Genomic DNA, 144,179 nt, shown 5'->3' with positions numbered 1-144,179 from the left:
TTGCTCACTAGCCATCCCAGCCGGTAGGCCTTGGGAATGTTGATGTCAGTTGCCATGCAGTTGTTGAAAAGGATGTAGACAACACAAGCTGACACTTAAGTGAGGGGTGTGGCTTCAAGCAGTGTTGAGTACTCGAGCCTCGACTCGGTCTTGGACTCGGTCTCGAGACCGTATTTTAATGGTCTCGGTCTTGTCATGGACTCGTGTGCATTTTGACTCGGTATTGACTCGGACTCGAACATATTAGGAATCGGACTTATGCCCGAGTCCACTCGAGTCCCAATCCAAATATTTCATGATTATTACTGTATGTTAATGTTTATTTAAATTGATGTATGATTGACACATCCAATGACTGGTGATTTTCTTTTGACGTGAGACGTTAGGCCAGCAACACACTGGATGCGTGGCGCAAGCGCCTCAGCTGCGTGGCGTGTCTGTTTTTAATTCGGCTCCCATGTTAACAGGTTAGATCTTGTAGACTGCCTGCGTGAGACGCGCGGAAAACGCGCGCATGCTAGAAATAGAACCGACGCCTATTTTTCACGCGACACGCGTGCATGTTGGAAGCATTTCCAGGCAAAATATACTAGGAAAATATGTTTATATGTCATTTTGTACACAAATACATATTAATTCATGACATTTTGATATTTGAAAGTCTATAGGTTGACATAAATTCAGATATAAATGTAATTTTAAAAATAAATTAATAATGATCGATTTTCAAATATTGCACCTGTCAAACATACTCTATTTTGCTGTCAATACTGTTGACGGTGTCTTATCAGTAGGTGTGTAAAAAAATAAAAAAATAAATTTGATATTGTAATAAAAAAAAATAAAGAGCCTGTTTTTTTGGCGGCCTCCCTCTATGTCACCTACAGCCGCAGCAGCGCGCCAAGCGCCGCGTGCAGGCACGCTTCTGGTGTGTAAAGACACAGAAAACGCGAAGCAGCCACCACGCTTCTGGCACGCAGTAGAGACGCCACGCAGCCAGTGTGTCACCGGCCTTAAGTTACCCTCCTGCCTCCGTAACTAAAAAAACTTCAACTAGTGTGTATTTTACCCTGCATTAAAATGCACCATCCAGGGAAATTAGCATTAGATTATCCGTTGCTGTTACAGAAAGTGATGAAATGGTAACTGTTGTCAGTCCCCGCTTCCTCTGCGCCAGTAGAGAGAGTTTTTAGTTGGGGTGGATTGATCATGAGACCACATCGTGCTTGGTTGGGTAGCTGGATGGTCTCCTCACTTATTTTTTTGAAAAGTAATTATGCCCATCTGTAATCTTCACAACATCTAAAGTGCACATAATCCAAGACATTGTAAGGATATTAGCAGTCATTAGTTAGGCTTCAAGGTTAAAAGTTATGTAAAAACTGTTACAGTTGAACATTTACAGGTATAGTGGTACAGTAATGTTACTTGTACTAGAAGTGTTATGTAGAATTACAATATAGAGTCGTACAGTAATATTATGTGTACTAGAAAGGTTATATGGATGTGTATAGTGGTACAACGATGTTATGTGAAAATGAGCACTTAATATTGACAAGTAACACTTCATAATACTAATAAAATTACCTTTACACCACATACTATGTGGCCCTTTTAACCTTTATTGTTTCCACCAAACATTTGACATACTCTTGAAGGTTTCTTTAGGTCTTGTCTCAGACCCAATCTCTCTGGTCTCGGTCTTGACTCGGACTCGACCCTTTCTGAACTCGGTCTTGACTCGGACTCTACCCTTTCTGAACTCGGTCTTGACTCGGACTCGACCCTTTCTGAACTCGGTCTTGACTCGGACTCGACCCTCTCTGGACTCGATCTGGACTCAGACTCGAATGAGCTGGTCTCGACTACAACACTGGCTTCAAGTGTGAGTCCGAGTTCCACACATTCATTTGAGGGTTGGAAGAAACCCATCATGTGGTTTAAGGTTTGACCAAATCGCATGTTGAGCCGAACAGCGACCCCTTTGGTGTAAGCTGATACCACCATTCCCTGTTCGTTGACTAAGGTGCAGAGGAGTGAACTTGAGCTTTGGTCTGCCGTTGGGGCTGTGTACCCATGGCTGGCTGCTGTGGTTCCTGTGACCTCTGTAACCTGGCAGTCTGGCTCTGTGGGAGTTCCCGTGACCTCTGTGACCTGACAGTCTGGCTCTGGCAACCTGTGTGACTGGAGGGGAAGAGGTAATAGAACTTGAGCAAAGACTTTTAGCTGTTTGAAGTTCAGTAAAGGGTCAAAGTGGACTAGCAGGTCTTTGCTGATGAGAAATTTTTGAGTGTTCATTGGTCACATAAATAGGATGTCCTAGACTCATCGGACCGATTGTCAGGTGAATGTAAGCAACCTGTTCAAACCGGATGTCATTCTGGCTGTACGACTGTACATTCAGTTCACAAGTTTGAGGTGTAAGAGTTTGATCTTGTCTCTCAGCTTCATATTGGAGTCTTTTGAAAAGGTGAGATGAGATCACCGTAAGGTCTGATCCTGTGTCGATCAGGTCTTCCATGCTCACTTCTTTTTGGCCCACCCCCTTTTCGACAAGATTGCCCAGGAATGTTGGCATCGGCGCAGGTGTGATGATCGATGGGTGGTTAGGACCGGTCTTGTGTAGCTCGCTGCAGAGGCAGGTAGTCAAAACAGCATTTTCTGGTACCTTGGGATTGTGGTACCAGGTGTGAGGAACTGTACTGTCTCGTTCAGGGTGTGCAGCTGTCAGCTGTGTAGCTTGTGTGATGCTGTCATCTTGTGATGTGACAGTGAGCTCTGTGGTCTGTGGATGATGAGCAGTGTTCAATGTGCTTGGCTCACACAGATGGCAGTTAGACAGGGTGTTGGTTTCAGTTTTTATGCTTAGACATGAGATGTCTGGTTCATCTTTCTTGTCTTCCTTGCCAGTTTTCACGTAAAGAAGCTCTTTTAGCACCCTCAGGATCTCTGCTGTCTCAGACGTGGCTGCCCTGTTTTTTTCTGATGTGGGCTCAGGATTGAGCTTACCAGTGTCATGTCGAGAGTGGTTCCACTGCCAGCTGTCGGAGCTTTGTGTCCTGGACGGTGGGGATCAGCTCTTTTTGGGTCGCTGGTGTTGTGGGGTACCCTCTAGGGTTAACTCCGAGCAGTGCTCAGAGACAGAGATTGTGGGGTTTTTCACAGTCTTTTCATAAATAGTCTTTTGCTTGGTGTAAGCTTTGTGGGCTAAGTTCCGTAACTCTTGTGTAGTCATGTTACGTGGACACGCTGGGACTGAATGAAAACTCCAGCTGGCATGTAGGTTTCGGAGGATCAGAGTTTTTAAGTCGACATCCTGTTCCATACCTTGTTAATGCATGCTCTGAAGTAGGTTTTTCGTAGCTGACTATAGAAAGTCTGTGGGTTTTCAAGTCGGCCCTGTTTGAGGTCCATAGCCATAAGTAGCCCATGGTCTGAGTCTGGATCAGGGAATTCAAGAATCAATGTTTTTAGCAGTTGCTGGTAGTCCACTTTGACAGTATCTGGTTGATGATCCAGAAAACTATGCACATCATGGCGGGACATGATTTTTAATAGGTACAATTTGTTCAAAGCTGTCACATTGGCGATAGTTTGCAAGTGGAAGTCAATGTTTTGTAAATAGGCGTGAACGTCATGTCCTCCTGCAGGATCTGGATTGAGCGTAGGGATGTTTCTGGCTAGCATGTCAAGTTCTCAGGGAGCCATGCAGGGTTTAGTGGCATGTGTTCTCTGGAAGGGCACTCCCCCCTCCGTTGTTGACAGGTGTTCTTGTAAGCTGGCTGGTGATCTGGCTGGCTGGTCTTGAGCCATGGGCTTACACCCCCTTTTACAGCTCTGGGTTCTTGGATGAAAGAACCCAGAGTTCTTGGAGTGGCAGGCCAGGAGAAACTCTGTGGTGTGCGTTTCTTCATTCCAGCCACTCTGTAATCTGTAAGAATGTTTCTGTTCTGCATGAACAGTGTCAAGTTCATCTTTGAGCTCATCTATCTGCAGAGTAAGCTCGTTGATTTTAGCTCGGGCCGCTTGCAAGTGTTTTTCACAGGCCCAGGTTTTAGAGTCTCTTTCATTCAGTTCAGTCTCTGCTCTTTTTAGGTGAGTGTCACCTTGCTGGAGTTTTTTGTTGAGTTCTTTTCTGGCTTCTCTCTCCAGCTGTTCTCTTTGGTCTGTGTCGAGGTGAAGATCTTGCAGGGCATTGTGAAGTCTTTCTACTTCTTTCAGTAGCTCTGGATCGGTGTCGTCCTCTTTCTCGCACTGGTTTTGGGTCTTGAGGAGGAGCTGATCAAGGCGACTCTGGGTTCGGGCCTGGTCATTCCAGTCCTCCTCCGCTTGAAGCTTAAGCGTTGCTGTTTGCTGTTCAAGGTCGATGTTGCTCCATTCGCTGAGCCGTGCCTGGGCAACGAGAATGTGAACTAGGCTTCCGAAGATCCTGGCAGTTCTTTGTAGTAGTCGCTTTGGGTTGGATCGTGTGCCATCAGTTCATCTAGCTCAGTGTCTAATTGCTCTTGGTGCTACAGTTTACTGGCGTCCTTGGGCAGGAAGGGGGTCGTCACTGCTTTCAACCATGTCGAGAGGTGCCCATCGACTGCTGGACTGGATGACTGGAACATCCTGGCTCACTGTAGGTGAGAGAAACACAGCACACACACAAAAAGACACAATGCAAGTTCATTCTACGGTTAAAGAGCTATATTCACACGGGCTCTGCCGTTTATGAGAATTTTTTGCTAATTTATGCAAACCGTCAGACAGTTCAGTAGCCAACGAAGGACCCAAGATGGAGATTTGACAGGCAATAGCCTAGCGGGTCGCATGATGACACCGGCTGCTGGTTGTCGCTCTACTATTTAGCTTCTTTGGTGGCACAGGTTACTGTCTCTATGTGAAATGAAAGAACAAATCACAACAGAACAGAGGGTAGAAAAAGATCAAAGTGAAACACAACACTTGAAATGAGGTAAAAAACAATAGTAACACGATGTGTTAGTGAGAATAAGGAGGCCTAAGCCTACTGCTAGGTTTTAAGATAGGGCCAACAGGTGAGTGGGCTATCGGGGTAGGAAACCTAGAAAGATGGTGTGGCTTAAAGAATCAATGGGTCAAATAAAATATATCCGGGGGAATATCTAATATTCTGTGGCTTATAATAAGTGGATTTTATCAAATTTAGTTCACCTGGGTGAATTGATTTCGCTCATGTGGAAACCTGAGATGACTGTCCAATCACCAAGGGAGTTCTACAATCAAATACACAAAGGATGAATAAAGGAAACTTAAAGTGAATTAAGGTTTGTTTTGTTTAACATCAACTGACTAAATATATATGTAGAAATGAGAGGTAACAGCTTTACCTAATAATGATAAAACCAAAAGGGAATTATGATAATGATGGTATCAAAATAGCCTAACCCAAAAGTATAATTAAAAATCAAAATGGGAAGAGACAGGATGAAACACGGGAGAAGAAGTTGCTGGTTTTTACCACAAGGGGGAAACCTGAGATGACTGTCCAATCACCAAGGGAGTTCTACAATCAAATACACAAAGGATGAATAAAGGAAACTTAAAGTGAATTAAGGTTTGTTTTGTTTAACATCAACTGACTAAATATATATGTAGAAATGAGAGGTAACAGCTTTACCTAATAATGATAAAACAAAAGGGAATTATGATAATGATGGTATCAAAATAGCCTAACCCAAAAATATAATTAAAAATCAAAATGGGAAGAGACAGGATGAAACACGGGAGAAGAAGCAGCTGGTTTTCACCACAAGGGGGCATACTCCCTCTCTGTGCTTAACCTGGTGAGCAGAAAACTTGATTCAAATTAAAAATTCAAAACTGGTTTAAATTGAAATTTAAAATAAGCATGTAAGAAGAATTAAAAGGAAAATCTGAACAATATCATATAATAACCAATGAAAGCAGTAAGGAAAATAATCCAAAAGGGTAAAAGAAATATGCAATTCAAAACAGAATTGAAAAGAGAGTAAAGAGAGCTGAGAGCTGTGAATCGACTTAACAGGAGACTGCCACTAGATGGCTTCCTTCTAAGTGGGTCAATCAGTGGCTGACCAGAAACATTACACTATTAAACAATTACATTTTAATTCAAATCACGTTTGAACCAAACTCAAAGTAAATGTAAACAGTCAAAGGCAGGGAAAATTGTCTAACCTGAAATAATATATGCATGACAAAAGCTGTAAATGCAAATAATTACTGAGAATTTAGACAGCCAATTCAATAAATCACAGGGGAATAGACATTAGCAGTAAGCGAGCATTATCTGAAATGGCCACGAGATGGCGTGATTGCACTCATGCAGGCTGAAGTTAGAAGGCGAGGCGTAATTTGAGACTTCTAAACACTTAAAGGATGCCCTCTGGTGTTTAGTCAACGGTATTACAGCCGACTTCAATGTGATTTAGAATCTGAGCGTTTTTATCAGCACTGATTCTGGTTCTATACTGCACAGGAGCGCGAGGCAGGATTCTTTTCGCTGCACAAACACACAAATGTGAACAACAGGATTTTGTCCGTCTGTTGTACTCCCATAAACATTTATCAAAATAGCACTTATGATTTAAATGTTTTAGGTTTAAAATTGGGTAGCTAAGCCGATTTTATTTTATACCAGGAGCTTTATCGTTCATTTTTTTATATAACTGTGGTTCACCACGAATTCAATAACGGTATGTAATAAGGCCTTTTTAACTGAATCGCTCATGTTCAGTTTTACATATTGCACTAAAAAGAGATATTTCTTTGTCTTTCATTAGAAGGGTTATTAGTATTAAAATGTTCTCACTGCAGAGAGATCTTGGTCTCTCTTAACAGGACATTTGTAATATTAAACTGCAGTATACTTTCAGCAAAATAACTGACTATACTGTTAGGTATTTCTAGAAACTGTTAACGTGCATGCGTGTGTGCATGGTTCTTTATAGCTAGGCGTGTTTATTTGTGTCTTCCGGGGCTGCTGCAGACTTGCGCTGAAATATGAAAGGTACAACGAACGTAATGATTCAGAGTTAGTGTTCCTCGTGTTGGGAGGAACTTAGTACAGAAAACAAAAGAAAACGGAGATAAACGCTCCCTTAAGGAGCCATAAGAACAGGCTGTTCTCTCAGCCGCGCACGTCCTGATTTTGCCAAGTCCGATGTGTTCCTAGGTCAACATATTTTGTTGACCCTGGAACAACATTTTACTCCAAAAATATATTCTTAACCATATCCCTACACCTAAACCTAACCTTAACCATGAGTTATCCCTAAAATCAGAGGAAATGATAGATGAATGACACTGATGTACAAGCACCAAACACTGATTTTAAGCATAAACTTCACAAAATCTATAAACTGGTTCTTCAAATCTGATTGGTTAATCACAATGTTGTTCCAGGGTCAACAACGATGTTGTCCCAGGAACATGTCTCACTTGGTAAAATCAGGTTAGGCCTCAGCCGCAGTGCTGAGATCAACTACCCGACAGAAGTGGAGAGATGAGGAGAAGGTAGACAAGAGCAAGAGAACAACAGAAGAACTTCCTGGTTTCAGTTCTTATGGCTTGACTGGTTCACGCCTCTGTGTGCGTGAACAACCAATGAACGTCCACGATCTGAAGCGGGTAAAACGTTCCTTTGTCTCTGGGGAAACATCCACTCGCGTGAGTTATAGCTGACATAATTGAACATTTTTCCTAAGAAAGAATGTATTTCTGAAACAATGCATGTTTTTGTAATTTGACGTCGAGATTCAACACAGTCGGGTTGTTACGATTAAAAAGATACCATAAACCATAATTTTGCGAGTCAGGGATACAGAGATACAGAGATGTTCCTAACTACATGCATATAAAGTTTGATTAAACACACGATACAATTGCAGATAATCCAATTTTTGATTATGGAAAACATATAATGCACAAAAAGGCAATACTCAATACATTTAGAAAACATTGAAAAAAGGTACTTTTTTTTTAATATAAGAATTCCAGTGAGCTGGCTTTGCTGCTCTGTGAGTTGGGTCATAAAGTTTTATGACCTGGTCAGGGGTAGGGTTACAACTCATTATTCTATTTGAGAACATTCAATTAGGAGAAACATTATAAATCAGAAAATCATTACCATCGCATAAATGGTTAACTCTGTTAACCCAGCACAAACGTATCAAAATACATCTTATTAAGGACTTACATAAAGAGCGTAAAGAAAAGTTTGTGTGTGTGTTTAGGGTGTTTCGTTTTTCCTTTGAGGTTGCTCACGTGACTGTGGAATTAATAACTCCAGAGTGTCGTAAATAATTTAAATCCAGCCAGGCTGGCGCCAGGCATTCAGCTTGCAGAGTTTGGTTTATATGCCTGAATTCAAAAGCTAAAAAGCTTTGGGTTTGCATTGTTTTAGATTCAACAAACCGTTCAGAACCAATGAATCAATGAACTGCCATCACGATTCACTGACCATCACGATTCACCTGCCATCCGACAATTGTGATGGGTGTTGTCTGATAATGACCACAGGGCATCATCCGACCACAAAGGGGGAATATAACACTAATGAGCGGATGGTATTCAGCCACCTGTTCCATATTAATGAATCCTGACTCTCTAACACATTCCTGCACTCAAAGACCAGAACATAAGTAAACAAGGACCTTCGTTTTACAACCACTTCAACGTAACTGACCATTTGGGTGCCGCGATGTTGGCGACCTCCCATGGCGTTGTGACATTTTTTACACCTTAGAGAGAGTCTCCAGAGATACTCGCATGAGCCTCAAAGGAAAAACGAAACACCCGTCTTCCCCTCCACAGCACGACGTGACATTCCACCACACACACACACACACAAACGTTTCTTTACACTCATAATGTAAGTCATTACTAAGATGTATTTGATAGGTTTGTGCATTGCATAACTGGTTAGCCCTGTTATGTGATGGTTATGATTTTCTGATTTGTTACTTGGAAATGTTTCTCCTAATTAATGTTCTCAAATAGAGTCATGATTGTGTAACCCTACCTCTGACCAGATCATAAAACTGAGAAACAGGAGAGCCCAGCTCGCTAGGGATTCTTGTAAGGACAAGGGAAAGTACCTTTTAAATGTATTAACTGTATTTCATTTTTGTGCTTAGATGTCTTCCCATATCAAATTGGAGTATCTGCAATTTTATTGTGTGTTAATCAAACTTTAAATGTGTGTAATGCATATGAATGTAATTTTAATTTTCTCCTACCTTTACCCGCCATTCTTGGTATCTGTTTAACCGTCTTGTATTGACTGAACCACTCATACATATGAAATTACAGTAAAATGTATTATTCTGGAATTACCATCTTGCTGGAATATAACTGCTGAATTCTGACAACACCATAACTTACTCGAGTGGGTGTCTCCCCAGAGACAAAGGAACATTTTCCCGCTTCAGATATTTGGATGTTCATAGGTTGTTCGTGTGAACAGAGGCATGAACCAAGTTGCTCTATAAGAAGACTGACACAGAAAGTTCTCAGCACACTTCGTCTCAGAGCACTTCATCTGAGAGAACTTCTAGTTCCATGGATCCTTAGGGAGCTCTCATCTCCGTTTTCTTTTCCTTCCTTTACTAAGTTTTATTCTCATATTCACCTCTCCCTCCACGAGGGAGACGAAATCTGAATCATTTCTTTGGTAACTTCACGTTCGGTTGAACCTTTAAAACTTTGCGTGAGTCTGTTCGCCCTGGAAGACACGAGAGAACACGCCCAGCTCCAAAAGAACGACACACGCACGCTCGTCTTTCGCAGTCACAAAGAGAACCACATGCAAGTATTATTTTCTATAGAGATTTAAATACTGCTTAAAGGGTTAGTTCACCAAATAATCAAAATTATGTCAGGTGCCTTTTATATAATATCCTATTGAACGTGTCATAGTTTACATCTGGAAAGTGTAACACCACACTTATACAGGTCGGTGAAGTATGGGTTTTGTTTATGTAGAGTGATGCCCTGTCACTCATAAAAACATGCTGTTCATCTGGACACTCCTTGTTTTACAGTTGTTCCTTTGTGCATTTACACAACACAAGTATGTAGTTTATACCCAGAGGCCAAGCTGCATTCATTTAAAAGGAAGATCTTTTATATATACAGGTCCTTCTCAAAAAAATTAGCATATTGTGATAAAAGTTCATTATTTTCCATAATGTAATGATAAAAATTTAACTTTCATATATTTTAGATTCATTGCACACCAACTTAAATATTTCAGGTCTTTTATTGTTTTAATACTGATGATTTTGGCATACAGCTCATGAAAACCCAAAATCTAAAAAAATTAGCATATTTCATCCGACCAATAAAAGAAAAGTGTTTTTAATACAAAAAAAGTCAACCTTCAAATAATTATGTTCAGTTATGCACTCAATACTTGGTTGGGAATCCTTTTGCAGAAATGACTGCTTCAATGCGGCGTGGCATGGAGGCAATCAGCCTGTGGCAGTGCTGAGGTGTTATGGAGGCCCAGGATGCTTCGATAGCGGCCTTAAGCTCATCCAGAGTGTTGGGTCTTGTGTCTGTCAACTTTCTTTTCACAATATCCCACAGATTCTCTATGGAGTTCAGGTCAGGAGAGTTGGCAGGCCAATTGAGCACAGTAATACCATGGTCAGTAAACCATTTACCAGTGGTTTTGGCACTGTGAGCAGGTGCCAGGTCGTGCTGAAAAACGAAATCTTCATCTCCATAAAGCTTTTCAGCAGACGGAAGCATGAAGTGCTCCAAAACCTCCTGATAACTAGCTGCATTGACCCTGCCCTTGATAAAACACAGTGGACCAACACCAGCAGCTGACATGGCACCCCAGACCATCACTGACTGTGGGTACTTGACACTGGACTTCAGGCATTTTGGTATTTCCTTCTCCCCAGTCTTCCTCCAGACTCTGACATCAAAATCAAAATCAAATTCATCAGTATTAAAACAATAAAAGACCTGAAATATTTCAGTTGGTGTTCAATGAATCTAAAATATATGAAAGTTTAATTTTTATCATTACATTATGGAAAATAATAAACTTTTATCACAATATGCTAATTTTTTGAGAAAGACCTTTACATCAAACAACTGCAGTAAGAATATTTAATCAAGCACGGTGAGTAATGGCTTCTCCTGCTATTGTTATTTGCACCTCTTGCCACATGTACATTTTATCTATCTCTGTCGCAGATGAAGGATTCACATGTGATAAATGCAGGGAAATAGTTATGCTGACAGAGAAGATTTCAGAATTAGAGACACGCATCCAAACTTTAATTGAGGACAGTAAGAATGTTAGGGCACTAGATACGGCTTTGGATGCGTCTAGCTCAGGGATTCCTGTACATTGTTTGGTTCCGGAAACAGAGCCCCTGCAGCAGGGCAACTGGGTGACGGTGAGGCAGCGTAGACGTGGGTCAAAACACCGCTCTTCTGTTCCGATCAAAACATTAAACAGGTTCTCCCCACTCAGTGATGCACCCACTGAGAAACCTGATGAAAGTGCACTAGTTATTGGTGATTCTATTGTACGGAACGTGAATATAGAGACACCAGCCACCATAGTCAAATGTTTACCAGGAGCCAGAGCGCCTGACATCTTGGCAAATTTAAAAGTGCTGGCTAATGCTAAACGTAAATACATTAAGATTGTTATTCATGCTGGCTCTAATGATGTTCGACTTCGCCAGTCTGAGATCACTAAAAAACAACATTAAAGAGGTGCGTGAACTTGCAAGCACAATGTCAGACACCGTAATATGCTCTGGTCCCCTCCCTGCTTACTGTGGTTATGAGATGCATAGCAGATTGTCATCACTCAATGGCTGGATGTCTAAGTGGTGCCCACAGAATAACATAGGTTTCATAGACAATTGGACGAGCTTTTGGGGCAGACCTGACCTGTTGAAAAGAGATGGTCTTCATCCCTCCTGGGGTGGCGCCACTCTTCTCTCTAGAAATATGGCAAATAGTCTTAGAGTTTATACTTGACTAACTGGGGCCCAGGTCAAGAAGCAGACAGACTGGCTGAACCGACCATCTGCTAACTGCTGTAAGGGAAACATGTCAATTTAGCTCAAAGGGAATCATTTAAGATTTTAAAGGGAATTTGAACAGAATCACTGTTTCACGGCTGTTCACGGAGACGCCCTGCGATTCAGTGAACTAGCCGTTTAACATCAAATCTGCGCTGGATACTAATATCCCAACTATAGTGAAAACACTATTAATTAGCACAGTAACAAGATCGGCAGTTTAAGACATTAACTTGTAAGCACAAAACACAAGATACTTCTCTTTTTAATATGAATAAGGCTTTATTAGATAAATCTAAGACATATAAACTAATCTAACACATAAACGCACACACACACACATTCACACAAGTTGCAGGAAGATCGAAAGTTAGGGAAAGATGAGTTTAAGAGAATGGAAATATGGAATCCCAAGTTCATAGCAATACGTTAAATTGCATAGACATGAACAACCATCAATCACTTAATTAACGCTCGCATTAAAATTCCTCAATGAGGTTAAAATTATATTAGATACACCAGTAAAGGTCACAGTCTGAAGGTAAAGTTATTTGCATCTCCTGTGAAGAAGGAGCCTCGGTGAAAGGGCTATCCCGAGGTCGTTGATTGGCTGAAAGTTCAGTCTCTGAAGTGACGTCTTGGGAAGCCCGTGGTTGTTGGGCGTTGGCTGAAAGTGCAGAGTCGTGGTCGCTGGTTGAAGTTGAACGGAAGTTACAAAACTTAACTCAGAACACGAAACTCTCAAACGGAAAAGAAAAGAAATAAAGTTTGAGAGACTAGGTTGTGTTCCTTCTCATCGTGGCATAGTAGCAGCAGGCAGGCACGCTGGAACCGCGCTCAAAGAACAGTGATGACTTACCGCATGGCTAGATGCTACAAGCTAGCCGAAGCATAGCTAGAGACTAGAAACTGGGATGACTGATAGCACAAGCAATGCTAGAACTAAAAGCCGACATGGCTAATAGCAGCAGCTAGGGACTAAAAGCAAAGATTTTACGATGTCCTAGGTATTTAAAGTGGCTTGTTGGCCACACCTCAAATGTTGTCTTGACCAATCAGATATTGTCTTGGCTCGGGGGGTATCATAAATCATATGTTTATCTTACCAAGCATGTGGTCCGAATGTTCCTGCTCTGGCAGGGTCTAATTTTGTACATGATTCCTATAACACGAATACAATACATGGGACAAATAAATTATTGTCAGGACAATATCAATCAAGAAAATTCAATCACAGACATGCCAAACACAATTATAAATCGTTAGGCTATGCCATAGTTATAAAAAAAACATACACAATAAGTGATTATAACATGATAGTCAAATGTGTGGGTTACACATAAATGAATATGGAGTGATGCGATGGACTGATTCATTTATAAGTCTTTTTGAGTTCATTCTGGTCCATATATCTGTACGAAAGAAGTTTCTTTGCCATTCTCTGGCAAATGACTTTTCTGTGAAGACAGAGGTTTAAAGCCCTTCCCCCCCTTAGGAATTTCAGTCTGGTTCTGCTGGGTGGGGGAAGTCAAGTCAATGGAAGTTTTTAACTTGATCTCCTGGGTTTACATGTGATGTCCAGCGTTGCATTTCCATTACGAACAACACATTTGACACCAAATTTCTCTTCTTCGAATTGAAATTGTAAATAATTGTTCTAGTGGTTCTTAATGTTGAAAGCTGTTGTGTGAACAAGTTGGTTGGTCATCTTGCTTGGTTCTTGTGGCACTAGAACTGATTTATGACTTCCTGAGGAGTTCAGCTCATGTTTCAATGCACACGGCTTTGATAGACTCTTTAATTTGTCTGGTTCGACTCATTTCTGTTACACTGCCTCACGTCACAGAGGTCAGCTAATTCTCAGCAAATAGAGACTCTTTCACCTGGATATCACACTATAGAGACCGTGTCTGTTCCCCGAACTAGAAAATACAAAAAACGTCCAAACCAAGTTAAGATTACCAATTTAATTTAGGTTCAACAAATAAAAAACAGATGCAATATGGATAAACAAATTATAAAGCTTGGCTTATTGAATATCAGATCCCTTTCTACGAAAACACTTTTTGTAAATAATATGATCACTGATCATAATATAGATGTACTCTGTTTGACAGAAACCTGGCTAAAACCTGGTGATTACATTATTTTAAATGAGTCCAACCCCCCAAGATTACTGTTATAAACATGAGCCGCTTCTAAAAGGCAAAGGGGAAGGAGTTGCTTCAATTTATAACAACGTTTTCAGGATTTCACAGATTTCTCAGAGAGCAGAATTCAAGTATAACTTGTTTGAAGTAATGGTTTAACATATAACATTATCCAGAGAAACAAATGTTAATGATAACATACAGACTTTATTAAAGAGTTTAGTGATTTTACATCCGAGTTAGTTCTGGCTGCAGATAAAGTTTTAATAGTTGGTGATTTTAATATCCATGTCGATAATGAACATTTATAGACTTTCTGAACTCTATCTGTGTTAGACAACACGTTCCAGGACCTACTGATTGTCGAAATCATACTCTAGATTTAATACTGTCACACGGAATTGATGTTGATAGTGTTGAAATTATTCAGCCAAGTGATGATATCTCAAATCATTATTTAGTTCTGTGCAAACTTCATATAGCAAAAAATTTTAAATTCTACTTCTTGTTACAAGTATGGAAGAACCATCACTTCTACCACAAAAGACTGCTTTTTAAGTTATCTTCCTGATGTATCCAAATTCCTTAGCATATCCAAAACCTCAGAACAACTTGATGATGTAACAGAAACTATGGACTCTCTCTTTTCTAGCTCTTTAAATAAAGTTGCTCCTTTACGCATACTCGCACCCTAAAGAGAGCAGCCCGAAAAATGGAGCACAGCTGGAGCAAAATAAAACTAAAGGTATTTCGTATTGCTTGGCGGGAAAGTAACCTATCCTACAGAAAAGCATTAAAAACTGCTAGATTCAATTACTTTTCTTCTCTTTTAGAAGAAAACAAACATAACCCCAGGTATTTATTCAATACAATGGCTAAATTAACAAAAAATAAAGCCTCAACAAGTGTTGACATTTCCCAACACGACAGCAGTAATGACTTTATGAACTACTTTATTTCTAAAATCGACACTATTAGAGACAAAATTGTAACCATTCAGCCGTCAGCTACAGTATCACATCAGACAGTGCACTATAGATCCCCTGAGGACCAGTTCCACTCATTCTCTACTGTAGCCGCACTGGGCTGTACATAATTATTAACTCAATTGATATATAGAGAATTTGAATAATTAATCAGGAATATGATTTATATATATATATATATATATATATATATATATCATATGACAGTTACATTAATATTATTGATTATGAAAAATAGCTCAATTGCATATATCAATAACTCATTAAAGGGCACTGTAATTAACTCATTAATATGTCAATATTCCATTCTTCATATCAATTATGGTGATATCTCTTACTGTAAATTACTGCAAATCAAACAGTGGTTTGTCCAGCAAACGACCGTAAGATTAACTTATAAATTTTCAATAAAGTTATCACTTCTTATAATGCAAGGAAAACATTTTCTGGCCATGAAAACATTATCCTATCATTATGATGAATTTAGTTACTCAAAGTAAACAGCGTTTAGCTAAAGATCAGACATTTCATTGACTCATAATGTGAGCAGTTCAGAGGCAATCATGAATAGGCTATATAGTCGTTTTTAATAATTGAACTAATAATATATCAAACTACAAATCACACAGAGTAAATACGCGTACGACAATACAGACAGTAAACTTTGTACAAGACATAACAGAATCCAAATGAGGGAGAGAGAGAGAGAGAGAGAGAGAGAGAGAGAGAGAGAGAATGAATGAGAGAGAAAGGACAAGAGAGAGGTGAGAGAGAGAGAGAGCGTGATCACAGACTAAGCTCAGTTATGCAAACTCACAGACAGTAACCCTTGAAAGACAACAACGAATCAAATAATAGACAAACTTTAAGCAGCATTTAAATCTCCATAGAGAATGATACTTGCCCGTGTCTCTTGTGATGCTTTGTGCGCTTGAGCAGTGTGAGCGTGGTCTCGTGGCTAGGCATGTTCTCTCGTGTCTTCCGGGGCTGCTGTGGAATCGCGCGGTATTTGAAAGGTCCAACAAAGCAATGTGTCAGAATTCCTCGTGTGGAGAGGCGAATAGGCGAATAAACTTAGTAAAGAAAAGAAACAAAAACAACAGAAATGGAAGCTCCCGAAGGAGCCATGAGAATGTCTCTCCTCTCAGCCGCAGTGCTGAGAGGGACGGCAATAGGAGAGCGGACCGAGGCCGCGAAGAAGGACGAGCGCCAGAGAAGCGTGGAAACGAAGAGAGCTAAGAGTGTCGAAGAGCAAGAGAGAGAGGAACTTCCTGGGTCAGCTCTTATGGCTTGAAATGGTTCATGCCTCTGTTCGCGTGAACAACCAATGAACGTCCGCGATCTGAAATGGGAAAAAGTTCCTTTGTCTCTGTGGAAACACCCACCCTAATAAATTAGGGGTTATCAGATTTCAACAGTGATATTCTAGCAAGTTCGTAATTCAAGATTAATAAAGTTTTCATCAATTTCCTTTGTATAAGTGAGTCGGTCAAAGCATGACGATTAAACAGATACCAAAAATAACATATATAAATGATCAAAACATGAAGTTACATTCAAATGCAGAATTACACACCATTTAAAGTTTGATTAACACACGATAAAACTGCAGATACTCCAATTTATATGGGGAAACATCTACTGCACAAAAAGGCAATACTCAATACATTTAGCATACATTGAGAAAAAGGTACAGGTGAACTGGCTTTTTCCTGTCCTGTTTCCCAGTGGGATCATAAAGTTTTATGAGCTGGTCAGGGGTAGGGTTACACTCAGATTCTATTTGAGAACAGTCATTTTAAAAACATTTCCCATTTTCAAGTCAGCAATTTATAATCCTCGCATAACAGGATTAACCATTTTTATGCAATACACAAACCTATTCAAAATACATCTTATTAATAAAATGACAAAGGTAAAGAACGTTAAGAAAGGTTTCTTTATGTGTGTGTGCTTATGTGTGTGTGTGTTGTGGAATGTGTTTTGTTTCTCCTTTGAGGCTCGCACAGGTATCGTAAATAATTTAAATCCAGCCAGGCTGGTGCCAGGCCAGGCATTTAGTGAAAAAAGGTTTCATTTTATATGCCTGAATTCAACCCATGAATCGATGACCTGCATATCTGTTACACCTCCCCCTTTTCGTCGGATGAAGTCCCTGTGTGGACATCATTGGACGGCAATCATCAGGATGGGCAGACGACAGGTGGATCATGATGGCAGGTGGTTCCTGGAGCTGAGGATTCAGCTTGATGAGGTTCGGTGGTGTCTTTGACTTGGCACCCCCCTTTCTGGGGATTCCATCGGAGGCCTCCAGCCACGATTGTCGTGAGTTTGGCTGTAGAGGTTTGCATCTCGTTGAGTCTCCTGTATAGGATGAAGGTCACGCCAAGGGTCAGGGCGGGACCAATGACAGTGGAGATACACCGTACAGTGTCGGCTGTCGAGACAGTGCTTGGAGGGCTGTGTCGACGGGAGTAATGTCAATGTGTTGGGTGGCACCTTTCAGTACTTGGTCAAGCAGGGTGACACGGGTGGCAGTGTCATGCTGGTCGTAGGTCAGTGTAGCTGTGCGCACAGGAGTGTTGACGAGCCATCTGTCACCTACAATCTCTGCTTGCATTTCTGTGACTTGTGTACGAGGCTTGGCTTTGGCAGGGCAGCGTGTGTCGCTGACCAGGGGTTGCAACCCGCAGATTCCTTCAGCATTGTGTCTGAGGAAGGGTTTGCTAAGGCAGAGATAATGAATGTCTTTGGTCAAAGTACACATGTGCAGGTTTGGGGCCAGGTACAGCTGTGTGTCGCTGTCGTGGTAGGCCATCACATCTGGAATGTGTGTCTTGGTGTGAGTGTTGCTTTTCCACAACCTGACACTGACAATGTCTTTAGGTCTGTAGACTTGGCTTGACTCGCTGATGGGTTGGTTCAGGAGCACATTCACTTCTCTCTGTTTGGGTTTGATGTGCAGTAGGATGGCACTATCCAGAGAGTTGGCAAGGTGTATTTGTACCAGGTCAGCTGGCGTGGTGATGGCGTAAGCCAGCACAGTTAGCACAAGGCTTAAGGGTATCATGTATGGTGGGGTTTTACCCGTGGTTAGGCTGTCATTGGAGGAGCTAACCTCCCACAGCATGTCTGTTGTTAACGCTGTAAACAGCTGAGTCTGGGTAAAGTCATTCTGGAAGACAGTAAACAGCGGTTTCATGGAGTTTACGGTCTGGTTCGCTTCATTGACACTGGACATACCAATGTTAAACATTCTGGCGGCAGCAGCGGCTCTGAGCAAAGCTCCCGGGAACTGTTTGGAGCGGTGGTGGTGTCCACTTAACTCCATTTGTGTAACAGTCACTTTCTCATGTTGGCTGAACATGTGTTTGACATCGTCCTCAGTGTGAGTGAGGGAGTCCTCTCTCCATTGGACACCTGTCCAGCTGTATTGAGTTACAGTGCTGGGGTAGTGTGCCCTGTCGTCAGTGATCAGGAGTCTCAGTGGTTCTCTCGGTAGCAGCTGTCCTCTGTCCCTTTGGCTGACAGCACAGCACGGCAAACCACAGCAGCATCCTGGTACAGATAACAGGGAGAGAGAGAGAGAAAGGGGAGGAAGAAACAAGCAAGGCTGTCTTTGGTTGGACAGAGCAGTCTCTTTGCTTCGTGGGCGGTGACTGGTATGACGCTTGCTTCAGTGTCTTGGCAGTGGTGCAGCACATGATGGGTCATGGAAATATATTGGCATTATCCTCCTTTTGCTCCGTGGCATTAGAAGCCCTGGCATTGTGATGTCAGATGGTGCACAACCCACAATGTTGTTCTGTGCACGCAGCATGTTTTTTGTATCATGCAGTGGTCTGGGGCATTGGTTGTCAGTGACTGTAGACTGGTTGCCAGGGTGAATGGAGGGGTCTGAGAGGTGGTAAAGCAAAGTCATTATGGAGGTTTCAGAAGCCTGCATGTCCGCTATGTTGGTCTGTGTAGACAACGGAGCCAGTGTAAGCAATTCTGAGGTAGGCAGTTTAGCTAGTAAAGTTCTTATGCTGTGTGTAATCACTTAAACCTTGAATGTGGTTGGGTGGGTTGTGTGTGACCACAGCCTGTTGTTTAGTGCGCCAGTTTTGGCAAGGGTGTCAGTTTGATCTTTTAAGTCCTTGTCTAGACTTGGTAGCTTCAAGTGTCCTTCTACCTTCTTCCAGTACACATTCACATTGTGTGTTTTTGTTATATTATCACATTGCTGGAACAGGTGTTGGTGTTTGACATGCTTGTTGTTTGCAGTTTTGAAACCATTCTGTTTACAGCATGGAAGATGGCACACGAAACTGAGTCTAGCATAGAGTCTGTACAGGCTTTGTTCAAACAGATGTTGAATTCAGCTGGTGAGTTGGCATAGTCGAACAGACACCTGTTGAAGGTGAACTGATGGTCGCCAAGTATTAATGCCAGTTTGTGTTGGTTTTCCGGGTGCACCGGATTGGTCCAGAATCCAGAGGCCACATCAAGTGTAGGGAGGATTGTGGCTTCTCTGATTTGGGGCATTTCTTGTTCCTGCTGGGTCTTGTGCCATCGTGACAGCGGCACCTGTTGATTCAGTTTCCTGTAGTCACTGGTGGGTTGCCACTCACAGTTAGTTTTGAGGGCGGGCTGGATGAGGGCTGAGTAGGTGCTGTTGCATGGATGGATGACACCTTTCTCCAGCATAGATTTGATGATCTCCTGCACTGGTTTGTGTTGATGTGAATCTTGTACTGTTTGACAGAAGTGGGAGGAACATCAGGGTGCGTAAGTATGCGCACCGTGTGTAGGTTGGTAAGATCCATTCTGCACACCTTGTCTTTGCTCACAGACATGACAGATGTGATGGCAATGAATTCGAAGGGTGCAGTGAACAATGTGTTGTTTGTACTCCCTTCGGGTATCAGTGCAGGTGGAATGGGCTCAATGACAGGTAGTACAAGTTCAAAGCCATTAAAGTCATGGCTCACTAGCCATCCCAGCCGGTAGGCCTTGAGAATGTTGATGTCAGTTGCCGTGCAGTTGTTGCACAGGATGTATGCTATACAAGATGACATTTCAGTGAGGGGTGTGGCTTCAAGTGTGAGTCATTCAGGTGAGGATTCAGGTGAGGATTGGAAGAAACCCAGCTTGTGGTTTAAGGTTTGACCACATTGCAGGTTGAGCCGAACAGCGACCCCTTTGGTGTAAGCTGTTACCACCGTACCCTGTTCGTTGACTAAGGTGCAGGGGCTTGAATTTGAACTTGAACCACGTCTGGCTGCTGGGGTACCCGTGACCTCTGTGACCTGACAGTCTGGCTCTCTTGGAGTTCCCGTGACCTCTGTGACCTGACAGTCTGGCTCTGGCAACCTGTGTGGCTGGAGGGAAAGAGGTTCTCACACTTGGGCAAAGTCGTTTAGCTGTTTGAAGTTCAGTAAAGGGTCAAAGTGGTCTAGCAGATCTTTGCCGATGAGAAAGGTATGAGTGTTCATTGGTGAGACATAAATGGGATGTACTAGACTCATCAGACCGATTGTCAGGTGAATGGAAACAACCTGTTCAAACCGGATGTCATTCTGGCTGTACGACTGTACATTCAGTTCACAAGTTTGAGGTGTAAGAGTTCGATCTTGTCTCTTAGCTTCAAATTGGAGTCTTTTGAAAAGGTGAGATGAGATCACCGTCAGGCTTGATCCTGTGTCGATCAGGTCTTCCATCCTCACTCCTTTTCGGCCCACCCCCTTTTCGACAAGGCTGCCCAGAAATGTTGGCATCAGGGCAGGTGTGATGATTGATGGGTGGTTAGGACCGGTCTTGTGTAGCTCGCTGCGAAGTCAAGTAGTCAAAAACAGCATTTTCTGGTACCTTGTGTTTGTGGTACCTGGTGTGAGGACCTGTGCTGTCTCGTTCAAGGTGAGCAGGTGTCAGCTGTGGAGCTTGGGTGATGCTGTCACCTTGTAAAGTGACAGTTAGCTCTGTGGTCTGTGGATGGCGAGCAGTGTTCTGGGTGCTTGGCTCCTACATATGGCAGATAGACAGGGTGTTGGTTTCAGTTCTTATGCTTAGACATACGATGTCTGGTACATCTTCCTTGTCTTTCTTGCAAGTTTTCATGTAAAGAAGCTCTTTCAGCATCCTCAGGATCTCTGCTGTCTCAGACGTGGCTGCCCTGTGTTTTTCTGACGTGGACTCAGGATTGAGCTTACCAGTGTCATGTCAAGAGTGGTTCCACTGCCGGCTGTTGGGGCTTTGTGTCCTGGACGGTGGGGATCGGCTCTTTTTGGGTCACCGCTCCCAGAATCTTTCAGAGCGCTCGCTCTGATGCGTTGGACAAGCATCACCACGGTTGTGTTGCCCTCTGCTGGCTTGGAACGTTATTGACTCTCTGTAAAAAGGTCTGTGACTGTGGTGTTGTAGGGCATCCTCTAGGGTTAACTCCAAGCAGTGCTCAGAGACAGAGATTTGGGGGTTTTTCACAGTCTTTTCATAAATAGTCTTTTGCTTGGTGCAAGCTTTGTGGGCTAAGTTCCGTAACTCTTGTGTAGTCATGTTATGCGGACATGCTGGGACTCTGAGATGAAAACTCCAACTGGCATGTAGGTTTTGGAGGAACAGAGTTTAAAGTCGACATCCTGTTCCATACCTGGTTCGTTGCATGCTCCGAAGTAGGCTTTTTGTAGCTGACTATAGAAAGTCTGTGGGTTTTCAAGTCGGCCCTGTTTGAGGTTCATAGCAATAAGGAGCCCATGGTCTGAGTCTGGATCAGAGAATTCAAGGATCAGAGTTTGTAGCAATTGCTAGTAGTATGCTTTGATAGTCTCTGGTTGACGATCCAGAAAACAATGCACATCACGGCTGGACATGATTTTTAACAGGTACAATGTGTTCACATCTGTCACGTTGGTGACAGTTTGCAAGTGAAAGTCAATGTCTTGTAAATAAGCATGAACGTCATGTCGTCCTGCAGGATCTGGATTGAACGTAGGGATGCTTCTGGCTAGCTTGTCAAGTTCTCTGTGAGCAGTGCAGGGTTAAGTGGCATGCGTTCTCTGGAAGGGTTCTCCCCCCTCCGTTGTTGACAGGTGTTCTTGTAAGCTGGCTGGTGATTTCTTGAGTTGTGAGCTTACACCCCCTTTTTCAGCTCTAGGTTCTTGACTGAAAGGGTTGGAGTGGCAGGCCGGGAGAAACTTTGTGGTGTGCGTTTCTCCGATCCAGCCACTCTGTAATCTGTCAGAATGTTTCAGTTCTGTGTGAACAGTGTCAAGTTCATCTTGGAGCTCGTCTCTCTGCAGAGTAAGCTCGTTGATTTTAGCTCGGGCCGCATCCAAGTGTGTTTTGCAGGCCCAGGTTTTATAGTCTCTTTCTTTTAGGTTCAGTCTCTGCTCTTTTTAAAAAGTGTCACCTTGCTGGAGTTTTTTGTTGAGTTCTTTTCTGGCTCCTCTCCAGCTGTTCTCTTTGATATGTGTCGAGGCGAAGATCTTGCAGGGCATTGTGAAGTCTTTCTACTTCTTTCTGTAGATCTGGATCTGTGTCGTCCTCTTTCTCGCGCTGGTTCTGGGTCTCGAGGAGGAGCTGATCAAGGCGACTCTGGGTTTGGGCCTGGTCCTTCCAGGCCTCCTCCGCTTGAAGCTTAAGCGTTGCTGCTTGCTGTTCAAGGTCGATGTTGCTCCGTTCACTGAGCCATGCCTGGGCGGCGAGAATGTGAACTAGGCTTCTGAAGATCCTGGCGAGTTCTTTGTAGTAGTCGCTTTGGGTTGGATCGTGTGACATCAGTTCATCTAGCTCGGTGTCTAGTTGCTCTGGGTGCTGCAGGTTACTGGCGTCCTTGGGCAGGAAGGGGGTCGTCACGGCTTTCAACCATGTCGAGAGGTGGCCCCCGTGGACTGCTGGACTGGATGACTGGAACTTCCTGACTTCACTGTCGGTGAGAGAAGCACAGCACACACACAAAAAAAAAACCAATGCAAGTTTGTTCTACGGTTAACAAGCTATATTCATATATTCAGTGCCGTTTATGAGAATTTTGGGGCTAACTGATCAAAACAGTCAGACAGTTCAGTAGCCAATTAACTTGGGTCAACGAAGGACCTGAAATGGAGATTTGACAGGGAGTAGCCTAGCGGGTCATGTAATGACACCGGCTGCTGGTTGTCACTCTACTATTTAGCTTCTTTGGTGGCTCTCACAGGTTACTGTCTCTATGTGAAATGAAAGAAACAAATCACAACAGAACAGAGGATAGAAAAAAGATCAAAGTGAAACACAATACTCGAAATGAGATAAAAACAATAGAAACACAATGTGTTAGTGAGAATAAGCAGGCCTAAGCGTACTGCTAGATTTTAAGATAGGGCCAACAGATGAGTGGCTATCTGGGTAGGAAACCTAGAAATATGGTGTGGCTTGAAGAAGCAAATGGGTCAAACACTTAAAATATATCCGGGGGAATATCTAATATTCTGTGACTTATAATAAGTGGATGGGTTTTATCACATTTCACCTGGGTGAATTGAAGTCATTCAGGTGGAAACCAGTGGCTTGGTCAACCTCTCCGGCGCTCCCAAAACACTCAACCGCAGTGTCCCCTGTCCTCCGATACTCTGACGTTGCACTCTCTCAAACAGCTTGTGACTTTTAACACAACCTTTGGAGTGCCAAATTGCTGATGTCTCCACTGCGTGCCGTATGGACAGAGACAAGAGGAACCGAGTTTCACTCACAGCCAGTGTCGTTAACGCTGGTTGGCCCCCCTTGCTCACTGGAAACCTAAAATGACTGTCCAATCACCAAGGGAGTTCTACAATCAAATACACAAAGGATGAACAAAGGAAACTTAAAGTTAATTAAGGTTTGGTTTGTTTAACATCAATTGAGTAAATATGTATGTAGAAATGAGAGTTAACAGCTTTACCTAATAATGATAAAACAAAGAAAAGGAATTATGATAATAATGGTAATTATCAAAATAACCTAAGCCAAAAGAGAGAAGAAAAAGAATAAAAATTAAAATAACAAAAGACAGGAATGAAACACGGGAGAAGAAGTAGCTGGTTTTCACCACAAGGGGGAGTACTGCCTCTCTGTGCTTAACCTGGTGAGCAGAAAACTTAATTCAAATTAAAAATTCAAAACTGGTTTAAATCAAAATTTAAAATAAGCATGTAAGAAGAATTAAAAGGAAAATCTGAATAATATCCTATAATAGTCAATGATAACAGTAAGGTATCATTAATAATTATGAAATGGGGCCTAATGGTTAGAGGGTTGGACTCCCAATCGAAAGGTTGTGAGTTCTAGTCCCAGGCCGGATGGAATTGTGGGTGGGGGGAGTGCAGCATGTACAGTTCTCTCTCCACCTTCAATACCATGACTTAGGTGCCCTTGAGCAAGGCATCGAACCCCCAACTGCTCCCCGGGCGCCGCAGCATAAATGGCTACCAACTGCTCCGGGTGTGTGCTCACAGTGTGTGTGTGTGTTCACTGCTCTGTGTGTGTGCATTTCGGATGGGTTAAATGCAGAGCACAAATTCTGAGTATGGGTCACCATACTTGGCTGAATGTCACTTTCACTTAAATTAATCCAAAAGGGTAAAAGTAGACATGCAATTCAAAACAGAATTGAAAAGAAAGATCAGAGAGCTGCAAGCTGTTAACTGACTTAACAGGAGACTGCCACTAAATGGCTTACCTTCTAAGTGGGTCAATCAGTGGTTGACCTGAAACATCTAGATTTCCACTATTAAACAATTACATTTTAATTCAAATCATGTTTGAACCAAGTTCAAAGTAAATTTAAACAGTCAAAGGAAGGGAAAATATTTTTTTTTAACCTAAAATAATACTTGCACGAGCAAAGCTGTAAATGCAAATAACTGTTGAGAATTTAGACAGCTAATTTCAATAAATCACAGGGGGTTAGAAATAAGCAATTTGAGTGCATTATCTGAAATGGCCACGAGATGGCGGACTTGCACTCATGCATGCTGACATCAGAAGGCAGGGCGTAATTTTGAACTTCTAAACAAAAGCCCCCCTTTGGTGTTTAGTCAGCGGAATTACAGCCAATTTCAATATGATCTAATCTCTGTGAGCTCGTCAGCGCTGATCCTCCAACAGTGCTATATACAAGGGCTTACGGCACGATTCATTTCGCTGCACGACACACCAATGTGAAACAGGAATTTTTCATCTGTTGACTCCCATAAACATTTATCAAAATAGCACTTATGATTTAAATGTTTTAGGTTTAAAATTGGGTAGCTAAGTCAATTTTAGACCAGGAGTTTTTGTCGTTTATTTTTGAATATCACTGTGGTTCACCACAAATTCAATATCGATATTTAATAAGCAAGGCCTTTTTAACTGAATCAGAGGAACATCGCTCATGTTCAGATTTACATGTTGCAACTAATAAAAGATTTCTTCATCTTTTAATTATTCATATTAAAATGTTCTCACTGCAGAAAGATCTTGGTCTTTCTTAACAGGAGACTTTTAACATTATACTGCAGTTTACTTTCATTAAAGTAACAGTGACTATACTGTTAAGTTTCTATAAATGTGACCCGTCACGGAAACCAGTGACACAAGTCGGCAGCACAACTTTCTAGCAAAATGAGAAAGAAGCGTTTCTTTTTCAAAATTGGTGATTTTCTTTTTTTTTGCAGAATCTGTTAGTTGAGATCACAAAGAAGCCTCACCGTACATTTTGAGGTTGAAATTAGCTTGTTTGTCGGAGATTCTAGCATGCAGTAGGGGCGTTTCATCGTCTGTCTGTATTTCCATACTGGATAAGCCGGCTTTTGTTTCTTTTGTTATTGCCCCCGCCCTCCGAGGGAAGCGTGGCTACTTAGTATGCAGCGCTCTGGCCGGCTTTAGCTGATATCAAAATTCAATGAAGATGTACGCCACAAAGATGATCGCAGACGAGCTGAACCGTGGCCGTTACACCGAAAATGTTTTGAAGTACTTCTTCGACAATTCCGGATGCTTATGAACAAGCGCTCACTGATTCTGAAGACGATCTGAGCGACGATGAAAGTGGCATAATAAGACTGTATAATATCCCTAATATACAACTGAGCGAGGATGACGACGAGGAAGAATGTATTGGACTGGCATCAGACGAGTTGGACCGTAAGATATCAGAGGCTATATCGATAGTAACATTTGATGGGGATAAAGACAGAGAAATTGGGAAAATCCGTAACATTTAGAGGCAAACAGATGCACAGTGCAAACTTCGGAGATGGTTACATCCACAAAGAAGACCCCGACAAAGAGAAAGTGTGCCAGAACGACTTATTTTATTGGAGGCATCTAAATGAGATGTAAATGAGCCCCATTGTCACTCGCAGCAGTGAGAAGAGGTGAGAACTGCACAATCTTTAGAGGCTATTTTCTGCTTTTTGAGCTTTTTTGAGTGCCTACCTTCAAATGGCCACAACTTCTCCAAATATTATCAGATTTCCATGTGTTACACATCGTTGGAAAGCTTGGAGACTACTACGGTTTCAGAATCTGTGAATAACTCAAAATGCCCCAGAACCGACTTGTGTTCCTACTCTCCGTGATTGGTCACAAATACCTAACGTGCTGACTGATCAGCTTTTTGCCTCAGTCAGTTAGGGGTGAGTTCGCGTCTTGCGACTTATCTCACAAGTACATAATTTCATAGCGCGCGTGCAGAAATTATTAATAACCATATACACAGATTGATTGCTCACAAAACGAAGTTTGAAATGCGCGCATTTCTTCCACCAAATAATATGTAACCGCACTGGGTTGTACATAATTATTAACTCAAATGATATATAGGTAATTTGAATAATTAATCAGGAATATGAATAATATATATATATATATATATATATATATATATATATATATATATATATATATATATATATATATATATATATATATATATCTCATATGACAGTTACATTAATATTATTGATTATGAAAAATAGCTCAATTGCATATATCAATAACTCATTACAGGGCACTGTAATTAACTCATTAATATGTCAATATTCCATTCTTCATATCAATTATGGTGATATCTCTTACTGTAAATTACCGCAAATCAAACAGTGGTTTGTCCAGCAAACGGCCGTAAGATTAACTTATCAATTTTCAATAAAGTTATCACTTCTTATAATTCAAGGAAAAATATTCTCTGGCCATGAAAACATTATCCTATCATTATGATGAATTTAGTTACTCAAAGTAGTGTAGCTAAAGATCAGACATTTCATTGACTCGTAATGTGAGCGGATCAGAGGCAATCATGAATAGGCTACATATTGGTTTTTAATAATTGAACTAATAATACATCAAACTACAAATCACACAGAGTAAATACGCGTACAACAAAACAGACAGTAAACTTTGTACAAGACATAACAGAATCCAAATGAGGGAGAGAGAGAGAGAATGATTGAGAGAGAAAGGACGAGAGAGAGGTGAGAAAGAGAGAGAGAGAAAGCGTGATGATCACAGACTTAGCTCAGTTATACAAACTCACAGACAGTAACCCTTGAAAGACAGCAACGAATCAAATCATAGACAAACTTTAAGCAGCATTTAAATATCTATAGAGAATGATACTTGCACGGGTCTCTTGTGCTGCTTTGTGCGCTTGAGCAGCGTCAGCGTGGTCTTGTGGCTAGGCATGTTCTCTTGTGTCTTCGGGGCTGCTGCGGAATCGCGCGGTATTTGAAAGGTCGGGAAAAAGTTCCTTTGTCTCTGTGGAAACACCCACCCTAATAAATTAAGGTTTATCAGATTTCTAGCAAGTTCGTAATTCCAGATTAATAAATTTTTCATTCATTTCCTTTATATAAGTGAGTCCGTCAAAGCATGACGATTAAACAGATACCAAAAATAACATATATAAATGATCAAAACATGAAGTTACATTCAAATGCAGAATTACACACATTTAAAGTTTGATTAACACACAATAAAACTGCAGATACTCCAATTTATATGGGGAAACATCTACTGCACAAAAAGGTAATACTCAATACATTTAGCATACATTGAGAAAAAGGTACCGGTGAACTGGATTTTTCCTGTCCTGTTTCCCAGTGGGATCATAAAGTTTTATGAGCTGCTCAGGGGTAAGGTTACACTCAGATTCTATTTGAGAACATTCATTTTAACGTTCATTTGGGGAAGTCGTGGCCTAATGGTTAGAGGGTTGGACTCCCAATCGAAGGGTTGTGAGTTCTAGTCTCGGGCCGGACAGAATTGTGGGTGGGGGTAGTGCATGAACAGCTCTCCCCAACTGCTCCCCAGGCGCCGCAGCATAAATGGCTGCCCACTGCTCCAGGTGTGTGCTCACAGTGTGTGTGTGTGTGTGTGTGTTCACTGCTCTGTGTGTGTGCATTTCGGATGGGTTAAATGCAGAGCACAAATTCAAAGTATGGGTCACCATACTTGGCTGAATGTCACTTCACTTTCACTAAAACATTTCCCATTTTCAAGTCAGCAATTTATAATCCTTGCATAACAGGATTAACCATTTTTATGCAATACACAAACCTATTCAAAATACATTTTATTAATAAAATGACGAAGGTAAAGAATGGTAAGAAAGGTTACTTTTTGTGTGTGTGCTTATGTGTGTGTGTGTGTGTGTGTTGTGGAATGTGTTTCGTTTCTCCTTTGAGGCTTTCACGGGTATCGTAAATAATTTAAATCCAGCCAGGCTGGCGCCAGGCCAGGCATTTAGTGTAAAAAGGTTTAATTTTATATGCCTGAATTCAACCCATGAATCAATGACCTGCATATCTGTTACACTACTATAGGAGAGGAAGAATTGTATAAACTTGTTAAATCATCTAAACCAACAACATGCATGTTAGAACCTATACCATCTAAGCTCCTAAAAGAGGTGCTTCCCCAAGTCATAGATCCTCTTCTGACTATTATTAATTCTTCATTGTCATTAGGATATGTCCCCAAAACCTTCAAACTGGCTGTTATTAAGCCTTTCATCAAAAAACCACAACTTGACCACAAATAACTAGTTAATTATGGACCAATCTCAAATCTCCTTTTCTGTCCAAGATACTAGAAAAGGTGGTATCCTCACAATTATATTCCTTCTTAGAGAAAAATGGTATATGTGAGGATTTCCAGTCAGGACTTCCAGTCAAGATATTTCTTCGCGGCCCGGTGAAACACACCAATTTGAAAAACTAATGGAATGCATAGTTGATATAAAAAACTGGACGACGAGTAATTTCTTACTGCTAAATTCTGAAAAAAACAGAGGTTTTAATTATAGGACCTAAAAACTCTGCTTGTAATAACCTAGAACACTCTCTAAGACTTGATGGTTGCTCTGTCAATTCTTCATCATCAGTTAGGAATCAGTTAGGGGTGTGCTATTTGATCGCAATCTTTCCTTAGAAAGCCACGTTTCTAGCATTTGTAAATCTGCATTTTTCCATCTCAAAAATATATCTAAATTACGGCCTATGTTCTCAATGTCAAATGCAGAAATGTTAATCCATGCATTTATGACCTCAAGGTTAGATTATTGTAATGCTTTATTGGGTGGTTGTTCTGCACGCTTAGTAAACAAACTACAGCTAGTCCAAAATGCAGCAGCAAGAGTTCTTACTAGAACCAGGAAGTATGACCATATTAGCCGGGTCCTGTCAACACTGCACTGGCTCCCTATCACACATTGTATAGATTGTAAAATATTGCTTATTACTTATAAAGCCCTGAATGGTTTTGCACCTCAGTATTTGAATGAGCTCCTTTTACATTATAATCCTCTATGTACGCTACGTTCTCAAAACTCAGGCAATTTGATAATACCTAGAATATCAAAATCAACTGCGGGCGGCAGATCCTTTTCCTATTTGGTGCCTAAACTCTGGAATAACCTACCTGACATTGTTCGGGAGGCAGACACACTCCTGCAGTTTAAATCTAGATTAAAGAACCATCTCTTTAACCTGGCTTACACATAACATTCTAATATGATTTTAATATCCAAATCTGTTAAAGGATTTTTAGGCTGCATTAATTAGGTAAACCGTAAGAAAGGACCTAGAAAGGACCTCTACAGCCCTGAAAGACAGCGGAGACCAGGACAACTAGAGCCCCAGATACAGATCCCCTGTAAAGACCTTGTCTCAGAGGACCACCAGGACAAGACCACAGGAAACAATCTGACTTTGCTGCAGCCTGGAATTTAACTACTGGTTTTGTCTGGTCAGAGGAGAACTGGCCCCCCAACTGAGCCTGGTTTCTCCCAAGGTTTTTTTCTCCATTCTGTAACCGATGGAGTTTTGGTTCCTTGCCGCTGTCGCCTCTGGCTTGCTTAATTGGGGTCACTTCATCTACAGCGATATCGTTGACTTGATTGCAAATAAATGCACAGACACTATTTAACTGAACAGAGATGACATCAATGATTCAATGATGAACTGCCTTTAACTATCATTTTGCATTATTGACACTGTTTTCCTAATGAATGTTGTTCAGTTGCTTTGACATAATGTATTTTGTTTAAAGCGCTATATAAATAAAGGTGACTTGACTTGATATATATATATAGTTTGATGGGACACTGTCCACTATTGAATTCCAGTGAGAGGCCCTTGAGAATGCCACCACAAACACAGAGGTTCTGAAGAACATGGGTTACGCAGCTAAAGCCATTAAAGCGGTTCACCTTTCACGATCATTAGATGGAGTGCCCATGAACTTCAGTAGAGGGCACTCCACTCAGGACCATTCCACCCATCAACCGCCAGATGTCACTTGGACTCTAGCACCTCTCATCTGTTGCACAACACCCGAACTACATTCCCCATGAGTCACTGCATCACAATCACCCTGCCACACCTGCACCTCATTCATCAGCCAATTTCCTTGCCACACCTGCACCTCATTTACACAAACATAAAAGCAGTACACTCACTCTCACTCACTGCGAAGTCTTGTTTAGCCTGTCTAGCATTTCCCCTCGTGTTTGTTTTTCCCCGTGTCTGATCTTGGATTGTGTTACTGACTCTGATTCTCTGCTGTCTGCCCCGATCTCCGTTTGTTACCGTTAATGATTCTGGATATCCCTAACACACCTGACGCCGTTCCTGATTTCTGCATGTATGACCATTCTCTGTATGACAATTCTCCACATGGATCCGAATGCCCCTGACTCCTTGTTACATCACCAGAACATGTGCATGTCATTGTTGGTTTTCTTTACATTGCCATTGAATTTTATAAAATTCCAATTATCATAACTTATTACACCGCTCTCAGGAATAATTGATTTTTGGTCAATACTGCAAAATTCTGCTGTAATTGTTTTTATTTATATATATATATATATATATATATATATATATATATATATATATATATATATATATATATATATTACAGAACAACAGGAAGTAGCTCAAGAGATCAGTGATGCCATCTCAAAACCTTTTGATGATCAGTTTGATGAGGTAGGTGTTATAAATAATAATAATAATATAGAGTAATTAATTTCCCCCACATTTAAAGATTATAAGGGTGTTAGCTCTGGTTCACTGTTTATTTAATATTGCAGCTTTTTTAAATGTTTCTGGTTATTAATAGCAGCTTATACTATTGGTCCGTTGAATGCTTTAGTCTGCTTGGCTGACAAACGTTCTGAGGTGTGCAATTATTTTAAAGAAAATGCACAGCCAATGTAGTTCCAGGCAGCTCTCTTGACCACATTGCACATGACATTTCTCACTAGCGAGGTAATAACAGTGCTGCTTAGAGACGCTGTTGCAGAAGACTGTTGAGGAATGCACAGAGGTAGCCTAATTCACGCAAGCTCTCTTTCTCTTTCTCTTTCTCTGTGTGTCTCTTTCTAATAACTTCATTAATAACAGCATTAGAGTGCTATCAATGGCTCAAGCCTCCATTACCAGCTTTAAAATGACATTTTGGAAGTAGCAAGAGATGCTTTGGATGAGATGTGTAAGAAATAATCCTACTCACAATAGCGATTTAAGTACAAAAACCAGACCAATCCCTTTAAATATATCATCTGATCGATGTCTTGAGGTGTGGTAAACGTGATAAGCAGAATAATTGACTCTGGGCCATTGAATTATTAGAAAAATAATGCTTCCGCTTTGCATCGTAGCTGCATCACCATTTTTTCTAATAATTCAATGGCCCAGAGTCAATTATTCTTTACATGTTTACTTTGATTTATGAAGTGATCTGTGCTCATTTATATATATATATTTTTTGGATGAATTGTTGGCAGAGCTGGCAGAGTTGGAACAGGAAGAACTAGAAGACAGTATGAAGAATATGGGCAGATTACCAAGTGTACCAACCACCAAACTGCCCAGTGCAAGACAAAGTATAAAGACACCCACACATTTTTATTTTTATTTTTTGTATTCAGCAAAGGACCAACCAGGCCTTTTATACAGTCTTCACTTCATCTAAATGTCTGTTATTTCACTCTTTCAGGCACAAAGAAGACCACATAGCAAATGTCTTCTGGCCCAGATATGGGCCACACAATCACTTTTCCCTCGGCCCAAGTACCGCAAAGAATGATAGCCCAGAAGTGGCCCAGAACTGGATTAAAGACTCGGGCCACACATGGGCCATAACAAGCCCGAATCTCAGCCAGTTAATCAGCCTTAGCTGGCCTTGATCTGGGCCAAAACAGGTTTTATTATTGGTGCCAAATCTCAGCCTTAAGTAAACCAGAATCCCCAAACCTGAGCCACACCTGAGCCTTATATAGTCCAGACCCAACCCAGACAGCAAGCATTGTCGGCCCGAATGGATTTCACGTGGGCCGGATCTGGGCCAATACTATATTGCTGTCTGGGAATTTTAATATTTCATATTATTACCTTGTGTATTACTATGATCGCAATTATTCATTTTGTGACATGCTTTAATGTACACACAATCTATGCCAATAAAGTACATTAAACTGAATAGAAAATCTGACTTAAAACCCACACATCATGTAAGTGTGCAATAAAAAAACGTTTTTCAATTTATTTTTATAGAGAACAAATCAACCAATAAAGAGTGAGTGTATAAAGTATACAGTCTATAAGAGAAAGGTAACGTTTCTCATTCAAATCACGCATCACCAGAAACACGGCATGTCGTAATCTCCGACAAAACCGGCGAGAGCCAATGAGCGTTTGACATCGCTGCTGTAAAACTTGTTGTAAAACTTATTAACGGCACATTTTAAACTGTTACTGTAGCTACAGAGGAAGGAGATACCTATCGTAGATGAATGCGGTTTGAATTTAGATCTGTTTCTCACACCAAACATCAAATGGATACAGGATTTAAATAAAAATGAAATACTTTCATGATCATATTATTTAATGCTTGTGCATAACAGCATACTAATAAAAAGCATGTGCCCCCACTCTCTATTATAGATCATAGATTATAGTGTCCCATAGTAAACCAAATAAATATTACATGATAACAGTTAAATACTCTCTCTCTCTTTCTTTTCATGTAAGGATTCTAAGATTATTTGTACCAAGAATACTAATATAAAATGTAATAAAATTATAATTAAGTGAATTTTAATGCACTTGACTGATTTGCTTAATTTTTAAAGGTTGTTTCATTCAGTTTTGACTTGCCATTTCAAAGACTACATTTTGACAATACTACATTGTACATTAAAATGTATGTGATCATTTAACCATTATCATGCAATATTGTATTTATCTTGTTTATCATGGGTCACACAATATGCTGCCAGATCTTAGCCTGATCTGGGCCACATATCACTGGACTGATCTGGGCCACACTCCTCCCATCAACAATCGGCCCTCATGTTGTTGTAACGGGGCTGTTCTAGGTGGGAATTGAACCCGGGTCTGTTTGGTCCGAAGTCACTGAATTAATGGATTGAGCTAACTCCCCACTAAATGAATCCAAGAGCAGGGATGATCAAATGGCCAGTAGTCGTGGGTCTTCAACAAGACAAAACTTTACTAATGGAAAGTGCAACAAAACAAGAGAAGCTGTGCTTCCAAAAAACAGTACAAATGAAAATAGACACAAGGGTCCAAAGACTTAAACTTAAACTTTGGCAGACTTAGCTTGCAACAGGTAACATAGGCTCAAGACTGAACAATAAGGCATGGCAAAAACACACTTAAATAAGGCAAGACACAGGTGTGAGGCATCAGGCATAATGAGAGGTAGGGTTCAGCAGGAGTCTGGTGAGGGTTGCCACCTGCCGACCAGGAGGAAAATAGCAGTCCTGTTAAGGATTCCTTACAGGAGTCCCCCCTCTAAGAACGGCTCCTGACGTTCACTTGGTGGAGTCTTTGGGTGCGACGAAAATCCGTGATGAGCATAGGGTCCAGAATGTCTCGAGCAGGCACCCATGAGCGCTCCTCTGGGCCGTAACCCTCCCAGTCGACCAAATACTGTACTTTTCCTCTGACCTGACGAGAATCCACCAACCTACGCACAGTGTAAGCTGGTTGTCCATCGACAATCCGGGCAGCTGGGGCGGTCTTGTGAGCTGGGGACAGAGAAGAACAAACAACAGGCTTTAGCCGAGAGACATGAAATGTTGGGTGAATCCTCATGGACCTGGGCAGCTGTAGGCGGTAAGCTACTGGATTTATCTTCCTGAGGATCTTAAAAGGACCAATATAACGTGGAGCCAGCTTGCGAGATTCCACCCTCAGAGGCAGATCTCTGGTTGCGAGCCACACCCTCTGACCCGGACGAAGCACTGGTCCCAACCTCCGATGCCGGTTTGCATGCCTCCGCTGTTGTTGAGTTGCCTTCAGTAAAGCTGTCCGGGCCTTCTTCCAAGCCTGTTGACAACGGCGAACTAGTTGAGCAGCAGCAGGGACACATACCTCTGGCTCCTGACCAGGGAACAAAATGGGAGGGAAACCGTACTGGCACTCAAAAGGGGACATGCCTAAGGAAGAATGGTAGAGAGTATTATGTGCAAACTCTGCCCAGATTAATCGAGAGCTCCAAGTGGTCTGATTGTCTGCTGCCAAACATCTCAAAGTTTTCTCGATCTCCTGATTCACCCTCTCTGTTTGCCCATTAGACTGGGGGTGAAAACCAGATGACAGACTGATGTCAGATCCAATGAGACGACCAAAAGCCTTCCAGAACCGGGAGGTGAACTGGGAACCTCTATCGGAGACAATATCCTGGGGGAATCCATGAATCCTGAACACATGCTGCATTAGGAGCTCTGCAGTCTGGCTAGCTGTGGGAAGTTTGGGTAATGGCAGGAGGTGACAGGCTTTAGAAAATCTATCCACCACCACAAGAATGACAGTATTACCTTGGGATTCAGGCAGACCTGTGACATAGTCCAGAGAAATATGCGACCAAGGATGTTTAGGGATAGGTAGAGGATGCAGTAGTCCTTGAGGGTGGGTTCTGAGCTCCTTGTTCTGGGCACACACAGTGCAAGCGGCGACAAAATCACGGACGTCCCTTTGCAACTTTGGCCACCAAAATCTCCTCTGGATGAGCTTGCAAGTTCTAGAGGACCCAGGATGACCAGAGGGGAGGGATGCATGTGCCCACTGCAACACATCAGAACGTAGGCGGTTAGGGACAAAAAGACGTCCTGGTGGACCATTACCTGGATCCGACTGATGCCGTTGGGCCTTCTTAATGGCTGCCTCAATGCCCCACTGGATAGCTGCTATTATTTTGGTGGTGGGAAGGATGGGTTCTGGTCTGGCCTCCTCTTCTGGGGAGTCAAACTGCCTCGAAAGTGCATCTGGTTTTGAGTTCTTGGAACCTGGGCGGTAAGAAAGAACAAAGTCAAACCGGTTAAAAAACAGTGCCCAGCGTGCTTGGCGGGAATTCAGTCTCTTGGCCTCCCGAATGTAGGTTAGGTTCCTGTGGTCGGTCCAGATGAGGAACGGGTGCTTGGCCCCTTCCAACCAATGCCTCCACTCCTCCAATGCCACCTTTACTGCCAACAGCTCTCGGTTTCCAATATCATAATTCTTCTCTGCTGTAGTTAGTCGTCGAGACAGATAGGCGCATGGGTGAAGCCTGTTGTCGACCCTGGCTCTCTGGGACAAGACTGCCCCTACCCCTACATCAGAAGCGTCAACCTCCACCACAAAGGGCAACTCTGGGTCTGGAAGGGTTAAGATAGGGGCAGATGTAAAGAGTCTCTTGAGCTTGTTAAAAGCTTGATTGGCCTTCTCAGTCCACATGAATGATCGGGCAGACTTCTTGGTGAGTGCGGAGAGAGGTTCTGCAACAGAGCTGAAGTTTCTAATAAATCTTCTATAAAAGTTTGCAAACCCAAGAAAACGTTGTACCTGCTTCACGGAATTAGGTTGAGGCCATTCCTGCACTGCTCGCACCTTGCCAGGGTCCATCTGGATGTTGCCCTTGGAAATGATGAAGCCAAGAAATGGGGTTGAAGACACATGAAATTCACTCTTCTCCAACTTGACGAAGAGGCTGTGTTTAAGTAACTGGGAAAGGACCTGTCGAACATGTTGGACGTGTTCTTGGTAGTTGCGTGAGAAAATAAGGATATCGTCAAGGTAGACAAAAACAAACTTGTTCAGCATCTCCCGCAAGACATCATTAATCAGTGCCTGGAAGACAGCTGGGGCATTGACCAGGCCAAAGGGCATTACTCTGTACTCATAGTGGCCCGTCGGGGTGTTGAAAGCGGTCTTCCACTCGTCCCCTTCTCGAATCCTGACCAGATGGTAGGCATTTCGGAGATCTAATTTGGTGAATATGGTGGCGCCTTGCAGGATCTCAAATGCAGAGGTCATCAGGGGCAGGGGGTAGCGATTCTTGATGGTGATGCGGTTGAGACCCCTGTAGTCGATGCAAGGCCTGAGGTCACCATCCTTCTTCTCAACAAAGAAAAACCCTGCTCCAGCAGGTGAGGTTGAAGTACGAATAAAACCATTATCCAAGGCTTCCTTGAGGTACTTCTCCATAGCGGTCCTCTCTGGGGCAGAGACAGAGTAAAGCCTACCCTGCGGTGGGCATGCTCCAGGAACCAAGTCTATAGCACAGTCATATGGTCTGTGAGGGGGAAGGGAGGTGGCTCGGGACTTGCTGAAGACTTCCTTGAGGTCAGCATACTCTGGAGGAACTCTGGACAGATCAGGGAGACACACAGGAGGCATAATACTCTGGGTTTTTGAAATGGGAAGCTGCAGTGCAACCGTGGCCTGGGGAACTTGAGGCGACTCAGGGTGAAATGCTGTGCACTTCGCGGTGGCAGATTTAAACTGAGATACAGGTAGCTCTTGAGTATCAGACCTGTCTGTTTTGAGATTGGCAGGGCACCTGGATAGTCTCGAAATTGGCTCTGGGTATACCTCCAGTTTCTCAGTAGAATGGCAAAAAGAAAGAGCAGAAACACAACAGTTAGTTCCCCAACCTTTAACTACGCCTCTAGACCAGTCAATATTTGGGTTGTGACAAGTTAGCCACGGAAATCCAAGAACTAAGGGGAGTTCTGGTAACTGGATAAGAAAAAACTGTATTAGTTCCTTGTGACCCCCAACTTCAAACTGAATAAACGAAGTGCAGTGACTAACCTGTCCCGACCCCAGAGGTCTGCCGTCGAGAGCTGTGATGGTTAGAGGTTTCTGGAGGAGCATGGAAGGAATGCCCAAACGTCTGGCCACATCAAGATCTAAAAAGTTCCCAGCAGCCCCAGAGTCGATGAAAGCACCAAGCTGGTGATTCTGGTTGTTGTGGAAGATGGTGGCTTAGATAGTAACTCCAGAGGTTGTAGGATGAAGGAAGATATTTACTCTCGTTCCAGTTCCCCCTTTCCTGGACGAGAACTGGCTTTTCCCGACAAGGACAGTTGGAGCGGAAATGGCCAGACCTTCCACAGTACAGACAGCGTCGCTCCCTCATCCGTCGATCCCTTTCTGTCTGGGTTAATCTTGTTCGACCCAGCTGCATGGGTTCCTCCAGATCACTGGGTTTCCCGAGTGGTTCAAAAGTATTGGAAAATTCCTGAGGACGATACACACTGGTTTCCCGACGTCGTTCCTGTTGTCGTTCTCGGAGACGATGATCTATTCGGATAGCCACCTCAATTAAAGATTCCAAATCCGGAGAAGGGTCTCACTCATCCTTAAGTTCCGGAGACAAGGCCTGGTGGAATGTGGCCCTTAAAGCTCGCTGGTCCCAGCCACTCTCTGAAGCTAGGGTACGAAACTCAATGGCAAACTCTGCCACACTTCGAGTGCCTTGAGAGAGTCGAAGCAAACGGTAATCCACATCACCTGTGCTGGCTGGATGGTGGAAGACTTTCTTCATTTCAGAGATGAAGCTGCTACTGTTTGCAGTGAGTGGTCCCACAAAGCCGAGGCCCAGTCTAAAGCCTTGCCAGTAAGAAGGGTTATCATGTAAGCAACTTTGCTACTCTCTGTGGGGAAGCTGCCAGGTTGTAACTGAAATACTAGGGTGCATTGAGTGACGAACCCACGACACTTCTCAGGACTGCCATCAAATCGTTCTGGTGCTGGTAGTTTAGGTTCTGACAGGGCGGCTACCACTGCTCGAGAAGGATTACCATGTGACAGCTGAGGCTCTTGTGACGAAGAAGCTGGAGCCTGAAGATTTAAACGTTGAAGAATCTCAGTAAGAATCTGCTCATGTTGCTGAATGGCAGCCGCTTGGCCTGATATGGCAGACAGATTGCGATCCACATTAGATGGTGGTGGACTCTCCTCCGCTGGATTCATGTCTTCTGGTTCAGTCTTGCTGTAACGGGGCTGTTCTAGGTGGGGATTGAACCCGGGGCTGTTTGGTCCGAAGTCACTGAATTAATGGATTGAGCTAACTCCCCACTAAATGAATCCAAGAGCAGGGATGATCAAATGGCCAGTAGTCGTGGGTCTTCAACAAGACAAAACTTTACTAATGGAAAGTGCAACAAAACAAGAGAAGCTGTGCTTCCAAAAAACAGTACAAATGAAAATAGACACAAGGGTCCAAAGACTTAAACTTAAACTTTGGCAGACTTAGCTTGCAACAGGTAACATAGGCTCAAGACTGAACAATAAGGCATGGCAAAAACACACTTAAATAAGGCAAGACACAGGTGTGAGGCATCAGGCATAATGAGAGGTAGGGTTCAGCAGGAGTCTGGTGAGGGTTGCCACCTGCCGACCAGGAGGAAAATAGCAGTCCTGTTAAGGATTCCTTACAGTTGTTTATCGGATCCCGGCCTTGCCGTCATTGCCACACATGGCCCAGCTCTGGCTGAAAGGGTACATACTATTGCAGACAGGAGGCCAGCAGTGCCACCTTGAGGCCACATATAGGCCAAGTCCGTTTGCTATGTGGGATAGAGTGGAGGATGATCATGACATGAAGAGGTTGTCTGCATGGGCCTCATAAGCAGGAGTACAAACTGTTTCTTATTTTTGTTAACTTGCACTCTTAGCTCTACATCCAAGAATTTGCCAATTATAAGAAATGTTATATAAACAAAAGTAGAGAAGCTAATGATTTTGTTGTGTGTTGATCTTTAAGATGAAGGATTACTTTGGTGGCTACTTGGTGTAAATAGTAAAATTTTATTAGTGAAGGACAATAAACTTCAGTTTTAAGTAAATGTAGAATCAGGGTTTGCTTAAAAAATAAACTTCATTAAGTGCATGATTTAAGAGTTTGCTTACAATGTTGTAAAGTCTTGATTTTGACATAATAGTTACAATTATGTTGCAGAATGGCAATCAAGGTCGTATTCTGGGTTTTTTTGCGCCTTTGAAAGGCAAATAAAAGTGAACAACTGAATCCCTTCACCAAGGGCCCTTCCAGAAGTCTGTTAGCGAAGGGAACATGTGCTGGTCACTTCACAGAAGTGATTTCCATGTGTGGTAATGTGATCAGGGATGTTGTTAGTGGGGTGAAAGGTGGTGATGATTATAGAGGCCCACAGCTGAGGATGGACCCCCTGGTGATCTCAACCGACTGGCTGAGGCCAGCCTAAAAAGACGTTCATGACAGCTTTTCATCATCATGAAAGCTTATCATTTGTAGGTGTTTTTTAAGCCTTGTCAATTTAAACATTCAAAAGAGTTTAAAGCATTTAAACACAAGACGAGGGAAAAATCAACTGAGTACTCGCGTGAGGTGTTCGGTGTGCAAGCACAGAGCCATGTCTCATGGATAACATCGTCGAACTGAGCTCTCCTTCGTGTCCTCTTGCACCAAAATGAACAAATACAAATCGCAGTTTAAACATGCAAACAGAAAAAGATGTAAAAGAGACCAATTCAGCACCCGTGCGAGGTGTTCACAGGGCAGGGTGTCCTTAATGTTAATCCGAGAAAAGGAAAGAAAATCACTCACTGCTCTTGAATGAAATACTTTGTACTTATAAAAATAATTAATCCACAGTCAAACCAATAATTATTCAGACACCATAATATATATATATATACATATATACATATATATATATACTAGTGGGTGCAGGACCATAGTTAATTTAACTAAGTAAAATAAAGTAAACTGTGCCAAATTTGGACTAATTTGGACCAAACATTATTTAGACACTTTGATGTTTTGCTTAAAGGGGCGCTACAATACCCAAATATTATACCCAAAAATTACTGTAGACTGTAGACTACCAGTGATATTGATTTAAAAAAAAAAAAAAATAATAATTATGGACCTGACTTCTGAGTTCATTACATATCTTTCTATCAAAGTTATCTAACATTATCAAGAGGAATTTGTTCTGACACAGTTAAACTCTGAGTTCTTGTCATATTTTATTACCAATTTCTAAACTATAGCAAATAAACTGTGATAATGTGAGAAATGTTGTCTGAATACATTTTGGTTTGACTGGGTATTTTATTTTACAGTGAAGACTATGCAGCAATATTTAAAAAATTTCATACAGGGCCCACTGTACAACCTGCACCAGGCCCCTCTAACCCCAGTTGCGGCCCTGGGTTAAGGTACCAAGACAGAGCAATGCACTGTGTGTACTGTAGGAAATAAAACAAGAAGGCATGTGGTTTAAAAAACATCTGTATGCAATACATTTTCATTTTTGTTCATGAGGGAGTTTACCGTGTTCAGCTTCCCAAAGAACCATGCGTTATACGAACAGTGGATGTAGCTTGTTTTTCCGGGGCAGCAATGCAGTGTAGTAAGTGCGTTTGTGTGTTCTTGTCATTTCAGTGACGAATGTTTTCTAAACAAGGCCCAGGTCAATGCTGGATCTGCACATCGTTTGCTATTAAAACATGGAGCTGTCCCTGTGATAAAAGACCCCATTCATGTAAGTACAACTGCATCAGATTTCTGTCTTTTGTTGGAAATCAGCACTTAAGTGAATGTTAATTGAGTCAGTATTATAGTTCCGCCCACGGCACGCCTTCAAGAGCTTGGCTTTTTACGGAGAGAATTGCAAAGCTGTATTTTTCTTTTATAAATATGATAAAACGAAAGACTTTTTAGAGATATTAAGGATGTAGTACTACTCTATAGGTACTCAAGATTAACATGAGATTAGGTTAAACTGTGTATGATGGTCCCTTTTTATGTTATCTTTCTTTAATTGCTAATGCGACCATTTTACACCACAGACTGAACAACATTAAGCATTGCTTGGTAATTGGTCAACAAAGTATTGATAGTTGTGCAAATATTGTCATACAGTTTTCAGAATTTTTGGTTGATTGTAATCCATTACATACCTTTCCATCAAAGTTATCTGACATTATCAAATTAATTTATTCTGACACAGTTTAACTCTGATTTCTTGACATATTTATTAAAATTTTCGAAACTATAGTGAATAAACTGATAGTGTGAGAATTGTTGAAGATGTCTGAATAAATTTTGGTTTGACTGTATATTTATTTTTTTACAGTTTAGACTATGCAGTGCTATTTTAAATTTTATAATTCTGTCTCTGTACCTGGACACCTACAAATTTGAAAAAAAAAAAAAAAACTTAAACATTGTGTAAACAGCACAAATAAATAAATAGAATTAACATACAAATTAAACAATTTTAAACAGGGCCTACTGGTACAACCTGCACTGGGGCCCCATAAACCCCCGGCTACGTCCCTGAATGTAATCTTTGGTTAGGAGATCTTAAAGCAAAGTTGCGGTTGATTTCGACTTCACATGCACATGTACGTGGAACTGACTAATTAAGATGACTAAACTATAGTAACCATGGCATTACAGTGTGTTCTTGACAAGTTCAGAACTTTTCTGAAATCTCATTTCCGCTAGATGGCCTTGCAAGCTCTCTTTGAGTGTGCACTCCTCCCTTTGGTGATCGGTAAATCGGTTCACGAATCATATGTTTTAGAGAACTTGTTTAATACCAGGGGGCAAGGAACTCGACCGGAAGTTGAAGTCGGGTGGGGGCTGCCATCTTTTAGCAGAACTTCACTTGCGTTAGCATTCCCATTGACTCCCATTCATTTTGGCGTCACTTTGACAGCGAATAACTTTACATCTGAGGCGTTTAAAGACTCCGTTTGTCCATTATTTATTTCTAAAGATACACGACAATGTATAAAGGGCTCCATTACCTTCTATGTTACATTATGGCCCCGTATAAACAGTTTTTGTAAAAAATAGGCTAACGATTGCGTCATAACCACTTGTCTCTCTGTCGCATTACCGTGCAGACAGGAGGAGAAGCTCGCAGGCAATTAACTTAATATGGCGTACTGGCGTTAAATTTTAAAATACTATACAAAATAATGAATCAGAATACTTACTCCTGCTCACTCACGCCAAATAACTCCCTGCTCAAGCTCATCGTCTCTGCAAGATTAACGATGGCAGTTTGCACGCACAGCTACTAGAAGATTTACATCTGTCAGACAGGTTGCTGACGTCGTCAAGCTTAGTTCGAGTCTGCGCGTCAGAAACGGAAGTGCTAAAAAACGCTAAAAATGGGCTTCACTTGTCTCAATTGAGTTCCAATGGGGTCGCTGTGTCCATTTCTTTTACTGTCTATGTTTAATACCGATAATATAAATATATTATTATTATTATTATTATTATTATTATTAAATGTTAAGTGAAGTATTCATTTCAGTTCAGCCATTTTCAGCTAATAAAACGATGCGTGTTTAAACACTAAAGTTATTTTAAAATTTCTCGATTAAAATGTTTGTCATATTTCTCAACATGGGCATAAACATATTTCCGTATTTTGTTTGCAACAGTTGTTCTCAATTCTATTAAGCGTATTATGGTGCTTTTGGGGAACGCACCTCAGATTAATTCAAGTGATTCATTGAAAATTCCAATGCCAAAAACGAATCCGATTCGGACATATCTCTCTCTCTCTCTCTCCCGCCCCCCCCCAAGTATCCCAGAGTGCAGTCTGGACGATGGGGCGGGGCGACACGTTGGGGCGGAGCGACACGTGTCGCCCCGCCCACCTCAGCGGTTATTGGTTTATGATTAAGATGAGTTTATTGGTGTACAGATGAGTGACGATTTTACAGTTTATTGGTATAGAGAATTATGATGCTATTAGCAGGATTGGAATGCGGAAGTAGACACTCAGATGAATTAACTTTTAATATAAATTAAAAAGTGAATATAAATGTTGTGTTTTTGCATTTATTGTTGCATTTCCACAACATCCCGTATAAATACAAAGAGTTTTGGATTACGACGAACAGAATAGAAATAAATGGTCTACTCCCTCAACGGCTGTAGACGCTACCTCGGCATTACTCGCTGGTTTGAAAATGACACGGCAATATTATGCGAAGTATGGTTACGTAGATAGTCATGGAGTACCTTGATTTATATATTCAAATTATATATACATATATACATATATACATATATATATATATATATATATGTATATATATATATATATATATATGTATATGTATGTATGTATGTGTGTGTGTGTGTGTGTGTAACAAATTGTCACCAGTCTCTGAACGTCACCAATAATATTCTGAACATTCCCTTGGCCCCTACGAAAATTTACCATGGTTCTGCTACAAAAACTATAGTTAAACTATGGTGTTTTTATAATTACAGCTCACAGTAATTAATATGCCAAAAAATATTTTTACTACAATATATCCATGGTTACTTTTTGCAAGGAAGGAACTATACAGGTTCTAAAGAAAACACTTGTTACTTTCTGTTATTTGTTTTCTGAACTGCACTACTGAAAACCTCATTAATCCTCACAATCCTGTCACAACTAAATTAAGAATCCATTATGAGCAATGCATAGCAAATGATGTTATCATCAAATATGAGAAACCTTAAAGAATGATAGACTGATGTAAATGACTGAAACCTGTTGTCATGCACGTGTTTTCCATAGCTTTTTTATTAAAACATTATACACTGCAAAGTTTAACTTTAAATGAAATCAATTAATACATCAAAACCAGTTGATCTCAGTCCATTCTCTATTTCCCTTCAATGAACTTAACACACAAATGTGTTTCATGCCGCAAAAAAAAAAAAAAAAAAAAAAAAAAAAACAGTCCTTGGAACAAAATCCTGTGTAAACAAAAGCCCAGAAGTTCACCACGCCGGTCTCTTCCCTGTACCCTGGGGGGTTAAACTTGAAAAGGGCTCTGCACTGCAAGCGTTCCCTGATGCTGTACATCCGTCTGAACTCGTTCCTGTCAGGAGACAGGAGGACAATTCTTCCAGTTGGCCACAACTTATAGTGTTAAGACAAAATACATGAAAGATAATAATAATAATACAAAAAAAGTTTAACAGCCTTCTACTACAAAATTCAATTGGAGAATGAGCATTAAACGGGGAAATCTTACTGTCTAGCCAGGCAAACTGTGCCACTTTCCGAAAAACTTCGGCGCACATCCCTAAACCATCTGCAAACCAGAGAAAGTGTCAAATATGCAGAGTCACTCGCCGACAAAATAACTTCCCTGAGGATTTCCAGGGGAAGCTGTTGAATCAAAAACATACATAGGTTTATTTATACATGTATATAAAAGTTATTAAACATTATATAAACACTGACTACAGACAACCGTGCTTTAAAACTCTCATTAAAAACTATAGATTGTTGTCACAACTGCATACTCATTCTTTTATAATAACACTAATAAAATGTTAATATATACAGTACTGTGCAGAAGTATTAGGCATGTTAGTATTTTCACATTGAAAAAAAAATTATATCTTTTGCTGTTGTGTGTCAGTAGGATATATTGGTTTACATTTCCACACATTCATTTTGCCATTAATTGTAATAATCCAGTGATATATTTGTATATATTTGTATGCGAGAACCACATGAAGATCTTTTACATTGAATATGAATATTTCTGTCTTATATGGTGAACAAAATCCACATTAGATCGCAAACAGAAGTTATTTAAAACACTCGCTGCTGTCTGAAAATGAATTAAGCTGAAATGTTTTTAAATGTCTTTGATGCTGATGTTAACTGATAGCTATATATTAAATAATCCACAGTGCTGACCAATATAGTACTTATACATAATACCAATTTCACATCTGAACAACTATGTAGCTGTAAAAACTAAAATACCTCTGCATGTACACACATGTAATTATTAGTTCTTAATGAATGTATGTGCACAAATAACCTGCTTTGCTGGACTCTGCCTGAAGACATGGTGAATGGTGAAGTTCTCCTCAGTGGTTGAGCTCTAAAAGAACAAATGTCAAGAGGTAGGTATATTGCTAGAGATAGTACAGAGTAATGTTTCATGTAGCAACATTCAAACACCTACATACATTTGCGGAGTGAAACTGTACAGGAGAACAGAACACCACCACCTCCTGATCATGTCATCCTGAATAATAATAATAATAATAATAATAATATACACACAAAAATCATGCATGTCTGTTCAAATAACTTGACAAATGTGATGCCATACCTCTGTAAAATCGAACCTATGAACTAAAGCCATGTACAGAGTGTACTGTTACAATACACAAAGAAAAATAAAATTTGCAATTTATAACAATTATTAACAATAATTATTCAAATTGAACGTACCATGGATAAATAAATGATCGAACATCGCATTTCATATTATAAAATATTTACACAACCACTTTTACTCACCTCAAGCAATCAACGGAATAGCGTTATTACTCTGCTGCTGTAGTTGCCACCGTTCTGTTTGTTTCAACGCAAACTGCCCCCTGCTGGCTCGGAGGAACATGTCAAAGGCGGGGAAAACAAATATGGGCGGGGCGACACGTGTCGCTCCGCCTCGAAGTGTCGCCCCGCCCCATCGTCCAGACTGCACTCTGGGGTTACTCCCCCCCCCCCCCCTCTCCCGCCCCCCCCCCCCTCTCCCGCCCCCGCCCTTCAAGAAGCAAACAGGAAGTCAGTCTTTTCTCACGGATTACTGACACGTCTTAAGTTACAAAAAGGCATCGTCATGAGCTCAAACAGACCATCATATTCAACCGGTAAGTTGTTTTCAAATATACTGTTCAACAATGCTTTATAACGCGGCAGTTGTACTTAAACTCTGCATCGTGCGCACTTCTGTTGACGGTGCGTGTAACTTATGTTTCGGGTTAATGTGACACGTTTCACTGTTTTCCTCTGCTCTCAGGTATGACGTTCACATGTAGACTTATGACACAAAAACACTCTCAAATGATAAAACACACATCCGACCATAAGGTATTCGTTATTCTATTAGTCAATATATTAAAGAGTCGTTTACAGTGACTCATTTTCAAATGAACACTTTTTATTCCATCGTCGTTTCTTCTAATGTGCTTTAGGGTGAAAGTCTATTTTAAGGCTCTGAGGAGTTTGTATAGGGAAAGGTGTGCTATAGTATTAGGGTTGCTTGGCAGATTAGTTAAATTATTATTATTTTTTAAAACCTATTTCCTCGTTGCTTAAGCCTTAAAAGAAACCATACATGTCATAGGTCACATTTCAGATTTATGCACTTATGTGCTTTCGGAGTTTAAATCATTGAGAAAATTATTTCTGAGTAGGCTAAAGCTTGCATGACATGTCTCTCAATACAGGAATCACGGCTTATTGTTTTGGGTCAGTTATTAATGTATTCAAAAGTTGTTGTTTTTTTATATATATATTTTTACAATGATACAAATGTTAAGTATAATACAATGTAAACAATCGCTATTGTTCAAAAGTTTGGTGTCAGTAAGGTTTTTTTGTTGTTAAAAAATTTTACTCGGCATTAAATTGATCAAAATTAGAGTAAATACGTTTATAAAGGTAAACAAGATTCCTATTTTCAGTAAGTACTGTTCTTACGAACTTTCTATAAATGAAATGAAAAATTACCATGGTTAGGACATTTTTTTTATGTATAATAATTGATTCTTGAGAACTAGAACTCGAACTAGAATGGTTTCTAAAGGATCATGTGACACTGGAGACTGAAGTAATGGCTGCAAAAAAATAGCCTTGCTATCAAATGAATAAATTACGTTTGAAAATAACAAATTATTTGTTTTAAATGAATAATATTTCACAATATTATTGTTTTACTGGTATTTTCCTCATTCATGATCCACAAATAATAATAATTCAGCTTATAAAATACATTCTTGGATGCTGATTGGTCAGTTCCATGATGAAGCGCACAATATAGAAGTAGCAACTCACATTTTCAGATAGTGTGGGCCACATTACACACACACACACACACACACACACACACACACACACACACACACACACACACACACACACACACACATATATATATATATATATATGTGTATGTGTGTGTGTGTGTGTGTGTCCTATAGGACATCTCCAACCCTAATTAAAACTCTCCTGCCTGTAGCTTCCTAGTAACCCATCAGACCTTGATTATCTTATTCGTGTCTGTGTGTTTGATTAAGGTTGAAGCAAAATTTTGCAGGTCTCTCCAGGACCGAAGTTCGCCATATATATATATATATATATATGTATATGTGTGTGTGTGTGTGTGTGTGTGTTTGTGTGTGTGTGTGTGTATATATGTGTATATATGTATTATAATTTGCCCAACTGTCAGTTCACAATTTATGTATTTGGCAGCTGCTGCCCAAGAAGCTAACTGTCTCCCAGAACTCCGGCTGATCTTGCTGGGTTGGCGATGGCCAGGTAAAAGCCTGACCGGCAACACCATTTTGGGCCGTGAAGAATTTCATCTGGAACGTGCTGCCGAATTCTGCGTGAAGCGTGAGACTGAGGTGGATCAGCGCAAAGTAACAGTAGTAGACACTCCTGGCTGGTTCTCAGCTCAGACCACACCGGCTGACTACCAGCAGGAAATGGTCCGAAGCGTAACTTTGTGCCCACCTGGACCCCATGCATTCCTGCTGGTCATACCTGTTGGCATGTTCACTGAAACAGACCGGGCTCATATAGAGGAGAACATAGCACTTTTTGGGGAGAATGTGTGGAAGCACACCATTGTGGTGTTCACCTGGGCAGAGGTTTTAAAGGACAGGTCCATAGAAAGACATATACGAAAAGAAGGTCGTGAGCTTCAGTGGGTGGTGGACAAGTGTAAGAAGAGGTACCACGTCATCAATAACTATATTTTTGGTGAACACCCACAACTGCTCCAGCTGATGGAGAAGGTCGAGAAGATTGTATCTGAAGAAGGTGGTTACTTCACCCTTAAGACAGATGAACCAAAAACACCAAGTGAAACTCAGAGTCTGAATCTAAACACCAATTCATTGAAAGAGAACAGGGAGCTTGGAGCTAGACCCAAACAAAATGGCTCCTGCAACTCACTGCGGGGCACGGACCTGAACCCTCCACAGAGTGAGTTCATGTCACAGCATACAATGTACAACAAGTGCTGATCTGGTTATTAGCATGTCTTTGATGGATAATTTTTTTCTTTTTGCATCCAGGTCATCAGTGTTTACTCTAAACTGTTGTTCTGATCAAGTAAATTAATTTCATCTTACATCATAATGTCTCTTGGTTGTTTATTCTGGGACTGTATGCTAACATCTTCAATATTATAATAGTTTTTTGTTTATTATTATTACTCAGACCCCTGCACTAATGAATGTATTTTAAATTGCAAATTATTTATTTTTAAAATTCACCACTGTATGTAACTCTATATTTGCACTCACCAGACGTATTATTTATCTAGTATTGTAACAATGTCATAATCAAACTTTTTTGCAAGATATAGCATTGCATTTTTTATGATGTTATTTATTTTTGTTATCTCTGCAGGTTTGGTTGAAGGAGTGAGTGACTAAGGCTGTGATTACAGTTCCAGTGCTACTGTATTCATTACCTCAATTCCACTGAACTTAAATTATGAAATACCCATTACTACCATATCAGTCCAACAGTTTGCAGTCAAATGTCCCTGTACAATATACTTCTTACCCCACAAAATATAAGATGATAACAGTAAAAATTATTATCATCAAAGGTTTGAATTGGTGTTAGTAAATCAGTTGTACATCACCTGGCATGGCATATCATGCAGATATCACTACAGTACTATACACACTTACCCAAACAGTCATGTCTTACTTTACAGTGTATTATATATGAAGGACACATTGGCACAGAGAATATTGAGGTAATGGAGTCATTAGTTAAACAGAAACACTCCACATTCATGAATAATTTGCACTATTGAGTTTAACACGACCCAATAGCTTGTAAAATGCTTCAACTAATGCACTAATAGAGTTAGCAGAGATGACTGTCTGACACGATTTATATTATTGTTGTATTGGTTAGTTATATTGGTGACAGTTGCTATGGAATTACAAATTGTCCAAAATCATATTACATTTTCCGGTTATTTTACATCATATTTAGGTGCTGTTTCAGGTATTGCAGATACATTATATTTGAATGTTTTCAAATTATATTTTCTAGTAATGTCATTATTGCTATTTTATTGTTTGAGTGAATTAGGTATTTTCACCTTGAGTAATATTTTTTAGTTACTGATGTTTTAGGATTGCTGTGATAAGTTTTCTTTTCTTTATTTGTTTCTTTCTAAATGTTTTAATTTAATTAAGTACACATTGTAAATAGTATCCTCCATGAAACTGAGGCTGGTTAACGGTCTTGTTATAAGCGCTCTTAATATCAACACTGTTAAAGTTCTGGCACTGTCTAATTCTTATGGAACATGAGTGTCTGTTATTATTAATTGATTTACATAAAAGCATTCCTTTCTAGATCTGTTGATTATTTGTGAAAGCCATAAAATTTCCTTCCCAGATGACTTTGTGACCATCATATGAGCTGTTTACCATCAAGTCTTCCAGCTGGCATAACAATAATATAAAGCTGTGCTGCAGTCATATTTTAATGTTGTTTTTCTTTACCTCAAAAGATAGGATGCAGTAAGGGTATGTTTTTCCAAATGATTTCCTTAAATTTGCATAATATATATATATTTAGCATTATTTATTTCTATTATGATTATTATTGTAGTTAAAACACTTTTACTCTGCTGTATTTTGTGATCTATAACAAAAGTCTATATATAATTATAAAGCTTAAGTCTTTGCTATGTATTTTTTAGTATATCAATTTTCGCTGTCATGGAAATAAATTACTGTAAATACAGGTTGAACTGGGTTATTATTTTCAAAATGTCTTAAATAGTGTTTACATCTTATATGACAAAATCACAAAGAACGTAGTGTCTTGTTAAAATAATATTGCCCTTTACGTGTTGTTACATATTTGTTACTGCTTTTAACCACAAGGTGGCGCCGTAATTTATCTTTACTTATTACTGTCGTGGACTCCTGCAGATTTGTTTTATTCAACATTAAGAAGATCAAGCCCTTTCTTTCAGAACATGCTGCACAACTCCTTGTTCAAGCTCTTGTTCTGTCCATGCTGGACTATTGCAATGCCCTCTAGGCAGGTCTTCCAGCCAGTTCTATCAAACCTTTACAATTAATCCAGAACGCAGCAGCAAGATACATTTTTTATGAGCCAAAAAGAATACGTCACACCACTGGCTCACTGTACCCATTTACCTAAATTTGTTACCTCAGACTTATGTGCCCTCTAGAAGCTTGCATTCTGCAAGTGAACATTGCTTGATTGTGCCATCCCAAAGAAGCACAAAGTCACTTTTACGGGCTTTAAATTAAATGTTCCCTCCTGGTGGAATGACCTACCCAACTCAATCCAAGCTACTTCAAGTCCTTAGCCATCTTCAAGAATTGACTTAAAACCCATCTCTTTCCTTTTATTTGACCCTCTATAACTTTAACATTCACTATTCTAATTATATTCTTAAAAAAAATCTAACTACCTTTCTAATCTTTTTGTATTCTATTTTCTTTTCATTTATTATGCAGTTGGATTTTAGTCAAATTAGTCAAGCATGTCCCCATTTTCTCCATCCTTAACATAGGGTTGTGTATGGTATATCACTTTGATTGGTAGAATGTATGTTTCAGGGTATTTCACTTCAGCAAGAACATATTTATACAGATCTCACATTTCTTGTCCCAGGTCTCCTGGATTTCCTTAGTTCCTGAGCCAATAGTTTCTGGATCCTATAGCCATTGTAACAGGCTATTTTTCAGCACACGGTCATTTCTCCCTCCCTCTCCGAGCAGGGAAGGGTCCTACAGTCAGATATCCAAACTAAAGAGAGAATGGAAGCAAGAAAAATATGAAAAGCAAAATATGGTTTTACGTATTTTGTTCTACAAGTGTGTGTTGTATCTTGGTGAGTAATATGGCAATATTTTCTGCTGTGGTTACATATATTTATTTTACTTTTCATGTTTTTGTATTGAGCCATTGCTTTTATGAAAGTGCTTTATAAATTAGGTTTACCATTATTATATTAAAACAGTGCCTCATTAATGTACAGAAATGTAAGAAAGGCATAAAGTAAATAATGAAAAATATAAATGCTTTTCCTCCATTATTCATTTTGACTATAGAACTTGTCTAAGTTTAATTCGCAGTTTATTAGAATAAAAATAATATAGATATGAGCTTTTCAGTGTATAAACGCCAAGAAAATGTGATGTGTTGCGTTTGATAACAAATTTCCTGCTAAATGTCAGTAAAGATAGATCTGAAAAGAAAGGACTCATTCCATATGTTCTTTTCCCCATTAAAGCTACAAGCTGAAGTCATGAGATCATCATCATCTCGCCTCAGTGTTTTTTTATTCTTATTATTTATTAGCGTTAAAATGACTGAAAACTAAATATATTAATAAATTGGTAACTGTAACTGTGATATCAGGAAATTTCCACATTATTGTGTCAAAAATGCAATGCATCGAGTCAATTTTACATGCATTTCACCATTAAACCTGCAGATGTCACACTTGTTATATTAACAATACTGGACACTTAAATGGATAGTTCACCCAAAAATCTAAATTATGTCATTAATAATTCACCCTCATGTCGTTCCAAACCCGTGAGACCTCAGTTTATCTTCTGAACACAGTTTAAGTTATTTTAGATTTAGTCCGAGAGCTCAAAGTCCCTCCATTGAAACTGTGTGTATGGTATACTGTCCATGTCCAGAAAGGTAAGAAAAACATCATCAAAGTAGTCCATTTGACATCAGAGGGTCAGTTATTCTAATTCTGACCTTCTAATTCAGTAATTATATTTTATACCCCTTCCCCTACCCCTCCACCTACCCCTTCCCCTTGTCCCTTGAAACAGAGTGTCAAGGGGTAGGGGAGAAAATATTCCCCTAAGGATTGGGACACCACTACCATGACGTCACACGCCATCATTCTTCGTCTAGCTCTTACAATACACACATATACTGGTGTGCATTAGAACCTTTAATTATCGTTCTGGATTAATGAGCTGCTAACTGACACACACACATATCGGAAATCGTGCAGCTCACACATCCAGGAGAAAATATACTTGTCAACGCTGCCCCACGACTTTTATTAAATACAGTTTAAATACTGAATCGCTACATTATATTTTCCAGCGACGAGAGGATACAATCAATGTTTTTAAGTAAACTCACTCTAAAAAGATAAACGCACAGGCGCGAATACACAACTTCCATCTCTCTCTCTCTCTCTCTCTCTCTCTCTCGATTAGTCAATATTTGAGAAAATAGTTTTGCGATTTCTAATTACTGGGGGGATTATTCTACAGCAGTTATCGCCCTGATCAGACATATGGTGTGGCACTATCATGCAGTCTGTAATGATATGACATTAGCAAATATTAGCGATTTTTTGCAAACATTTCTTCGAGTAACATGACCATTAATATGAACTCACAATTGAATGTAAAATAAAACAAATGATTACTTTTCATGAAAATCTTTATCTATGCCAAAAAAGCTTACATTTATTTGTCTTTTTGTTCGCTGTAGCAGACATGTTGCCTAGATAATTCATATCCCTTCGTTTGAAGTGTGGGCCCAAAAAATCCCTTCCCCTTACCCCTTCCCCTCCAACCAAGAGAGAATCGAGACACCCCTACCCCTTCACGTGAACACGCAAAACGGAGGGGTAGGGGAAAGGGGAAGGGCTAAGGGGTAGAATTGGGATTGGGTCATGTTACTCAAAGAAATGTTTGCAAAAAAATCACTAATATTTTCTAAAGTCATATCATTATAGACTACATGATAGTGCCACAGCATATGTCTGATCAGGGCGATAACTGCCGTAGACTAATCCCCCCAATAATTAGAAATCGCTAAACCATTTTCTCAAATATTGAGAGAGAGAGAAATAAATGGAAGTTGCATGTATTGGCATCTGTGCGTTTATCTTTTTAGAATGAGTTTACTTAAACACAGCGATTGTATCCTTTCGTCGCTGGAAAATATAATGTTGCGATTCAGTATTTAAACTGTATTTAATAAAAGTCGTGGGGCAGTGTTGACAAGTTTATTCTCTCCTGGATGTGTGAGCTGCATGATTTCCGATATGTGTGTGTGTCAGCGCATTAATACAGAACGATAATTAAAGGCTCTAATGCACACCAGCACACCAGTATATGTGTGTATTGTAAGAGCTAGACGACGAATGATGATGTGTGACGTCCTGGTAGTGGTGTCCCAATCCTTAGGGGAATATTTTCTCCCCTACCACTTGACACTCTGTTTCAAGGGACAAGGGGAAGGGGTTGGCGGAGGGGTAGGGGAAGGGGAAGTGGAGGTGGAAGGGGTATAAAATAGAATTGGGATTGGGCCTAAATTTAAAATATCTTAAACTGTGTTCCGAACATAAACAGAGGTCTCACGGGTTTAGAACGACATAAGGGTTAGTTATTAATGACATAATTTAGATTTTTGATTTTCCCTTTAACACACGTAAACATATAGTCCACACAAACTCAAACTCACATTGATAATACACACCCTCCAAAACTGTAGAAATTGTATGAACTATACAGTAACTTACCAGTCGTTACTAACAATAAAGAGGTTTATAGTGAAATCAGTACTACAGACAATGTTGTGTCTTTACAATGGACATCCATTTTATAAAGCATTGACGTATTGCCTAAAAATAAAAAAAGAATTTGTTTGAAGTCACCCTTGCCTATGTTTTTTTTTTTTTGAAAGTGTAGATTTCAGTATTAGGTATTTTCTAGACATACTAGATTAACAAATTTTAAGAAGCGAATAAATGCTTTATTAGGCCTCTTTATGACTATTAATTTTGACAATATAAGGGGAATTCTTTTTTTTTTATTTTTATTTTTTTCTCTGGACATATTGTTTTTTTTTTTTTTCACAAAAGTCCAGCTTGGCCCGATACACAGGCCTATATTTTAAAATATTTCACAGATACATAATACCAAACACTGGACTGCTGCTCACAGAGCCAATGGGCGAGCGTGATTTCATTTCACCAAGTACAACATGTTCCTTGATCAACATCCTTGTTGATCCTGGAACAACATTACAATCAACCAATCAGAATTGAGATATAACTTTTCAGGAAATAAATGTTTTAGGCTTACAATCAGGGTCAGGTGCTTCTACAGTACACCCTTGTTAATCAGCTATAATTTCCCATTGATTTTAAGAATAAATTATTTGTAGGGTTAGGTTCAGCGGTAGGGTTTGGCTTAAGTCTATATTTTTGGACAATAATGTTGATCCAGGAGCATGTCTTACTTGGCAAAATCACGGCGACCGGAGCCAGTGTGAGTGGGTTTAGTGAGAGTAGAGGCATGCGCACAGGGGTAGATGGGTGAATGTAGAGCAGAGCGTGCGAGTGAGTGTGCACGCGGATGTCACACTCCGTGTTGCGCACTTCACACTGAGTGCAGGCTGAGAACGGGTGCTTGACAAACATCAGAGAATGAACGCATGCACAGACATAAATGCATTGGAATAAAATTCGCTAAGAAGCTAGCAGAGTGTTATTCGTAAATTACGTAATCATCACGCGGGGGGAACAGTATGTGGACATTATTTCACGGCGGGTGCTGCTGGAATAGCAACTGAACAACTCTGGTAAACTCTGAGCTTCACGTTCGAATGGCGAGGGGTGAAACAGCTTGCTATCCCAATCCCTGATAGAGCGACTGAACCAAAAAAAAAAAAAAAAAAAAAAAATACAGGTCGTTTAGTTTTCTAGAGGCAGAATCGCATAGCTCGTGCTAGTAGTTTGTTTTGGCATCTCGCGCACAGTTAGCCCAACATCTCTACGGGCTCGGATGTTAATTTGATCGCCTGACACACAATTCTATCTATTCACTGGACGAATCCACGCCTTAGGATGCCAGATCAAATATCCGTGTCGGAGTTTCTGTCGGAAACAACAGAGGATTACAACTCTCCCACTACATCCAGCTTCACCACCCGTCTGCAGAGCTGCAGGAATACAGTCAGTGTGTTAGAGGAGGTAGGTGCATGCTTTTCTCATGCAGCACTGCATTAGTGTATTGCATCTGTTTTACACTGATACTTTTCACTAGTACATTGCATCTGTATATATTACTCCCTCTTTGCCTTCATTGAAACCTTGTATTACCATGTTGAATGTTTGTTTATTTTGGTACTTAAAGTATTTCGCTAATACATGTTTAAAGTGTCTCTTTGCATCGGTACATTGCATCTCGCACGAGAACAGTACATAACATCTACTGCTATTAGTGCATTGCATTAGTTTATTATATGTTTACAGTTACCCATTGCATGTTTACATTTTACATATTTTGCAGCTGTTTACATTTTGTTCATTGCATCTGTTCATTGCATCTTTTTGGATTTTTCAATTGCATCATCTTTTTACTGTGGCACATCACATTAGTATATTGAATCTATATTAGCATCTGATTACATCTGTGCATTGGATTTAATATCTTTGGTATTTTATATTTGTGCATATTATCTCTTTAAAGTGTTGCTTTGCATCAATGCATTGCACCTGTTTACAATGCATCTTATACTAGTAAATTGCATATTTTTACATTGATACTTTGTATCACTACATTGAGTCTGTTTAGTTTAATGCATTGCATTTTGGTGGTACTTAAAATTTGTTTATATTAGTGCATTTTTGTATATTATTGCATTGCATTAACAAATTGCATCATTTTACTTTGATACTTATTGCATCTGTTTATATTAGAGCATTACAGTATGTCAGTTAACATTTTTTAATCTGTTTGCACTGGTGTTTGTTTACATGGCTATTCTGAATAAGTACAATAAATCTCTCTCCTTCCCCGTATTTATTTTATGTATTTTTTATTTATTTTTTATTTTTTTTACACATGGTTTATTAGTATGTTGCATCTCTTCATGTTGTGAGCAACAGTCTGCAGTGTGGGCTGCATTTCTGTTCAGGCAGTTGGTCTGGCTTCTGATTGCACTGATGATTCATTGGGTGTACAACCGTTGAAAGACTTTAAGAGTCATAATTTGGATGGATATGGAAATGGTTGACTTGAATTCATGGTAAAATACCCCTGAGAGCATGCATTTGTGCATGCATCACTATTAAAGGGGTCATATGATGCGATTTCAATTTTTAAAAAAAGCTCTTGGTGCATTCAGCAGATCTGTAAAGCTGCAAAGAATAAAGTCTCAAAATCCAAAGAGATAGGGCTGTGCAATTAATATAAATAAAAGATTGCGATTTTGGCATCAAACAATTTTATGAAAATACTAGCGTTGCACCGATTGCAGTTTTCTTGGCTGATTCTAATTTTTTTTTTTTTTTTTTTTTGTTACTCTGATCTGCTCTGCTCTAAGTTCTAAGAGCTACAATTGCCAATATATACAAACAAAATCTACTTTCTACTTTCTTTCTACACAAAGCTTTATTTTCATAAAAGAACACAAAGTCAGTAACAAAAAAAATAAAAATAAAAAATAAAAACAAAAAATTTCAAACAATAACACAAATAAATGCAATAGAAAAAAAAAGAGAGCTATGAAACTGTTTTCATGTTAAGTAAGTTTTTATTCAGGTAAGAAATACTACAGAAATTAAACTAATCAAATGTAATTTTTTTTATCAAATTTAATTTATGTAGTAAATTAATTAAATTTAATTTTTCATTGTAAAAATTTAATACAAATGAATGCTTACCCTTAAAGTTATAAAATGTTTTCAGTCAAGAGCAGAAAGTGTTTCTTTAACATGACAGACAGCAGGCCGGCTTGTGTGCTCCACTAATATAGATCAGTGGTGGTGCGCATGCCTTTGGTGTAAGCGTAAAACCAGGCGGCAAGGAAGTCGACCGGAAGTTGAAGTCGGCTGTGTGCTGCCATCTTGTAGCAGATCTTCACTTGCGTTAGCATTCCCATTGACTCCCATTCATTTTGGCATCACTTTGACAGCGAATAACTTTACATCTGAGGCGTTTAAAGACTCTGTTTGTACATTATTTATTTCTAAAGATACACAACAATGTATAAAGGGCTCCATTACCTTTTATGTTACATTATGGCCCCGTAGAAACAGTTTTTGTAAAAAATAGGCTAACAATTGCGTCATAACCACTTGACTCTCTGTCGCATTACCGTACAGACAGGAGGAGAAGCTCACAGGCAATTAACTTAATATGGCATACTGGCGTTACATTTTAAAATACTATACAAAATAATGAATCAGAATACTTACTCCTGCTCACTCACGCCAAAGAACTCCCCGCTCAAGCTCGCCGTCTTTGCAAGATTAACGATGGCAGTTTGCACGCACAGCTACTAGAAGATTTACATCTGTCAGACAGGTTGCTGAGCTTCGTTTGAGTCTGCGCGTCAGAAACGGAAGTGCTAAAAAAACGCTAAAAATGGGCTTCAATTGTCTCAGTTGAGTTCCAATGGGGTCGCTGTGTCCATTTCTTTTACTGTCTATGCGTAAAACCTGCGGGAATGACTAATATAATGCGCAATGCAAGCACTATTTAACCGGAGCGAATGAGACATGTGTGAGAGAGAAGGGGTCATTGGAGAGAAGAAAGTGAGAATGTCCGGCTGATGTGATGTTATTGCCTGTGCTGGTGGTAATAAAATGGATCGGCTCGAAATCGCAAAGAAGTAAGACTGATCGACCGGTCACTGATCTGAGCCAATCATGAGGAAAATCAGCGGATTCTGATCACTGGCCTATCGATCGGTAGTTACATCTCTAGGAAATACAATATTGAGATAAATCTATTTTGCGCCCCATTCCGCCCCCTGTTGCAATGTTGCACTTCCGTTCCTCCATAAAAGCCCAATTTCCATGCAAATCGGTAAAATCATGTCATGACATTGGCAAAATAAGACATGCTTGATTTATCAAAGTATTTGTATTAATTGTTTTTAAAAGAGGACTTGCACTGCTCCTCAGGAAGAGATATGCGCTCCGAGATAGTCAGATTTTCCTACCATGTGCCCATTAATATTGCATCCTTTTTCTCATGCAAAGCAACATTTAATGTACATGTATCTGCATTACTGTAATGGTAGGTTTAGGCTTAGGATAGGTGTGGACTTTAATAAAACACAATCCAATAGGTAGAAAAAAATATAGTTGGTTTCCTGTAGGACTGTACCAGAATATTCGATTATTCAAATATTTGTTGGGTGGGTTGGCATTAGATTTTCAATTTTAAGATTTGATCCAAGCTCAGAAAATGGTATTCAGACCAGCCCTAGTTTCCTGAAGCTGTGTATCCCTATAGCTTTAACCACAAATATAATATATAATTACTGTATTTGGATTACTGTAAGGGTAGGTTTAAGGTTGTGGTAGGTGTAGATATTAATAAACCATAATTTTATCTGTAGCATTTTTTCATTATCAAATTGTATTACCCAATGTTTTAATGGGAGGTAGCAAAATCTGACAGGGTAGCACAAATCGACAGAACAACGTAACAGAACACAGACATGTAAAGTCATCTTTTAGCTCAAAGTGCATGCCTAAATGGTCAAATGCACACAAAAATGTCAAAATGCTGCACTTAGTGGTTATTTATGTATACCCTTGTTGGTCATGTAATAAATGAACTTAAATAGTTGAGAATGAAAATTTGCAATTTGGATCTGTGCAGGTCTTAAAGGAACAGCGTGCTATTTTACTTTTGCGACTGTGTGCTTATTAATCAAGCAACAAAAGACAAATTCAAAATCACACACTGCTCTTGAGTAAAGTATTTTTGTTGCTTTAAGAAAAAAAAAGGTTTTATTTTCAGTGAAGACTATGCTGTTTTATTTTACATTTGATTATTCATTTCTGTAGGAGGCTGTAAACTGCTTGAGACTTGCAAAAACAAAAAAAAGAAAACTTTAAAGGGATACTCCACTATTTTTGAAAAAAGACTCCAACTCCAATTTTCCAACTCCCCTAGAGCTAAGCAACTACACAAACTAGCTGGGGACTATTTTCAGTTGTTGATATAATAATAATAAATAAATAAATAAAACACACTATATGTCTGGGCTGATTAGGTTAATTTTGAGTTAATTTTTTTTTTTTTTTTGTCTTGAGAAAAATGAATACTGTACAGAAAAATGTAGCCTACCTAATATTTATTCAAATGAGTCAATATTGAAACAAATCACAAGCACTGAACTGAATTGGAATCATAAAATTTGTGTAAAGCAATAAAAAAGTATCTTATCAGAAATTGTACCATGTAAACAATATAAATTGTTACTAAACCTAATACAATTCTGCTTGGTTACTAAAATGTTCAGATTTTTTTTTTTTTTTTTTTTTTTTATACACACATTGGATATTTTAAAATAAAATATTTAAAATGTATATAATTATCTAACCTCTGACTAATTCAAAATTAACCTCAAAACATGAAATGCTAAATAGTGGTTATATATAGGCCTATCTAGCATTACAAAAAAAAGGTCGAAGGTCGTCTCTAAGTTACTGGAAGGTGCATGTATGACGGGCTTGCAGCTAAATTATCCTCAGAGGGTCTTGTTGTCAATTTGGGACTAATGTTGGATGCTCTAGAAGAGCTTAAAGACTTGTATGAAGCATTACAAAACAGAGAAATTCGTCTCTCAGAAGGTTTAAAAAAAGTTAAACGGCAGGCTGATGCTTTCTTAGCTATGATGGAGACACCAGGCCCTCATTACCAGATTGCCAGTCAGTCAGGCTGTTCAAGATGATGTTTTTAAGGGGATTCCATTGATTTTTATTAGTCTCCCACCAGTTTTCAATCAGAAAAAGTTTTTTCACACACTCAGTTGTAGCATGCAGTCCAGGATGGTCCCAGAGCATGAGGTGGAGCTTTTTGATCAAATAAATGTGTTGTCACCTGACACCTGGCCCTCTCCAGTGCCACTGCTGTATGGAGAACAAGAATTGAGGCAGCTGTGTGATAGTCTGGCAAATAACCTACTGTATTGTCAAACAAGGTTTCAGGGACTACAAGGAAAACCCAAACATGGCAATTAAAGAGGGATTTCTGAAATTAAAACACAGAGTAGATACATTGGCTGTGAGCACAGCTGAATGTGAAAGGGGATTTTCAGCGATGAATATTATTGTTTCACCACTGAGAAATCAGCTGAAGATTGTCAATGTGTCCTCTTTGATGTTCGTAAAGTTAGTGGGTCCACCACTCTTACAGATGTGTAACCCAACTCAGTTTGTTAGGAAGTGTTACACTTTAAATACATCGTATTTACTTATTCACATACTACAATTCATGTATTCATCAGCTTCCAAATAGGAGTAAATGCAGGCTCCTCTGGTTTATGCTGTCTTTGTCTACAGGCAGCATGGTCTGCTGACCTCCTTGTCCTTCCTTCCTTCGGTTCTCCACACACGGTTCGGCACGCGCTGGGACCGGGGTTCATCTTAAATCTGACAAAGCATCTGTAATTTGGTTTGCTATAAATAACATGTAAAACAAACTGGGTTCAACTAATATATGTTTCTGTTGATGGGTGCGCATTCTGGATTCCCAGACATTACAACAATAGCGATGACAGAAAAAAAAAAAAAGAAATGAAAAGGAAAAAAAAAAACTGGACAAACCATTCACTCTTGATCAATATGTGAATATGACTTATTCTGGAATATGAGTAGTCATTTATTCTGTGATCATCCGGGTGCTGATGGCGCACGCACAGTTGAGACCTGAACAGCACACGTTAAAATGTATTTAAACTAAACTCATTAAAGCTTGGTCAGTTTAAACATTTAAGAGCCAAAGGAGACGAGCTCACGCGCGTAGTGAGAAGAATTGTTCATGCGCTCATCTGTGGCGCGCAAACCCGCGCCTCATAACGCGCACGAATATTAAGCTCTCTCTGAAGTAGTGTTTAAAATGACAAATTCACGCAAAGATTTTTGGTAAGTATCCTACAGCAGACATAGCCGGATGAACGTAGGCCTGCTGTATCGGTGCATTCTCTTAAAGTGAGAGTCTTTATATTAATCAAACAGCAAAAACAAAGAAATCACTCACTGCTCTTGATTAAAACGGTTTTGTAACTTTAATAAAGAACCATCTTTAATTTATACAGTCAAATATGCAATGCTGTTTTACATTTGATTACTTTTATTCAATTTCTGTACCAAAACTTATGCTAGAACCGAAAAAACAACAACAACTGAAATCACTGTTTATTGTTTGTATCTTTACTCTATTGTATTTATTGTGCTGTTGCTTGTAGTTGGATAGAATATTCTTATTTTTTTTATTAGAAAGTATAGTTTTTCCATAAACGTAGCACATATCGAACTGTAACGAAAACCGTGACCGTAAAACAAACCGAACCGTGAAAGGGTTGAACCGTGCCACCCCTAATGTACAATACAGTATGTGAAATATATATATATATTACACACATCGCATTACACCAAATACACAAAATAATGTTACTTTTAGCAACATCGTATGACACCTTTAAATGCATATTGGCACAGAATTTTGTTGAGGTTCAGGAACTCTCCAGGGGATGGGGCATTCTGTAGTTAAAAGCAAGAAAAGTTAACTTAGTTTCGTACTTGTCTTTACTTAGTTTACTTAAAGGCACAATATGTACGATTTTTTTGTAAGAACCACTTGAACAGTGTTATACATTTAGCTGATGTCCATCATGTCATTGTGTCACCTGCCAATGACATCATGACACCAAAGATGCTTTAATATGTTGTGCATTTTAATAGATTAGTGATGACCGCACAGTGGCATAATAAAACCTCCGCTGCTTTTGAGCCATGTGTCACAATCATTCAGTGACCTCGTTTCACTTTGACGGCTTTCAGCCTCACACTGCTTCATTCTACTACATTAATAGATCATTAGCTCATCCATGACCATGATTATTCCAGAGTCCCGTTGGATTGCATCGGCTGTGGGGATGAAGATGTTTAGGCATATTGCATTATGTATTTTAACAGTGTTGTTCAAAACAATCGTGTAATTTCCTGGTTTTGATATTTTATTTGAGCCAATTATTATTGCCTCAATGTTAGTTTACATATAAATAGTCATACTAAAGCCTGGTTTTCAATTAGGTCTTGTTTGTGTTACTAAAACAATGTGAGATAACTCAGATGTAGATTACTTGATTACCAAAATAATAATTAATTACGGCCCTAGATTAGTTAAAATATTTCTGAATACAACTGCATTGTTTTACTTTTTGTAATTAAAAGACAAATATCCTATCACTGAACATTTCTTCAAAATAATGTTAAAATATTGTCACGTTCTAGTGAACCAAGTAACTGTATTTTTCATCTCATGATCTAAGTGTAATGTCACACCCCTAGTGACGATAAGCGGTGATATAGCTCTAATATCCCATGTGGTTTCCAACTATGTATGACTGCTCTAAACAGTGTTTGAATGCTTTGTATGACTGCTCTAAACAATGAATGAGATTTTGTGAAAATGTCAGAATCGCCATGTTTCTATTTTATCCACAGTCAGGCCAATTCTGTAATTTTTCACAACCTAACCTAATGTTTGTCTTATAGAAATAGGTCACCCAAAAATTTACATTCTATCGTTATTTATTTATATATTTTTCAATTAATTTGATTAATGTCAATATCAGACTTTGTTTATCTTACATACATTTTCATCTTTGCATTCATTTTGACAGTTCTGTGTCAAATGATGAATGTCTTTGAAATCTGCTTTGGTCATTATCTCATCACTGGCAGCGCACTGATGTGGCATTTGTCCATGTAGCATGCTGATGTTACAGACGCTTCCAACTTGGTCTGATACTTTGGTTTATTATGTAATACCCAGTCCACATTAGTGTTGTCACGGTACCAAAATTTCAGTATTCGTTACTGATACCAGTGAAAATCCACAGTTCTCTGTACCAATTTCGGTACCAAAGCTAAATGCAAAAATATGCTAATTTGAAAAACACTTTTTATCACTAAAAATAAAACCAATTCCATTCTTTATACTTATTTACAATTGTGTTTAAAGTTTTTCTACAAGTAATATAATTATGAAAAACAGTAAACAAGTCTAGAGCCAGAGCTGAGTGACTGCAGGCTAGCAACAACAGAATCAGAAAAACAAATGCTGGCTAGATTGAGAGGGATTGGTAGAGACTGGAGGACATAACACTAGTTAGCTATGCTCCTAGAATGTTAGAAGACTTAACACCATGTAGCCTACACAATATACAATGTAATACCATGCTTCAACAGTAATGGCACTCAAAAGAGGAGTGCATTTGGTTTCATCTGCAGTGTAAATGTGGCAAACAGAATTTGATCGAGTAGGAGAGAGTGGGAGTGTGGAGGAGGATGTAGGCGAGATCTGGCAGCTAAAGATCGGCTCTTCATCCAGATTGGGCCAGCGATGCACTAACTGCATCTTAGTGTAATATTATACCCTGTGTCCTAATATTTCAGCCAGAGAGAATTATAGTTGAATTACTCATGGCCCTTTCTTTATGGCATTTAAATACATATGCACTGTCACATGATGTTCAGCTCACGTTGGGGGTTCAAAGCGGCCGGATATTAATCCACAAAGACAGTCCTGCACTACAGGAGGCCCCTTGACTGTACAAGCTGCATTTTTTGTCTTCACTGCTAGACCAGTGCAGTAAATCAGGGCTTGTCTCAAGTGTCAAGCATTGAGCGTGACAGTCACTCATTTCAGACTTTTGTTACGCACTCCCACCACATATTGTTTTTCTCATGCATAAAAAACATTTATAATATATTATAATGCCGCAGCGACCAAACATTTTCTGGGTGCGCCGCTGGCAGGAATCAAGCGTGTCTCTGAGGTCTTAGTCGAGCCTGCCACTTATCAGCCAATCAAAAAAAAAAAAAAAAAAGGAAATAGGCTACACAATAGCCAATCAGAAAATAGTAATATCGTATCTGGGTAAGATTTAACGCAACAACCAATGAAAAAAGCATATCCCGGAATTGTTCACTATCTTCCTTGTTCACCCCAGGGCCGTTGAAATCACTGCAGTGAAACAATAATAAAAGGTTGATGATCAAGCAAGATATCGGAGCAGCTTTCCAGCGGTGGAAAGAACTCAATGAGTGGGAAGGCCTGAAATCAGATGCTGAGATTGCTTTGTTTCTTCTTGATTAGGGTTGGGAATCGTTAGAAATTTTCTGGTTTCGGTTCCAACTTCCAATTCCGGTTCCATTAAAATCACTAAACAACTATTAAACAAATTGTGGTAAGGAAAAATGCACCATACTCAACTACTTAATGCTCAGTACTGTTTATTACTTACTGTCAACTTAATTTAAAGGTTGGCAATGTCAAAATTCAACATATATTACAGTAAAAATTTTCAGGTTCCGATTCCAGTTCCATTTAATTTAACAATTATTATGTAATTTATTATTATTATTTTTTTTTTTTACTATTTTACCTTCATTGAATGTAGTGTTGCTGGAAGATAGTTGTTAGTCCATCAATCAGCATGTGCTTCAAAGTTGATGTTTTTTACACTATCAATAACATTTTGCTTTTCAAGCAGTAATAAGCTGGATGGGCAAATAGTCCCTTGAGGGCTGAGACAATTGTTAATTTCCCTAAATGAATGAACTATAAACTGTTATACTTATAACCATGTATACATTAGGGATGGGCATTTTCCGCAAATATCACATTCAAATATTTGAGCTCACAAAAAACGAATATTCAAATATTCGTTATTTAAATAAATTTTAATGAGACATAGGTTATTTTTCAGCAAAATGTAATGTTTCCATCATTTTTGAGCAAGCTTACACACAATAAGCTTGAACATTACACATCGTGTTTTGTAGCTGAAAACCTTTAACAATGCGTGCAAACAAACAAAAGTACAGATAAAAAATCTGTGAAGCGCTTCGTGTTTTCGTTTCACCACTGAATGGGATCCTCATCTGGTGGAATACATGGCTCCAGTAAGAACTGTTTCCACTCGTCTCGGCTGGACTCTCTGTAATCATCGCTGAAGAACTGGCTCAGCCTTTTCCGATGAGTGGGCATTGCATCCTTTTCATCGTTGGTGACAGCTGCTGAAGCCGCACCACTCACATCAAGGTTTTGTTTTCATCGAGAAACCTGAGATGTTTGTGCCGAGGGTCTAGGGCGGACGCGAGAACAGTAATTTTCACTGCATTCTCCAAGTTAGCGGTGTTTATTCGTTGCTTGAGAGATGCCGCAACAATGTTCTTCAATTCGGTCACTTTCTGTGATTCTCCACGGCATATTTGAAGTACTGTAGAAGACCGCAGTTCTTATTCATTCATTAATAATTTTTTGCTTGCATACATCTTCAAATATGCCGTGGAGAATCACAGAAAGTGACCAATTAGGTTTTATTGTGGACTTTTCTTTTCTTTTTTTATGGCTAGCAAAAATATAGCGTAATTTGATTATCATTTTTATTTATCGAATAATTAGAGCAGAACGAATATTCAAATGTTCGACTATCCGTACACACCCCTAGTATACACACTCTCCATAAGGCCCCTATTTTACAAATAATAATGCAGACAGGAGTAGGCATGGGTACCGAAACCCGGTATTAAACTGGCCCCGGGGCTAAATTATGAAAGACCGTAGTATCAGTAAGATCTGACGGTATCGGCTCACGTGTGCTCAAGTTCGTCAAAGGCGCATCTACAACACATCGAGTTCAAAACATCTTAACTTTTCAGAATGCCGCAAGCGCACCGCAGGTCATGTAACTTCCTCACCTTTTTCAGTAACAACGTTGAAAGCTCAGCCAAGATGAAGGAACAGCTGATAGCTGTATGTGGATTTTTAAATTAATTTAGTAGCAGTGCTACTGCAAGCAGTTTTTAGTGCTGCAAATCCATTTATCCATTGCTGAAATTTTTAATACAAAGAGTGACGATGGCGGAGACAGCAAAACGTTTCAAATTGTGGTTATACTTCACTAGAGTTGATGCAGATAATGCTGGTTGTCATAAGTGTAACAAAATTTTTGCATGTAAGAGCGGAGACACAAGCAATCTGTCAAAGCATCTTTCAAAAGTGCATTATGTGCAGACAGAGGAATGCAAAGTTTTCGACTACCTAACACAACACAAAGTAACACAACACAAAGTACCGATAAGAATACCGTTAAAGTACCGGACGGTTAAGCAGTATCGGCGATAGTAGTAATACCGTTAAAACCTTAACGATACCCATCCCCAGTCAGGAGATGGTGTGATGCAGTGAGTGGTTTCGACATTTTTAAACATTTAAAATGCATGAAAATAAATATTTTCTATCGCTTTGTTTATTACTCTTGAAATTACCTGTACACTAAATAATCGATCCCTCATACTTAAAGGGTTAGTTCGCCCAATTTGCATAAATATGTCATTAATAACTTACCCTCATGTTGTTCCAAACCCGTAAGACCTCCATTTATTTTTGGAGCACAGTTTAAGATATTTTAGATGTAGTCCAAGAGCTCTTAGTCCCTCCATTGAAGCTGTGTTTACAGTATACTGTCCATGTCCAGAAAGTTAATAAAAACATCATCAAAGTAGTCCATGTGACATCAGAAGGTCAGTTAGAATTTTTTGAAGCATCGAAAATACATTTTGGTCCAAAAATAGAAAAAACTACGACTTTATTCAGCATTGTCTTCTCTTCCATGTCTGTTGTAAGACAGTTCAAAACAAAGCAGTTTGTCATATCCGGTTCGCGAACGAATCATTCGATGTAACCGGATCTTTTTGAAACAGTTCACCAAATCGAACTGAATGCATTAATCCGCAAATTACTTAAACTGTTAACTTTTTAATGTGGCTGACACTCCCTCTGAGTTCAAACAAACCAATATCACGGAGTAATTCATTTACTCAAACAGTACACTGACTGAACTGCTGTGAAGAGAGAACTGAAGATGAACGCCGAGCCAGATAATTAATCGTTCACGAGTCAAGAACCATTTCTGTCAGATGTGTCCGATTAGAGAACCGAGGAACTGATGATACTGCGCATGTGTGATTCAGCGTGAAGCAAACCGACACACAGAGCGTCTGAACTGAACTGATTCTTTTGGTGATTGATTCTGAACTGATTCTGTGCTAATGTTATGAGCCCAGGTAAACCAAGGCTTGCAGTCATCGCCAATGACGTCATTACGTCCAGCGCAAAAGAACCTGTGAACCGTTTTCTTCAACCGGTTTATTGAATCGAACTGTCAGAAAGAACTACTGGTGATCCGAAAACTGATGCAACCGGTTCTTGACTCGTGAACGAGTAATTATCTGGCTTGGCTCTGTGTTCATCTCTCTCTTCACAGCAGTTCAGTCAGTGTACTGTTTGAGTAAATGAATTACTCCGGGATATAGTCCATGTGTTAGTATTTAAAGATGCAGGGTGATGTTTCTGTTATTCGGTTTGTGACATCCTTTACGGGAAACTCTGAATCATCAGAACACCGGCGCAAGGCTGCTCACAATGCTTGGTCACATGTCGCACCAGAACTGTTTTCGGAACCGAAACTTAGAAATTGCTCACAGTTCTGGTTCTTTAAAAAAAAAAAAAAAACAGAACCAGTTCGCAATAAGAACTGGTTCTCGATTCCCAACCCTATTCTTGATAGGTGAGTTATGTTGCTTTTACTTTTTCACACAACTTTTCTGTGTTGGCTTTTGCTTGAATATGCTGCGGCCGGCAGGCATAGAAGATTCCACCATCTTCACTGCCAGGGTTGTGTATGTATGTGTGGGCGGAGTTATCAAAACTGCTAGGTCCTGTTGGGGTATGGCCGATTTTTGTTTTGGTTCAAATATCAACATCATTTGGCAAAAATTTAGTGCATTTTTAAATGCCTCATTGTTCTCTACAGTATGTTGTTGCCCACTCTCGTTTAGGCCATGGTTTTATTTACCCATGCAACAGGCAGCGTTTTTTTCATCATATCAAGGAAAAGTCCCCTTCATGAATCACCTCTCTGGCTGGTTTGCTCATTGCTCTATGGGCCATGGCCTAAACGAGAACTATCTGTTGGGTTCAGGGGGCTGCCCTGTGGATGGGGCATTGGTGACTGTAGCTGCCCCAGAATTTGAGCATGGAAGGCTGAGATCACATGACATGATCCTTTCTGATTGTAAGAAAAGCTCTGGAAAGGCATAATGTGTTTCTGTCTCAAACAGTAAGCCAGTCATGTGGGAATTAGCCCATTTGATGAATGTATTCTTGACATAATATGCAGTGAAATTTATTATTTTGGGTCCATTGTAGCATTGTGTATTGTAATGTTAGCTCTGTTTAAAGCCATCAGATGTTAGTGCATTGTGGCTCTTAGTGCTCCAACGACGCGTCGACGTCATTGAGTACGTCGACTACAAAAATATATTGACGTGCGTGAAATGCATCAACGCGTCACACTGTTTGTTAACATCTCGCGTAATGGCATACTGGGAATGGAGAAAGTTGCATTCTATCACAAATACAGAGACCACAGTTATCAAAAGTATGGGGATACTTTAAACAGAGGCCAAATATAATGGCCCGTGGTTCCCTTTGCAAAACCGATATGGTGTACCACGGCAGCACAACTGCGATGCGTGAGCACCTCAGAGGAAAACATTTTGGTGCTCTCCAGTGTTACGGTTTAACTGGTTACCGTGTGATCTGGTGACCAACTTCCTGGTTCAGGTCTGATATTCTTGCGCTTGCAGCATTCTGAAAAGTTTAGATGTTTTTAAGTCTACGCGGTGCGGACTTGCCTGGAAAAAACGAGCGCGTCGCTTCCATTATGAGCATGTTTCTCTCGCGCCTACATTGGAAATAACGAACTTGAGCATGCAAAAGACGTGATATGTGAACGGTCCCTTAAAAGACAATGGTCACAAACCACAGAGCTACCCCGAATCAGCTCCAGATTTCTGGAAACCATGCTAAACCATAGCAGAACCCTGACTACATTTTATGGTTTGTGATGCTAAAGAACATTTCATGACGTCTCAGACAACTGTAAATTTATGGCTACTGTGGTTTAATTATAAACGCTATCATAAGTTCATATTTACCACAGTAAAATAATTTTCTTTGCCTCTTTATTATTTTATACTGTAAAAACTTCAACCACATTGGTTGAAATTGAATAAAGTTTGAAATATTATATTAGAAGTTGTACTTATATATATGTTTTTAAAGTAATCTGAAGGATTCATTAGTAGAGCTGAAACAACGAATCGATTTAATCGATTAAAATCGATTATTAAAATAGTTGTCAACTAATTTAGTAATCGATTCGTCGCTAAATAAATTTTATTTTCCATAAGCGGCTCATTTCGTGCATATTTCAAATCTGCGGTGACCAAAGTGTGGCAGTAATGAGCCACCGGAGGTTTTACTCAGCCAGTACAGCAGGTGAAGTAGCGAATAGCCAATAGCTGGCCTCGTTTTATGTCACGTGCTTCCCGAACAGCGTCTCTGCAGCATTCAGCGGGAAGTGGGAGTACTTTACTTTGAGCCTTCAAAATGAAGAGTAACCTGTAAACTCTGCACTACTGAACTGTTTAAGGGGCCGTTCACATATCGTGTCTTTTGCGTGCTCAAGTTCGTTATTTCCTATGTAGGCGCGCAGTATGCACTCTCATAATGGAAGCGACGCGGTCGCGACACGCACGCGGTGCGATGCGCCCGTTTTTCCAGGCGCGTCCACACCGCATCCATTTATCCTTTGCTGAAATTTCTGGGTCTTCATGGAGAGGGCACGTCATGGAGAGAGCACGTCATGGTTGCTTAGCAAAGGCAGACGCCTCAGGGGCGCTTCTGCCCGAGCGCTTTGGAAAGGAGGAGAAAGCGGCGCGACTAGCGTTTTCCACGCGTTTTTAGGTGCGATATGTGAACGGCCCCTAAGAATTTTATTTGTGCAGATTCTCCAGTACAAGGTTGTTTGCAAATGTTTAGTCGTAAAAGCTGATAACATTGCTTTTTAACAGTTAACATTTAAAGCTTTACAAACATGTTATGTGATCAGTTTGTCGTTTACCAGTTCATAATTCAGACTTGCAGCCTAATTATGACTGCATGAGAGAGGTAAATGTTTGAGTATATTTAAAATGCACTTCGTTTCTAAGTATTCACTGCTCTTTTTCACACAGCAGGTTTTTTGTGTGTGTCCCAATTTTTTTTTTCTGGACAACCTTCTGATGGATTTTACTTTAAATTGTGAGTTCCATTCAGGTTTCATGCCATTGGCACTTTTTTTTCCGAAGGATTGTTTACAATTTCACAGCATAAGCTATAAAGCTTTTTCCCAGTAAATAATAAAATACAATGCACTGCAATTTTATTCTGTTTTATCCTTATACTTCGTGAAAATATGTTCTCAAAGATTCCTTAAGCTTTGTTTGGGATGTTAAACTACTTTAGGAGCTCTAAGGACTGCCATGGTGAAAACAATATTTGAAATCTCCTTGTGAATTTTGCTAGAGTATGGGTCAGTGTTTTGATTGCAGAAGAGTTCGACAAAGGATTACTAACATAATAAAACAACTCCAGGTATATTTTTGATGAGGATATGACAATGCAAAATGGTTAAAATCTCTTAAAAATCTATGCTGAATGATAAAGACCCTTTATTAATAATTTACTTGGGGAAAAAATGGAAAAAACTAAAATATAAGTACATAAACTGATTAATCGATTAATCGTAAAAATAATCGACAGATTAATCGATTATCAAAATAATCGTTAGTTGCAGCCCTATTCATTAGCTAATTAAAAAAAGAACATTAGATTAATTATTTATTGTAATAAAAATAATCGTTAGATTAGTTGACAGAAAAAATAATCGTTAGATTAGTCGACAGAAAAAATAATCGTTAGTTGCAGCTCTCTAATTGATGGCCTCTGACACTGTTAATACCAGATGGAATTCCAGCTTTCACCCAGAATTGTGGCGCTGAACCTGTAAAAGGGATAACAGGAAATTGTTGCATTTTAGAATAGATTACAGAACGAACTCTTCACTGAGAATTAGGGCTGTCACTTTTGTGAAAAAATCATTTTCGGTTTTTAAGACATAAGTGTTCATTGAATCGATTGTAAAATCGATTTTTCCATGTCTAAAAAAAAAGACGTTTCCTTTTTCAACGTCAAATAACGGACGGTCGTAAAGAGAGCACTGGAAACGCACAACTCATCGATATTTCTTATTTATTAGCATGAAGTTTCGTGCAGCATAACATACAGCAACAAGAGTGCAACATTCTCTAGAAAAATATATATGCAGAGGGGATGGCTGCCATAACAAAAGAAAAACATCACTGCAGGCTTCAACCCGGCTGCATTTATGATTCAGGCAAAAATCTCCAAGATTATTTTAAATGATGCAATCCATTTCAAACAACTGTTCAAAAAGAAAACGCGCTCCGAACGCACTGATTTCCCTGGGACACTCAGGTACAGCTGCGCAAGGTGGGGGTATCTCTGCTAATTTTCCACCACAAAAGCCGGTCGCTGTCAGATTGCAACGGTCCTTTTCATAACACATAATCTCCTTTAACTAGATGTGCGAATGAGGCGAATTCGCGTCTACCGCATCGCAAGACCTCCAGACGCGCGTAAATGAGTCTTTACATTGACTTAACAATGAAATCATTCGCGCCAGATGCTCTATTCGCGTTTGGTGTGAACGCAGAGAAGTTGCTTTCGACGTCACTGGGTCTTATAGGCACGTAAAATTGCTGGTATTTTCTGTCTAGCTTTCGCAAGTCATACTGCACTTTGGGAATTCTTTATTTTCTTTTTCTGCTTGTTTATGAGTTTTGTTACATCAATTTTTTTTAAATTGTTTAATTATTTTAAAATTAATAGTGTACTTATTTGGTTAAAATCGATTCCCTATTTTCCTTTTCGAAACTTTTTTGGGTTTGTCTGATCGATTGTGCAATCAATTTTCGAACTAAAAGTGACAGCCCTACTGAGAATTATGATTGCCTCTTGGTACCTAGGATACATTTTTTTATGTTTTTCTTTTTACTCATGCGTCAACCTTGCTTGACAGTAAATAGTTGGTTTGAGAGTTTGGTTGTGGACAAAAGGGGAAAAAACATAAATGTGATTTTCTGTTTTGGATCTCTTCTATATGAATTTATTAAAAAATACATACACATATACAAAAATACACACATGCTGTTCAGTATCTTTTCTATATTGAACTAGTTTTAATTTCTGTATTAGAATAAGTTTTTAAATTTGTGGGGGAGTAAAGAAAAAAGTTTTAGTGATGCAGCTGTCCCTTTATAAAAAGTAAAAGCCTACAAAATTGAAATATTAAAAACAAAAATATTTTATATATGCTATTATTTGTTTAATTTAATATTTTATATGTAATTAAATATATTTATAGTAATAAAGTTCATAGGGCTGTAGCTTTCGAATATTTTAGTAATCGAGTATTCTACCAAAAATTCCATTGATTAATTGGATAAAATGTATTTTTGCCTAACTATATTGACGCGATGTTGATGTGCGCATGCGCAGTAAACCCGGGTAGGAAAATCTGACGGGTAGGATGAAATGTCATCGGAATTTTCTTTTGACGGGTTGACGTACCTTTACAGTTCTGTGTATGTGATGTGACGCTAGTTTTACTTAAATCAAATGATCAAATGCTCATGAAGTGACTGTCAGAGCAGTTCTGAAGATGTTGTTCATGTGTTCACGTCCTTATTTAGTGAGACAGCAGATGCTGAAATCACCGCGAGAGTCACGCGCGCTTCAGTGTGTGTGATAAAGGAAGACGCGTTTCTGCTCCATTCATTAACAGAGACACACAGAACATGCAGGATTTATATTTAAATAGACTGTTCCGGCTTAATATTTACAGATATTAGTCCATATCTTGATTTGATGTAAGTGCAACAACCAATTTTTGATTAATTAATTAAAAATTTTGCAAATTCCGTGCCATTCCACGTTAAACTGTAAATTCAGTTTTTATGACTGGACTCCGTGATTCCCTCTGCATTTTCTGCATCGCGGAAATCAAAGGGCCCTAGTTATATGCCAGCTATATCTTGCAATGGACTCACACCTCGACGTTCTCTTTACGTTTGCCCGCTCCCTCAAATCAAAACACTGCTGACTCCTTGCAGTATGTGATTTCGGATGCAATGCTTGTGTCTCCTTCTGCTTTGTGGGTGATGTAAACGCGTTGTGTCACATAAAAAAAAAACAAATCATTGTGAAAGAACCTGATGTGAGATCTAAAATAAATTAAAAGAGGCTTCGAGGCAGAGGAATTTGCCTCGATCATTTTTTTGTAATCGAGTTACTCAAGTTAGTCTAGGAATCGTTTCAGCCCTACAAGTTCATATATTTTATAAAAGTTCTTACCAATTACACTCCAATGAATGCAATGGCCAATCAGAGGTGTTCAGATTAGTCATCAGTCAAGTCAAGTATAGAGTCAAACAGGAAAATAGAGTCATCTTTCAGCTGAAGTCAGTTCATTGATGATTTAGTGATGTCATCATTCAGTTCAGTTATTTTCCAATAGTGTCTGTGCAATTAGGCGGAAGTCCCCAACTAAGCAAGCCAGAGGCAAAAGTGGCAAGGAACCAGAACTCCATCATTGACAGAAATGGAGAACCTTGCGAGAAACCAGGCTCAGTCGAGGGGCCAGTTCTCCTCTGTCCAGATGAAACCAGTACGGTGTGATTTAATTCCAGGCACAGGTGCAGAGGACTGGTCTGGTTCTTGTGGTTTTGTGTCGATGGTTGTCGATGTGATGAGTAGGGTTGTGCCGATAGACGATAGTATCGTGTATCGATGATAGTAAGAGATATCAATGTAAGCCAATGTCTCTGTCGATAGTCAAGACGATATTAGGCTCATTCTCCTATTAATGTATAAAATAATAATAATAATAATAATAATAATAATAATAATAACTTTATTGCAATAAAATATACAATAAAAATTGTGCACTTTTCAGGGCTGCGGGACACAGGACCGATAGGCTATTCATTCCTTAAACTTGTTAATTAGTTCCTTTGACTTATTAATTTGTAGCAACTGTCCATGTTTCATTAATTTTGTTCCCTAAATAACCCATGATTTAACTGAAATAAGGGAACAAATTAATAAATTGAAGGAATTCTTAATCTTTCATTTCCCTTCCCATGTTTACCACAGTAAGAGATGCGAAAACAGTGATTAAAAGTGAAAGATAAAAAAATAAACCTGCAAAATTAGAGGGTTAGACTGAAGATTTGGGAAAAGAAACAATGCCTAAATGTTATTGAATTAGTGGAAATTAGTGACCAACCACCAAACCGGAACAAAGCCACATAAATGAAGGCTATAAACTAGTGTTGGGCGATATGGTCATTTTTCAAATCATCATATCGTCAGCCCATGAGATCGACGATACACAATATTATCGTGCATGGGTGGAGCAAGAGAGAGACTCATTGTTCTTGTCATAGCATAACTATTTGGTGTTTTAAACCACGAAGGTGCAGTGAGAGAGCATATGGAATCAACGATAATCTTAAAATATACTTTCAAACATACTGATAAAGTAACATTAAATATTAAAATGCTGTATTTAAAACAGCTAGTTCATATATAGTCGGATGCAACTGTCATATTGTGCGCCCTGTGACAAATTTGATGCATCTGCGCTCGGAAGTCATCAGTTTAAGGCCCAATCCCAATTCTACCCCTTAGCCCTTCCCCTTTCCCCTACCCCTCCGTTTCGCGCGTTCACGTGAAGGTGTAGGGCTGTCTCGATTCTCTTTTGGTTGGAGGGGTAGGGGTAAGGGGAAGAGCCAGATAGCCGTTCAAACAAAGATTTTTCGGGAACACACTTCAAACGAAGGGGTATGAATTATCTTGGCAACATGGCTGCTACAGCGAACAAAAAGACACATAAATGTAAGCTTTTTTGGCATAAATAAAGATTTTAACGAAAAGTAATCATTTGTTTTATGTTACATTTAATTGTGAGTTCATATTAATGTTACTCAAAGAAATGTTTGCAAAAAATCGCTAATATTTGCTAACGTCATATCATTATAGACTGCATGATAGTGCCACAGCACATTTCTGATCAGGGCAATAACTGCCATAGACATTGATGGGGACTATTCCCCCCCAATAATTAGAAATCACTAAACCATTTTCTCAAATATTGCCTATTCAAGAGAGAGAGAGAGAGAGAGAGAAAGAGAGAAAGAGAAATGGAAGTTGCATGTATTCGCATCTGTTCGTTTATCATTTTATTGTGAGTTTACTCAAAAACAGCGATTGTAAAATATTGGAAAATATAATGTTACGATTCAGTATTTAAACTGTTTAATAAAAATCGTGGGGCAGCGTTGACAAGTTTATTTTCTCCTGGATGTATGAGCTGCATGAATTCCGATATGTGTGTGTGTCAGCGCATTAATACAGAACGATAATTAAAGGCTCTGATGCACACCAGCACACCAGTATATGTATTGTAAGAGCTAGACGATGAATGATGGCGTGTGCCGTCATGGTAGTGGTGTCCCAATCCTTAAGGGAATATTTTCTCCCCTACCACTTGACACTCTGTTTCAAGGGACAGGGGGAAGAGGTAGGTGAAGGGGTATGAAATAGAATTGGGATTGGGCCTAAATGTGCTGCAAAATCAGTCAATGGTGTAAATCAATAGTAGATTTAATTTAAAGTCAAACAGTTTAACACTAATATTGGACATAAACAAACATGTTAAATATAAAGTATTCAAAACAGATAAGTTCATATATTTGGAGTAAAGTTTAATTGACCTGATGCATCAGTCGTGCAGCGCTCCGGAGCGTGTGCCTCATGATGAGACTGACTCACCGCTACAGAAGCAAGAATGAGATGCATTCTAACATAACTGTGGCATTAAACTCAGTTATTGAGGGCTCGTTTAAAATATTGCACATATACATGCTGTTCAGATTAATTGTTAAAGTGCAATGAAACACCTTGTATCTGCAGACAATGTACGTCTGTTTGTGGATGGAGATTTTGTAACGGCCAAAACTATGTATTTTGCAAATGCATCACATTATAGTGTGGGGTGCCCTTTAAGAGACTGATCATGATGGTGATGGTGTAGGAACACTACGTGAGAACCACTTTGGATAAGTTCGCTCTGGCGCTTTGTTATTATTTTGTCTTTACTTTATTTGTAATGCCAAGAGAGTTAATCTCTCATGTATGAGAAGAGCTCGTTCCCGTGTACCAGCCATTAAATGTGTGGGACACCAACTCCTGGTTTTCTATCTTTTTCATTTCATGGATTTAAGGAGTTATCCGAGTCAAAGCATGACAACTTATTCACCGACTTCAGGCTCTAATCCTCTTTTGTGCACGCGTGTGTGTGAAATGCGGTGCTGAAGTGAAATAACTGGGCAGTTTGATGGCTGAATTACAATAGGACACCCAATAAAAATAATAATAGTCTTGCCATAATCAGAGTTTAGAATTTGTGAATATTTAATTGCTGGATTCAAAACGGCAATTAATAGGCAATGTGACCGACACTGACCTTACGCTTTCCCGGAGCATTCAATGATGTCACTAAACGGTGACTCCACAACAAGCATCGTTCACAAGTTTCTGCATGCCGGTGTTCTGTCGATCTGTCCTACGCTGTCAGATTTTCCTACCTCCCACTAAAACAGTGGGTAGTACAATTCCACAACGAAAAATGATACTTTAAAGTTATGTTTAATTAACGTCTACACCTACCACAACCCTAATCATACCCTTACAGTACTGCAAATACAGTAATTATGTGTTATATTCGCGGTTGTAGCTAAAAGGGATACAGTTACAGGAAACCAACAATAAATATTATTTTCTACCAATTAGATTGCGTTTTTATTAAAGTCTACACCTACCCCAAACCTAAACCTACCCTAACCTACCCAGTAATGCACATACATTAAATATCGTTGTTTAGCATGAGACAAAGGACGCAATATTAATGTGCGCGTGCGCAGTAAACCCGGGTAGGAAAATCTGACAGGGTAGGATAAAATGTCAGGACACCGGAGCTACATAAGTTCACAGAAAGAAAAGGATGACAACGCACATTCTGTTTGTTTGCTTTATTTTACAAGAGCACAAATCTTCTGTTTTTATTGTGAGTGTGCACAAATGAAAGTAAACACTTTCACGGAAAAGTAATTTAACTTTTAATTATTTTATTTTTTATGTCTCTGCTGTTTCAATCATGCCGGAGCCTGGTGCACATGTATTCCAGCAATTCAAACTTACATCGCAGTCTGTTCATTATCAAAATAAAATAGTAAACTAAGCATTTAAAAGGTTACACTAGTCAGTTTAAATAGACCGTAGTGTATACCTGTTCACTTTGCTGTTATGCCAAGGATGTTTTTGCTCATATGAAGAGGATCATCTTTTTCATCTATATGCGAATGCATGTAAAGTACAAGCCTAGTTTACATTATAAATAATAGTTTAACATTCAAATAGATTGAGAATATGGAAACATTTGGATTCGTGCTGAATGAGACACGAGCAATAACCTCCACATAAGTCTAGACAAAGCCGCGCTCGCTCATCCTTTTTGTACAGACTTGTAGTACCAAAGTAGTAACAACACTATATTTCGGTAGCTGCTGTTTGAATATCTGAGGAAATTGCAAGCATTGGGAGAAGTCATGGCCTAATTGTTAGATATTCGGACTCGTAATCCAAAGGTTGTGAGTTTAAGTCTCGGGCTGGCAGAAATTACTGTGTGTGTGCACTTTGGATGGGTTAGATGGGGGACAAGGGACAGCTCTCTCTATCTCTCTCTCTCTCTCTCTCTCTCTCTCTCTCTCTCTCTCTCTTTAATTATTTATTAATCATTTATTTATTTATTTATTTTCAGCAGAGTCATTCTCCTGTGTGTTTACAGGTAAATTATGCAGAGGTACAGAGTGAATATTTAATGGTGTAACTTGAGGGCTGGAACATGCCCACGTGGGATCCATCAGCACCTCCACTGCATCAGTCTAAATTAGCAAGGAGACATTTAATTGTTTAGCAATAAACTGGTGTTTTCTGTATTGCTGTTGAGATGAAGTTGACGATGCAGACTCGCCATGAACGCCAGAGAGAAATTACATAAAATCAGAGAGTAGCCTATTAATTTTGGTTTTAATATTTTCGTTTAAAAGTAGACATTTCAAGCTTTCTGTAATTCAGTCAAATTCAATTCAAGTTTATTTGTATAGCGCTTTTTACAATACAAATCGTTACAAAGCAACTTTACAGAAAATTATGTTTCTACAATATTTAGTAGTAGCTTATGGTGGTGACTGTCAGTTTGTGCACGTTTGACTGGATTTTTTGAAAAAATTAATACGAGACTTAGTCAGCCAGATGATGAAAATTATTAATATTAGTAATTAATAATTATTATATGATGCAGTCACACTTGTAGCTAAATTTTTTAGTTCTGTTTGTTGATTCAGGGTTAGCATCATCTGAGGTCCTCTGAGGGTCAGCATCATCCCTTCTCAGGTGTTCTGGATCCAGACTGGAGGGAAAACATAGAAACAAAATAGAGACATCATTAGCATAGCTGCTGATCCAACAAAGTAAAATTAGTTTAACCCAAGTTAATGAATAAAATGCACATTTGATCAGATGCAACTACACTCACAATTTAAGAGATACATTATTTGAATGCTTGGCGAAAGAGATGCGTTTTTAATCTAGATTTAAACAGAGAGAGTGTGTCTGAACCCCGAACATTATCAGGAAGGCTATTCCAGAGTTTGGGAGCCAAATGTGAGAAAGCTCTACCTCCTTTAGTGGACTATGCTATCCTAGGAACTACCAAAAGTCCAGCATTTTGTGACCTTAGGGTGTGTGATGGGTTGTAGCGTGGTAGAAAGCTAGTTAGGTACGCAGGAGCTAAACCATTTAGGGCCTTATAGGTAAGTAATGATAATTTGTAACTGATAAGGAACTTAATAGGTAGCCAGTGCAGAGACTGTAAAATTGGGGTAATATGATCATATTTTCTTGACCTCGTAAGGACTCTAGCTGCTGCATTTTGGACTACCTGTAGCTCGTTTATTGACGAAGAAGGACAACCACCTAGAAGTGCATTACAATAGTCCAGTCTAGAGGTCATAAATGCATGAACTAGCTTTTCTGCATCAGAAACAGATAACATGTTTCGTAGCTTGGCAATGTTTCTAAGATGGAATAATGCAGTTTTTGTAACATTGGAAACATGATTTTCAAAAGACAAATTGCTGTCTAATATAACACCCAGATTTCTGACTGTAGAGGAAGTAACAGTACATCTGTCTAGTTGCAGATTGTAATCTATAAGATTCTGTGTAGTGTTTTTTGGTCCAATAATTAATATCTCTTATCCGAATTTAATTGGATAAAATTATTTGTCATCCAATCTTTTACATTTTTAACACAATCTGTTAGCTTAGATAATTGAGAAGTTTCATCTGGTCTCGTTGAGATATATAGCTGAGTATCATCAGCATAACAGTGGAAGCTAATACTGTATTTTTTCTAATAATATTACCAAGGGGCAACATGTATATTGAAAATAGAAGGGGACCTAGGACGGATCCTTGGGGCACTCCATATTTTACTGATGATAAATGAGATGACACCCCATTTAAGTAAACAAAATGGTAGCGATCGGACAGGTAGGATCTAAACGATCTTAGAGCCTGCCCTTGAATACCTGTATAGTTTTGTAATCTATCTATGAGTATGTCATGATCTATGGTGTCGGACGCAGCACTAAGATCAAGTAAGACTAGAAATGAGATGCAGCCTTGATCTGATGCAAGGAGCAGGTCATTTGTAATTTTAACAAGTGCAGTTTCTGTGCTATGGTGGGACCTGAAACCTGACTGAATTCTTCATACAGATCATTTTTATGCAGGAAGGTGCTCAATTGAGCAGACACAACTTTTTCTAAAATTTTAGACATAAATGGAAGATGTTGTTGGTTTAGATACAGTGATAAGTTTATTTAGCTCTTCCTGTCCTATAGTTGTAAAGCACTGCAGTTTATCTTTGCGATGGATGAAACTGAAGTGTTATACGCTGCAGAATCTACATTCGTATCTATTATCTACTATTGTATTTCTAATGTTATCTATTTTATCAGTGAAGAAATTCATAAAGTCATTACTATTTAACATTGGTGGAATATTTGAATCGGGTGGCATCTGGTAATTTGTTCATTTAGCCAGTGTGCTAAATAAAAACCTTGGATTGTTTTGGTTTTTTTCAATGAGTTTGTGTATATGCTCTGCCCTAGCAGTTTTTAGAGCCTGTCTATAGTTGGACATACTGTATTTCCATGCAATTCTAAAAACTTCCAAGTTTGTTTTTCTCCATTTGCATTCAAGACTACGAGTTTCTTTCTTGAGAGAGTGAGTATTACTGTTATACCATGGCACAGTACGTTTTTCTCTAACCTTTTTCAATTTGATGGGCGCAACAGTTTCTAATGTCTTAGAGAAAATAGTGCCCATGCTGTCAGTCATTTTGTCTAATTCATGTGTATTTTTGGGTACAAATAGCAGTTGAGACAGATCAAGCAGGTTATTTGCGAATCTTTCTTTGGTGGCTGGAACGATAGTTCTGCCCAGACGGTAACGCTGAGACATATAGTTAATATCAGTTATACGCAGCATGCATGATACAAGGAAATGGTATGTAATATCATCACTTTAAGGTACAATATCTATAGCAGTAAGATCGATTCCATGAGATATAATTAAATCTAGTGTATGATTAAAACGATGAGTGGGCCCGGTGACATTTTGCTTGACTCCAAAGGAGTTTATTAGGTCAGTAAACGCAAGTCCTAATGTATCATTTGTATTATCAACGTGAATATTAAAATCTCCCATGATTAGCGCCTAATATATTGCCTATATTTCTTTTAAACCCACCGACTAAAAGATTAAGACACTGCCTGAACCAAAATATCACCCAAAGTTTCTACAACTTTTTTCTTAGCTATTTCAGAATCTGGAAAAATGACTGGGGCTAACTTGTTACCGCAGTCGGTAGAGCGATATACATGTGTGTGATGTATGTCATAATAAATGCTCGTCACTTCTGCTGCCGAAACTTTGTCAGCCTGTGGGTCATTTGGTTTACTGAAAAATAATGATGATGTGTTTTTTTTTCAGAAAAACTGCTTTTGCTTAAAATGCAAAAAGCTCTCTCTGCTTTGCCATCTACAGGTCATAACCAGGAGTATGTTGCGGTGCATTCGCTATTAAAAGTGCATCTTCTCTTTTTCATGGTGTTCGTTCACCAGTCAACAGTTTGACTGACGTACGACTCAGCCAATCGACTAACGCTTTTATTGCTCTCCTCTGAACTATTGGACATAAGCTAACACTACGCCTATGAACATGTCCGTTTATTTATTATGCAGGGTCGAATGAAAGCGGGACAGATGCTCAATTTGCATGAGGCGAGACAAAGGGTAAAATTGCTGTACAGTACAATGTAAAGCGGAACAGGTGGTCACTCTGTAATCGTGCCAGTTTTTCTGCCAATAATGTGCAAGCATATGTTTTTCAAAATAGTTTCTAGTACTATATAAATTACAAAGGTTTAATTGGCATCTTTATTTCAAACGACCTGACCGACCACGACCCGAATATAATGAAAAATATTTTTGGATAACTCGTAACTGTGGGTGACCGCAGGCACCCGCTCATTTTGGATCAACCTGCACATCACTGGACCCCATTGAGTTACTGTATGGAGAAATATATATTTTTACAGTAAAAAAAAAAAAAAAAACTTGTACCATAGAAGATAGAAATTAATAGGGGTTTTGTATAAGCTTTAATTTTTGGATTTTAATTTGAGTAATTTTGCTTTTATTTATTTTAGTTTTTTTTTTTTATACTTTAGCTTTATTTAAAATTTATTGTCCAGCTATCCATTGCATTGTGATTGGCCGAATGCCTCGAGCATGTGACAGAAATGTAATGCCTCTTAAAGGTCCCGTTCTTCGTGATCCCATGTTTTAAACTTTAGTTAGTGTGTAATGTTGTTGTTAGAGTGTAAATAACATCTGTAAAATTCTTACATTTATTATTTAAGTTGGTGCATTTAACAGTTTCTGTAACTTATTACACAAAGGGCAACGCTGTTTAGCTTTGTTAACCTGTTAGCCAGTACCCCCCATTATGGGGGCTCATAGCTTAAAGTGCTCTACCTAACTTATAATTGTAACAGTTTCCTACTTCAGTGTGTTACAAACATAATTTTGGTCTCTTTGGAAAGAAGACCCTTTGGGCTTTGCTTTTTATCAACCAGATTTGATAATGCTCAAAAATATTATATATATATATATATATATATATATATATATATATATATATATATATAATGATTACATTTGTCCCGTTTCATTTAATCTATTCATAAACACTGACATGTGCAAGTTGAGGGGCGTTCAGGACGAGGGCGTCTGGGTTCTGGCTAAGAGGTTAACTAGATGTTAGGGCTGTGCGATTGTCATGCGCATCTCGTCAGAAAAAAACACTCCTGTGATTGTAAGTACATCTCCAGCACGTGCGTTCTTTTACTCTCTATGGTTCAGATCAGGTTTTCAAAACAAATCCTGCCCACTTGCTTCTCAAAACTAGCCCAATCGCGTTTCCAGGAGGGCGCGTGCGCTCAGCTGTTGTCGAATCACAATGCAGGAACCGCTGGCACAATCAGAACTTGTAACGTATTTCTGAAGGAGGGACTTCATAGAACAAGGAAGTCATCAGCCCGTTTTTACGACAGTGAAAACAGCGGTAAACAGATAGCTGAATTGTGTGAAAAATACTGTGTTTTTTACATGCGAAACATGAACTCATGTTGTATTGCACACTGTTAACACAATCAAAGCTTCAAAAAAGCACGAAAAACGGGACATTATGTGATACGTGTCCCAGTCACAACACCGGCATGACAAAACAAAAACAATAAGACTTATTACAAACGAGCCATTTGTTGCATCCAATGGGGACAAAATTACAGATTATAATGACTTATGCTGTCTTTTTACGCATTGCATTGCATCGTTTCTTCTATCCCAGGATCAGGAAAGAGTCCTCATTTTCCATTAAATGTGCTTCACACATCTGAATATTTGTTCTGGAACAGTGTTGTAAATACAACTCAACCACTGATTTCTAGTTGTGTCCTCTTTTGGAAGGCCAAACAAAGTATTTTTGCTTTCACAACGAAACACCATCTCCACAACATGGTGCGGGCGGCAACAACGAGAATCAAAGTTACACCTTCTGTCTTTGCGTGAACATTTAATAATGAATTCCAGCGGCATACCTGCATCCTTTCATGGCAGTATATAGCCACAGCTACTCTAAGTGTGTTTCCTCCTCCTTCAGCTTTTAAAGGGTAAGCTCCTGCAAAAAATAAAATTAGACTGTTTTACTTACCCTGACCATGCTAGGTGTCAAGTCAAGTCAAGTCACCTTTATTTATATAGCGCTTTTAACAAAATACATTGCGTCAAAGCAACTGAACAACATTCATTAGGAAAACAGTGTGTCAATAATGCAAAATGATAGTTAAAGGCAGTTCATCATTGAATTCAGTGATGTCATCTCAGTTCAGTTAAATAGTGTCTGTGCATTTAGTTGCAATCAAGTCAACGATATCGCTGTAGATGAAGTGACCCCAACTAAACAAGCCAGGGGCGACAGCGGCAAGGAACTGAAACTCCATCGGTGACAGAATGGAGAAAAAAACCTTGGGAGAAACCAGGCTCAGTTGGGGGGCCAGTTCTCCTCTGACCAGACGAAACCAGTAGTTCAATTCCAGGCTGCAGCAAAGTCAGATTGTGCAGAAGAATAATCTGTTTCCTGTGGTCTCGTCCTGGTGGTCCTCTGAGATAAGGTCTTTACAGGGGATCTGTATCTGGGGCTCTAGTTGTCCTGGTCTCTGCTGTCTTTCAGGGCAGTAGAGGTCCTTTCTAGGTGCTGATCTGGTCTGGATACGTACTGGATCCGGGTGACTGCAGTGACCCTCTGATCTAGATACAGACTGGATCTGGTGGCTACGGTGACCTCGGAATAAGAGAGAAACAGACAAATATTAGCGTAGATGCCATTCTTCTAATGATGTAGCAAGTACATAGGGTGTTATGAGAAGTGTTCCCGGTTACGGTTTACCTAATTAATGCAGCCTAAAAATCCTTTAATGGATTTGGATATTAAAAGCATATTAGTATGTTATGTGTAAGCCAGGTTAAAGAGATGGGTCTTTGCAAGAGTGTGTCTGCCTTCCGAACAATGTTAGGTAAGTTATTCCAGAGTTTAGGCGCCAAATAGGAAAAGGATCTGCCGCCGCAGTTGATTTTGATATTCTAGGTATTATCAAATTGCCTGAGTTTTGAGAACGTAATGGACGCAGAGGATTATAATGTAAAAGGAGCTCATTCAAATACTGAGGTGCTAAACCATTCAGGGCTTTATAAGTAATAAGCAATATTTTAAAATCTATATAATGTTTGATAGGGAGCCAGTGCAGTGTTGACAGGACCGGGCTAATATGATCATACTTCCTGGTTCTAGTAAGAACTCTAGCTGCTGCATTTTGGACTAGCTGTAGTTTGTTTACTAAGCGTGCAGAACAACCACCCAACAAAGCATTACAATAATCTAACCTTGAGGTCATAAATGCATGGATTAACATTTCTGCATTTGACATTGAGAGCATAGGCCGTAATTTAGATATATTTTTGAGATGGATTAACACCTCTGTTTTTTCAGAATTTAGCAGTAAGAAATTAGTCGTCATCCAGTTTTTATATCGACTTCAAATTGGTGTGTTTCACGGTGCTGTGAAGAAATATAGAGCTGAGTATCATCAGCATAAAAGTGAAAGCTTACACCATGTTTCCTGATGATATCTCCCAAGGGTAACATGTAAAGCATATAGAGTAGAGGCCCTAGTACTCAGCCTTGAGGTACTCCATACTCCACTTGTGATCGATATGATACATCTTCATTCACTGCTACGAACTGATGGCGGTCATATAAGTACGATTTAAACCATGCTAATGCACTTCCATTAATGCCAACAAAGTGTTCACATTCATACAAAAGAATGTTGTGGTCAATTGTGTCAAACGCAGCACTAAGATCCAATAAAACTAATAGAGATCAGAGGTGTCTGTACAATTTATTTATTTTTTATTCTTCAGACAAATCCTTGCAGTCAGCGGGTGTTCGATTGAACAGTCCACAAGTCATCAAATAAAGCCCATGCATTCATAATAAAACATTTTGTTTGAAAAATATCCATATTTTAAATGTAATAAACACTTTTCTCTCACTTTAGTTATCTGTCATATGCGGAAGCCGTTCCGGCAGATGACGCAAGACATAGAGATGCACCAATGGCAATTTTCTCGGCCGATTCAGTTTTTTTTTTTTTTTTGTGAACGTGGGACCATGTTGGTGTGTGTTAGTGTGTGTGTGTGTGTGTGTGTGACACATTCATGCTCTCTGTTTCCTTGTGTATGTGCCAAGATGTCATTAATCACAATAGGGCTGTCACTTTTAGTTCGAAAATCGATTGCACAATCATCAGACCAACCAAAAAAAGTTTCAAAAATGAAAATAGGGAATCGATTTTAACCAAATATGTACACTATTAATTTTAAAAGAATTAAACAATTAAAAAATATAGATGTAACAAAACTCACAAACAAGCAGAAAAAGAAAATTAAGAATTCCGAAAGTGCAGTATGCGTTGCGAAAGCTAGATATAAAATACCAGCAATTTTACCCGCCTACAAGACCTAGTGACGTCGAAAGCGACCTCTCTGCGTTCACACCAAACGCAAATGTAGCGTCTGGTGCAAATGATTTCAATGTTAAGTCAATGTAAAGATGCGATTATGTGTGTCTGGAGGTCTCGCGGCACGGTAGACGCGAATTCGCCTCTTTCGTGCATCTATTTACAGGAGATTCTGAGTTATGAAAAGGACCATTGCAAGCTGACAGCGACCGGTAATACCCCCACCTTGCACAGCTGTACCTGAGTGTCCCTGGGACATTAGTGCGGTCGGACCGCGTCTTCTCAACAGCTGGACATACAGTGAATAAAAAACGCTCTGCTCTGGACCCCGAAATGTTGATCGACTTGTTTTCCTGTTGTAGCAGAAATGAGTCGAATCAGACAAATCAAAGAGTCTATCAGAGCTGTGTGCATTGAAACGAGAGCCGAATTCCTCAGGAAGTCATAAATCAGTTCTAGTGCCACAAGAACCAAGCAAGATAACCAACCAACCAACTTGTTCACACAACAGCTTTCAACATTAACACCAATATAACAATTATTGACAATTTTAATTCGAAGAAGAGATTGTCAAATTTATTGTTCGTGATTGGAATGCAACGCTGGACATCACATGTAAACCCAGGAGATCAAGTTAAATACTTGCATTGACTTCCCCCACCCAGCCAGTGAAACCAGACTGAAATTCCTAAGGGGGAAGGGCTTTAAACCTTTGTCTTCACAGAAAAGTCCCTTTGCCAGAGAATGGCAAAGAAACTGCTTTTTATACATTATATATGGACCAGAATGAACTCAAAAAGACTGCTAAATGAATCGTTCCATTGCTTAACTCCATATTCATTTATGTGTAACCCACACATTTGACTATCATGTATAATCACTTATTGTGTATGTCTTTTGATAACTATAGGATACATAGTCATGTCTAGTATTGACATAATCGAATTTTCTTGCTTGATATTGTCCTGACAATCATTTATTTGTAAAATATATCATAATCATGTTATAGGAATCATGTCCAAAATTAGACCCTGTGAGGCAAGAACAACATGCTTGGTAAGATAAACAATGATTTATGATACCCCAGACCCCAGGACCATATCTGATTGGTCAAGGCAACATTTGAGGGGTGGCCAACAAGGAAGTTTAAAAACTTTGGACACGATTAAATCTTGCTTTTAGTTCTAGTCTAGCTGCTGCTATTAGCCATGTCGGCTTTTAGTTCTAGCATTGCTTGTGCTATCAGTCATGCCTTGCTTTTAGTCCCTAGCTGCTGCTATTAGCCATGTCGGCTTTTAGTCTGCTTTTAGTTCCAGCCTTGCTCGTGCTATCAGTCATGCCTGCTCTTAGCTTGTAGCTTTGCTACCTAGCTTTAGCTTGTAGCATCTAGCCATGCGGTTAGTCATCATGGTTCTTTGAGCGTGGTTCCAGCATGCCTGCCTGCTGCTACTTATGCCACAATGAGAAGGAACACAACCTAGTCTCGTCAAACTTTATTTATTTTCTTTTCCGTTTGAGAGTTTCGTGTTCTGAGTTAAGTTTTGTAACGTCGAGTCTCCGACGCCTGACCTCGGATGCCCGTTCAACTTCGACCAGCGCACACGACTCTCCAGCTTCAGCCAACGCCCAAGCACGGGCTCCCCAAGACGTCACTTCAGCCAACTGAACTTCCAGCCAATCAGCGACACCGGGATACCCCTTTCAACGGGAGTCCCTTTCACAGCAAACGAAGGCAACGTATTCCCAGAAATTTGTTGTGCTGGTGTATCTAATATAATTTTAACCCCATTGAGGAACTCAATGCAAGGGCTAATTACGTGATTGATGGTTGTTCATGTCTATGCAATTTAAGGTATTGCTGTAAACTTGGGATTCCATATTTCCATTCTCTTAAACTCATCTTTCCCTAACTTTCGATCTTCCTGCAACTTGTGTGAATGTGTGTGCGCATGCGTTTATGTGTTAGATTAGTTTATATGTCTTAGATTTATCTAATAAAGCCTTATTCATATTCAAAAGAGAAGTATCTTGTGTTTTGTGCTTACAAGTTAATGTCTTAAACTGCCGATCTTGTTACTGTGCTAATTGATAGTGTTTCACTATAGTTTGGATATTAGTATCCAGCGCAGATTTGATGTTAAACGGCTAGTTCACTGAATCGCAGGGCGTCTCCGTGACCAGCCGTGAAACAGTGATTCTGTTCAAATTCCCTTTAAAATCTTAAATGATTCCCTTTGAGCTAAATTGACCTGTTTCCCTTACACTGTCCAATAAATTTGTAATGGACCTAGCCTTTTGGTGCATTTCCTTCCTAAGTGTCGTTTACGTTCAATAAAAAAACACACATGGCCTGTTCTCAAGTCCATTTAAAGTTTAATTTTTTTGAACAGTTGTTTGAAATGGATTGAATCATTATTTAAAATAATCTTGGAGATTTTTGAATTGCCTAAATCATAAATGCAGCCGGGTTGAAGCCTGCAATGATGTTTTTCTTTTGTTATGGCAGCCATCCCCTCTGCATATATATTTTTTCAAGAATATTTCACTCCCGTTGCTGTTCTGCATGAAACTTCATGCCAATAAATAAGAAATATTGCTGACTTGTGCATTTCCAGTGCTCTCTTTGCATTCGTTCGTTATTTGAGGTTGAAAAAGCAAACTTTTTTTTTTATACATGGAAAATTGATTTTACAATCGATTCAATGAACACTTACGTTTTAAAAATCGAAAATGATTTTTTCACAAAAGTGACAGCCCTAAATCACAAGAAGAAGAGCAGTTTCAGTGCTTTGAGATGGGTGAAATCTAGACTGAAAAGGTTCAAAAAGACTATTAGCATTTTCCAAAAAAATTACATTTTAATATGTGGGCTCATGAAAAAAAAAAAAAATTGAATATGAGGTTTAATGAAAAAGACGTTATTTTTAATTATCATGTTTTTGTCGTGATTTCTGAACAAGCTTATGAATAGCTGAAAAAAAAAACCCTTCAAGATCAAGCACGGCAAACGGAATAATCAAGCAGACCGTGCTAAGCACAGTACAGAGCTTAGGCAACATATACTCGAGTCTGCCTATATTTACTGTGTTTATATTGATTCACGATTAATTATGAGAGAAACCATTATATCAACATGATCGGGTGAAAGTTTGTTCCTCAGTCTGAAAATAATAAGAACGCTTTGACAAAGAGACTGTGTGCTAACAGTTTCTTAGCGCTTTGTGTTAAACCACTCTCGATCGAGGAACCTTTATACATGTCTCAAGATCATTTGGCTATCAGATGCACTCTCTTCTCAAACTAGCCTCAATCTGAGTGCAACTGCACTTACCTCCTGTCGTGAATGCTGTGATGGACAGCTGTCTTTCCTCAGTCGACTGTTTGGATTTCATGTGATTTCTCATTGTGGTGGTGATATGATAAATCAGTTTCACTAATTAATTTGATCAAAAGTAATTACATTTTGTCAGTTTTTTTTCAAACAGAGCTATTCAAGCTCTACGTGACTGCCATCTCCCCCCCCCCCCGCGCATAAAAACAACAACAACAACAACAAAATAAAAAAACACCGTAGCCTAATAGAGATTCAATCACAAATGTATGAACAGTGAGTCACAGTGAGTTTTTACTTAATGTTTGAAACAGCAGGTTATCAACTTAGAATATCAACTTATATGAAGTGCCACTATACATATATCACAACATTAGGCAAAAAAAAAAAGATTCAGAACAGGCACAAACAATAACGTGACAACTTAAACAGCAGCAGGAGTAAGGCATATAGCCTAGCTTAATTCATTTCTTAATATTGTTTGCAAGAAACACCAGTCTATCAACTTGATCTGGATTAAGTGCGGATCTCTTTGTATTTACAATGTTCCCTGTGGTGGAGAACACACGTTCGGAGCGCACAGACGTGCCTGCCTGGCTACTAGCTTTTATTTGCGTGATTTGGTTATGGGCCTACGCTACAATACGTCTACCACAGAATTTAACAGGTCATTGAAATGTTGGCTCTGAAGGCACGCTTTGACCACACAATCTTTTAAAAGCCATGGAACACTTTGTGCATCATCTAGGCCAGAGTGTAAATGTTATGATGGAAAATTCACATAGTAAAAAATGTAAGTAAAAAAAAAAAATGTTTTTATCAGAAAGCATGTCTAATTAATTGAAATCATAAAACATTCAATTTAACACAAATTGTTAGTTCAATTGTTTTGCCAGTGCCTTTTTGATACTTTTTATAATGGTACCGGTGCCTAAACGATGCCTGAACTGATACTTAAAAAAAGAACCACAAAAAAACTATGTATAACATTAAAGAACATTACAAATATTTAAAATAAATCCATAGCTTTCCCACGCTCCTTGGATGCTCTCATTTCTCAAGTTATGCTTCCCTTAATCTAAGGCTAATAAATGTATTTCACATTTTGCGTAAAATTCTTAGGCACATTAGTATTTTCACAGTATTTTAAAAGTTAAAAGCAGTGTTCAACCACTGCTTCCTAAGATGGCTCATTCTAACATGACCCACAAATCTGCGTTACGATGTGTGAAGATTTGCATAAAGCCACCCAAATGTTCACACAAAGAAAGAAGGCATAACTTTTATGCTTTTGCCGCTGCCATGTTGTGGAGATGCTGTGTGTTTCGGTGTGAAAAAGAAACTACTTTGCTTGGCCTTCTAAAAGAGGGCACAACTAGAAATCATATGTTAAGATGTATTAACAACACTGTTCCAGAACAGTTCAACCCAAGTATTCAGATTTGTGCAGTGCATTTTTAGAGTACAAGGACAGTTTCCTGAACCAGTAGCCTGCAATGCTTCTGTGCACAAAGGCTGTTTCGATAAAGTGGGGCAATTCCAAGGAAACAAGGACAATCTGATGCTTTTGACTCACAGCCTATTAGTATTACGTAGTTAAAGAATTTGCCACTGATAATTCAATAATGAGTTTTGAGCAGTGCAGAGTAGAACTTGTTCGTTGTTTCTCCAATCACAAATGCAGACATGGTTTATGTTTATGCGGCGCAAATCCTCAACGCAATGTGTGAAAAGACAGTATAAGTCATTATAATCAGTAATTATGTCCCCACTGGAAGCAACAAATGCCTCGTTTGTAATGGGTTTTTATTGGTTTTGTCTTGTCGTGCCGGGAGATGGAATCAAAGTATGGTAAGGGTCATAACATTTCCGTCACACGCATTCAGCCAATCACAATGCATTGGATAGCTGGCCAATCAGTGCACACTTTGCTTTTCAGAACAAAGAGCTTTGTAAAAATCAGCATATTTCAGAAAGGCAGGGCATAGAGGAGCAACAATAATGTACAGTATTTGGAAAATGTTTTTATTTTTTATTTTTATTAATCGCATAAACACATTGCATTACACCAAATACACAAAATAATGTTATTTTTAGCAATGTCATATGACCCCGGGCTTGCATTTACATTACATTTATACATTTAGCAGACGTTTTTATCCAGAGCGACTTGTAGTGCATTCAGACAAATTTATTAAATTTCTTACCAATATGTGTGTTCCCATGGGAATTGAACCCACAATCTTTTGCACTGCTATCACAATTCTCTACCACTGAAGTTTTCTGGCACCAAAATAGTATCCAAATGCAAAGTTGCAGCCTGGATGAATGAAGAAGCACGACAAAAAGCTGTGAGGTGCAATGGTTAAAGATTGCCGCGTTTCCACCGAAATTACCCGGAACCTTTGTACCAGGAACTTTTCTCCCCAGGAACTTTTTTCCTCCCAGATCTGTTGCTTTCTGCGTTTCCACAACGGTGTAAAGTATTGGAAGATTAGGCAAATAGACATTCAAAGAGTTTTCTTTATTTTCATGACTATGAAAATTGTAGATTCACACTGAAGGCATCAAAACTATGAATTAACACATGTGGAATTATATACATAACAAAAATCTGGCGCAGCACCCCATCACTCTCCTTCTTGGTCAAATAGCCCTTACACAGCCTGGAGGTGTGTTTGGGGTCATTGTCCTGTTGAAAAATAAATGATGGTCCAACTAAACGCAAACCGGATGGAATAGCATGCCGCTATTGCAAGATGCTGTGGTAGCCATGCTGGTTCCGTATGCCTTCAATTTTGAATAAATCCCCAAAAGTTTCACCAGCAAATCACCCCCACACCATCACACCACCTCCTCCATGCTTCACGGTGGGAACCAGGCATGTAGAGTCCATCCGTTCACATTTTCTGCGTCGCACAAAGACACGGTGGTTGGAACCAAAGATCTCAAATTTGGACTTGTCAGACCAAAGCACAGGTTTTCACTCGTCTAATGTCCATTCCTTGTGTTCTTTAGCCCAAACAAGTCTCTTCTGCTTGTTGCCTTTCTTTAGCAGTGGTTTCCTAGCAGATATTCTACCATGAAGGCCTGATTCACACAGTCTCCTCTTAACAGATGTTCTAGAGATGTGTCAGCTGCTAGAACTCCGTGTGCCATTGACCTGGTCTCTAATCTGAGCTGCTGTTAACCTGCGATTTCTGAGGCTGGTGACTCGGATGTACTTATCCTCCGCAGCAGAGGTGACTCTTGGTCTTCCTTTCCTGGGGCGGTCTGCATGTGAGCCAGTTTCTTTTTAGCGCTTGATGGTTTTTGTGACTGCACGTGGGGACACTTTCAAAGTTTTCCCAATTTTTCGGACTGACTGACCTCAATTTCTTAAAGTAATGATGGCCACTCGTTTTCCTTTACTTAGCTGCTTTTTTCTTGCATAATACAAATTCTAACAGTCTATTCAGTAGGATCAGCTGTGCATCCACCTGACTTCTGCACAACACAACTGATGGTCCCAACCCCATTTATAAGACAAGAAATCACACTTATTAAACCTGACAGGGCACACCTGTGAAGTGAAAACCATTTCAGGTGACTACCTCTTGAAACTCATCAAGAGAATGCCAAGAGTGTGCAAAGCAGTAATCAAAACAAAAGGTGGCTACTTTGAAGAACCTACAATATGACATATTTTCAGTTGTTTCACACTTTTTTGTTATGTATATAATTCCACATGTGTTCATTCATAGTTTTGATGCCTTCAATGTGACTCTACAATTTTCATAATCATGAAAATAAAGAAGACTCTGAATGAGAATGTGTGTCTAAACTGTTGGTCTTTACTGTAGGTCTGCGCGCGTTTCTCAGTACAAAGTACACTGATTTTGGACATGCATCCTCGGTAGTTCAGACTTTGCGCATTAGACTCGGGAGTGAGATGTCTGCGATGACGCAAATCCGGTAATTCTGCAAACAGCAGCGTATTTGATAACTTCAGTCAGCTGACCTTGGCTACTGCAATTTTCCTCTCTGTATATTTACAATAAAACGAAATAGGATATCAAATAACACTGCCTCCTTTCGATTTCATTTAAACATAATAACAGGTCTATAAATGTACTTAGTTCAGTGATGTGTATATATGCAGCCATTACAATGAAACAAAATATTATATAAATTTGCCTTTTTTATTTTTTTCATTTAATCATATAGATAAATTGAATACAGAGCAAAGTAAACATGTTAGATTTACCCAAAACTAATTATATTTTATGTTTAACCACTAAAGAGACATCAGAGCCAGTGGCACATATCAGAAGGTCTAGCCGAGTAGAGACTTCTCTCTGCGGATACATTATCACTGAGCTCCCGCTGATCACGTGGAGCTCACAGTCTCCGAGATCGGTGAAACACATTTTTAAATAGGCGCTGTCTTTATAAATAAACCACAGATTTGTGTATTAAGAAACTACATTCTCGCCTGAAATACTATTACTAATATTTTGAAAATGATCTGAATAAATGGTGGTTGAACTCAACCAGTGCTTCTTGAATTCAACCAATCAGGATGTTTAGCGCCCAAGTCCTGCCCCCGAAGGTTCCGGAACTTTGAAAAAGTACTACCTTGCCGGCAGGGACTTTCTGAGGGGAATTTTTTTACCCGGAACATTATTTAGTTCCTGGTTCCTGTGGTGAGAACACACCAAGTACCAGGCCAAGGTCCCTAGTTCCTGGGAAAAGTTCCTGCGGTGGAAACGCAGCAGATGTCATCTAGCACATATTTACATAGAAAAGCTCATAATAAAGCAGCGGAGCTTTGTAAACAGCTCAGAGTAATCATGTCAACTCCATAAGAATTATATGATTGCCAGAAAATATTTGCCGGGATTTTTGAAAAGGTCATGTTCACACATGATGTATTAATGGTAACTTTAAAGGGTTAGTTCACCCAAAAATCAAAATTATGTCATTAATAACTCACCCTCATGTCGTTCCAAACCCGTGAAACCTTCATCTTCGGAACACAATTTAGATATTTATTATTTAGATCAGATATTTTAGATTTAGTCCGAGAGCTCTCAGCCCCTCCATTGAAACTGTGTGCACGGTATACTGTCCATGTCCAGAAAGGTAAGAAAAACATCATCAGAGTAGTTCATCAGAGGGTCAGTTAGAATTCTTTGAAGCATCGAAAATACATTTTGGTCCAAAAATAGCAAAAACTACGACTTTATTCAGCATTGTATTCTCTTCCGGGTCTGTTGTGAGATTTCAAAACACTGCAGTTTAGTGATATCCGGTTTATTCTCAGTACGTTATTTTAATATCATTTAATGATTATGAACATAAAAGCATTAAAAAAAAAGAAAAGAAAATGATATACCATCGATGAAACCACAAAGCTGATGTGGAGGTATGTATAACTGCAATATAAAGTAATTGTGAGTATTATTGATATTAGTATTATTTTCTAAAATTAGGTACATGTAATATAAAAGTACATATAGCAATGTTTTTGCAACAGCTCCAAGTCTCACGTGCAGTGTAGGCTATACGTCATTGTCCGAATCCGTTCTCTTTATTTGTTCACTCATTCCTGATATAGTGAACTCAACTGCACTATATAGGCATTAATGAATGAGTGAATGAGTGAGACACCAATACATCACGTAACAGCAACAAAAACATGAACAAACACTGAACGATTGTCTTTTTATTAACTAACATTAACACAGATTAATAAATGTATTGTTCCATGTTCATTTGTGTACCACACGCAAGTTTTATGAGCATAGTCCATGTCTTCTTCTCCGTTTTAAGTGTATCTCTGTGGCAGAATTACTGCGCCACATGCTGGTCTGGCATGTGTACTACATCGCTTTGTGGTTTTGTGTAGACGCGGATATTTCTTGAGACAAGGAAAAAAAGATCGGATTGGGGTAAGCTCAGTCTCTGTGTGGACGGGGCTAAAGAAGTAACAGGTACTTACGGTTATGAATAGAAATGTAGCGGAGTAAAGAGTACAATATTTGCCTCTCAAATGCACTTGAGTAAAATCATGAGTACTCCCAAAAAATTATACTCGAGTAAAGTACAGATCCCTCAAAATTTTACTTAAGTACTGTACTCAAGTAAATGTACTCCGTTACTGTCCGGCTCTGGCAAGAAGGCAGCGCACCATGAAAAACCTGTGGATTCCTCCCACACCTCTTACAGATGCACAGCTCTGGAGATCCGTCAGGGTGGAAGGTGGTGCGGCATTGATGAGTTCTCTGTGGCAGCGGTCCAGACTTCACAGCTGTTTTCTGGTCTGTCCGCAGCCCCTGCCAGTACTACATGCTGGAGATAAACAGACCCCTGTGTGTTTGCTGGCATGTGTGTGATTGAGTGAGGGGGATTTCAAACACCCTAAGCTGATAACAACTGATATGGGTTGTTTATTTAATGTGCATGGCATATTTGTTTGAACTTTTACTGTTATTTGACCTCTAACACATGATTTCATCAGTTAATTTTGGCATGGAAGCTACAGCAACTAGATTTTACGTTTTCTGAAGAAAAATGTTAAATGGTGATTGCTGAAATTGTACTTGCCAGCACAGTGCTACTGGATTTTGAGTGGTAGTCATGATGTTTGCTGGGGATTTCAAAGTGTTCATGAAAACACTAGTCTGTGGCACAAAGAGAAACACAACAATTTGAACAAAAACCTCAGCCGAAGTATGAGCAACAATAGAGAAGATTGTTCTTTTCACCTCTCGTATGCTAAAACATCTGTTTTGTGGAAACTGTTCATTGGAAATTGTTTGTTATACCTACAGAGGACAGCTGATTCATTATGGCTTAAACAACAAGAAAAATGTTTCTTTGTTAAGCTGAGAGCCTTTATGAATTTTGTCAGCATCACATAGGGGGTTATTTTTTGTTTTATTTTTATTTATTTTTTTGCACATTGTGTGTTTTGGTCTGCTACCTTGCCATCATTGACTGTGTCTAAGAAAGCATGTCGTATCAATATTATTGAAATACGGGCCCAAAATTTGGGCTTCGGAATATTTCAGATTATTCTTAAAGAAGTTTAGAATAGTGAAGCCTTCAATAAATTCTGAGGAAATATCCCTTCCTTGGCCAACCACTATTAATTTTAGGGGATGTTTAGTAAGAACCTCTTCACTGACAATAAACATCTTATTTTTGCTTGTTGTAATGTAATGTGTAATGACATCACTCTGCACTAATAACGCTGTCAGAATGATCTTGCTAACCTCATTCCCTAATGTTCAGTAGTAGTATGTGTGTGCCCATGGTTTGGGAGTGACGCAGTATGTCTGTGTCAGTCCGCCTCACAGATGGTCTTCTCTATTTCTGTGTTATCCCACACCACATGCTCATCATAGCATTTCAGAAGGGGACTGAATATTCCAGCCATGCCGGAGCCGCATTGTCATGAAAACCAACAGCTTCTATCATGTGTGTGACTGATGAAAGAAAGAGAGAAGCCCACTCCCTTGATTAAAACACAGTGACGCCCATTGATGTCTAATAGGAAACCACATTCTGTCCTTTACTTTTTATCATATACGCAAGTCATGTTAAGCTTGAAAGTTTTGTTTCATACTTTTAAAACAATAGATTGTCTTTGTTTTAGTTGTACTTTTTACGTTGTTTTTTTTTTAGGTCAGCATGAAATCAAAATTGATGTATACTGCTGTTCAAAAGTTTGGCGTTAGTAAGAAAGAAGCTCTTTTTTGCATTGAATGTTCACCAAGGCTGCATTTATTAGGTTAAAAAATACAGTAAAAACAGTAATCTTGTGAATTAAAATTAATAGGGATTGGATTTTTGATGATATCTGATTTGCCGATATTTTTCAACTTATTTTTGCCAATACAATATATTCACTTTTATTCAGAAACAACACCAATTTGTTGGAATTAAACAACAATAAAGGTTTTTTGACAGTATATTGAAGCTTTGAAAAAAATTTCAGAGATTTTAAGATTTAACATTTGAAGATGGTCTAAGCCAGTGGTTGCCATTCCTGTTTCTGGAGAACCCCCAACACTGCACGTTTTTGGTATCTGTAATCTGACACGTGCATTTGAGGTCTTAACTGATGAGCTGTTGAATCAGGTGTGTTTGAATGGGGAGACTTCTAAAATGTGCAGGGGATGTGTTGGGGATTCTCCAGGACCAGGATTGGGAACCACTGGTCTAAGCAAAAGAGTTTGTAAAAATTCAGAAAATCTTTACTGCTTATGATTTGTTTAAAAAATAAAACATATTACACATTAATAAATAAATCAGGATATGAGTTGTTGACGTGACATGGCGTTTTCACTGTCCCACAAGCTAAAAATGAATATAATTAATATTTTCGTTATTTAAATTGCAGTAAATCATGAAATATTTATTTGTCCAACATTGACCTTTTGTTATAAAAGCTGCAGTGTTTTTTTTATTTTTATTTAAATTTTTGAGCCAAATCTCAAAATTGTCCTATGGTATGACTGTCTCAAGCATGGTTCAATAAATTACAACTTTTATAAATTAAATTGAAAAACATCACATTTTTAATAAATACCTCTGGCATAATTTTACAAGTGTCTGTTTTTCATTTCATCCAGATATTTACTGAAAGCATAGGAACTCGATACATTTTGTTTCTGAAAAACATGTCCTATTGTGTGACACCATATCCTGATTTTAAATCAGCCAATTCCAGGAAAACAAATTAATTAGTTGAAGGACCACATTCATGATCATGTTACTGAAGCCCATGACATGTGCACATGGTCAGTTTTACTCTCAGAATTGTTTTTATTTAAAAACTGCATGTTAAACTTAATAATCATGGAAAATTATGCAAATGTGCCTTTACAACCACTATTGACTGGTTAGCTTGGAACAGCAAGGTCATTAATTGACTGAAAAAATGCTGAAACATCCTCTGGTGTGACGCCTGTACACTCACACCATAGGACAAAGATGTCACACCAGATGAGAGGGTCTCTTTAAAAAGCGTTTTAAATAATTAAATAAGATTTATTTAACTCCTTTTTATTCTTTATAATATATATATATATATATATATATATATTAGGGGTGTAACAGTTCACAAAATTCACGGTTCGGTTAAATACGATACACTGGTGTCACGGTTCGGTTCGGTACGTTTTAGATACAGCAAAAAGAAAAAATTGGCAGATAAATTTCCTTGTTTTTTTATGTTTTATTTATTAAAACTACCAATGTTTTTTTTTTTACATTGAACTGATGGAGCTATTCTTTATCCATCTTCTATGGTGTTTTCTTAGCAGCATACTGTATAAAACAAAAACAGCTCCTTATTAAAAAAACAAAAAAATGAAAATGTTATATTGTAGTAGTTATGAACAAATACAAAGATGCAACTTTTTATATGGAACTCTATAACTCTTTATATTGAGTGTGTTTTTAATCAATTGGTTCTCTATAGGGCTTATGTTTTTTGGAACAATGCAGGAATTATGGTCTGGCTGAAATGGGCTCGTGTAGGAATATTGTAAAGGGGTTCAATTGCATGTTCTTAAAACCTGCGTTTTCCACTACAGAGTAATGTGCTCGCTCACTCAGTATGCGCTGAAGGCTCGTTGCAAAATGGCCAATGCGTTTAACAGACCAGAAATACAGGTTTCTGACAGTTTGTGCAGAAATTCTTTATGCAAACTGATTGTTTCAGCAGCTGTTCCGGTTGCTGGTCTCAGACGATCCTGGAGGTCAAGATTTTAGATGTGAAGGTCCTGGGCTGGTGTGGTTTTACGTGTTCTGCGGTTGTGAGGATGTACTGCCAAATTATCTGAAATGCCTTTGGAGACTGCTTAAAGCCGATTCTGATATCAGTCTGATAATAGCGTGCATCTCTAAAAATGACAATAAAAAAAAAAAAATGTATATTGTAAAATGTTAAAATGTAATTTTTTTCTGTAATGGTGAAGCTAGATTTCCAGCAGCCCTTATAGGCTTCATTGTCACATGAACCTTTAAAAATCATTTTAATATGCTTGTTTATAATGTCTTTTAATTTTACTTTTATATCTAATGCATCACCATTACTGCATAAAAATATTCTTTATACAAACCTTTCTGATCCTGTACTTTTGAAAGGTAGTTTACCTTCTTAATACACATTTCTGGTCTCATTATACTTAATTCATTAGATGCAAACTATACTGAAACTAAATAAAACAGTCATCTTCAAAAAAATAAACTCGTCAAGAATGGTGTGTATGTAACATCTGTTTTTCTTGATCCAACTCATTTCCAATTGATTAAAACCTGCCCTACTTATTTTTATTTTTTATTGGATATCAAATTTCAATCAGAAATGCATCAAATAATGAACATAAAAGGGTTTGTGAATGACATTTGATGTTGACTGAAGTGAAAATGCAGATGGCAAAAGGTAGGCAGAATGAATGAACCAAAGCGAAGATGTGTTTCTTAGATGGTCATTTTTATGGTAAGTGGACATATTTAGACAGATAAATGTGAGGAAGTCCTCATGCAGAGAAACCTAGAAGGCATGCTAAAGCTGACATGGCTACATTCTGGCAGTTGTTATATTTTTAAACTCATTTGACTAAGTAAATATATTAGGATGTCTTTGCACATTCATCTGATAAGGAAAAGTAAATATCAAACTTAAACGCCCATTCGTACAGAAGCATTTTTATTTGTAATACATTAAGTAGTACCTTCTTTACTGTTTCTAGGTAGACTGATAAAAAGAAAACTTACTACCTTACTTACTGTACGAGTTGCATTAAGCCAGCCAATCAGCCAATTTAGCTAGCTGTCTATTAGACTGAAACTTGTTACAAAGTGTCTTTAATGTTGTTTTTACTTTTGAAGATATTGTTAAATTGATTCCATGAAATTTCTTTCTTCAAATGCATCTTTCAAATGCAATTAAATGTTGTTAGTCTGCGCGCTAGAGCTAATTTGATGGTCTGCAATATTAAACCAATAAAAACTGACAAAGACCTATATTTTTCATCTACTCAAAATTTCCAAGTCTCCTTAATTCTGTTGAATGTTTGATTGCCTCTGTGTCCTGGTGAATCTCCAGACTGAATGTTTAATGGACTGCTATTTTAGTGTCTTTAAGTGCTCATTATTTTTCAGCTTGGCTAGAATAAAGTGGGTATGGTTTACATCTGCCTGACTCACTGTCACTGAAGTGAATTATTTAAAGAACCCCTTATTTCCTATTTCTTCAATGTCTTCCCTATCATTTTCTCCCTCTTTTCCTCCATTTCAGTGTGTATCTCAAGATTTGTTTTTGAGGCATGTGCTCGTTTGCTCGCGACTAGATGGTAGAGTGTTTTTTCAGCCTCTTACCTAGTCTCAGTCACAGATGTCACGCCCACGTCTGATCCATAAAGGACACAAAAGTGGAAAGACTTCAGTGTAAAAGTTGTCATCGGATTTGTTGAATTCAATAGGATTTCTGGGAGACCTGTGTTGCGTTCTTTAACTGTCTTGAAACAAAGATGCTGTGTAATTTTGACAGGCATTTTTTATTTAGTTTTAGTCTTTATCTTGAGACTTAATAGTCTTTCATAGTTTTAGTTTAGTTTTAGTCGACAAAAAGTCATTGCGTTTTTGTCAACTATTAGTCATTTTCTTTAGTCATTACTTTTATTCAATTGGCAGTTACCAACATTTATTTTGGTAACTATTTTATGTGTAGTTTTCAAACAAAAATTGTCATTAATTATTCGCTCATTAGACCAAATCAATAAAGATTTGATTGAATTCGAAAAAAAAACTTAAATTATGACAATTTTCATTTTTGGATGAACTATCCCATTAACAATAGAGAAAAGAGAGCAACTTATAAAAATTATAGTTGTTTAGATATAATATAGATAGATTATTTAAAAAAAAAATCTAAATAATTTATAAATTTTGAAAAAGAAGCACAATAAGACAAATACAAAAGAGATACAAATTCTACAAACATCATCAAAGTAGTCCATGTGACATCAGAGAGTCAGTTAGAATTTGTTGAAGAATCCAAAATACATTTTGGTCTAGAAAAACAAAAATTTATTCAGCATTTTCTTCTCTTCCGGGTCTGTTATGAGTGTGTTCATGACGCTGCTGACGTATGACACTGCTGACATGTTTTCTGGTGCGCCCATTAACCAAGATAACCCGTCAGCAGCGTCATATGTCAGCAGCATCACTGCAGTGTTTCAACTGTGCAGCATGCAGCTCACTTATATTGCAGATGTGATTTGAAGTAATTTGCATTTTGATAGAGAATGATGATTCAGTGCACGGTGATTCACTCATGCTGTTTGTGAAATTATTTCTCACAGAAACTTGTTAAAAATACTTTATATCAGTTATTTAATGGAGAATGATGAATTTTATTTCACCTGCATTATAATTATTTCACTGCATGTAGAGCCAAACCTTTGACGGCAGGTGCGTCATCAGCTTGAGATTGGTTTTATGAGATCAGCCTTTTTAGAGACCACCAATCAGTCATCCCAAAGCGATTATAGGCCGATTGTGATCGCTAGCCGATCAATCGGAGCTCCCCAATTTTATTCTAAAGTGTTTTAGGTTATTTTCTTTTCTTTTCCTTTTTTTTTTTCTTCACCAGTTGTTGGTTGGTAATCTCCAGTCACTTGATAGCATTTAGGCATGTATACATTGTCAATTGGAATGCCATCAAAATGGGAAAAAAAAGGTGATTTAAGAGAAATGATCCATTGATCTGCAATTCTGTGGGCGAAAATGCTTTGTTCTTGCCAGAGGTCTGAGGAGAATAACCAGACTAGTTCAAGCTGATAGAAAGGAAACAGTAATTCAAATAACCACTTGTTACAAATAAGTTATGCAGAAGAGCATCTCTCAATACACAGCATCTCAGAATTTGAAGCAGATGGGCTATTGCAGCAGAAAACCACACCGGGTGCCTTTTCTGTCAGCTAAGAACAGCAAACTGAGGCTCCAGTTCACATGGGCTCACCAAAATTGGACAATAGAAGACTGGAAAAAGTTTCACTGGTCTGATGAGTCTCAGTTTCCGCTGCAGCATTTGGATGGTATTTGGCGTAATCAACATGCAAGCATGAATTTATTTTGCCTTGTGTCAAAGGTACTGGCTGTAGTAATGGTGTGGTGGATACTTTCTTGTTAGACTTTGGGCCCCATAGTACCAAATGAGCATTGTTTAAAAAAGACAGCCTACCTGAATATTTGCTGACTATGTCCATCCATTAATGATCAGAGTAGTGGATATTTCCAGCAGGATAATATGGCATGCCATAAAGCTCAAATAAGCTCAAACTAGTTGCTTGAACTTTACATTGAGTTCACTTCACTCAAATGGCCTCCACAGTCATCAGACCTCAATCCAATAGAGCACTTTGGGATGTGGTGGTACCAGCAGGGTGTATCTAATAAAGTAGCTGCTTGATAACTAATTAAGTAGTCGACAATCCTGACTCATACTTTGAAATTATATACAGGTATTTAATGTTTGTCCAAAGGTAGTTAATAATGAATTAATAACTTTGAGTTTATCGTGTTGTAAAAAAAAAAAAAAAGACCCCGGGTTATCAAGAAAAACGGGTTATCAAGTATTTCCTCTAGGTACTGCAGAACTGATGTTTGTCAGTGGTTTTGAATGGAGATGATTCAGTGGCTAGCTTAAATCCTGCTGATGATAAGACATCAGCGCAAATACATGTCAGATGGTGAAAGGTTTCCTCATCCACAGTACCAATTTCTGTCATTCTGTCAGCACTCAAATTAGATCCATGATCTCATAAAGCTATCATCAGCGGAAATGGCAGATGTCATGCTAGAGGTTAAAGCTATGAGAGTCATGTAAGCTTCAGATGCCTCGCCAGCACAATAAAGAGATAGACAGACAAAGTCAGAGATGTTTATCTCTATCTATTTAATGCATATCTCTATCTATTTAATGCATATAATGCTCAGCTGGGTTTGAAATGTTAACAAATGCATTGGTTCACATACTCATTTGAACTTAAAATAGTTGTTCACCGTGAAATTAATATTTTGTCACTATATACTATATTTCTGTGTGTGAGGTGTGTTTGTGATGGACAGCCAGGATGAGTTTAGTTGTTAGAGAGACCGGGAAGTAAATGCCACGCTGCTGTTACTAAGGCTGAGATATCGGTAGGGTTTGGCATTGAAATACTTGTGTGAAATAAATCCTGCAGTGGTGTTAGCCAAACAGCTGTGACTTCCCATGTGTCTGTGTGTATGTGTGTCTGATTATCACAGCCACCCCATGAGCCAGACAGTTATAAGCAAACATTTTTATTTGATTATATCCATACAGACTCACTCAAGTTGTTGCTTTGGTGTTGAGAAATGAGTTGTACAACTGCAAAGTTTTTCATTAGAGAATCAATAAAATCTAGTTGTTTACTGAAATGATTAAGAATCAGTCAGATATGCTGATTTAAGTGTATTTGGGGTGTTTTTGAGGATTATCTCTGCAGCTTTGGATGTGCTCCTTTTTTGAGGAGCTTATGGAGAGCTGATAGTGTGACTGAAGACTGAAGTCAAAGGCTTAAATATCAAAGTCATCATCAGCATCCCCAATTCAAAAGATGAACACGTAATCACTGTTGATGTCGGCACTTTGGAAATCAAGACTGACATTTAGTTTTGACACCTGCTGAGCGCAATATGAATATTCCTATACATATATTATACATGTATGAATATTATACATACACTACTGTGCAAAAGTCTTAGTCTTAGGCAGTCTGTTGTAAGACTGCTTGTGCATTCAACTATCTCACTAGAATATTAAAATTAATGGCAAAATGAATGTTTGGAAATGTAAACTTATATTTCCTACTGACACACTACAGCAAAAGATATAAATAACTGTCTTTAACCCCTTTTTGGAGGTAAAAATACTAATGTGCCTAAGACTGTACTTTACAAACGACATTGTTGCTACTTTATAAAGAACTGAACTGAAAAGACAGTGACAGGCAGCACTAATTTTACCTAAATATCAGAGTGATTGACAGAGATACAGTGGAAACATTAAGTGTGGTTTTGTATTAAATAATGACCCAGATCATGAAATACATTTATTAGCCTTATTAGTAAGGGGAAGCTTGGGAAATGAGAGCATCCAAGGAGCGTGTGAATGCTATGGATTTTAATGTTAATGTCTCTAATGTTATCCTTTTTAGGCTTTTTTAAATTAAATTTATTTTTATAGAAGTATCAGTTCAGACACCATTTAGGCCCCAATACTGTTTTAGAAGTATCGAAATGGCACCGGTATCGAATAAAACCCAATCGATACCCAACCCTAGCGGCAACCTCCCGCTCTCATTAAGCCCATACGGAAGTGACTTAAACTTTAATTCATCGACTGGCTGCAGAAGGGAATCAATCCCATAGACTCCCCATGTTGCTGCTGTTGCTGTCACTGCCGTCGAGCTAGGTGGGCGTGGTTTCAGCAACCAGCTCCCGTCTTTTTGCCCATTTTCGATTATGCTATCAAGATGGTGATGGCCGCCTCTGCCCACTTTTGGCTTCAAAAACGCTTTTCAGAAACCTATGGGTGACGTCACGGACACTACATCCATGTTTTTATACAGTCTATGATTCAGATGAACTGAAAAGTAGCACAGATCGCTTGACGGAGAATGAAACTTATACTTAGCCTCCAACTCACACACTGGCAACTAAAATCGGAGAATATATTAACCATTGTCTAATATTAGACATCATTTAGCTACCAAGAGTGAACACAGGTTGCCTGTGGATGATAATCCAAAACATGGACTGGTGGGAGGTTGTTTTGCTCCACTTCATGGTTGCTGAGTGAAAGGAGAGCTTTATAATGAAAGGCTTGCATTAACACTTTATTCAAAAGGTAGAACAGCTCGTTTTGCTGGTCACATGCCTTTCAGTTTCGGGGTTCAATCAGATCAAGCATTTACATGCACTCTCAATTGTATTAGAAAAGGAATAAATCCAACCCATTCAATCCGATTTAAATTACATTACAATTGAGCTCAATTGGATCAATTTAGATGGTTTTCATGAAGGCTTTTCAGTCCGATTGAGCCGTCAATATGATTACAAATGGATAATTTGGTTGCATGTAAATGTAGCCATTGTGCTGTAGGCTATTTGATAGTAAACTGGAACCATATAAAATCAGATACAAAAATATATATATAAATATGTATAATCACCTGGCCTGATGGGAGCCCCGTTAACCCACGTGACCACATGGCCTGGATTTTCAAGCAGGGAGTTTGCCATTCCATATCTATTCTACATGTTACTAATATTGTATAAAAAAGTCCACTATTGATTAATATAAAAAAGAAATCACAGTCAATAAATTATTTAACAGTATTGTTTTTCCCTCTCTGTCTGTCTAGTGTTACTAGATAGCTTGTTAGCATTATGTTTGGTTGGATGATGCAGTTAAATCATGTTCAGGGTTGGCAATGCTTGGGGCATAAACAGTGTCGGTTAACATCAGTGTGGCTCTCAGTATGGAGTAGTTGGAGGAGGAGGATGCTGTTAGCCCGAGGCATGTCTTTGTCAGCCTTGTGCTGAATTTAGCATCTGGGTGGAGACGCTAGTGGTGGTTGTTGTCATTTCCCTTGAGGCTTCGCCACAGAATCCAGAAGCGCCAACTTCCTTTTTAAGTGAACACAGCACAGTCTAATTTAGTAAGCCTCCATAGAGGATCATTCATTTTGCCCCTAGAGACTCTGCGGGCTTGCTGTTGTAGTTTTCTAAGCACAGATGCTAATGGAGCTGTATATTGATATAAATGTTTTTAATCGTAAATCTGATATATCACAAATATGACATAATATCCTATTTTTATTTTTCAATTGTTTGGGTAAACGTACCTGTAAAGCTCACCAAAATCTACATTGAGACATTTTTAGTGCACAAGTTATCGGTTTCAGTACAAGAAGTTGTTAACATAAAATATTCATCTCTAACACAATATTTTACATTTTATTTTAAATGATAAAAGCATTTCAATCAAAATTGTTCCCATTAAGCTCACATCACGATTTATTGAAAAAAAAAATGTTTTATTTTGTGGAAAATTATAAAGAATAATTGAAAAAAAAAAATGTATTTGAACGTAAAAAGTAAATCAGTAAAAAACCCAGAACACTAAAATCAAGCAATAAGATACTCAATTTGATCAGTTATTTATTCATGGGGATGAACACAGAAACTAGCCTCATTATTAGCCTTTATTTTATATATATATATATATATACTTTACAGACCAAAAGTTTGGAAACATGACTATTTTTTATGTTTTTGAAAGAAGTTTCTTCTGCTCATCAAGCCTGCATTTATTTGTTAAATAATACAGAAAAAAACAGTAATATTGTGAAAATAATAGTTTTCTATTTGAATATACTTTAAAAAATAATAATTTATTCCTGTGATGCAAAGCTGAATTTTCAGCATCATTACTCCAGCCTTCAGTGTCACATGTAACATCCAGTCTATCACATGATCATTTAGAAATCATGAGTGTTGGAAACAGTTCTGCTGTCTAATATATTTGATGAGTAAAAGGTTAAAAAGAACTGCATTTATTCAAAAAAAATTCTAATAATATATATTCTAATAATATATTTTCTTTACTATCACTTTTTATCAATTTAACACATCCTTGCTAAATAAAAGTATTGATTTTATAAAAAAAAAAGAAAAAAAAAATTACTGACCCCAAATTACTGACCAGTAGTGTATATTGTTATAACAAAATATTTATATTTTAAAAACATAGCTTCTTTTTTTTATTTTTTTTTTTACTTTTTATTCATCAAAGTATCATAAAAAAGTATTGCATGTTCTGAAAAAAATATTAAGCAGCAGAACTGCTTCCAAGTTTGATAATGAATCATCATATTAGAATGATTTCTAAAGGATCATGTGATGATGATCCTAACAATTCATCTTTGCATCACAGAAATAAATGATAATTTAAAGTATAATAAATTTAAAAAATAATTATTTTAAATTGTAATAATATTAGGGATGCACGATAATATCGGCACAACATCGGTATCGGCCGATAAAAGCTTAAAATGACCATTATCGGTATCGGCCGATATGAATATTTCTGCCGATGAGCCAAACCGATATTCTCCAAGTGAAATAATTGACCTGTTTTTCAGATGTGAATGTCTGTCTACATTTGTAAAATAATAAATTTATGGTAGAATCAGTACAGAAGAGATACATGGATTTCTCTTCAGTAAAATTAAAGTTTAAATATATCAGTATATATTTGTAAATATATCAGTATATATTTGTATATATATCGATATCGGTATCGGCATCGGCCAAAATTATTTAGAAAATACCGGCATATCGAATATCGGCCAAAATCCAATATCGTGCATCCCTAAATAATATATCACAATATAAAAAAATATAAAAAAAAAATTCTGTATTTTTGATCAAATAAATGCAGGCTTGATGAGCAGAAGAAACTTTTCAAAAAATTAAAAAAACGTAATGTTTCCAAACTTTTGGTCTGTGTATATATATATATATATATATATATATTAGTGGTGGGCCGTTATCGGCGTTAACGTGCTGCGTTAACGCGATACTCTTATCGAGCGATAAAAAAAAAAAAAAATATCGCCGTTAATCTATTCTCAAAGTTGGGTTGGGAGCTGGGTCTATACTAATCAAGCTATGATGACTTTCACCTTGATATTTTATATAACCGACTGGCTGAGGCCAGCCTAAAAAGATGCTCAGGACAGTTGACAGGCCACTGCTGCGCATCGTCATGAAAGCTGATCTTTTTCACATGTTTTTAAGCCTTACCGCTTGTCGATTTAAACATTTAAAGCATCCAAAAACAAGACGCGGAAAAGCTGAACAGAGTAACTGGTCACTCGCGCTGTGTTCGGTGCGGAGAGAGAGAGAGACGCGTATCACGGACAGCGACACTGAACCGAGCTCTCTTCTGCGAAGTTCTCCTCGAAGTCCATCCTGCACCTGAACGAACAAATACAAATCCCAGTTTGAACAAACAAAAAGATTTGAAAGAGCCCAATTCAGTACTCGTGGTGTTCTGGTGTTCAGGGCTCATGCAGAGAAAGGCGTCTCAAAACACTTGAACATCGAATCTGCTTATTTTTGCTCTTGTGCCGACAAATACATACAAAATATGTCAAAATATACACCTTGGAAATTATGCTCGAAAAAACAGTTAAGGAAAAAATGGGATGTGTATTATATTGGATGTGTTCATCGTCTCTTAAAGAGACCGCGCCTAATTTATCTACTGGCTGCTGTAATGTTAATCCAAGAAAATTTAAATTAAAATCACTCACTGCTCTTGACTGAATTTCTTTGTAGTTTTAACAGTCAAACCAAAAATTATTCAGACACCCAATATAATTTCTGAATAAATGTACGTTTGATTGTATATTTCATTTTTACATTGAAGACTATCCAGTGCTATTTTACATTTAATTATTTGGTTTCTGTACCTTGACACCTACAAACTTGAAAAAAAACATAAACATTGGTGTGAAACAGGCCTAAGGTTGTTTGCACCTTGTGCAATGTGGAATTAGTTTGCAGCACTGTGATGCATTTTGGAAACAGGAGATGTACATTTCTAATGCACCATCTAGCTTGATAAACCCCTTCTCAAAGACTTACTGTTTGTCAATTTTATTTGGGTAACACACATATTCTGAATGCCGTCGGCAGAATTCGAATGAGCCATTTTAATCTAGATTACTTTCAAGATCACAGTGAGATTAATCTAGATTAAAAAAATAATCTATGCCCACCACTAATATATCTATATCTATATCTATCTATCTATGTCTATATCTATATCTATATCTATATATCTATATAGATATAGGCAACAGCTCTGCGAAAAAAAGACTTCTGCATACTACGGAATATGTAACTTTAATTCTAAATCAGTGGTATTAGAGGTGAAAACTGGCAGAAAGGTAATTTATTGAACTAATATTAATTTTCATGTTATCCCACATGCAAAAAAAAAAAAAAAAAAAAAAAAAAACATTAAAACATAACAGGTAAAGCTTCAAGTGTAAAATTGGTGTAGGCTAACGTTGCATGACTTTTAAATGTAATATTAAAACATAACTCAGTCAGGTAAAGCGGCAAGCGTAGAATGGGTGTAGGCTAGCGTTACATTAATTTACAAATATGTTACAAATATTGGACATTCAATAAATATCATTAAGTATCTATTTCAATGTGCAGCAGCTTTTCCAGCTTTTCTAATGCCTTTTCACATTATTAAATGTTCTCTAATCCAGAATGCTATTTCTTATTTCTTAATATAAATGAAATATATTTCTTAATTAGGGGTAATGAAAAAACCTTTGACTTCTAATCAGAATCCAACAGCAACATGACTTTGTTGAATAAACATGAGCAATGCACGTGTCAATCTCAAAACCGGGTCGCTTTTTTTTTTTATATATATATATATATTTTTTTTTTTACTGTATTTCTGAAGGAAACCGACTGTCTTCAGAAAATTATGGATGTCATTTTCATTTCATCTTGCCTGAGTGCAAGTCTGTGGGAAAGACGCTTCTGTTATGAATATTATTGATTACTTTAATATGAATGTCGGATTGAAATGAACATATGAGAGTAGTTAATCGTTTGCATAAGCATACTTTAACACTAATATAATGAGTATTAGAATAAAGTTTTTTTATTTTTTATTAACTATTTAATGCTCCTATAACTTTTATTAGGGTAAACAGGATTACACACCAGAGGATTGTTTTTACACACCAAAGGATTGAATGATTGAACCATTTTGAATTAATTGTGAATCTGGAATATGCATGTTTTTTTTTTTCTTTTAACTTAGTAGTTATTCTTGGCTGAATAACTCTAGAAGGTTTTCAGAAACCATTTTAAATTAAACATGTACACAGTTTGGATTAAATGAAAGAATAGTAAAAAAATAATAATAATTAACTAATAATAATTAGCATCTTTTAGTGTTTTGCTTTGGTACCAGATTTGGTACTGAGAACTGTGGTTTTTAACTGGTATTAGTAGCAAATACTGAAATTTTGCTTAACCAATCTCCTTTTGTGTGTGTGTGTGTGTGTGTGTGTGTGTATTTTTGTGTATTTGTGTGCACACATTTTTGAGGAAAAGTAGGTCACAATGGCTAAGATTAGTATTTAGTAAGGTTATATTTTGCACTCTACATTTTAGTGGTTTAGCTGGGATCGCAGGCTAACCACTCAGGATTTGGAAATATCATTATAATGAACTTATTCTGAAGTTACAGGTTGCTAATTAGAGTTTGTTTCATCTTTTGAACAGATATGGACACATTTTGTGTTTAATTTAACTGATAAAAGCATCATGACAACACAACTTCAGTACATCAGTTAATATCTTGTGTAAAGAAAACCTGCATGTAAAATAAGTTTGAAAAGATATTCTTGGAGAGGATGTGGTAGGTGTCTTGTAGTACCAGCATGCCCATCTGGGTTATACAGGTTCTCTCTCTTGTCTTATTTTTCTCTAATGTATCCAAAAGTACTATTATAAAACGGAAGTTCTGGTCCTGGATAATGTTTGGCTATAGGCATGTTATACTGACAACTGTGATGCACCTAGTCTCTGTGTCAGTCACTGTTGCTACTCCACTGTGGGTGACAGATTAAAGAGTTTGGTAAACAACAGAAAAATAAATGGATTAAAAGAGATGAACAGTTTAAGGAGTGATGCTTGATATTGAATGCTGATCATTTTGTGTGTTGCATTGGACAGAATGTGGCTTTCTTGAAAGATTGTACACAGCTGCATCAGACCTCAGGTTGGAATGCAAGTGATTCCTCAATAAAATCCAAACTATGCTGTGTACATCCATAATGCACACAGCTTTGGCAGTAGCTTGGGCTTTTAAGAGTTTTTCATGTTTTCTTTTGAAATGGCTATTAGTATCCCGAGTACACTTTAGAAGCTAAATACAAAAATGTTTTATTTCTTTGTCATATTCCTTTATTTTTCGGTCAAGAGGAGGTTTGCTTCCATTGTCAGCAAATATGTTAAATATGTATGGGTACACTTGCTTTGGGTGGAGTAAGGCTGGCTTTGAAGCAAACTTTGGACTTCCAGAATATAGGATATTCAATTTTAAAACACAGAATCTAGAAAAATAAAAACAGAGAAAACTAAATTTAAAAATAAATAAATAAATACATTGAATAGCATAGAGCCCAGTTATTAAAATTGTAATAAATCATTAAATTGCAACACTTGTATGATTTGATCAGTATTTAAACACAGCATTTGGGGAAAGTACAACGCTATGTAAAGAAAAAACAAACAAAAAAACACCGTAACATTTATCAATCTATCAATTTACTGCGGAAAAGGATGCTTGATATTGAATTTGGCAATCTACATCTTTAATTTGGATATATGTGTGTTGGTTGATACTACATGTTTAATTGTTTATGCCTATTCCTACATATAGATTACCTTTGCCATCACTTTGAAAACACTAATAAATAACTCTGCGAAATGTACAACCTATTCTCTTGTATTTTGAAGTTTGTGCAGATTAATTCACTTTAAAGTTAACCATAAACTGATTCACAAAAGTGCACACACACCAAAGCATCTCTTCCTGTCATCTACTACCGTGTTGCTAGGGAAACACTAATGCACCACTGGAAAAGAATAAAAATAGCAGGCCTTGTTTCACTGAAAGGTGAAGATCAGGCCTGCACAGTGCAGTTGTGCGTTGTGTTTTTGGTCTCTCAGCTACAGAGGCTTGACATCAGCATTGTTTTAATTGCAGCCACTGTGAGATGGGTATACTGTACTTTACGCTCAATAAACAAACATCTGTCACTAATTTAATAGCCCAATTTCCGTTCAGGATCATAATTGGATGAATTGGATTTTAGCTTTAATCAAGCTGTTGTTGAATAAATTACGTGTCCTCACTCAGTCAAACTAGGTTATCATTATCATTATGCTTTGTGTGATATATTAATAAAGTATAGTTTTTGTTTTAAATTTTTGACTGTCTTTCAAAAGAATGAACCAGATATCAATGTTTTAATAATTTATTACATTTAAATTAACTAAATCTGTCATCTGTTATTGAGTCTACAACAAATTATTTTAATAAAATTAATTTAAAATACAAATGTTTTGTATTATACACTACCATTTAAAAGTTTGGGTTATGTTTTTTTTGTTTTTTTTGTTTTTTTTTTTTAAGTTCTTGCTTATGCTCGCCAAGGCTGCATATATTTGATAAAAAATACAGGAAAAATGATACTATTGTAAAATAATGTTAAGTTTAATATGATTTCCATTTTAATATATATATTGTAATGCAATTTATTCCTTTGATGGCACAGCTGAATTTACAATAAAATACTGGCAACTAGGACAACTACTACTGTAAGAAAAATAACAATGCATATTACTAAACAAAAATTAAGTTATGATATATTTACAGTAGGAAATTTACAAAATAACTTCATGGAAAATGATCTTTACTTAATATCCTAATTATTTTTGGCTATTGCTTAGAAAATACCCCAGCGACATAAGAATAGTTTTGTGGTCCATGGTCACATTTATTCAGGGAATAATTGTTTTTGTAATGGTTTTCATACAATGGATTGAATTTTTATTTAATAATTAAATATACTTTTATTCTACATGACAGCAGTGCCAAAAGGAATCACTGTGAGTTTAAAACATTAATTTTTTAAGCAAAAGGCAGAAAAATGCTTTTTATGAAGTATGAACACGTAAGCTGGATGGAATGTCAGCTGAAATGTTTAAAAAAAATAATGTGTAGTTAACAATAATCAAAACAATTTTTTTCAAATATTTACTAGAAATATACTACATAGGACTACTAAAAACACACACACAAACACACACACACACACAAAAAAAAAAAAAACCTGAATGCTTATATATACAGTATAGACAGAATAGATGATGGATATGGTATATCATAAGTACTGCAGTAAACCAGATGTCTCTTTTAAACATGAATTCAAAAGTCTGTTTTTAGCATTGCACATGTTTAACCTGTTAACTGTTACCCTGTCCCGAATACGGAACGCCTACGTTGACTATACTATATTACAATCAAATCTAAACTAATCTTGACAAACTATATATCGTTGGGAAGGTCTAAGACTCCCAAATATATATTTTACCAATATTTTTTGTTAAAAATTATGTAGGAAAAGTGCACCCTCAGAAATCTACATTACAAAAGGAGTTTTGACCTTTGTTTAAAAAAAAAAAAGACTTCCTCGTTGACTTTTTCTCTGTCACATTTTAGAAATCATCAGAAGTTATATATCACTTGAAAACATGAAATCTAAAAATTCATCCTTTAAAACCCATTTTAAAATCAGACATTGCATTACCATGTAAATGGCACATCAAAATCATGTTACGAAATGTTTTCAGTCATGAATTATAAAAATTTAGGCTTGTATCATGCACCTTTAAGTCTATCTTCAAAAACGTGAGTGACAGTGTATTTGATATGCACTTTGATATGCACTCATTTATAATTTTCTTTTGTGTTTGAAATTTGGTTGATTCGACAGATTTTAAATATACATTTTTTGTAACAAATACTGAAATAGCTATTGAAGTGCATAGTTTAATAGCTATTAGGCTCTGTTGAATTTCATAATTTTTGTATTGTAACATATTTAGAAGATTCCCTAAATTAGATGAGAGAATATGAATTCATATGCAAGCATATGTAATCCTGGATCGATACCAAGTCTTAACTTTTGTTAAGTGGATTAAACTACATGTGTAGCATATGTAGCATGTTGATGATGACGAACAGACTTTGAGAGCTTTCAGATGAGAGTGAGGGGTTAAATGTTCCTTTAATTGCAGTTTAAAGAAGGAACAACACAAGAAATGCAATCCTCCCATGGCACACTGTTCACTGACTGATAACAGCTTCTAATATCATGAATCATCTGTGCTGGAAACTCACCATTTATTCTTGTGTAGAGGATGACTGTGTGTCTGGCTTTTTGTGTGTGTGTGCATGCATGTGTGTGTGTGAGAGAGAGAGAGAGAGAGAGAGAGAGAGAGAATGCTGCATAAAGGTTGCATAAAACCTAAATTCAGATATGTAACCATTAATGCCTTGTGTCCTAATTAGTGCAACACAACTTTTCTCCTGATTAGTTAGTGATTTTGCATAATTTTCTGGTTTCATTTGTGTTCACTGTGTGTTGAGGAGCAAATAAAGGGAAAAAAAAGTAATAAATGCACAAATGAAAATGCTTGGCCAGTGTATTGGGGAAGTCATGGCCTAATGGTTAGAGAGGTTAGGGTTGTGGGTTCGAGTCCCGGGCCGGCAATACAATGACTGAGGTGTCCTTAAGCAAAGCACCGAATCCCCAACTGCTCCCTGGGCGCCGTAGCATAAAGGGATGCTGCCCACTGCTCCGTGTGTGTGTGTGTTCAATGCTGTGTGTGTGCACACTTTGGATGGGTTAAATGCAGAGCATGAATTCTGAGTATGGTTCATACTTGGTTGTATGTCACTTCACTCACTCACTTCACTTTGCCCTCTTGTTAGACCATGTCTTCATGCAGTTACTGCAGCTCAAAGGATTACTTTCAAATGCCAGTTCTATTAAACAGTATGTGTTGTTTTTGAGATAGCTGGCTGTAGATGTGTTTGACAACATTTAATGCCTGATGTGGTGCCCCTTGTGGCAGTGCTGAGTGATAGCATAGCATTATGAAATGTGCATAAAACTAGCTTTACACTAGTGTCGAAAATTTTAAGTGTTTGAAAAAATTGGTAATTGATAAGGATTCAGTATAGCCTTATTTTGTGCATTGTACAGTATGAACATAATTTGTTAGTGGTTTATATGTGGCTTTATCTATTTGCCTACATAGTTTCTAGTATCAAATGTTCCTGTTATGCCACATATCGTGATTGTACATCTTCAGTGTTTCATCTCTGATCTGTGTGTCTACAGGCTTTGGATCAAGACAGAACCTCATTGCAGAAGGTCAAGAAGTCAGTGAAAGCCATTTATAACTCTGGCCAGGGTATGTACAAAACCACACACACACAAATGCTGGTTTTGTTAGGGCTGTAAAACAATTAAACACACTTACTAAATTCCCAATCACTTATATTTTTCAGGCAGTGTCATGTGTAAGGTGGTGTGCTGTATGTTTAGTGTTAATGTTAAAACAAATGGCTAGATTACAGTTAGCATTAACATGTTTCTGGCTGATGCCACACCAGCTTCATTTGCCCCCACAAACACCAACCTACAGTACCTATTCAATTTTGCACACTGTATAGATGCATTCTGTGCTCAGGTGTGTGTGTGTGTTTTTTCCATGAAATTAAGCAGGATCCATTTTTATTATATGGAAACATATGAAACTGTATGTTGGAATTTATTTTCCTCTTAATTGGCTAAATACGCACAGTTATTGATTGTAAAAAAAAATAAAATAATTCCCCCTATGTGTGTATATCTGTTCTTACAGTGTTAGTTTTTTTAGTTAGGTTTATTATTATTATTATTATTATTATTATTATTATTATTATTATTTTATTTTTTAATTAATGCTGTTACTATTAAATTTTTATTCATCAATGAATCCTACATAAAATTACCAGTTTCCGCAAAAATATCAAGCAGCACAACTTTTTTTTTTTAACACTGATAATAAAATATGATTCTTGAGCATCAAATCAACATAGCAGTATGATTCTGAAGGATCATGTGATGCTGAAGACTGGGGTAATGGCTGTTGAAAATTTAGCTGTTCATCACAGGAATAAATTACATTTTAAAATATGTTATAATAGAAAACAGTTATTTTAATTTATTCTCATTTATTCAAATAAATGCTGCCTTGGTGAGCATATGATACTTTATTGTAAAACAAAGCAAAAGCAAAAATCCTCCTGACCACAATCGTGTTAATGGTAGTGTATATTCAAATTTATTCATTTAGATTTGTATAGCACAATTGGATTTATGAATACATAAATGGATTATTCTTCTGATTAATCAAAAAAAAATTAATAGTATGACCCCCATTGTGTGAAAAAAAAAAAAAAAAGCTTGATCATGGTTATATAGCAGAAAGTTTGAGTTTGCAATTTGATAAAAGCAAACATTTCTTGAGTACAAAATTATTTTCACTGATGAATGATGTACATGAATACCAGGGAAATTTTCGTAGCGAGTTATTTATTTCATGTAGTCTTCCAGGAACTAGACAACACACTACCATTGAGTCTTGAACAAGGATGTATACTCTTCAAATGCATGACATTCATCTGTTTGAATTGTGTTAATTTTTCATCAGATCATATTCAAAATGAGGAGACGTACGCCCAGGCTTTGGATAAGTTTGGTGGTAACTTCATTAGTCGGGATTATCCAGATCTGGGCACGGCCTTCGTTAAATTCTCCACTCTGACTAAAGAGCTCTCCGCCCTCCTCAAGAACATGGTGAGTCCTCCATGTGAACATATGTTCAAGCCAGAACGACTGGACACCCAAGACTGAATGGATTTTAAAAGTGTCTGTTTTCTATGATAGAAAGAGATCTGTACAACTTCCTGTAAAATCATGAGTTGAACTGTCAAAACTAGACTTGTGCTGGTATTCGGTAATGTGATATATCACGGCAATTAATATGCACAATATTGTTATCGTGGGATCTTCTAAATACCATGAATAATTATATATTACAAATTATTCAAAATTTGGAATAAATTTTAAGAATTCTATTCCCATCAACAAAATGCACAACACCACTGTATGCTGCTTGAAAGACACATGCACTCTGATGAGAAGCACGTGGGGGAACACTGAGAGACGCTCTGAATGAAAGCACATTCACTCTCTGACAGCAGATGGCGCTAAACTGCAGAAAATGCAGTCCTTACCCATGAAACCCCACAAATAAACCAGCTGACCTAATTTCTAAAGCATATTTAAATAATTGTAAATAGCTAATCAGATTTGTGTATTTGCTATGATGTTCATCACAGTGCAAAATACCTAAGTATTAAGACTTAATAGGTTATTTTAATCTGGACTACAACATACCATAGATATTGTTTGAAAGTGTTTTGATTTTTTTTTTTTTTTATCATCAATTTACATTTTACATTACAGCTTCATTTTTAACATTAGCTAATTCATTAGTTAACATAAACTGCCAATGAAATATTCTTCTGAATATTCATTCATCTTAGGTATTCAATATTTAATAACACACTGTTAAAATCTAAAGTTGCAACTGTGTTATTTAATGAGCTAACATGAACTAAAACTTAATTTTTTTAACTAAGATGAATAACTTCTGCAGCAAATGTAGCTATTGCTCATTGTGAATGTTAATGGTTAACTAATGAGATCTTATTGTAAAGTGATATCTATGGGTCTTTATAGTTATTTTGCACTTTAATCTATGCAAAACTTTTAACTTTACATATTTTTCTGTATTGCTTTATTGTATTTAAATGTTCAGTAATTTTGTAATAAGAAAAAAAACGTTTTTTAACCTGTTATACTGTATTATGAGCACTTTTTTCAATACCGTAATAATACCGTTGTTTACCGTGATAAAAGCATGAGCAATTAATCGAAACAGGAAAATTTGATACTGGCATATCCCTAGTCAAAACATAGATTGTTTCTGTTTGTGTTGAAGCCCAGTGTAAGGACAGATTTAAGAAAACTGCATGAAAAGGTGATTTACGGACTGTTCACGTCAGCGTATAATCCTGTAAATGGTACTTTCCAGCAGTTTCTGTCTATGTGTTCTGGCGTTTCTGATTTCTGGACAGTATCAGAAACGGACTGTTTAGTGTGCGGCAGTTTTCCAGTCCGCTCACTAACTAAACTAAAGACATGGACGGAAATGTTTACTCACTCAACGGTAAATCCACGTACATCCCCATGCATGACAATAGTCTCCGCAAAATCCAGGCAGTTAAATCTCCGTACAGTAAATGGAAACTCATGTGTCAGTAAACGCCTATAAATTACTGTACACTTAATGATTTAAATGCTACAGGCCTTCTATACAAAAATGTCATATGCACTTATAAAAACTGTCAACAAAGCTAACAAACACAACAAGGCATCAACTAAACTCAATTTTTATTTTTCATCAAATGCAAGACTGCAAACATTTAATTTATTCTATTGTCCAATAGAATAGTCCAGAGCAGTTCAACTGCCTGCTGTTCTTCAGAAAAATCCTCCAAGTCCTGCAAATGTTTTTGTTTTCCTGCATCTTCTGCATATTCGGCCCATGTCTGACAATGACTAATGTTTTTGAGATCTAACTTTTTACTGTGAGGAAAAATGAAGGACTCATACACAACTATTATAAAAGGTGAAAACATTGGTCACTGATGCTCCAGAAGGAAACACAATGCATTAAGAGATGGGGGTGTACATTTTGAACAGGATAAGTAAATTTTTCTTGTTTTGTTTAAAGATAATATCGGTTTATATAATAAAACACACTTTCTATAGATACACTGTACAGTTTTCATTGTTTAAGCACAAGTTAGAATGATGAAACAAAATATGATAATACAAATGTTATGAAAAACAAAACAAAAAAAAACAGGCGGTTATTTTGTTAGCTGGATTATAAGGTCACATATGTATATATATATATATATATATATATATATATATATATATATATATATATATATATATATATATATATATATATATATATATATATATTGACAGAGTAAGCATATTTGGCCTGCTGTCGTCTGGGAATGGAGGTGAGAAAAGCGGTGATAAATAGACTTCTTCTGATGCAATTGGTTGGATTATCTGAAAATGTTTCTCCTAAACTTTGTTAAAATAAACTTCTTTAAAAAAAAAAAAAAAACGTAAACAAAGCTAGTCAAAGTGATTTGGTAACTGAATAAAAGATAACTTTAGTAATAGAATGGTATTCAAAAATGGTGTTCAAGTACCTGATTGATGACAGTTCTTTAAAGACCAGCAGTTTTCCAGAAGAATGGCAACATTTGCTATCTGACATTAAAACATTCTAATTTTTTATATATATATATATATATATATATATATATATATATATATATATATATACACATTAAAACATATACATTAAATCACATCATAATAAAACAAAATACATTGTAGATTTCTAAAAATTAAAACTTTGAACACTGACATGAACAAAATTGTAATTTGTGCTGCGCTTTGAATATTATGATATATTAACAAATTAAGACACACCATTTCTCCTCCAATGCTGTCTCCGGTGAATAAGAAGTCAGCTGCACTGTTTGTAGACTCTGAAATCAGATCACCAGAATGTGTCTGCAGATTTGTCAATGGGGAATATGGCATCAACTAAAGCACAATAGCTAAACTAACATTAATATTAATAGCATAATAACATTAATAGTAATAAAGATAACTTTTAAAAATCTAAAGTTACGTAGCAGTTGCTAACTAAGTTAGCAGTTAATCAAGATATCTAGACTAATTTTACAACATGAACCCACTCAAATACATCCATTACAACACTTAATATTAAGCTTTGGTTAACAGCTTATTTAATAGAAATACAGTTTGAGAGAAATAATACAACACTGAATGGATTTCAATGTTATGTCCTGAAAAAAAAAAAAAAGTAATTTAAATGATTTTATGAATTTGAATGCGAGGCCTGGAATGTCGTGATATTTTGCGTGATATATTACTGTTCATTACATCTATTACCAAACTACAACAAACCCCAAGATGCAGCACTACTGCGAATAGTGTGGGTTTTATTTTATTAATCTCACTCAAATTTTGCGATTCTGATCAAAAGAGATTTTTAGATTTGTTCAGTTCAGATTAAACGTACAGTATGGAATTTTTGGCCACCAGGGGTCTCTAAATCAAAATAATAACATAAGATGTACTTTGATGACGTACTTTGATGGGAGTTGTTGTTCATTGGAACACTATCATTCCTCACTCATTCTAACTTAGTATTTTGACAGTCACGTCTTTTCGAACGGAGAGATTTATGAATTATGAGACCCCTATCAAATCAATATTCCATCTAGCTAGTAGTAATATTTGTTAAAAAAACACGGTCGCCTTTCGTTGATAATTATAATTACGTTTATACTATGAAATCGAACAAGATAGTGAACTGCATTTGAAGCTACTTTATCCAGCTAGATATAGAACAAATGTAGATTTACATTATACTATACATGAGAGCTAGTCCGTCTGCGTTTTACACAAGACATCATCGATTCACAAAATATACGGATAGATACAGTTAGCTGAATGGATGCATACCTGTTTATCAGAATGCAATTGAGTTCGGCATCTCTCTGTATTTTCTGCTTGTCACGAAACTCTATCTTGGAAATGCAACTCTAATATTTACCCGTGTCTTGTTTCTTATCTTGTCCCAAAACCTTATTGGGTCATTTATTTCACCCGTACGTTTGCACTTCACAGAACGTGCAGGCAAAGCATAATCATGATCCATAACTAAATTATTGATTGAGGTATAAATACGAATATAAACAATATAAATATAAAATATAATAGTCTCGATCAAGGCTAGCTACTACTTTTTCTTCTTTGTCTCATCTTTGCTTCTGTTCACCTTTGTATTTGGTGGTTCCGCAGGAAGTTAGATAAACTAGAGGGGTCAAAGTTTATATGACGCCATAGACGGGTGACGAAACGGAAATAAAGAAACGTGCCGTGTTTTCTAATTAAACTATAATTTTCTCCGGATTTGAAAGTTCGTGGAAACTGTCGGGATAATGTAAGTACACAACTATAAAATATATATAACATAGATATAGTGATTTCTGCTATTCTTAAAGCAGAAAAATTACATATTGCGCCTTTAATTTAAAATAACTGGATGATTCATTTTTAACTGATAAACATCACGAAAAAACATGACGGTATTTACTCCCTTAATTATGATATTAACCAAATTGTAAAAAAATAAAAATAATAATAAAAAAATATATATATTAATAAATTAACCATGGTACACTAACCATAGTTTTTCATGGTATCAAGTTTGTAGTGAAAATGCCGTTAGCAGTCAAACAATTTTTTATATTATAAAACCATGGTTTAGTTTTTATGATGGCTGGTGTAGGCTGCTGGAAATCTCTGAACATGAACACGTCTAGTGTGTGCAATCAGAAATGTCCTGTATCCAGAAATCTGGGTCGTACACCTTAAGTTTCACTGAAATTTCCCAAATTTCTCTTTTCATGCAGTGGGATATACAGCATATAAACTCTCTTTAGAGTGAATCAGCCTCTGAAAGGTGTTAAAGAACTTAAAATGTGTGTGCTTCTACACAGATTGTAGAGTTCTCTGCGTTGGTGTTGGAGGCGGATGCGTTCAGAGGACAGAGATGTGTGAAATGTGTGAAAATTGTGTGTCTGGTTAATGTGTGAGTAAGAGGGGCTTTTGTAATCTATCCTGCTCTCTTCCTGGCTGAAACGTTGAGACAGAGCCATCAGTTTTGAGTGTAGGCGTTGCAGTAGCTACAGTGCATCTCCTTTTCACCCCTCATATGCATGCAAACACACACATTCCTAAATCACTGTGTGAATGCTGGCAAAAGCGCTACGGAAGGGAAGTCAGATCTGTGTGAGCGGAAGCTCATTGTTCCAGCACTGCACAGCTGCTCAACATGTGCTGAAAAAAGTGGGACTATGTATTATTTTAATTTTTATTTCACTTTTTATCAGTGTTTTTTCTTAATTAAAATGTTTAAAGTGCTTTCAGCTGACTGTTAACCAGATGTTGTCAACAAGAGAGAAGCTTTATGGCCTTCCTGGGGGTTTAAAAACATGGAACCAGGAAAATAAAAACATGATGTTTGAAATTGAAGAAATTAATTAATATTCTGGTAAACTCTGGTCAATTAATTTAATCAACAAACATAATGAAAACATCTTATCATACTTTATAAATCTTGTTAGAGTTCCATGGTACACTGATAATATCAGAATGTGATCTCATGTTACGGTGATATTCTTCTTAATGATTACAATAATCATGTATTGCATACCATGGTATCCTTCCTTACATTCTATCCTTTCCTCCTTAATTCTTTCTTTACTTTATAGCCAATATATGATGATACAGTTTTCACAAAATATTCTTGTTGCATCTTATACTGTAGTTACTACAATAAAATCTAGTGGTTGACAAAGCCAAGGCCGGTATATCAGCTGATAGGTTTTTCTGTTTGGCCAATTAATGTCTCAGACTTCATTAGATTAAAGTCTTTGTTTAACAGTTCTGTCTAATAAAATACATATATCATTTATGCAAGTCTATGAATATCTGATAACACAAACCTCACAAACTTTAGCGGAGCTATATTCAGTTGGTCTGTAGTATATTGTATGTTATAGTCATAATCATGTGAACTGTATGTAAAATAAATGTGTGCACAGACTTACAGCAAGATAACTGAGTGCACAGTGTTTTTTTGTTGTTTTTTTTATTTTTTTTGTTATACAATTTATTTGTTTGTGGAAATAATATAATTCAATAATATAAAATATTTTTAGATAGTGTGTGTGTGTGTGTGTGTGTGTGTGTGTGAAATATAAATGTATTTTTTGTAAATGTCTTGATCATTTTCATTGTGGCCCTGAAGTTTTTAATGTGCTCTTAAAATTTTCAAATTAGGAGCACATGCGTGTCGTCATAACTGGTATTTGTGCTCTGTATGTATACATGGTTTTCCTCCACTGTGCTAGCGTATTTTCAGTCTTACAACAGAATTAACATTTCCCTGATTAATTTCCTCTGGATCCTGTTCAATCAGTATGTCCTCTCAATTTCAACAATGCCCCCCTGAGGACCGCAACCTCTCTGGAACGCTGATGGTCTGATTTAGACAGATTACATGCATCCTTGTTTTTCACATAGCGGGCTATCAGCATTCACACTGTGTCTGCTAAGTCACGCAACTATTGGCATTATGCTGTGTGGCTAATTGTTTTCCTCCTGCAACTAAGGCTTGAAAAACGAGTTCAGTCATCAATAACTTAGCAGCATAAAACAGGGTTAAGCTGCAGAATAATTTCTTTCGGATTTCTGCTGTCACATCTCTTTCTCAAAAGAGGCACTTTGTTGTCTAGCAGCACTGCTTTTAGTCTGTTTTGGCACTTAGCTGAGGTATTTATCACTCTGAAACAAGAGCTTCCATTTAGAGACACTAAAGAAAAGTGAAGAATAGAGGAAGTAGATAGAAATACTACGTTATGGTTTATCTCCCCATCACAACAATCCTTATTTATAAAAACTTTACATTTGTATGAAATAAAAAAAAAATAATTTCATTGTGGTTGCAATTTGTTGAAGCCTTTCAGTGTGGAGGAGTATCTTTCAGCATTGGTATTAATTTGCCATCTGCATTATTTGTCCTATATGAAGAAAACAAACACCATTTTAAAAATATTGATTTATGACTAAGTCAGGATTAAAATGTATATTGTTCAGCATTTTAAGGCAGTAAGATAATTATCTTTACTGGTGACTCAAAAGTAGAGAAGTTCCTTTTTCTTTTCCTGATACCGATTCCAATACCTGGGCTCAAGGTATCGGCCGATACCGAACACTGATCCGATACCTGGGTGTGTATCTGTATATATTTTTATAATCTAGCATGAATTTGACAGTACTATTATTTATTTTCTTAAGCGAAAAAGAACTTGAAATGCAGCCAAAAATCTAACACCGCAAACAAAAAAGGTATTTTAGTTTTACAATATAACTGTATAAAAAAACTGCAACAAATAAGTCTAGGAATATAAAAAAATGATATATTAATCAGATAATCTCTTTACAACAAAACAAGCAAAAAACAAGCAACCGTCTAAGCATAATTATTAATATTAATAGAGACATATTATTATTAGTACATAGAGACATACAGTAGCTTAATCTACTGTAGGCCTCAACAGTAGCTTAATATATTGTCAATTTACTCACGTTAAACCGAACATTTATTTTGATGGGTTGCCATAAAGATCTTTGAGTGTCTGTGTTTATGATATGACATTTTTCTCAAATGAAATGGTAAATTCTCATGAAGTGATGGTTTATGCGTCCGTGTCTTCATATAGTGACACACGGCAGAGACTACAAAACAGCGAGCTCCCGCGCATCTGCGCCCGTCACCCACAGAGATGTAGATTTTGCAGGAGTAATATTTAAATAGTATTTTACAGTTTAATATTCACAGACACTATATTCGGCTACAGTCTGGAGCCCTGCGCTTAGACTAACACGGAAGCAACTGAACGCAGCTGCGGGTACTGAATATACTCGGGAGTCGGTAACTTACTACCGTTACTACAGAGATGCTTGTATCACCACATTTGTACATTTTCAGCACCGACTTGGTAGTGAAGTGCCAGTACTTATGGCATCCCTAGTCACCGTTTTACTGTCTGGTTGGTCCAGTCTGAAATACTGCTAAACAGCAGACATACTGCTTATGCGTTTTCATTTCTTCTTCGCTGATCTAAACAGGGGTTGCTTGTGGCAACCTCTGATCTATAATATAGAACTGTATTGCTCATGACGTCATTAAAGTGAAGCCGCCGCGCCGCCATATTGGTAATCCCTAGTGTGTGAAAACGTTCCATTGAATTAATAGGAATTTGTATGATTTTAATGAGAAAACATCACCTGACAAGTCAGCGTTTATAATTATGAAGTATCTCTGTACATTATTACAATGCAAACACCCTAGGCATGTAAACGGTTATTTTTTAAATGTTGGGAATTTCCTCTACTTATTAAAAAGCTAAGTTCATTACAGTAGTGAGCATCATAAACATGATAAACATTAGACGGACATGACCTCAACATATAAAACAAACGACAAAGTGCTCATTCTGAAATCTGAATTTATTCAGAGAAATTAACTGACTATATACAGTACGGATTTAAAGACATAAAGATTTATTTCCCAGATTGTAAGTTAAGTTTTTAATTTCATTATAGAGCAATATTAACAACATAATTGTATTATTCATTGTAATATATTAAAATCCATTTCTGATACTAATACATTCGTTTAATAATTCCTGAATATTTATATTCATAAAGAAATAAGGTATATTTTGTGTTGGATCATTATATTACCTGTCTCATCAGTGCGCAGCAGACACCTAAACGATTTAAATATATCGCTTATCCTCCCCCAAAAGACCATAAACACTGCAGATAACATCTGAAGTAAACATTCATTTATTACACATAACATAAAAACAAGTCCTGTTTGACTGATTTGCTTCAAATCGAGTTATTTTAGGACAGCGGTTTGAATGTAACTCAATGGTCGACTCTGCTGGTAGGGATTAGTAAAATGGCAGATCAGACACTTCCGGTGGCTTCACTCTCTGTTGGCAGTTTAGAACGTGATGAGCGATCCAGTCATATATATATAGATCAGTGGTGGCAACACGGCACAACTTACTGTGTTTGCAATGCATTCTGAGCAGCGAAGAAGAACATGCAGCGGTTAGGCAAAGCTTGCGGTCATAACTAGGTCTTGTTTAAGAAAATGGTATCGGATCAGTATATGGGTTCATGTACTCGCCGATACTGATGCCAGAACTTGTTGTGGTATCAATGACATTTCTGATACTAGTATCGGAATCGGAACAACTCTACTCAAAAGGCATCGAATACAAGTACTATATCAGGTGACTTTAGAAATTCACCTTCTCCAAGTATTATAGTCTTGACTCATGGTCTTTACTTTACTTGATACAAGGCTTTTATAGTAACTTTGAGTTTGAGTGCCTGCTTGTTTTTTTTTTTTTTTTTTTTTTTTCATACAGATTTTTTGATTGTGTTCCATTCATTCATTGTTTCGGTGCCATTTAAAAAAAAAATGACACTGTGGCAGATTTTTTAAAATGTTTTATTTAATTTTATTTAGCAAGCATCATCCAAGATAATCATATAATTGTTAAGTAAATGTCATGCATTTTTGCATGGCTGAATGATATATGGACCAGTCGCCATATTATTGTACAATTCAGGGCTCCAAACGGTGACTGTAACAGTCAAATTTGCAATATTAATAATATTAAATTGTGAGTGAGGTTTTTGCTGAGGTCACCACTGGTGACTAGGCCTATGTATTTACGTGTTATAACTTAAAGGTGCCACAGATTGCAAATATCACTTTTATAAGGTGTTTAAACACAGCTGTGTGGCCACAGTGTGTGCAACAACCAGCCTATAATGGTAAAAATCCACTCACTCGTTTTATAATTCAAATCATAAACAGTCTCTCTACACAAGCAGTTCCAGATTATGATGTTATAGTCGGTGAAAGTCCCGCCCATTTGTGACACTCTGTCTTGTTATTATATACACAGCCCTGAGTGAGAAGCTGCAGGCCGCCATTACTGTTCTCTTGCTGTAGTTGCTGGAGATACAATGTCAGTGCCAAATAGCCATTAATAGTGTCATTGATTGTGTTGCACCAACGAACACAAGAGTCTTTATATATACGGCTGAGGACTAATGCTGTGCTTCACGAATGCTGCCTTCATGTGCTACCAGAATGATCGTGAAAAGGAATGTGGTAGTTAAAAATTTGGGGTTTGGAAGCAATGAGTGAGGTCAGTAGCACGGTCACCGTAACGCAGGTATTCCCGCGAGCATGAGTTGTTGAAGCTCCACACTTTTCTGAGAAGGGAGCAGGGTTGCCAGCTTTTCACAACAAAACCCTCCCGCGGACATGAAAAGCTAAACATTTTAAAATACTTGGCAATACTGGAAGGAAGGCGTGAGCTGCAGCTCATTTTCATTTAAAGGTGCTGTAGGGAACTTTTGTAAAAAAAATATTTTTTACATATTTATTAAACCTGTCATTATGAATATGAGACAGATAATCTGTGAAAAAAATCAAGCTCCTCTGGCTCCTCCCAGTGGTCCTATTGCCATTTGCAGAAAGTCATGCGCTCCCGGTAAAAACAACCAATCAGAGCTGCGGTCCATAACTTTGTTTGTGCTCAAAATGTAGAAAAATGAACATAATAAGCGAGTACACCATGAATCCATTTTCGAAACCATGTTTTTAGCTTGTCCTGAATCACTAGGGTGCACCTATAATAAGTGTTTATATTCAGACTATTTTAGATTGCTTCGGGGGTACGGCGGCGGAGTAACCCAGTAACTTTGTGATTCTTCATAGACATAAACAGAGAGAAGTAGTTCCGGCTACGATGTTCTTCTGCAAGACGCAAGCAGTTCTGTTTATTAACCGCTAGAGCGTCAAAAGTTCCCTACTGCAGCTTTAAAGGGGACATACACATAAACAGAGCGTTTTGGCTCATACCCTAAAAGTGGCAATTGCAAGAAGCTGTAAAAAATTATCGGTAGCACTTTATTTTACAGTCCTGTTCCTCATGTGCATACTATGTACTTATTATAGTAATTACAATAACTATGTAACAACTAGGTACTAACCCTAAACCTACCCCTTAACCTAACCCTACCCCATGTAGTTACCTTGTATTACCAGAACTTTCTTAGATAAATACACTGTAAGTACACTATAAGTACATATTAGTACACGTACTGTAAAATAAAGTGCAACCAAATTATCTGTGGGGCATTTTGAAATAAAACCTTGCATACACACACATCAGAGAACAACTTAAAATATTGTATCAATACAGTCTATGGCAACTTTAAAAATGTGCATGCAATGCCTTTTTTCCAGTTTGTTTTGCGATTGCATCATTTGCTATGTTCAAATATTAAACTGAGACAACGCGTATCAAAGTTATAGTGGAAATAAAAGAGTTTCAAACAGTCCTCATCTCTGCCACACAGCAGCGCTGACACACACCTGATAAACACAGATCAGTTGTGCATCATGAGAGAGTCTGACATGACAGAGACGTATGAAGTGAATGTGTGGAAAAACAGCATCTATATTGGGCACAATTTGAACAAACTACAACAGGTAAAGCTGTCAGCTGTGTAGATATTGCCAATATTATTAACAATTCTTGTTAATAATCATTACTAATATGGCTACTTAATAAGATCTTAGTATATGCTGTGCTCTGTTAAACGCGTGAACTTCATTATTTGTAGCTCACTTTCCGCCAAGAAATCATAAAAAACTTTGTAACTTTTTAATAAACAAAGTATCAGCTTTAAAATTATTCAAAATTCATAACGAAATACAAACAATAAATACAGTTGGAGCTCTTTAATGTTTCCAAGGCGATTGCTTTAGTGCCTCAGTTCAAGCAGCAATTAACCCTTTAAATCTTTCTCTTTACTACTATAGTACATAATGATCATGAATTAACATCAAAAGGTAGGCTATTTTATAAGAGAGCCTACAGTACAACTTACTGAAATGTCTCATGTAAAAGCTCATTCAGGGTTTCAAACTGCAGAAAATGTGTAAAACTTGTAAACATTGCAACGTAATATACATTTCCCCTAAAATAACCATTCAGTGTCCATAAGTGTCACAGTGCGTCTGGTCTGTGTATCACTGGGTGTCCACTAGAGGTCTCACTTTCCCTTATTTGGTCACTTTCCTCCTTGTTGTGTAATTGATTGTTTCCCCACCTGTCTCCTGTTTCCCTATTATCCTTCTGTGTATTAAATACCCAGTCTGTCTTAGTCTGTGTGACGGAGTCCTTGTTGAATGTCGTTTGGATGTACTTTCCTGGGTCTGTTTTCCCGTGTGTTTTTGTGTTCGGATCTCATGGTTTTGACCCGGCCTGGACTGTTTATTCTTTTGGATTTGCCCTATAAATAAAGATACATACCTGCACATGGTTCTCTCTTCTCGTTCCTGAAACGCCTCACGTGACAGAAGGACTCCGTCACCAAGAGAACCAGCAGGTATGTCTGCCCATGCCTCATCCCCAGTCACAGAGCGGGACAGAGGCGGTTTTGAAGGAACTCGCCTGGTGGTTTTCCGCGGAACCAGGGGAGGTCGTCGAGGAGGAGGTGGGCGAGAGGAAGCACGGCGCAAGATGGCCACCGACCCAGCGCCGCTGTGGTGCGTAACCACCAACCCCGCACCACGAGGCCAGATGGAAGCCAGCCTCACCCCACAGGGCAAGATGGCTGCCAGCTCAACACCAACGCCCAAGAGGGCCGCTGATACCCTTCTCGACTACTTCGAGATGCTATCGAGAATACTAGAAGTTCCCAAGACGGTTCACGTCATGGCTGCTGAGCCAGCGCTTCAGCACAAGATGGCCGTTAACCCAGCGCCACAGCTCAAGATGGCCGCTTAGCCAGCGCCACAGCACAAGATGGCCGCCAGCCCAGAGCCACAGCACAAGATGGCCACCAGCCCAGCGCCACAGCACACGATGGCCGCCAGCTTAGAGCCACAGACCAAGATGGCCACCAGTTTAGAGCCACAGCACAAGATGGCCGCCAGCCCAGAGCCACAGCACAAGATGGCTGATTCAACGCCTGAGTCGCCAGTACAGGTGCCACCGACTCGCCGTCATAGAGGGCGGAGGACGAGGAGACAGGCGTCGACCGTCCCTCAAGGCCTGGAGGACGTTCCCGAGCGGACCGTTTCCGTTCCCGAGGCGGTGCCCGATGCTGTTCCAGACGCCGAGGCGGTGCCCAATGCTGTTCCAGAGGTCGAGGCGGTGCCCAATGCTGTTCTGGAGGTCGAATTGGGGCCCGATGGCGAGGCCATGCCCAATGCTGTTCTGGAGGTCGAGGTGGTGTCCGATACCGAGGCGGTGTCCGAGGTCGTGGCCGATACGGTTTTGGAGGCCGAGGCGGTGACCGATGCTGTTCCGGAGGCCGAGGCGGTGCCCAATGCTGTTCCAGAGGCCGAGGCGAGGCCCGAAGCTGTTCCAAAGGTTGAAGCGAAACCCGACGCTGTTCTAGAGGCCCGGGCGGTGCCCGATGCTGTTCCAGAGGGCGAGGCGAGGCCCGATGCTGTTCCAGAGGTCGAAGCGAAACCCGACGCTGTTCTGGAGGTCGGGGCGGTGCCCGATGCTGAGGCCGAGGCTGTTCCCGAGGCCGAGGCTGTTCCCGAGGAGGTGCTCGATGCTGTTCGAGAGGCCGAGGCAGTGCTTGATGCTGCTCCCGAGGCGGTGCCCGATGCAGTTCATGAGGCGGTGCCCGATGCTGTTCCCGATGCCGAGGCACAGTCCGTTGCCGTTCTGGAGGCCGAGGCGGTGCCCGATGCGGTTCCCAAGGCCGAGGCTGTTCCCGAGGCCGAGGCTGTTCCCGAGGAGGTGCTCGATGCTGTTCGAGAGGCCGAGGCAGTGCTTGATGCTGCTCCCGAGGCGGTGCCCGATGCAGTTCATGAGGCGGTGCCCGATGCTGTTCCCGAGGCGGTGCCCGATGCTGTTCCCGATGCCGAGGCACAGTCCGTTGCCGTTCTGGAGGCCGATGCGGTTCCCGAGGCGGTGCCTGATGCTGTTCCCGAGGCCAAGGCTGTTCCCGAGGAGGTGCTCGATGCTGTTCGAGAGGCCGAGGCAGTGCTTGATGCTGCTCCCAAGGCGGTTCCCGAGGCGGTGCCCGATGCAGTTCCCGAGGCGGTGCCCGATGCTGTTCCCGAGGCCGAGGCTGTTCCCGAGGAGGTGCTCGATGCTGTTCGAGAGGCCGAGGCAGTGCTTGATGCTGCTCCCGAGGCGGTGCCCGATGCAGTTCCCGAGGCGGTGCCCGATGTCGAGGCAGTGCCCGAGGCGGTTCCAGAGGCCGAGGTGGTGCCCGAGGCAAAGTCCCATGCGGTGCCCGAGACCGCTCCCGAGGCCGTTACCAAGGCGGTGCTTGACGCCATTCCCGATGCAGTGTCCGAGGTCGCTCCCGATGTCTTGACCGAGGCGGTGCCCGAGACCGTTCCAGAGCCAAGTCAAGTCACTGGGTGGCCGGCTGCTCCGCCCTGGGGGGCTCTGGCGGTGACCACAAGGCCGTGGCGGTCTTCCGCTCCGCCCTGGGGGACTCTGGCGGTGACCACGAGGACGTGGTGGTCGTCCGCTCCGCCCTGGGGGACTCTGGCGGTGACCACACGGCTGTGGTGGTCGTCCGCTCCGCCCTGGAGGACTCTGACTTTGACCACAAGGTCGTGGTGGTCTTCCGCTCCGCCCTGGAGGGCTCTGGCCTTGACCACACGGCTGTGGTGGTCATCTGCTCCGCCCTGGTGGACGCCTCAACATGTCCTTCATGGACTTCTGTTTTGTGTTTTTTGAGTTCTGTTATGTTTCTGTCTGTTCCCTTTAGTTTGTCTGGCCCTCCTTCCCTCCCCCTGAACCTCCTCCGGTCCTCCTCCCTCCTGGTATCCCTGTTTTATGTTTACATTTCTGGTGTTTCCCATGTTTTCCTTTTCCGGCCCTCCGTCCCTCCCCCTGAGCCTCCACCTGTCCACCTCCCTCCTGGTCTCTGTGTTGTCTTGTCTTGGAGCGTCTGGGAGCCGCTCCGTAGAGGGGGGGGTTATGTCACCTCGGGAACAGCCTCGGCCTCAGCATCGGGCACCGCCCCGACCTCCAGAACAGCGTCGGGTTTCGCTTCGACCTCTGGAACAGCATCGGGCCTCGCCTCGCCCTCTGGAACAGCATCGGGCACCGCCCGGGCCTCTAGAACAGCGTCGGGTTTCGCTTCAACCTTTGGAACAGCTTCGGGCCTCGCCTCGGCCTCTGGAACAGCATTGGGCACCGCCTCGGCCTCCGGAACAGCATCGGTCACCGCCTCGGCCTCCAAAACCGTATCGGCCACGACCTCGGACACCGCCTCGGTATCGGACACCACCTCGACCTCCAGAACAGCATTGGGCATGGCCTCGCCATCGGGCCCCAATTCGACCTCCAGAACAGCATTGGGCACCGCCTCGTCCTCTGGAACAGCATTGGGCACCGCCTCGGCGTCTGGAACAGCATCGGGCACCGCCTCGGGAACGGAAACGGTCCGCTCGGGACTTTGACCACAAGGTCGTGGTGGTCTTCCGCTCCGCCCTGGAGGGCTCTGGCCTTGACCACACGGCTGTGGTGGTCATCTGCTCCGCCCTGGTGGACGCCTCAACATGTCCTTCATGGACTTCTGTTTTGTGTTTTTTGAGTTCTGTTATGTTTCTGTCTGTTCCCTTTAGTTTGTCTGGCCCTCCTTCCCTCCCCCTGAACCTCCTCCGGTCCTCCTCCCTCCTGGTATCCCTGTTTTATGTTTACATTTCTGGTGTTTCCCATGTTTTCCTTTTCCGGCCCTCCGTCCCTCCCCCTGAGCCTCCACCTGTCCACCTCCCTCCTGGTCTCTGTGTTGTCTTGTCTTGGAGCGTCTGGGAGCCGCTCCGTAGAGGGGGGGGTTATGTCACAGTGCGTCTGGTCTGTGTATCACTGGGTGTCCACTAGAGGTCTCACTTTCCCTTATTTGGTCACTTTCCTCCTTGTTGTGTAATTGATTGTTTCCCCACCTGTCTCCTGTTTCCCTATTATCCTTCTGTGTATTAAATACCCAGTCTGTCTTAGTCTGTGTGAGGGAGTCCTTGTTGAATGTCGTTTGGATGTACTTTCCTGGGTCTGTTTTCCCGTGTGTTTTTGTGTTCGGATCTCATGGTTTTGACCCGGCCTGGACTGTTTATTCTTTTGGATTTGCCCTTTAAATAAAGATACATACCTGCACATGGTTCTCTCTTCTCGTTCCTGAAACGCTTCACGTGACAATAAGCTCATCAGTCAGCTAGATAAATAATTGGAATAATAAGAGGAAAATTTTGCTATATTTATGTGCTATTGCAGTTAAATATTTTTACTTAAACTGTTGTCTACATGATTCATCTATTATAAAACTGCATTTTACTAATTAAGAAAAACAGACTGAAAGTGTGAGATATACACTCTAAAAAATAAAGGTGCTTAAAAGGTTCTTTACAGAACCATTTTTGGTTTCACAAAGAACCATTCAGTCAAATGTTCTTTAAAGAACCATATCTTCCTCAACTTTTTAGAATCTTTCGCTTCAAGGAACCTTTTGTGAAATGTAAAGGTTCTTCAGATTTTAAAGGTTCTTTATGAAACTATTTAGACAAAAAAAGGTTCTATGGCACCATTTATTTTAAAGAATGTATTACAACATCTACAGGATGCACTGAGGAGGAGCCCGAACTACACTTAATGTCTAAGTGATGCTTATGGTCCATGATATTGGTACAGATAATGAACAATTCTTTGACTGTATATTTCAAGTTGGAAAAGACATTTAGTTCCCACTTTAAGTGAACCTTAATTCCCATGTCATCTACAAGATTAAATTCTGATAACGTAAAAAAAAAAAAAAAGATGAGAGACAAACACATGAAACTATTATTGATATGTTAAAATGTAAATAATAATAATAATGAAATTACAGGTGCTGGTCATATAATTAGAATATCATCAAAACGTTTATTTCACTAATATCATTAAAAAGTGAAACTTATATTCATTCATTACACACAAACTGATATATTTCAGATTTTTATTTATTTTAATTTTGATTATTATAACTGGCAACTAAGGAAAATCCCAAATTCACTATCTCAGAAAATTTCTGAATATTGTGAAAAGGTTCAATATTGAAGACACCTTGGTGCCACACTCTAATCAGCTAATTAACTAAGGCCTTTAAATCGTCTCTCAGTCTAGTTCTGTAAGCTACACAATCATGGGGAAGACTGCTGACTTGAGAGTTGTCCAAAAGACGACCTTTGACATCTTGGACAAGGAGAGCAAGACACAAAAGGTAATTGCAAAATAGACTGGCTGTTCACAGAGCTCTGTGTCCAAGCACATTAATAGAGAGGTGAAGGGAAGGAAAAGATGTGGTAGAAAAAAAGTGTACAAGCAATAGGGATAACCGCACTCTGGAGAGGATTGTGAAACAAAATCCATTAAAAAATGTGGGGGAGATTCACAAAGAGTGGACTGCAGCTGGAGTCAGTGCTTCAAGAACCACTATGCACAGATGAATGCAAGACATTGATTTCAGCTGTCACATTCCTTGTGTAAAGTTCACAGACAGCGTCAGAAACGTCTCGCTTCAGAAAGGAGTGGACTGCTGCTGAGTGGTCCAAAGTTATGTTCTGTGATGAAATTAAATTTAGCAGTTTCTTTGGAAAATGGGTCCCAGAGTCTGCAGGAATAGAGGAGAGGCACACAATACACGTTGTTTGAGGTCCAGTGTAAAGTTTCCACAGTCAGTGATGGTTTGCAGTGCTCTCATCAGCTTGTGTTGGTCCACTGTGTTTTCTGATGTCCAAAGTCAACGCATCTGTATACCAGGAAGTTTTAGAGCACTTCATGCTTCCTGCTACTGACCAACTTTATGGAGATGCAGATTTAATTTTCCAACAGGACTTGGCGCCTGCACACAGTGCCAAAGCTACCAGTACTTGGTTTAAGGACCATTGTATCCCTGTTCTTAATTGGCCAGCAGACTCGCCTGACCCACTATCAGAGCAACCTGGGTTCTCATAACACCTGAGCAGTGCCACAGACTGATCGACTCTGTACATGTTCATACTTTCATGTTCATACTTTTCAGTTGGCCAAGATTTCTAAAAATCCTTTCTTTGTATTGGTCTTAAGTAATATTCAGTTTTTCTGAGATACTGAATTTGGGATTTTCATTATTTTTCAGTTATAATCATAAAAATTAAAAGAAATAAAAATCTGTGTGTAATGAATGAATATAATATACAAGTTTAACTTTTTTAATGGAATTAGTGAAATCAACTATTTGATGATATTCTAATTATATGACCAGCACCTGTAAATAAAAGATGTTTATTCTGTGTCACCTAAAAAAATAATTTGGTGCCTAAGTCTGAACGAATACGAATAAGCTGAGCCTCTTCAATGGACAAAAACAAACACAATTTTGTCAAAATCTGCAGTTACGGCGAGTAACCTTGTAAACATGTTCTTAAATCTGTAAAAAAGTCCTAAATTACCTCAAAGATTTGGGAGAAAACCGGATGTGTGTCAGGTCCGAGTCAGGTGATAACGCTACGTGAATCCTGATGCATCTGATGTAAACCTAAATACAAAAGAAAAAGAGAAATCAATCACTACTCTGCTCGCTTTTGAGTAACTTTTGTAGCTTGAATAAATATTAATCTATGCAGTTTGCAATTATAGTTTATGTCATGATTAAGTTCACTTAAATTTTAAGTTAGTAAATGCAAAATATATATATATATATTTTTAATAATGGCTTTCAATTATACTGTAATGGCTATAATTAACATCTAAAAATGAGGGTAAAATGCATTTAATAGAGAAATCAGTAGCAGTATTGGTATACATTATATTAATATGCGATTAATCACAAATAATAACAGAACAAATGTTTTATAGATATTGAGCTTTCATTTGGTAGTTAAGTTACTGCTGAATATGCATTTAAATTTATCTTCTAATTTTACAGGCCCCTTGGCCCCATTAAAATTTTCAGTTAGATACTCCAGCCCTCAAATGAAGATAATTGGCTCTATAGGCCTATACTTTCATACTCGTATCTTATTTTATAATTATTATTTTTTCTTCCTGATTTGTATTGTTTTAACAAAATGTTTTATTTATATTAATAGTCATTTATTTTTGGTCATTGGCCATAACATAAAAACAAATTATCCAGAATATTATTATCTGTGCTTTCCTGTATTATTGGGCAAATAGACACAATATAGAGTATACAGTGTAAATTATTTTTATGTAATTTAAAGGTGTATATAATGCCAGGTTTTGAGGGATTTTTCTTTTCTTTTTTTAATTAATGAGACAGTGCTGTATCACAGTTGGTCTCATCTTGTTACTTGAGTCCAAACTATCTGGCCTCTTGGGTCTGAAATATTAATGTTGATTAATTTAAAAGATCTGTCCCGAAGTATCGGGTGACAATGCAGGTCTGCTCATCCTGATGCGATTGTGTCTCTCTCAATAGGCTCTTTGTGCCGATGGCTATATTTGATACGTTTCTCTTATTTCTTCCGTGCTGTGCTTATGCTGTGCCAAGTGTCATGTATCGTATTAACACAGTCTCTGCTCTGTTTCAACATCTTTTCCTGCAGCTCCAGAGTCTGAGTCATAATGTGATCTTTACACTGGACTCCCTGTTAAAAGGCGACCTGAAAGGCGTGAAGGGGGTGAGAAATATTTGCAGACATGGTCTCATAGATGATCAGACACGAAGAGCCTACCTAAATACACATGCAAGATGCATGCAAACTTTTCTCCACAGTTGTGCTTTCATACCAAGCCAGAAACATAAACAAATCTTAAAAGATGATGTTGTAGACTTGTCAAGGTTCTTGAAAGTATTTTTGTGTGTAAAGCTCTATTCAAGTAAATGGCTTCATGAAGTTACAAATTAAATTAGCCCACTACAGGTTTAATGTAATTTACTGAATGTACCGCGGTAAAGTGCGTCTATTTGCGATGTCCTGCTTATCAGAAGATCAGCAGTGACTACCACACCAGAAGTCAGTCAGAGCCCACTAATGGGTCTGTCATTTACCACAAGTAATGGTCATGGTCATGATATTCATCACAATAATGGTTTTATGAGGCTGTTACAGTCGTAATGGGCTGTATTTCTTTACTGCTGGAAAGATATCATGCAGATGTGTTACCTCAGCTCAGGATTTTGAGTGTGACATCTGCTTTGATGTAAACATGAGGGGGTCTAATTATTTTTACCTGACTCATTACTATTTTTCCTTTTTTTTTCAGGACCTGAAAAAGCCCTTTGACAAGGCCTGGAAGGACTACGAAACCAAGATGTATGTTTGCTTTATGCGTGTTAGCGGAGTGTGTCTGTATACACATTTGTCTATTCATACTGATTATTTTCTGTCTGTGGGCTTTTGCAATTATCAGGTGCATTTTACAGTAATCTAAAAGCACCATCAAAAAGCATTTTCTTCTTTACAGAGGTGATATTGCAAAATAAACACAGCTGTCTGTTTGCCAGCTCAGATGAGTTTGTGCTAAATACACAAATATTTTGTATTCTTGTGTTTCCTGTTTATTTCTTGCCATCTTACAGTACAAAGATCGAGAAGGAAAAACGTGAGCATGCCAAGCAGCACGGGATGATTCGAACAGAGATCACTGGTGCTGAGATCGCTGAGGAGATGGAGAAAGAACGGAGGCTTTTCCAACTACAGATGTGTGAGGTCTGTAGTGCACTTGAGCTGGTTGGAGATCCTGTCCTCCTTTGCAGAAATATACCATAGTTGATATAGGTTTATAGTTTATTTTGTTTCGTTTGTCTAAATTAATTAAATAATTTAGAATACACCGTTTTTAGCAGAATATTAATTTATATATTCATAAACTAAGGTAATTTTGATGCTGTTAGATACAGATAGTTGTGAAAAATCATCAAACAAACAAAATAATTATTTTAGTTTATTCTTATTGTGCTGATTACATGTATATTGGAATGTTTTATAAGCTGTGGGGCATTTAATAACTTTTCCAGTATATGGCGATTATTCTGAAAATTCTGAAAGTACATGGTCAGAGATTTTTTTTACTAATGCTCCCACAACCAAAAAAACTTTCAAACATTATCATTACAGTATTGCCATGACATTAACATTCATAAAACAGCAACCAGTTAGAGCTGTTTAATGGATCTACGCCAATTACCCCAGGTTGCTGTCACATCAACAGCTGTTGTGATTGGTTCTCCTAATATAAATCAGAATTATGTAATGCTTTCATCTCCGTGCTAATGGCCTTTTTTATCTTATGTCTCAAAAGATTCCCTTAGCATTAGAGCAGATGGCTCAGATTGTGATAGAAATGTTTGTTTTATGGATTTATAATCATCAGTGTTATATTTGTTCATTAGGGAGGATAGCTGTGGGTTATTTAACATGTTAATGACTTGTTTTTGTCAATAGGAATTGCCTCTTGAATTTATTCCATTCTCCATCAAGGGGTTTGTGAGGGGTAGATGTTTTGTAGATGTAATGTTAGATATCTTAGGAAAAAAGAAACCTCAGATTGCCTTTCAGACGGTATTGGACCAAGTACATGATAAAATCGAATATTTAATTTATTTTCCAAATTTTTCATTTAAGCACTAATGTAGAGGAGGCAGTGGTGTATTGCTGAAAGTCTGGATTGTCTAGAATCTTTATAACGTATCAGTCTTCTGTATTTGGATGTTTACTATTTTCCGTTCTTGGTGGTTACATAAGTAAGGTTATTTTTACTCAACAAGGCATTTTATTTAAGTAAAATCTAAAGATGAGAGCAATGAATAATTTATTCTGCAGTGAGGTGACTCATTCAGATACAGAAAAGTATTGAAGGAAATGATAAACTCTAGCAAACACATACAACATACTTACTGTATGCAACATTAAAACGAAGATTTTCACACACCCTAACCTAATTAGGAAACTAAATACTGTTGTGTCTCTAAAATTGTCCACAAAACTGTGCCTTTTGGGTTTAAAAGTTATGCACAAATACATTAACACACTCTTAAGTTGAGCAGAATGTGTGTGCCATATCACTACGAGATATTATAATTAAAATATTTGCAGTGGAAAGGACCTGTAATTTTACCTAAAATGATTTTTGAATAATCTATTTCAAATAATATAGCACTTAAGGTTTCAGTCACTGAATATCTTTTGTTTTACTGTTGGGATAATACAGTTTACTGTGTTGTGACCAAATTCTGTCTGTTTTTGCAGTACCTGATCAAAGTGAATGAAATAAAGACAAAAAAAGGGGTTGACCTCCTTCAGAACTTGATCAAGTATTACCATGGGCAGTGCAAGTAAGTGACATTTTCTTTCAGATGCATTTTTTTACCACGAAAGACATTTGGAATATCAATATACTAGATAAATAAGTCTGCTAAAATCCAAATCCTTTGAGGTCATACAACTGTCAACATAAATTTCTATTTGACGTTTGATTGTTAATGGTCGATATGGGAAGTATTATTGATCCATGTAACCTAAGTGTCAATGTCCCGAAGGTCTGAAAAAGTGATGAGCTGAAAGAAAGAACTGAGATACATCAGCAGAAACCTGCAAGCTTACCTTGCACTTCAAGGTTTTGACTGGTCAGATGTAAGAATGATTGTGTTCTGACTTGTCAGACTTATCAGAAATATAAAAGTTCCTGGTGTAGCAACCATTTATCACTAAATAGGGAAAAACACTATTTATGGATTTTCTTTATGGATAAGTTTCTTATCTGGGTTTAATTATAAATAAGTAATTTGGTTTTCTTGTATGGTGAAATGTTATTATTGAAACTGTACAAGTAAAGCATACAATAGTGTAGAGCTGCAGCAAAAACAACTGTAAGATCTTGTCCATAAAGTGTGGAGAAAGTTGTTCTATTATTTGATTTGATTCCATTGGATTCAGTGTTTATGTTCCCTGTGCATTATCCAGTTTAGAGATAGAATATGTTGGTTATTAATTATGCATATGTGCACTTATATTATAAATCTTCACAAATTGAAGAAATTGAACAAATAGATAATAATTATATAGGCAGAAAATTCAGTTTTCTTTCTTTTAAAATATAACAAATGGAATTATACATATACTTTGAAAAGCTCTTTTTTTTATTTATTTGCTAAAATATGGCAAAGGTAAAAATGCAGAAACATGCTCAAACCTCATATACTGTAACCATCTGATGTGTCCTGACACCAGAAAGTGTGGCACAGTGTCTGTACTACTGACTCATCCAATTTGAATCTGATACTCTTGGCTGGTTGTTAGTGTTGGCACTATTTTAGTCATCTGTCAATATTTAAAACTGGACATTTCCACCAAAGGTATCCACAAAACGGAATGTTTATTTGTTAGTTCAAAGCTTCAAAGTGTGTGTGATAGATAAATAAGTGTATAAATAGTGTTATGTGTTCCACAGTTATTGTCAAATGTCACGAGATGGATTGCCTAAGGGAAGAAACTATTTCTGTGTCTGGTCATTCTGGTGTTCAAAGAGGGAGTGAGTGGTCCAGAGTGATTTGGCCAGCCCTTTTCCTCACTATGGATGAGTGCAGTTCTTGGAGTGTGGGGAGGGTTGTACAAATGATTTGCTCAGCAGTCCGGACTACCCTCTGTAGTCTTCTGAGGTCAGATTTGGTAGCTGAGCTGAACCAGACAGTTATAGAAGTGCAGAGGACGGATGGTGTAGTAGAACAGTTTCAGCAGCTCCTGTGGCAGGTTGAACTTCCTCAGGTGGTGCTGGATGTGAGTTCTCCCAGCCTCACTAGCTGCTGCCTGTCTGTCAGAAGGCTGTTAATCCACTGACAGACGGAGGTGAACATGGAGAGCTGAGTCAGTTTGGGCAGGAGGAGGTTTGGGATGATAGATTTAAAGGCCAAGCTGAAATCCACAAACAGGATCCTCAAATAAGTCCCTAGTCTGTCTAGATGTTGCAGACCTGTTTGCTGTACAGACCTGTTCGCCGTTTGATATATTGAAAGTTTATAATTTTTCCTGACAGTATTGAAAAAATATGTACAGCCACATGAAAAATGTGTTAATTCATTCTCGTAATTTTTTTTTTCTTTTTCTTAAAAAAGCTTTTTTCAAGATGGATTGAAGACGGCAGATAAGCTAAAGCAGTACATCGAGAAACTAGCAGCAGATCTTTACAATGTATGTGCCTTATTCTTTAAAAATGAAACATTTCTTAAATTGTAAAAAAAATGATTTGGTAAAATAATTTTAGCTTTATGGATTGGACTTGGCAATAAAATATTTTACAAATATCTGGGTTACATTACAAAATTTTGTTTAGTGTATTGTCATTTAAAATTGTTATTGCAACATTTTACTTGTTTCTCTTAGAGCTGCATTACACCTCTCTGTTGTGCACCATTATATTCTTTCCTAAGATCTTTGGTCAACTAAAAATAATTGTGCATTGACTGTTGCTATACCACGTTTTACCTTGCTGGGCTTGGTCTGAATGGTGGCCAATCATTCATGTGGTCCAGTCTCAAAATATGAAAGTGAAAAATGCAGCTACATATATTATTTCTTAGCATGACAATATAAAAATTGTATTACTAGGTGAAATATTGCGGTACTTTACAATAATTGGTTTATGTCCTGCACCCCTGATACTGTTACAGTGTAACAAGTTATTTTTGATTTTGTGTGATGTAGATAAAACAAACACAAGATGAAGAGAAAAAGCAGCTCACAGCATTAAGGGATCTCATTAAATCCTATCTACAGCTTGAACAAAAGGAGGTAGGTGTAGAAGGTGGTGTGCCTCAGGGCTCTGTCTTAGGACCAATGCAAATTATCATTTAATTGCCCAAACATCAGTCAAATTACTTGTTTGGGATTAAATATTTCCAATGTTCATTACATTAACTGTACATATTTAAAATATGTAAATATATTAAATATATTCCGTATTTAAAATGCTGTACACACGTAGAATTCTAATTAGCATATTTTCCGGACTATAAGTCGCACTTTTTTCATTGTTTGGCTGGTCCTGCGACTTATAGTCAGTTGCGACTTATTTATCAAAATTAATTTGACATGAACCAAGAGAAATTAAACAAGATAAAACATTACCGTCTACAGCCGCGAGAGGGCGCTCTCGCGGCTGTAGACGTTAATGTTTTCTCTTGGTTCTTGGTTCTTAATAAATGCAACTTATAGTCCAGTGCGACTTATATAATTTTTTTTCCTCGTCATGACGTATTTTTGGACTGATGCGACTTATACTCAGGTGCGACTTATAGTCCAAAAAATATGGTAATCCTTTAATTGAATGAGACCTGAAGAGTTGAGTTTTACAGTACATCTGTGGATCTAATGTGCAAACCTTTCTTAAAGCTCAACCTGTACAGGGGAGAGTGTGAGAGGGAGTGCCCAGTGCTGTACCATTCTGGTAGCCAGTATGAAATTGGGCTTGCTGGTAACCAGTGTTGTGCCCCACTGGTTGCTCAGAGAAAAATTACTGACTCTATCATATTTAATAAGCAAAATAAATGACAATAAGTAGTTAGTCAATGAATATTGGTTTTATGTGCTTATTGCCAACACATCGTCATGACAGCAAACTTGCATTTTATTATGGTAACATGGTGGGAGATAAGTCTTTAAGCTAGAACAAACCGTTATGTAGTGTACCATAGTGCATTTAAATGGTTTAACAGATTCAATACACACAGCTTACATGTACCATGCTTTTCACACCCTCTCCTATTGTATGTCTCTCTCACCCGCTTCCTGTATGGATTGAAGTCTAGAAGAGTAAGTGTTCAGTGTGTACAGCATGCCGTGGGAATGAGATAGAGATTGTTGTTGTTGTGTGTGCTGTAGGGCTGGGCGATATATCTAACGATATGATCATGCGCATCTAATCAGTAAAGCTTCTTCCATGATCACTGCTAAAATCGCCATCACCTGCTTATAATTGGAGTTGAATTTAATAGAGAGAGCCGTAGATCGCTGTCAAGCTACGCAATATTGCGTTCATTATCGAAGGCGATTCATCTGCGATAATGAACGCGATATTGCGTAGCTTGTCAGCGATCTACGGCTCTGTCTATTAAATGCCACTCCAATTGTAAGCAGGTGATGGCGATTTTAGCAGTGATCAAGGAAGCAGCTTTACTGATTATATGCACATGATCATATCGTTAGATATATCGCCCAGCCCTAGTGTGCTGTGCGTGAGTGTGTGTGTGTGTGTGTGTGTGTGTGTGCACATTAAATA

The 144,179-nt window shown here is 38.4% G+C and overlaps 2 protein-coding genes and 2 long non-coding RNA genes across 7 annotated transcripts; 3 read left to right on the top strand and 1 right to left on the bottom strand.

The window, feature by feature from the left end:
• The first annotated feature begins 31,588 nt into the window (after positions 1-31,588).
• On the top strand, positions 31,589-33,810 carry LOC127946063 (uncharacterized). Its single transcript, XR_008151008.1, has 3 exons — positions 31,589-31,667; positions 32,468-32,566; positions 32,680-33,810. It is a non-coding gene; the product is annotated as an uncharacterized LOC127946063 (long non-coding RNA).
• Positions 33,811-44,545: 10,735 nt separating this feature from the next.
• LOC127946066 (uncharacterized) lies at positions 44,546-46,510 on the bottom strand. The gene is made up of 4 exons (XR_008151010.1): positions 45,976-46,510; positions 45,825-45,887; positions 45,021-45,157; positions 44,546-44,864 (listed from the first exon to the last, which is right to left on the bottom strand). It is a non-coding gene; the product is annotated as an uncharacterized LOC127946066 (long non-coding RNA).
• A 34-nt stretch (positions 46,511-46,544) lies between these two features.
• Positions 46,545-50,409, top strand: LOC127946059 (GTPase IMAP family member 4). Of its 3 annotated transcripts, XM_052542351.1 has the most exons (4): positions 46,545-46,665; positions 48,272-49,009; positions 49,102-49,138; positions 49,439-50,409. In XM_052542351.1, the coding sequence occupies exons 1-3, from the start codon at positions 46,635-46,637 to the stop codon at positions 49,119-49,121; spliced, it is 789 nt and encodes a 262-aa protein (XP_052398311.1). In that variant the 5' UTR covers positions 46,545-46,634; the 3' UTR covers positions 49,122-49,138; positions 49,439-50,409. The 3 variants fall into 3 exon arrangements, with proteins under 3 accessions (XP_052398311.1, XP_052398310.1, XP_052398309.1); XM_052542350.1 differs by lacking the exon at positions 49,102-49,138; XM_052542349.1 differs by having other exon boundaries at positions 48,272-50,409.
• Positions 50,410-55,280: 4,871 nt separating this feature from the next.
• LOC127946058 (arf-GAP with SH3 domain, ANK repeat and PH domain-containing protein 1) lies at positions 55,281-143,009 on the top strand. 2 transcript variants are annotated; one of them, XM_052542346.1, is made up of 9 exons: positions 55,284-56,063; positions 116,374-116,446; positions 117,731-117,876; positions 137,510-137,584; positions 138,171-138,220; positions 138,487-138,616; positions 140,156-140,241; positions 142,018-142,093; positions 142,607-143,006. In XM_052542346.1, exons 1-9 carry the CDS (start codon positions 55,938-55,940, stop codon positions 142,754-142,756), a joined length of 912 nt encoding a protein of 303 aa, XP_052398306.1. In that variant the 5' UTR covers positions 55,284-55,937; the 3' UTR covers positions 142,757-143,006. The 2 variants fall into 2 exon arrangements, with proteins under 2 accessions (XP_052398308.1, XP_052398306.1); XM_052542348.1 differs by lacking the exon at positions 137,510-137,584 and having other exon boundaries at positions 55,281-56,063; positions 142,607-143,009.
• The last annotated feature ends 1,170 nt before the right edge of the window (positions 143,010-144,179 follow it).

This window comes from Carassius gibelio, chromosome A24 (genome assembly GCF_023724105.1).
Source record: "Carassius gibelio isolate Cgi1373 ecotype wild population from Czech Republic chromosome A24, carGib1.2-hapl.c, whole genome shotgun sequence".
NCBI lineage: Eukaryota > Metazoa > Chordata > Actinopteri > Cypriniformes > Cyprinidae > Carassius > Carassius gibelio.
Note: the sequence above shows the minus strand (reverse complement) of the source record. Positions and strands in the feature narration are given on the sequence as shown.

Coding starts and splice junctions, on each gene's coding strand:
- LOC127946059 (XM_052542349.1), top strand. CDS start 46,635: ATGAGCTCAAACAGACCATCATATTCAACCG. Junction 46,666..48,271: donor CAGACCATCATATTCAACCG/GTAAGTTGTTTT, acceptor TGTATTTGGCAG/CTGCTGCCCAAGAAGCTAAC.
- LOC127946058 (XM_052542346.1), top strand. CDS start 55,938: ATGCCAGATCAAATATCCGTGTCGGAGTTTCTGTCGGAAACAACAGAG. Junction 140,242..142,017: donor TATTACCATGGGCAGTGCAA/GTAAGTGACATT, acceptor TTCTTAAAAAAG/CTTTTTTCAAGATGGATTGA. Junction 142,094..142,606: donor TAGCAGCAGATCTTTACAAT/GTATGTGCCTTA, acceptor TGTGTGATGTAG/ATAAAACAAACACAAGATGA.